This window comes from Ahaetulla prasina, chromosome 3 (genome assembly GCF_028640845.1).
Source record: "Ahaetulla prasina isolate Xishuangbanna chromosome 3, ASM2864084v1, whole genome shotgun sequence".
Taxonomy (NCBI): Eukaryota; Metazoa; Chordata; class Lepidosauria; order Squamata; family Colubridae; genus Ahaetulla; species Ahaetulla prasina.
The window spans coordinates 179,849,512-179,993,690 of NC_080541.1; the positions used below are offsets into that span (position 1 = coordinate 179,849,512).

The following is a 144,179-nucleotide window of genomic DNA, read 5'->3' on the forward strand; positions in this document are numbered from 1 at the left end:
CCTTTCCCCTACCTTCCTGAAGCACCCATACCACTTGCCTTACCATGTCTCCTCTCCAATCAGCACCTGAAAATCCTGCTTGGATTTTGGCTCCCCTCTTGTCTTTGCGGGCTGGGTGAAAGAGCTCCCTGCTAAAGGATTTCAGCTCCATGCAAGCAAGCATGAAGGATTTCAGCTCCATGCAAGCAGGCTCTTTCAGCTAGCCCCCAGAGGGGAGAGGGAGTTTTGGCAGGCAGCAGCTGCTTGAAACCTTTCCTGCTGTCTTTCCCATTGAAGATTGTAAATGGTGAACACATTATTGCATGGCACTTGGCAACTGTGAACTTAAATTATGTGACCGTGTATGTATGTGTGTGCGTGTGTATGTGTGTGTGAGATGTTTTGCAATGAGGCCAATGTTAATTTGATCCCTGGTTAAACAAGGACTACTTGTAAACATACATAGTGGCATTTTCTACCCTTTTTCTCGGATTTCATATTCAGAAACAATCATGTTTTTAATGGAGTTTGCTCTAAATTAATTGCATTTGTATAGAAATGGTTCTGGAATGCAGTACTTGAAAACTAAAGAGCTTGAAAACCAAACTTGAGATCTTACCGCAAAAGGTAGCTTCTTATTCTCCTTATAGAGGGAGTGAAATCGTAGATATACTGCAAGAGCTGCCATAGTATATAGAAAACTAAAAACCCCCAAGGTCACGAAGAATTCAGCTGGTGCAGAAAAGTCTCCCATGAGATGCAGCACTCTTTTAGCAGTTGATCCTTCGATACAATCTGGCATATCAAATGGGATTTTATACAACCTGGTCAAATTGAAAATGAAAGCAAGAGAAACAGCTTAAATGTAGTTTGAGTAACTAGTACAGAAGAATTAGGCTACAGAATCTTTCTAACATCTAGAGATCTGCATTGGGGAAATATATATTTGCCTGATTCCCACTTTTGTTAAAATATATTTTGCAGGTTTTAAACATTTTTCTTAGAGACAAAAATGAAAAGTCCTGAACAGCAATTTTTTTAAAAACAGTTGTCTGAAAAACAATTTCTGAACAACACAGCTTGGCTCCAGATTTTATGAGATTGCCTCATGTTCTATCCAGTCCTGTTTAGTGTACATCTATCTAAGACTTTATGATAAATCAAGTTTTTTTGCCAATAACAACACTAATAAAATCCTTCAGCAAATTCTCTCAAACTCTATCAACAATTTTAATAAGTGAGAATTAAAAAGTAGTTAAACCTTCTTTGAAAAAGATTATCAGAATTAATGAGTTAAAGAGATGATGCTCTAAAATTTTCAATTTATATATGAAGAAACCCTTTTGGAGTAAGTAATGTTATGTAAACATATGTTTAAAAATATTTTTAAAAAGTCAAAAAAATAAAAGTATGAATTAAGAAAAAAATACAGCTAAATCTAATTTCCCAGTGCATCTTTATAACTTTCTGTATTTGCAAGCTCTCCTTGCTTCCAACACATCCATGTATCATATCATGGATTGCCTTATTCTATTTCCGTATTATTTTTGGCATGATTCCTATTGAACATGCATCTTGGAAAAAATATAAAGGAGAAGAATTTATTTGAGATTTCCCTGTTTATCGTAATGATGGTTTAACAATTGACAATGCATATACAGAATTTCTTACAATGAAGATACATTTATGAGAAAAGACGTTTATATCCTTGGCAACCATGCCTAACATAATTCTGAATTCAAGAGACAAAGGGCCTCCAAGGATGGGGAGTGAGGAATCTATTCCACCTAAAATGTTTTTCAACCCATATACAATTCATTAAGATACTGTATTTTGTTTTGAACTGTCACTGCCAGTACCACAACAACCCTTCCAATTTGTTCTCCTTCTTGTCAAAGGCATTTTAAAATACTTCACAGACATGCCTCTATTTATAGCTATCAGATGTTGGCAGGGAGGGAAAGATGCACACAGATATAACCATGTTAGATCTTTCATGCACTGATTTCATTCCAACTTAGATCTTGTTTCTGTTTATCCAAAAGCCTTATGGTAGCATCTACATGTAATGTAATGTAGAAAGTTTTCGTAGTGCTGATTTGTGCTCCAGAAAAATATAACCTCTTATCTGATCTGGCATACCAAAAAGGAATTCAGGATATTATGCATACTCCAATGCTGCCTCTTGTTTTTGGCAGTGATACTGATCACCAAGGCCACCAAATCTTAGATCACTAAGATTTAGATAAAGAACTGCTGACATTTTTTTACTGGTTTATATGCCCCTCAATAAATGACAGCTGTATCAAGTCAGCTGCTGCTTTTAAGTTTGTCACACACAAAAAATCCTTTTCCTCTCAAAGCAAATCAGAGTTTTCAAAATGCTTTATTATATTTCTGGCTACACGGCAGTTTCCTACAGAGCTAGTAACATGCTATAGCAACGCTCATCTGAAAGTGAGGGGAAAGGAGAAAGAGAAACAACAATTCAGGACTGCTGTACCATAATTGCTATTTTAATTTAATTCAGATGATACAACTTTGCTACATTCTGATTTGCAGGTGTTAATTCACAGAGTACAGCCATGTGCATAAAGTGCATAAATTCAATTGACATCTGCTTAAACTCCTCAATGAAAATTGCTCGCGGGAAGTGGTGCTCTCAAAGTTTTAGACAATATTATTTCTATCCAGCTCTCCCCCTCATATCATTTGAAATACAATTTAATGTATTTGAAACCACAGTGGGGGTGTGGCGGAAAGGAATTAAACTACCCCTAAACAACATGCTGAAATACAAGTGCAAGGCAGCTGGGCTTCCCACCTGCCATTCTTGGTGATAATGCCGATCTGGAAGCAAGGTACCCAGCTGGAAATAGAATTCTCACCTCCTCTGGTTGTCTCTAACCAAGATATTTCAGACATGAGCCCTTTTTAAATAAATGCAATGGTGTAAGCTGGTGGTAACGCTGCCTTGTCTTAATAGGTCTCTAGTGAGGATAAACTCCTATTGGAGAATCTGATGACTTGGGAGAAGGGAAGGTTCATTACTAGCTGTCAGAACTGAGCAGATATATCACCAAACAAAATAACAGATGACATACTTCTAGATATAATGGCCCAGAAAATAATACATTTCAGTTAACTTCTTTACCTACGAAGTTTTCTGGAAATCACAGCATCTCCTCTTCCTGCAGGTCAATGCATTTTGTAATTCATTCTTAGTGTTAAGTAACAAGAATTTTCTCATGTGGGAATATTCCAATATATGGAATGTAGGTTATTTAACCTATATAAGTCATTGAATCTTTTTTTCAACCATCAAAGATCCAATAGCCACTTGGCTGACCACTGTGTCTGAACAGTGGATCAGAAGTGGTTTCAATTGTGGCATGCATATACTAGTTTCTTGGATGAATTATATTTTCCTTCACAAACAGTCTCCAAATCTCTGAAAAAAAGAAAAGGGATTCAGAGCTCTATAAAATCTGCTATGTGCAATCAAGGCACAGTTGGCCTTGGTTCTGGAGTAGTAATACTCTGTGCTGCATGACAAATCACTTTGAAAACTAAAAAAAATTCTCAAAAGTGAGAAATCAGAGGCATTTAAAAAAACAAACCCAAAAGGGGGGAAAAATTAGCACATCCAAGCCAACATGCTTACGTGAGATTTCTGAATGTAACACCATGCCGAGCAATGTCCAGCCATTGTTGTAATAATAATACAATTCATTCACTGCTTAATTCAATTTATTTTGAATCAGTAGTTAAGAGATTTAAGGCAATTCCAGAGGAATGGTTTGAAAAATAGCCTACAATATTGAGCAATTCTAGTTAAAGAATTACTTGTCACTGAAAAATGTTTAAGGATATCTTCATAAAAAAAACTCTAAGGAATATAAATTAACCATTTCTCCTTTATCAGAGGCTATCACCAATAGTGTTTAGTTTCACATTGTATCTTCTATATCTGTATTCAGTCAGATTTCATTTACCTGAAAGGATATCCAAACTGCACAGTAATAGCAGTTGTCTCCTTGGGAAGCTTGGTGCATTTCACAGTAGCCCCTGTTTCTGCACTAAAAGAACCACAGGCTCCAAAGGCAAAAATGGCAAAGAGCTGAAGAAAAAGGGGAGAAGAGTTTAGGATTAAATATGTTAACAATCAATAGGGGGAGAAAAACTTGTCTAAACAAGACAACACATTTACCAATTCCACTACCAAAGTTTATAAAAAGTGTTTTAATAAAACCACATCAATCATCAATGCACATCAGCCATTGAAAAAGTAATTTGTAAGCAATACACATATCTGATCAATTTTTTTAAAGCTGCATGTTTTCTTGGATAGATTAAAAAAATCTTGAAAGAAAGAAAAGAAATAGCTTGTGGGAAGCCAACACTGCAGAAAAAATATCCAGGTTTATACTCAACTTCTATAAGAGAAAAAGCATCGAATAAAAAAAAAGCAAGATGTCTTGCTTTTTTGCAGGATAATAAGCAGTATTAGAATCCTTAGATATAACTAATAGCTTTAAAAAAGCATCTTTCAGAAAAGTAAGTGAAATAATTCCATCAGCTTCAATAGAAAGCTAATTGTTTTGACTAAAGTCTTCCCCTAATTATGGGACAAAGAACAATTATGCCACATATATGAAAAATATTTTGTTTCAATATAAATTGCCTGGAGCTACATAAATCAATCCCCACCCAAAAAGTGAAATCCATAGTATAAAAATGTGCTTGAAGCGGAGAGAGTTATTCATATTTAACACACCATTCCATTCAGAGATGCACATGACTTTTGTAATAAGCAAAGCTCAGCAGGGGTGTCAAACTCATGTCGTCACGTGACATATCGTGACTTTTTTCTCCTTCACTAAACCGGGCATGGGCGTGGCCAGCACGTGACGCATCTGGCCCGCAGGTCGCAAGTTTGACACCCCTGCTGTAGGAAGATATATAATAGGTATATAAAAGCAGATGCTAGTGTTGGAAGAGACCAAAATTAAATTTCAGTCTGCTCTTGCTACAAATAGACTTCACTTACAATCCTATCAGTATTGCCTAGTTTATCTCCCTTTGCATAGGTTAGAGAATACAAGAAGTTTCTGTTAATAAAAATTGTCGGTTTTGATTTGGACCATATATAACCATGATGGCGAAACTATGGCACATGTGCCTGAAGTGGCATGTGGAGTCATGTCACCTGGCACGCGCAATGTTGCCCGTTCCTCTTCTGGGTTTTTTGGCACGCAAGCGTGCGCAAGGATCAGCTGGCCTTCGTGCATGTGGCAGTGCCGGAAACTGGATGAGCTGGTCTTCTGTTTTCCTGCATGAGCATGCGTGCTGGCCAGCTGATCGTTGCGTGCACATGCGCTCCAATAACCCGGAAGACTAGCTGGCCAGCACGCGTGTATATGCCAGAAACCAGAAGTTCATTTTCAGGTGCGCACATGCACCCTGGGCAATTCCTCTTCGGGTTGTGGGCCAGACGAGCGCTCGTGCATGCACGCTCCCTTTTCGGCACTCGGTGCCAAAAAGGTTCGCCATCACTGATATATAATGACACACTGGATATCAAGAAAAGCTAAATCAAGAGGATTTTTCAAGCACTGTAGTAGATCAGATAAAAGTGAATGAGGAGGAAAAGGGGATTTGGCAGTTGAACAAAAAACTGTTTCATTTACCCATTAGACTGAACTCTGTCACACATAGGCACATATACCAATATGGGTCATGCAAGATCTCGTAAGACATCCTTGGTGGGTTCAACTTCGTAACAACAAAGCAACAACAAAAGAGCCTAAATCAGACACTGGTCCCTGGTTTGGAAGATCCCTTGGCTGAGACTAACAACCAGCCAAAACAGGACTAACCAAAATCCAACTATTCAGCTATTATAATGAATGGCTGCACTGTACTCCCTGTGGGCGTCCATAAGCTCAGCTAGGAAAACCAATGAAACCTAGCAGATGTGCTGCTTAAATACCATTATGACTGAAGAACTTCAGAATTAGTTGTGTCTATATAAGTGCAGGGAAATGTGAGTGATACAAGAAAGATGGTAAAAGAAAGGAGTAAAAGAAAGGCTTTGTCATGATGTTTAGCATCAACTAAAATTAACAGTTGCAACAAAATTATAATATAATATAAAAAGCTCAGAAAAAAAGCTACTGTATGTGCCAGACTCTTATTTTTTTCCTATCCTAATAAACCAGGTAGAGATAGTCCTTGACTTACAACCACAATGGAGCTCAAAATTTCTGTGGCTAAGCAAAATAGTTGTTAAGTGACTGTTGGATCATTTCACAATCTTTCTTGCCACAGTTGTTAAGTGAATCACTGCAGCTGTTAAGTTAGTAACCCAGTTAATAAGTGAATCTGGCTTCCCCACTGATTTTGCTTGGCAGGAGGTTGAATAAGGTAACCACATAATCCCCAGGACACTGCAACTATCATAAATATGAATCAATTGCCAAGCGTCTGAATGTTGATCACATGGGGATGCTGCAATGATCGTGAGTTGTGACTTCCAACGGTCACTAAATGAACTGTTGTAAGTGCAGGACTACCTGTGTCTTGATCTAATAAAGCTTATCCAGAAATGTTTACTGGCAGCCAATACTGACTTTGCTTTCATGAGCTCCAGTATTCCATGAAATCTGTAATTACTATCTGTAATTCCAGATTTCACATAAGAGCTAATGACAGCACTCAACGCTACTTCTGCACCAGGGGAAAAATCAAGCTCAGACTCTGAGCAGTACTGACTGATCCCAAAGCAACTGTTTAAGTGCTGACTTCAAAGAATTTAGAGCCAACTCTGTGTTTTCTATCTATATAGAAAAAAGAGAACTAGCATGATTCTCAAATATTTTGCTAGATGTGAAACATATAATTGAGAAAAAGCTTCTATGTAGAAAAGAAAATGCTGTATTTAGAAAATACTATCCGTACCCTTGCAAGCAGTGTGTACAACCACCTATCATGAAAAATACCTCTGTGTGCTCAATAAAACATGAAAAATCTGGTTTTGGCTCTTCAGTAGTTAACACTTCCCAAGCTAAGACATTATCATTGAATAAAATGAACAGATCTGGTAGGACAAAGGAATCCTTTCAAGATACAGTCACTATGACTTTTATTAAGGAGCTTTGTCATTAGAACTTTCTTGCTTTTTTAAACATATGCTAATTTTAGCCTATGTTCTAAAATGGAAGCTTCTTGAGATGATTGATATAATGTCTTATCACAATGCAAAAAAGTGTAAAGAGATCTGAAAATGCTTAGTGAATCTAAAGACCTTGCTGGCAGCAACACAGCATAATAAAAAATTGCAGACTGTGAAAGAACCCTATGCACACATTTGAAACAATGAAAGAAGACACAAACAGCTACTTATATTGCATATCTAAGAAGAATGTCTTGATGCATAAGGCCACTTGTGCCATTCATCATTAGATTTTAGAGCTACATTAGTCTCATGATCCAGGGCTTTAACCAGTCACTCAATGCACAAAATTGCCATATAGCAATGCAAATACTGCTGTCCTCAAGCCATGCACCATGCAAAGACAAGTCCTTGCCATTTACCAGGGGACCCACTTGCATTATCTTTAAAGTACTTGAGATGTGTTTTCACAGAAGTTTAAACTCATCCAAATCTGCTGCACACTTAGATAGAATGCTGTTAGCTTGTTTTTTTTCTTTATCACTCAATTCCTCCCCGATGCTTTTCAGATTCAGATTCTGAACCTGTATTGAACACGCTTTGTGCAATTACACAAATTGAAATCATTAACTATATGGTTTTGACAAAATGTATTCTCCACGTTTAAGTAATACCACTATTGTCTAAAGATAGAACAAATGGTGGTACAGCATGTTACTCAATAACATCTATATTTGGATGTTTATAATATAAAACAGGATTTTGTAAAAAAAAGGAAGTGGGTTTTTCTTTTTTCTTTTCTTTTTTTAAGAAACAGAAAGTCGATTTGGGTCCTTTAAGGCTTATTCAGTTCCTCCCCCTAACTTTTGCATTAAAATGGGTAGAAATTTGTTCCTAGCGATCAAATTGAAATTGAAATGCTCCTCTTCCGTGAAAAGAGACACACAAAAATACAGCCTTGGAGTGGAGTCTGCAGGCGCTGGGTCTGTGTTGTGGACTAAATAAATCCAGAGTTTCTAATCTCCTCTTGGGAAGGCTGAGAAGAGAGAGAATTTGTGAGCTCAGGGACAAGTTAAGGCGTGGTATGTGCAGAATCAGAGCCCCAAAAAGGTTAAACCCGCCTGAGTGAAATGTGAGCGCAGCTTGCCACTGTTCCCATACATACCCCAAGTCCATAAGACTCCTTTGCACATAGAAGGACTGCCCGAGAAGGCATTCCCCTTCAACTTAACCGGCTCCTGCACACAACCCAGGTCCAATTTCCCTGCTGGTGTGGCCCCTTCCCTTGATGAAACTTCACCAAGGCAACAGTTTTAGCACATTGTCATTCTTCCCTTCCAGGTTGGGGACCAGGTTGGGGGGGGGTGTGGGGAGAGGTGGGAGTGGGGGGGAGAGGAGAAGGCAAAAGTGGAAAAGTTGCACACCGAAAGAGCAAACTTACCCACTCCAACACCTTAATGAATCCCAGGGGCTCCTCCAGGCGGCCCCAACGCAGCCCCCCAAACAGCTGGGCCTGGCAAGGAAAGCAAAAAAGAGGAGGGGGGGGAGAAACAAGGGCAGGGATTCCAGGTCAGCCAGGAGGGAAAGCAAAGATTGTTGGGGGGGGGGGAGAGGAAGAATTAGGAAAAGGGCGTCAGAAAGTGAGGGACAGTCAGAGACAGAAAGAAAGAAAGACCAAAGAGGCGGGGGTGGGGGTGGGGGAGAAACGGCCAGCAAAAGGAGCCCTACCACCAGGTTGGGAGACTCCTTGTCCGCCGCCGTGCCGTGGGCTCTGGATTCCGACATGCTCCGAGGAGAGCTGGTCGCCGGGTCGGGATCGGCTTCCTTGCCTCTCTGGCGAGTGGGCGGGGGGAGTGATCCAGGCGAGGGGAGCCCCGGCTGGAGTTGGCGGCGTGAGCGGCTGCTCCCTCCTGCACGGACCCGCGGCGTAAAAAGCCCCGTCGGAACTCCTGTCAAACTCGGCAAAAGAAGAAGGAGGAGGCGCGTCAACGCGGCGGCGAGGCGGACGGGCGGGCGGGCTCGCCTCCTGCGCGCGCTTCGGCTCCTAGGCTGAAGCCGCTGAGGGCGGTGCTCTCCTGCCGCCGGCTCCGCCTTCCTTCGAAGGGACGGACGGCCCAGGCGCCCGGCGTCTTTTCGCTCTCCGGAGGAAGGCAGGACGCGCCTCGCTAGCTCTGCTGCTGCGGCGGCTAAGGGTGTAAGTAAGGGGCTGCGAAGGGAACGTCGGTCTCAAGCATTGTAGTGCTTGGGGGAGGGGGGGAACGGACGCAGAACTTGGTCAATGCAGGAATGGGGGGAGGGGTGCAAAGGGCGTTTTTTTCTTTCCTTTCATGCAAGTAAATGCATATTCAGTTTGAAGGGATGCGGGCTTCCAAGCGAGCAATTGGCACCTTTCGACGCTGCTTGAAAAAAACGAAAGCAATCTTTGCAAACACAGATTGGTTGATGGGAAGATGCCTTTCTTCTATTTAATATAAAATGGGATTGCTTGTGCTGTCTGCCAGGGGTTGAGGAACGCCTGTTTAATTTTATTATATCCTTGTGCCCCACCCCAGAAACGGGGTGAGATAGTTGTAAATGATTGAGCTTGGATGAATGTCATTGTCTTGCTTAGGTCTTTAGTAGCATCAATGTACAATTTTAATTTTTGCCACGCATAGGAAGACAATTGTTTCCCATTCTTAAATTCTTCCTGTCAAATTTAGGCATGTCATTTACATAAGGATCGTTGACAGATCCTGCTTCAAATAGCTTATTACTTAATGTCTAAATATTTTTTTTTCTATTTCAATTCCTTAATTAATTGGTGTGGGCTCTCCACAATGAATAGGCATATTGTCCTGTAAATTATATCCATTGGAAATTCAACTACTAGCTGAAGGGTTTACTGTAGTCTGCTAAGTTTTATTGACTCTCTTTCCTATTTTAGTATTTCATATTGCTCCTTCCTCTCAAATTTGGCATGGTGAACAGTATATAAAAATGTTTTAAATAAATTTGAACTGCCTTCTCACTTAATAATTCATAAAAGTTTTATTCTTACAGATTTCCATCACTTCATCACATAAAGTCACTGAGAGTACAATCCAATGCTAAATACTTGGAAAGCTTCTGTTGGGTCCAGACTCCAGTAGGCCTTATTCCCAAGTATTTTGCATTGGATTGCAGTTCATTTCTTTTGTAGAAAGAGAAGCATGAACAATACAGGAAGTCCTAATTTAGTGACTGCCTTGTTTAGTGACTGTTTGCAGTTATGATGGTGATGAAAAAGTAGCTTTATGACCAATCCTCACATTTATAACTTTTGCAGTTCTGTAAAGCAAAGCAAAGGATTAGGGTTAAGTTAGGTAGGATCATAAGAACATTTTCATTTTAATTTAGTGACTGCTTTGCTTAATAACCAAGTTGCCAGCCACAATTGTAGTTGCTAAACGAAAACTACTTGAATCCTGAAACTGTGGGACATGTTTTGGAGAGAAGATGCTTTGTTGGTTCTCATCAACAGAATTTCACTTTGAGAACAATAAAGGCATGTGAGAGGCTGGAGCCTGGTGCCCAATACCTTATCTCTGTTATGATATACAATATGTATAGCTAAAATGAATCAGGAGATGTGAACTAGAGGAAACCATTAGACCTTTACAGAACGTGATTTAGTCTGCAGTAGAGCTCTCTAAACTTTTACAATCACAAACTGAGCATCCCTTAAGAACATTACAGATTCATTCTGACTATGCAAAACAATTTATGAAGGCAAATATCTGCAAAGGAATTATGTATGAGGTTTATATAAGGATAGTGATGTCTTGGTATTTGATAAAACTTACTTTACATTCAGCTGAGGCAATGTTACTTTTTTAACCCCAAATCCTGTTGAAGTTAATAGCAGTATCACTTTTTTTGCTCCAGATCCAGAGCTGATGTAGATGGTGCTTTAGAAGAATACAGGAAATAGGATAAGCATGCTTCTTCCCTTTGTTATCCCCGCTCCCATCCTATCTACAGTTCCTTCATTTTGTAACCCTTTTACTGACAATGGAATGTTTTTCTGGCATATCAGAGATATTCTGTGGGCTCCATAATAATTTATGTTTTCCCTGATAGTGATGTTTCTACCCAATCTATATAATTTTTCAACTGGCTCTTGAGGATAAGACTGCACTTCAGACCTTTTGGCAATTAACTTCATAATGTCATGAAATCCAATACTTAACAAAGATTTAAAAACTGTTCCCCAAAACAAAGCAATTTCCTAAAGGTCAGCAGTGGCTCCAAATTATAATCTTCCGTCAAGGAGAAGGTTTCCATTAGGACTGTCTTTGTTAAAGTTAGTCCACAGGAAATTAATATTCAAAGGATAATCCTGTCTCAATAAGCAAGATAAATTTGGAGCTCATAAAATACTGGACCTTGTCCATTCAGACTTTAAACATTAAAACTAGACACATGAATTATGTCTGGAAGCTTATTTTTAGCTCATAATATTTACTCATGTTATATGCGAAGAGTGTCCTATGCCAGTTAAAAGTCACTTGCTATGTTTTAAACCAGATACATTTCCTAACACTTTAGATACAATGTCATATGCAGATCTGATATACAATGATATATTTGTGCAATTATTAAGTCCAGAAGAAATATTTCCTTAAAAAAAATCTTCCTATTTTCTTTAATTTTGTGCTTAATGTAATGTACAAGCAAAGCTAATGTAGAGTTCTTGGTGCTCTCAGAGCTTGGTGGTTTGCTTGCACGTGTTTCATTACCCAAATGCTTGCACTGATGATGTTATCTAGTTGGGTAATGAAATATTTGAAAATGAGCCACCAAGCTCTGAGAGCACCAAGAATCTCACAATTTAATCCTGAGCTATACATATTTTCTTCTATTAAAATCATTAAAACTATTAAAGCCACTATATCTGAGGTCTACTAAGTCGTGATTGGTTATTATTTTTATTTTTCCAGATATCTCGAAACTGACTAATAGTGTATTTTTTGGGGTCTGTTTTCTTCTCACATGCTGCTTTAAATTATTTATTTTACAATACTGACGCTAGCGATAGTGTTTTAGTTTGGTCCAGGGGTAAAATGCTCCCAGTTCGGACCGGATCGCCTGATCTGGTAGCAATGGCGGCGGATGGTTTGAAGAACCAGTAGCAAAAATCCCTGCCCCACCCCCACCCCAGCTGAGCCACACGATCATCAGAGGTTTGGGTTTTTTTACTGTTAAAAACATTTTTTCTTCGGCTGAAAAAATGCTTTTAAAAGTAAAAAGAAAAGCCTCTGATGATCGCGCAGCTCAGCTGGGATCGCCAGAACCCTTTAAAAGCATGTTTTCTACAAGCTCTTCAGCCAAAGTTGTAATAAAAATGCTTTTTAAAGGTTCTGGCAATCAGGCAACTCAGCTGGGATCGTCAGAATCCTTTAAAAAAAATTTTTCCTCTGGCAATCCCAGCTGAGTTGCCTGGTCATCACTGGCTTTTAAAAGCATTTTTTTACAATGACTTCAGCTGAAGAGGTTGTAGAAAAAATGCTTTTAAAAGTAAAAAAAAAAAGTTGGCCACTCCCACCCAGTCACATTACTCTCCCTCCCCCCCCAACAACCAAGTCATGCCCACAGAACCGATAACAAATTTTACATTTCATCCCTGGTTTGGTCCTCAAAAGTTATTGTTAGCTATTCTGGGAATGTACTCCAAGAGTAAAATATAAATGCTCTAATCTCAATACACAAAATAGTATGCAGGCCCCACACAACAGAGGTTATGTTCACACATATTAATCACAGTTGTTAAACTACAATATAAATAGAATGAGATTAAAATATTATATTCACCTCTGGAAGCATACTTGCATGCTTTCTCTAGTTATCTATATATGGATAATGAATAATAAATGCACCATACATATGGTTTCAAATGCAGTTTCAGAAATCATACATACGGTCCTCACTTCTAGAAGTTAGCATTCAGCTGGGGGATTCAGGGACATCCAAGTTTATTCCTTACGTAGTTCCTTAGCCAAGAAAGGTATGAAGTACTTCAGAGATGGGTTTCAGCAGGTTCTGACCAGTTCTGGAGAACCAGTAGCAGAAATTTTGAGTAGTTCGGAGAACCGGTAGTAAAAATTCTGACTGGCCCCGCCCCCATTTGTTCTCTGCCTCCCAAGTTCCAGCTAATCAGGAGGAAATGGGGATTTTTCAGTAACGTTCCCTGGGTTGGGGAGGGAATGGAGATTTTACAGTATTCTTCCCCGCCATGCCCACCAAGCCACGCCCACCATGCCATACCATGCCCACCAAGCCATGCCTGCCATGCCATGCCACGCCTATCAAGCCACGCCCACAGAGCCAGTAGTAAACAAATTTGAAACCCACTACTGCAGTACCTCTATGATAGTTCTCCTTTGCTTGATTTTTTTTCTTTAGCTTTTAATAGACATACAGATAGATGAGAGATTATGAAGTACTGCTTCTATCCCAGGTGATAGAATGATGGTTATTAATGTGATACAATTTTTTGGGTAAAATAATTTAAATGAAATAGAATACATAAGTATATAGGTTTTCAATGTGCATTTGATCTGCTGTTTGGCTGATGCAATATCATCTATCTATTAAGAACAGCATCTTTTTCCAACAAGTCCCTTGAGTATTCATAGTTTGTTTATTTTATCTAAAAACTATTTTTTGATAATAATTGATATTCACAAAGTATTTGGGGAGAATAAAATTGCATTTTAGTACAAAACTTAAATTATAATGTCTAGATATGCAAGTATAAATTTCAAGCAGTTTATGTTTACATTCCCATAATATCTTTGCAAATGTGTTCACAGTAATGTTTTGAATCCATTCATTAAAAGAAAAATATATATTTAATTGTCTGACCAAAACATTTGTCTAAGAAGAAAAGAATGTCTAGAATGCTTTTTAAAATCCATATTTTTGCAACATTATTCATCTTTGTAGAGCTTGGTAGATTTTGTAAACTATACCACAATATAGCAATTAAAAAAAATACTGGCAGATAAAATTACTAGTTTCGTTTTATCATTTATTAGAATACTCACCAGGTCTGTTTCCAAAAGATCTATTTCTTCCATATTGCTAGCTCATGTCATCCTTTAAAAGAATAGCAATTTCAAAGCAGAATTTGTTATCTTGATCACTTTCAGAGATTCCTTGTAGCAACACTTACGGATTGTCCTCCATGTTTTTAAGAATCCCACTTTTTAAAGTTATGCTAATAAAAAAATAAGGTGTTCAGTCGACGATTATTTCGTGTTACTGTTTAGAATATATTTTATCCAAGCTCATATTGCTAGCTCATGTCATCCTTTAAAAGAATAGCAATTTCAAAGCAGAATTTGTTATCTTGATCACTTTCAGAGATTCCTTGTAGCAACAATTATGGATTGTCCTCCATGTTTTTAAGAATCCCACTTTTTAAAGTTGTGCTAATAAAAAAAATAAGGTGTTCAGTCAATGATTATTTCGTGTTACTGTTTAGAATATATTTTATCCAAGCTTTATTCATTAAACAATAAGAATTAATAAGTACTCATTTATAAAATCATAGAAAGTTGTGGTATTTTATCTTTTTAAGTTAAATGATATTAGAAATAGAAAAGGCAGTTTGAATGTTTGCAAGGATGAGGCTGAATTTAGTCATTGCTATAACTTGCTTTAACTAAGAGTGGAAACAGGAAGTTGATATTGAAGATAAGATGTGAACTTCTACTAATAAACAAAGCAGGTTTCTCAACATATATTGATGTACATGAAAATGTATCTTATGTAGCAACATCTCTTGTTTGTGCTAAAATTATTTTACTCTTTAAATTACATGCTTCGAAAAATTACATAAAATAATTGTCTTAAGTAGAATTTATAGTAACCCTGTTAGCTAGATAACACCTTATAAACACCATACCACACTGAAATGGTGCAGTTTTGTGACTCTCCAAACATATGCTTAGGTTTATCTTAGTGCAGATATTAATTCTCTACAGCACAGCAGTCACCAACTGGTGGTCCGAGAAAATTTTGGTGGTCCGCAGAAAAATTATTTGTAATTTTTTGATATTGCATTAAATCAGGGGTCCTCAAATTATGGCCCCTGGGCCGGATACATGTAATGAACATTTGTGTTGCTGCAGAGAGTCTCCCACTTCGGGGTCTTTTTGTGCAGGTTGAAGGGGGGCAGAAATTGTGGTTTGCTTCAGCTTTCTGGTGTAAGGCTTTGGGCGAAGGTTGGAGGGAAGTGCTGCTGGTGACAAAGAGCCGGAGGGCCTTGTTCCAGTGGGGCTGCATCATGGCCTGGAACTGGTTGACCCCACTGAGCCTCCTCAGTACCTGGCCTTGCACTCCTGCGGGTATTTCATCTGCTCCTCCTGGCCATATATCCTGGTTTGACCAGGATTGCCTAGCTGTGTACTTTATCGCAGGCATTAAAAAAAAATTACTTCCTGGCAAATAGGACTGTACAGCTTGTCAGTGGGCATGACAGGTTTATCCCATCTGTCATAACTTGCTTCCCCTTTGCCTGTGCAATTTAGCAGCAGGCTCAGTCAAAGAGTGAGGGAGTTTAAATGCAAGTGTCCCCCTTTTTAGAGAAGCATGGGATTAGTGGTCTACCCAAACATGCCCCCTCTTTATCTGCACACAGTGAGGTAAGCTTTGAAACAGTACTAAGATCCACACTCCCTGGCTGCTGATCATGACCTTTATCCTGGTTCATCTGCTTGAAAATATGGTAAGCCTAACTGTTACCAAAATTGAATAGCATTTTTACCTGTCACACAAGTTCAGACCTTGTTTGCTTTATTCCCAGACTTTCCTTGTGCCCATTCTTACAAACTCGCATTTACTTTATTTCAGGCATTATGAAGGCTTTCCTATCTTCTTGTGGGGATCTGTAGGTTCTCCCTCATCCAGAAGGATCGTCTGTCCTCACCAAAAGGCCAAAGCCACCCTGCATCTAAGGGGTCTTCCTGAGTTAGGACCAATACTTTTGTGAAGTGAAAAAGTAGGCCCCAAACCAAGCCTCGAATCTTTCAGACACAATTCTGCACTCTACTGAGCCCCAAATAGGACTTTCCCAAAGGAAATTCCTCCCCCTTAAGGAAGTCTTCTTGCCCCATATTGTTTTGGTAAAACTGTTCTGATTATTTCAGCTTTTGAGGAATGCCAGATGTAGTCATTATGATGAATATTAAGCATGGGTGTCCATAAGAGGGGACAAGGCAGGCCAAACAACATCAAACATACCCTGATGTTATAACAATATCTATGACATGACTATGTTTTCTAACAAATACTGTACCTGTGAATGGGGACATCATTTTCATCAGCCAGCTGGACAGAGGTGTTTTTACCACTAGATGGTAGCAAAGAGATGTTCCAACTATTTGCTACTATCTAGTTGTCACTCAGATTTTTGCAATCTCTTCTAGATCTATTTTGCACTACTTATTATCTTTCTGGAAAATTCATTCATTGCTCCTGACCTGAAGCAACAGAAATAGCCAAGATAATAAGAGTTAGATATTTTATTTCTTTATATTTTTAATTTACCATACAATAAATGTACTCTGTGCAGTTTTCTGTGCGCTTTTAAACAATAACTGGAAGTTGAGAACAACAGCCCAAGCTTGTTTATGCCAGTTTATTTCAGCTGTAGAGGTTGTTGTAGAGATAAATTACTTTCAGATTGTATGTTGATTATAGCACTTGTCTACTCTACTCTCATGATTAAAATACAGTACATTCTAGCAGAATAGTGACATACTGGTAAAGTCAGAATGCTGTGTCCTGTTTTGATAGATAAAGAACATTAATACGATAATGGATAGGGTGACTCAAAGATTGTTATTATATTCTTTGATTTTAATCTATTGAAGTTAAATAAGAATTTTCTTTTTTTTCTTGGTTTCACATTTTTATTAGTTTATCAAAATATAAAATACAAAGAGAAATTCAAAAAAGTAACAGAAAACTAGGAGGGGGGGAATATGGTGTATAGAGGGGAAAAGGAAAGAAAAAGGCACCAACTTCCAACTCTCTTTAGCACAGTAAAGATAACATTAAAACCGCAACTTTGTACTTTTACACAACAGTATATACTAGCCATTTTTATAACCACACCTATCTAATTAGGAAAAAAAAATCAAAGTTTCTTTTTTTTCATTGCAAACACAGAATCTGGAAGCAATTTCCAAATAGAAACAAAGTTAAATATATTTTCTTCTTTGGATAAAAGAATCAATTTGAGCATCTCTGCTTCTTGCTGTAGGGAATAATATATGCTTTTGTTTACTCATTAATTTTTATCATAATTTATATTAACTAAGAATTTACAAACCTAGGTAAACAGCAATGATTTCTTACTGGCCACTTGTTTCTTATCTTTTCATGCTATGCTAATTATGTTTTCTTTTTTATTACAAATATTAAAATATTCTGGAAATGCTGTTTTAAACAAAAAAAAATAAATTAAAAAAAGTCTATAGAATTGATTTTGAAAGCCATTCAGGGTTTCTTTTTTCCTCCTTCATCTGTTATTGTTTATTTTCTAAATCATGTGTGAATAATGCAAAAATATGAAATAAAATAAAATTTTGCTTTCTTGGTGTAGATTCTTAAATACAGCAAATTCAGAGTTGTTAATGAGAAAATTGTGGCTTGAATATTCAAGTGTACACTATCATAACGCTTATTTTTCTAATGAAAAAGAAATATGTGAGACTGTTGCACAAAATATGTTTTTATTTGAAAAAGATTAGTTAAGAATTTATTTTTTCCTCATTGTTCCACTCCTGTTCACATAAGCATCTGAAGCACAAGAACAATTGCTTGCCTCATTGCATTCTTCTTTATCTAGTGACTTCTATGCATTTGACTAGAACTTGTATTATCTGCCAGCTAGAATGGCTGATCTGTATGCTGGATGGAAATCATGTGAATTATAGCCCAATTCTTGTGCAGGTCAACAGATAATGATGATTAAAAGATGCTTGCTTGGATTTTAAGCCTGCTAACAAAATCAAAGCCAAAATCCTACCTTTTATTCCTTGCTGGTATATTTCTTTCGAGGGCTGTTTGTAATCTGACAAAAGAGCAACTTTGAAAAGTAAGGAAATGTGAGTAAGATTGCATCTGTCTATGCCAGGGGTGTCAAAGTCACATCGTTACAGTGGCGTCACATGACGTATCAGGACTTTTTCCCCCTTTGCTAAAACGGGCGGGGGCATGGCCAGCATGTGATGCATCCAGCCCACGGGCCAAGAATCTTACAGCCCTGGCCTATGCTAAACAATTCTGGGTATTTAAAGCCAAAATGTGTGTATTACAATTTCTTGGACAATTACTATGTATATCAAAATAAGATGATATTGCTTAAATTTTACATATTTTCCAGGGCATTCTTATTTTCTGAGAAAAAATAAGGACATATAGTGTGGGACTTTCTGAAAACAGTGTTTGACTTTTTCTTAATGCAGAAAATTAAATATTTGGTAGATGCATTCAGCTGCATAAGATTTTATTATAGACATCTATGTGATGTAACCTGAAACTCACTTGTGAATCACCTTCTTTTAAATCACCGTTTAAGCCTTGAGCTTTACACCTCCAATATATTTCCTTATGTGATAGAACAGAGTCCCCTAGACCTACTCTACTTATGGCTGGCTCAGCGTTCCTCCTATATTTAGGGAACTAGAGCCATGAAATTAATGCCTGCATAAAAATAGTTTGTTTTAAGTTTTGCAAAATGGCCTCAATGTAGCCCTTGTAGGAAGATAACCTATGCAAAACATAGATCAAATAGTTCAATGTGCCTCTTGCAGGGACCATACAAATGACACAAACATGTCTGTACTACAAGAACGATCTGAGAGCATTATGAACCTGAACTTGAAGTTGTTGTTTGGATTTCAAAATAGTAGAAATGAGACCAGTAGAAAATATACTATCCTCTGGCCTGCACAATTTCAAAATGTTCAAGGAAGAGGTCTATGATTATGGTTATGTACTTCCTTGGTAATAAGTCATGCTAAATGTAAGTTTTGATACTCAACAAATATCCATACTAGTAGGCTACAAAGCAGTTGTTTCCAAATTGTAGCTTGATGGCAGATGAAATCATTTCATTCCAAGGACAAGGGATGCTCCCACGTGAGATTTTTTACTCTAAAGTCACATTGCATCAACACAGAGCTGTATAAAAGAACTTGATCATGTTATGGTCCATTTATGAACCTCTTGTTTTTCCCATTACTTCTTCTGCTTCTCCCCCTCCATTAAAGAAGGAAAGGCACAATAGTTTCACATTCTTTTCAAAAGGTAATGCTAGGAATAGTTCTCTGGAAAAATCCTCAAACAGGCGGAGTGCCTATGCATATAGTATTGGTGAGATCCTGGAACTACACCTACAGAAATCAGATTTGTACAATTTGCTAAACCAAAATAGGTTTTTTTAACTTTATAACTAACCTAAATTCTTCCAGGGGTGGCTTCTCAACTAACCATTATTACTGACTATGTGAATCTAGTCTCTAATCCTTGGCCTTTTATCACCACCTCGACCAATCATTCTCTTTTTGCCCCCCTATCTTATATCATTGTTATAGGGAAAATAGGAATATGGCACTCTGGGCTTCTGAGTGAATAGCAGTATATAAATCTAATTAATAAACATTCCAGAAATATGGATATATGGATTCTGCAAAAAGATGTCCCTAGACAATTGAATCAAAATACCTATAATTTCAAATGATACCTCTCCAATTCAAGCCTTGGACATCTTCAGCTAGTCTTTTTAAGGAAACACTGCTGAATATTTTACCTAGTTATTTTTTGACGCATCCAATGCACTATTGTAAAATGTAGGACCCTTATTAGTGAGGCCTCAGTGTTGTCCATAATACCCTAGCATCAGGGGTCAGTAGTTTTCTGCTGCTGATGTCTATTTTGTATTAGTATTCTTGGCAGCCAAGCACAGCTGTCAGCAAAGCCATGATGTAATACCATTACAGAAGGCAGAGGGTGGAGGTTTTAGTCAATTTCCTGCCATCTGGAGAGATTTGTGGGACTCATATTTTCACTGATGTATTAAGCTTATGAAAACACCTTTTTTCTCCCTGCTTCCTGCTGATTTTTGACATTTTCTCAACAAATTTGAGTGCTGCAAATGGGTTCCCAGGACTGCAAAAGAGAACAAGAGAGCATGCATGGTCAACAAGCAGGGTGGTTTATTTCTGGTTACCTACCAGTATATAAGGGTTATATAATGTTCAGTGGCTTCATCCCAAAGCTTTTATTTGGCTTCCATGTCCTTTCTCAAGGTAAAGTATACATCTTGTACTTGGATGAATGCTGGAGAAGTAAAAAATCTCCACCTTTTTAGTGAGTTTTAAGAAAAATACTTTTGCTATAAAAATGTCTAATTTTGATTTTAGTCCCCCACCCCCCAGCTCCATCTACATTGCCCATGAGTACTTCCCAACACATCCATAATTCCACCTCTGACCTCTCCCACCTCATTGCTATTAATTTAAAAAAAAACCCTACACCCTGCATTAAAGGTCTACACAAATGTCTGAAGCCTTCAACTAGAATTTTTAGACAGTAGAGCATAGGAGTGATTACTAGGCAGTAGTGGAATTCAATTTTTTTTTACTACCAGTTCTGTGGGCGTGGATTGGTGGGCATGGCAGGGGAAGGATACTGCAAAATCTCCATTCCCACCCCACTCCAGGGAAAGGATACTGCAAAATCCCTATTCCTTTCCCACTCCTGGAGGAAGGACATTGCAAAATCTCCATTCCCACCCCATTCCAGGGGAAGGATACTGCAAAATCCCCATTCCTTTCCCACTCCTAGGGGAAGGATAGTGCAAAATCTCCATTCCCACCCCACTCGGGCCAGCCAGAGGTGGTATTTGCTGGTTCTCCAAACTACTCAAAATTTCCACTACTGGTTCTTCAGAACCTGTCAGAATCTGCTGAATTTCACCCGTTACCAGGGTCCACTTTGCTGTATACTTCAACACCAGCCCCTTTCCCTTTTAAAACAGGAGATATTTTAAAGATGGAGTTAACAATTTTACCACTTATAAGAAAATAAGAGGAGTGTTTGGTGCATGGGATTTTTGGAAGGTAAGTAATGAGATTCAGGAAGGGGCTTATCTGATCGAAAACAAGAGCTTCCCCACTGCATACTCAGTTTGGTGTCTTTTGACAGGCACAAGTGACCAGATTTATGCAGCCGAAATATATGGAAACATGCAAAATTTGGTCAGTAATATTTTGGGATGACAACTATTTATTTTAATATTGCTTTTCTCATTGGGATGTTACCTTTCAGACTTTTATTTTGGAGGTACCTTCTGCACAGGTCGTCTTTATTAGCAACTGCCTTGATTAGCAACTTGATTTAAGCCATTGTTTAACTACCATTTAATAAATCACAATGGTGTCTTCATATAGCATGAATTGAAACCACACAAACCATATTTTTGTTTTGAACTGATGAAACACAGCATTGCCCTTTAACCACAATAAATTGGCTGCTTCAGTCCTGGGGCATAACTCATTAATACTTTGAAACGTATTGGTCTTTTCCCCATCTATAAATGATGCTGGGTATTTTCAGAATCTTCCTGATAAGCGGAGCCCTTGAATATTGAATCTCCAAACAGAGTGAATTGGTAACAGCGTGATACGAGGCGAGAGCAGATAGCGTAGGACTGGTACCTAAATACTAAAAATCATGAGCTGGTCCAAGTTTCATGCTTTAGTATCGCTACCGCTTCTGGTCAATTATAGGTAAAAATCACCGCACGTTTTTAATTCAATATCCGTTTGCCCCTAATAACTCTTAATGTTTAGCTGTTAAATTATTTATTTACTAAAATAATGGAGTACTGTGTCATAACACAAAGAGACACGAGGATGGGAAAAACGCTACGATCGACTCCCGGAGAAACAGAACGACCACATTGTATCCCCCCTGTAATCTCTTAGTCGGTTCTGAAATCTGAAGGGCGGGATTGATAGTCTCCCCGTAGACCATGGCAACCGTTAGCCAATCCCGACTTGGTACGAACCTTCCCGGGGCCAATTGCACGAAGGCATTGTAAGCTCCCGCTTCGGAGCTCTATTGGCTAGTAAGCACGGGAGGCGTACGCCGTCGGGATTGACGCATGCGCGGTGTGGAGTGGTGGCTGAAACCGGGTGCTGGTGCTGACAGGGCCATAGCCGTCTCCGGACGAAAAGTAGTCGAGGCTCGAACGCGAAAGCCCCGCGTCCGGCGCGCGCATCCTTTCTTTCCTGGTGCTGCTGCGGCTGCTGTTGCCAGCATGTTCCTCACTCGCTCCGAGTACGACAGGTAAGTGCAGCCTGGACGAGCGGAAGCGCGGCCTGCTTTGGCCGGGGCTGAGTCACTGCAGGGGCCTGGCTTGGCGACCGACTCGTCCAAAGGTTTTCGGAAGGAATGGAAGCGGCCTCCCTCCTCCAGCTTCTTTCTTCGGAAAGGAAGCGCTTCGGCCGGATCTCGTGCCTCAGTGCCTGGGAATGGACAGCAGTTTTGGCTGCGCGGGGAAGTGGGGGGGGGGAACCGAAGTTTCCCGGCACTGGGTGTCCCGCAGAAGCTTTTCGCTGGCGGAAAAAGCAGCTTTACGTAAATCGAACTGCAAAATTTAAGCACTCTGGCGGTAAAGAGATTTTATGCGTATTTGAAACAATACTTCAAAAAAAAAGTTTACACTTATTCTGAATACTTAATTTCAGTTTGTTCTTTGTAGGGTGCTTTTTAAAAAAAAAAAAGATTTTAGATTTGTCTTAACTATGCCTGCTCATTATTGGGTAAAAGAAAATAGAAGGGATTCTGACATTTTCAAGTTTATTAATCAGAAATCAGGCTATCCCGATCCCTTTGAATACTTTTGCTAGAGGTAATTCATCAAAAGTGTTTTTTTTCCGTAGCAGACTGGGCCTAATTTGTGTTGTGAAATTAGTGTATTTTGGAGTAGTGTGTACTCGAGGCCAGTAACATTTCCTTAGTCATAATGATGATCCTCAAACTTTTGCTTTCGGTTATGCTTATCAGTGATTGGACGAGGTCACTGAAATCAAGTACTGTAATACTCCATTGCTGAATAAAGCACATAGTAGAAAAATCTACTATGCACAGATATATTGTTATAATGTTACTTGTACAAACCAATACATGGATAAACTTTGCCAAGTATTTTTGGCAATATGTTGTGATATTTATCAAGAAGAAAAAGTTTAATTTGGTGGTGACTTTCATAAATCATTTCATACATTTAGGGTTTTTTTCTCACATTTTGCAATACCATAAACTCTCAATCTCTTACTGTCACTGTTTTGTTTCAAGGGATTTATTGAATTAACAAACTTGTTAAAATTGAGATATCTTCACATTCTTGAGAAAATGAGAAATTTCTGAGAAGTTTGGCGTTTAAAAGTACACCGTTAAATAGAACGCTGTCTATTTGGGGAAAAAGATTTTTCTCTATATTGGTATAATTTTTTTTGCTAGAAAATTTAAGATATTTAAGATATGAAGATTGAATATTTGCTATGATAAGATTGTATCTTTAATGAATTTGTCCAGTTTCTTTCTAAAACACCCTTGTTGGTTATTTGCAACAAGTCAATTTTAGCTAGAAAAATACTTTGTCTTTCTGAATTATTTGAAATTAAACTTTATTGCATATGTCTGATTGAAAATCTAAATTCTAGTAAATATTCAAAGTGACTCTTGATTATTTCCTTTGCAGAGGCGTGAACACTTTTTCACCAGAAGGAAGATTATTCCAAGTGGAATATGCTATTGAAGCTATCAAGGTACATTTGAAACTATTGTGCAAAAAGTACCTTGAGCTACTTCATAGAACTGGATGGACTGGAATGGGGAAATCTCAGTGAACGGAGAGTACAGTTTGAGAATAGTGTTTGAGCAATCCTATCCAATTCTTCTGCACTTTCTTTGAAGTAATGCTGAGATAGCTTTTGCACAGTCACAATAATTGGTTGAGACTGGCAGTGTGTTGCATGTTATATTCTTTCACTTACCCAGTTGCATCCAATGGAATTTCTGTAAAATGTAAACAACTGTATGTAAATAACTGGGATAATGTGATGGTCTTGTTGAAAACTGCTCAGGAATCAGTTGTGTAACATTTTGTACACAATATTTTGAATTCAGCTTTATGAGAATAAGCTATGAAAGCGAAAATCTATTTTCCAATTTGATTATGTACCATGATTTTAGTAAGCAATTTAATATGCAGCAACTGCAAAATCGTTATATTGCATTGAGAACCACTACTCTTGTAGTAATTACAGCGCGGCCTAGGATTAGTGTGATATAGGTTCATGTTGTTACTAAACCATGGAGGTTCACTGTGTGACTTTGGGCCAAACAGTGCAGCCTGCCTTATGGTTGTAAGGGGAAATATTAAGAGGGATTGCTTTATACATAACCCAAGCTTCATAATTCAAAAGAAACTTTTTTAAAGATGGGATATCAGTAACTATAGCTTTGAAATTCCTGCAAGGGTTCCTGAGCCCAGAGGAAATGTTATATTTTCAGTGTATTTCATATTACTTTTCTTTGCATGCTTCTTGTTCTGTCATAGCACCCCCAAAGTCACATGATAAAAATTGGGTACTTGATAACTGGCATGTATTTAGAACAGTTGCAGCATCCTGGGGTCATGTGATAATCATTTGTGATCTTCCCAGTTGGCTTCTGACAAGCAGAGATGGGGAAGCCAGATTTGCTTAATGAATATATGATTCGCTTAACTGTGGGAAAAAAGTCATAAAATCAGGCGAGGCTCACTTAACAACAGCTTTACCTAGCAATGGAAATTCTGGTCCCAGTTGTGGTTGTAAGTCAACTACAATCACAATGGACTACCAGTGGTTATTATTTTTGGCATGGTGACAGCGCTATTATTTTGCACTGAATAAAATTAAATTCAACTTTTCTTATTCTGAATGATTAGTAGACTTAATCTCTAAGCATTCCATTACACTTTCCCGAAAGCTTCTCCTAACGGGCCAAATGTAGCAGATTGGAGAGTGAGGATCTTTTAAACTCCTTGAAAAATTCCTGTGGATTAGCAGGAAAGTTACCATGTCCTGATCTACTTTTATTGCCAAAAACCTTGGGTTGGAGTAGAATCTGGTCATGCACAATGTTCTGAGTTGGCTAGTCTGTTACTATTGTAGGCCCCTATATATCTAAAAAAAAAAAAAGAGGAAAGAAAGCAAATATTATGCTGTTTTTATGCATCAGTATACTAAGCATTGACTCATCAGTGCCTACAAGTTTCATTGATAAAGATATGTAGGTAGTTCCTTGTTAGAGCTGCATGTCTCTCTGAAAAATTGATGGCAAACTTGCTTGACATATAGACTATCATACCTGGAATTATGATTATCTTATCTGTTGTTTCAGAGTCATAATTATCTAAACTAATGCATGCTATTCATTAATATTTTAAAATAGTTTGTATCTGTGCTATAGGGCCTTTCTCAGAGCCAAGCCAGATCCTTATTGTTTTGAAGATAATTGAATTTAACATTAAAATATAACAGTTGCAAATATCTTCAAGCAAATTACACTGCTATGTGAAGATGCATGATATATTTTGTACAAAATGATCTTGGGTATTTTTCTTGAACGGGGTGGAGCTGACCTAATCATATAAGAGCTTGACAGGACTTATTATACATATTAAATAAAGAATTGATATACCACGGAATGGGACAATTCAGTGTGGCTAGTTTGGTGCAGCCAGTTCATCACTGTCAAGTTGCCTCTGCCAGCTCACTGCCACCAAGTCGCCACAGAACAACTCCACATGGTCAGATCGCTGTGGGGACAACTTGCTGCAGATGGCTGGAGGGAGAACTGGGTGGTTGGGCAAGTGAGCAGGTATGCAGAGTGGCAACAGCGGCCGAGGGCATCCCATTTTCACACACCCCACCACTGTTGGCAGTGCTGCTGCCAAGCTCCAGACTGAAGAGGCCCAAGACAGACATTGGAAGCAGTGGTCTGGGGAGGCAATGGTGGGTGGGGCATCCCATTTTCACATCCCCTGCCATCTTTGCAGCAAACTTCTGGAGCTTGGCATGGCAGCGATGGGGTGTGTGAAAATGGGATGTACCCAGATGCTACCCACCCAGCACACCACCAAACTGCCTGAACTCCGCCACCTTTGCTGAACAGGCTGAACTCTGAAAAGCCCAGAGCTCAGCATGGTGGCAGCAGTGTGTGTGAAAATTGGATGTGGCAGTTGTTGACACTGCTCTGCCCTCTCTCCACTTGCTTGCCTGCCACCCGGCTGTCTCTCCAGTGGGAAGCCACCGCTCTACCCACCTGTCTGCCCACTCACCTGGCTCTTCCTCCTGTCACCATAGCAAATTGTCCCTGTGGCAAGTTGCTATGTGAAGTCATCTTGTGGTGACTTGGCGGCAGTGAGTTGGCAGAAGTGACTTGGTGAGCTGGCTGCAATGAGTTGTTCTAGACCCACCAGATCAATTGGTGTAGTTAGTGCAGTTTGTCAAATGTTACATATTGACTTAAGATGAGAGAGAGACTAATAACAGTGAATGAATGGTAAAAAGTTGTTCTCCCTCATCCTCAGTCCATGATAAGGTTAATCAATGATGGTGCAATTATTAGGACACCTGCAGTTTAAGGACAAAACATTGACCATTGATTTAAATGTTTCCTTTCCAAAGCTGCCCTTTCTCCTTATTTCGCAGTGGCTCAGTGGCTAAGACGCTGAGCTTGTCGATCAGAAGGTCAGCAGTTCAGTAGTTCGAATCCCTAGTGCCACGTAACAGGGTGAGCTCCTGTTACTTGTCCCAGCTTCTGCCAACCTAGCAGTTCGAAAGCATGTAAAAATGCAAGTAGAAAAATAGGGACCACTTTGGTGGGAAGGTAACAGCGCTCCCTGCGCCTTCAGCATTCAGTCATGCTGGCCACATGACCACGGAGATGTCTTCAGATAGCACTGGCTCTTCAGCTTAGAAACAGAGATGAGCACCACCCCTAGAGCCGGAAAAGGAGTAGCATGCATGTGCGGGGGAGGGGTACCTTTACCTTTCATGTTGGGGGAGTTGAGAGGGTTTACCATTATTTGCCACGACATATCTGTTATTGCACAATATATCCTTATAGAAACAGGTTTAAGAATTTCTATGAAGGTCTAGAATCAAAAATACAGCAAGTTCAGACATGACATATCTGTTTAAATAAAAATATGCTCTAAATTTTCCCTTTTATGTTTGTATTCTGGGTTTTGGTTCACCCAGCATACATCCTGTTGTTTAATACTCTTCCGAAATTCTGCATCTGCCTATCATAGACTCTGTGTGCTGAGTATTTCTTAGATTGTATAAAGTAAATTAGAGTTCTTAAAAAAGGTTATGGTAAAGGTTCCCCCGCACATCCGTGCTAGTTGTTTCCGGCTCTAGGGGCAATGCTCATCTCCGTTTCTAAGCTGAGAAGCCAGCGCTGTCCGAAGATATCTCCTTGGTCATGTGGCTGGCATGACTAAACGCCAAAGGCGCACGGATTGCTGTTACCTTCCCAATGAAGTGGTTCCTATTTTTCTACTTGCATTTTTTACGTGCTTTCGAACTGCTAGGTTGGTAGAAGTTGGGACAAGTAACAGGAGCTCACTCTGTTACGCAGCGCTAGGGATTCAACCACTGAACTGCCGACCTTCTGATTGACAAGCTCAGCATCTTAGCCACTGAGCCACCACATCCCCTTTAAAATTAAAAATGGTTAAAAATGGTTATTTATTATTTTTGTTAGCTTGGTTCCACAGCAATTGGAATCCAGACATCAGAAGGAGTTTGCCTGGCTGTGGAGAAGAGGATTACTTCCCCACTTATGGAGCCAAGCAGTATTGAGAAAATTGTAGAAATTGATTCTCATATAGGTAAGAATGAAAGCTAATACTTAAGAAAATTCTGCAGTGTAATTGCAATATGATTAAAATCCTTTCTTCGGTGGTCTTCTAATTCCTATAATATGTAGACTTCCTTTGGTGTGAAATTAATATTTACTAGTAATAATCATTGGGTTTCTGTGTTCAAAATCAGCATAATATAGAATCAGATGTAGAAATCAGAAGCTACTATATGACCTCTCTAATAAAAGTTTGTCTCCAAATATAGAAATTGGAGAGCTGGGAATTGCAATGTGCGCTCTTGATCCCCAGCCAATTCCTCTGTTGGAAGCTCATTGATTGACCTCTAATGTTAGCCTGTCCTCTGTACAAGAGGCCATTTTTTTAATATAATCACATACACACCTCTGGTGAGAACTGGAGCTAGAGTTCATTTATATCTACCTTTCTCTGTGTTTAACATTAATGTTAACTATTTTAATATAGCTGTAAACAATGGTATTGTCTAACAAAGTTACTTAACAAATAAATAAATATAACTGACAAACATTGTAAGGTATCAGTACCTTATGTCACTTGATCTGCTTTTTTTCATATGCAAGTGCATGAACTTTGTTTATGATACATTTGACTTTGAACTTACAATTTTTAAGAGTATCAATATGCACATGGATGGATGATTAAAAACACATTGTTTATTTGAATGTTCATAAATCAATCTTTGGTGTCGCGCAGGAATCAGTGGCTGGTACTTCTTTTTTTTTTTTTTTGCATTTATATCCCGCCCTTCTCCGAAGACTCAGGGCCGCTTACACTATGTTAGCAATAGCAATAGTTTTTAATTTGTATCTCCCTTTTTTCAGGTTGTGCAATGAGTGGCTTGATAGCCGATGCAAAGACATTAATTGACAAAGCAAGAGTTGAGACACAGGTAAAAATCAAATACTGGTCTTTGTGCATCTTGCTTTTTTTCTCCCACTTCTTTTTTTTTTTTAGAAAATTAGTTATTCACTCAGACTTAAAACACACATGGCAGCAGAACTGCAGAAAATTACAAATTAAATTTTATGTGAAAAGAATGTGCAAAATTCAAGATGGATATGAAAAGGTGAAAATAAGATTCCATTACTGGATTTTTATGTCACTAATTATTTACAATTACATGAATATTAAAAAAAACTGATGTCAGAATATGCTCTACTATTATGGCTTTAGGATTGCTCTCTTTGAACTGAGCTTGACAACATTTTAATAGTCTTATTTCTCTTTTTAAATTCTCTATCCAGTAAAGAAAAAGAGCATGTAAAACTTAAGAGAATAGATACATTTTAGAGCACAAGTAAAACTGTTTTCCAAATAATCAATCTTTAACTTCATAATTGTCAGGATTCTGCTTGCTATGGATATGTTATTAAATTGAAAATGTGTTTCAGTGAATTATTTCCATAATCTTTGCAAGTTAACATTCTTGGATCAAGGAGCTGCTTCAAATCACGTTTAACAGCACATAAATCATTTTTCTGTGAGTGGTTTCTGCACAGATGGCAAAATATTTAAGCTACTCAACTATGGAATATTGATTCTGTGATTATGAGATTAGCTTCTTTTCATGTAAATAAACTACAGTTTGCATAGGAACTGCTCATGGTAGAATGCTTCCCATGTGGTTGGAAGCCTTTAAAAGAAGTTTAACTAAGTTTGAATAGAAAATATGGACAGTGTTATTCATAGCACATATCTATTCTAAAAGGAATAACAAATTAGGCATGAATCATTAAAATCTTGCCTCTTATTGTGCGTTCTTCGTACAAGATTGCAGTTGGTTTGCATGGTAGGTAATCTTTTGTGCATTTCTTCTTATGGTTGTAATTTTGGCTTAAGTTTATTTGGATGCAGATTGTATATGTATTGAAGAAGAAATATATATTTTATGAAAAGAGATATAGATGTTTTTTTTTATCATCTCAGAATCACTGGTTTACATACAATGAAATCATGACTGTGGAGAGTGTGACACAAGCTGTATCCAACTTAGCGTTACAGTTTGGAGAAGAAGATGCTGATCCAGGCGCAATGGTATGTATGTCAATTATTTGTTAAATGTTGTACAATTGTACTCTTCAGTTACTAGGTCATTACATGCCTGATCTTCTATGATTTAATTCTAGTCAAGGCCATTTGGTGTGGCATTACTCTTTGGAGGTGTCGATGAAAAAGGACCTCAACTGTAAGTTGGGTTTTATTTCTTCACTCTAATTATTTGTTTAAATCCAGGCTACTTATCACTGCTGAGTTACAAGATAGAATACCATAGAGTTCTACATAATCAACCTGACAATGAGAACAACCAATGAAATAGCTTGCCTTCAGAAGTTGTAGGTGTTTCATTACTGGAAGCTTTCAAGAAGAGACTGGACAGCCATCTGTCACAAATGGCCTAGGGCATTTGTTTGAGCAGGGGGTTGCACTAGATGACCTACAAGGTCCTTCCAACTCTATTATTCTATTACGTGATGGCAAACCTGTGGCACCTATGGCATGTGGAGGCATATCGGTGGGCTCACCGATCTTAGCTCCGGCGCATGCCAGCTGATTTTCAGGCCTTCTGGGCCCACCGGAAGCAGGAAACAGGCTTTTCTGGAGGGCCTGGTGGGGGGTGGGGAAGGCTGTTTTTACCCTCCCTGTGCTCCTAGAAAGGCTCTGGAGCCTGGGGAAAGTGAAAAACAGGCCTTCCGGTCTCACCGGAAGTCGGCAAATGAGTTGTTTCTGGCCTCGGGGGGTGGGGTGGGGAAGGCCATTTTGCCCGCCCCAGGCTCCTAGAAAGGCTCTGGAGCCTCTGGAAGGTGAAAAACAGGCCTTCCAGGCCCACCGTGCCATTGTGTTCCAAAAGTGGGGGGAGCACGGGGGGGGTGTATCGCGCGTGCATAGAGTTATGGGTGTTGGCATGCCCACACACACACCCCCAACACTCCCTCCACTCTTGGCATGTGATGGCAAAAAGGTTAGCCGTCACGGTTCTGTTCTATTCTAAACTAGAAATCAATGAGAATGTCAGTAGATGAAGACTGGATTGGGTGTATGAATTGTATGAATTAACATACAATCTTTTAAGAGCTGTCAAACTCTCTTACGCTAGTATCTGTCTCCATTATTAAAGATACTGGCCAAAAGGTAAAGCTGTTTTGAGATGTATACATTTTCATAGTGAAAGCTATAAATAATTATAATCCAAAGATTTTTCAGTATTTGCAAGGACACATAGGTGTAAAAATATAATAAATTTGATTTTGATATGAGAGCACAAACACCATTAAGGTTGAAAAACAAGAAATTCAATGATTTTTCTAATAGATACATATTTAAAAGTAGTTTGAATGGCACTTTGTACAGTATATGACTTCTGTATATGTATAAAACCTCTGATGCAAAATCAATGAAAATAAAGAATAAGTTTCCTTTATTGTTGTTCTGTGTTTTCAGAAGAACTTCCAGACTCAAAGGAATCTAGCAATATCTGTACTTCTGAGGCATTCCTTAGGTGGTGTTTAAGGCAGTCTAGTCCTTGTAACTAGAAGCACTTCAAAGTTTCAAGTACATTTTAAAGGAGAAAGTCTCCTCAGTTAAGAGTGCAAAGCCAAGCCAGACGAATCCTATTCACCATGCAATATTTTTTGACTCTAAGCTATGTAGTAAAACTTTGGCTATCCCTACTAGTCTCCCAAATTTGTTGGATGTAAGTGTTTGATTATGATACGCACATGTGTACCTATACAATCTGTTCCTAGTCAAATATAACTCACAGAATAAAACTGCAGACTTGATAAGTGATCTGCATGGCACTTGATGGTTTGTTCGTTTTCATATCTTTTATTTATGCATGTAGATTTCATATGGATCCTTCTGGGACTTTTGTACAGTGTGATGCAAGAGCAATTGGATCAGCTTCAGAAGGTGCACAAAGCTCACTGCAGGAGGTTTATCATAAGGTGAAAGCCCATTTTATTTGGCTTTACTCTTTATTGCAGCTCCTTGATGAAAGCAGAGGGGTGAAGAAAATAAGTGTGACTTTTATTGTAGCAGTTTCCACAAAATCCTGTTGTTTGGTTCTCTTTTAAAATAGCTGTAACTTTAATAACATGTTCTAGAATCACCTGGGTTATCTTTGTTTCTCATCAATGTATTTTGAGCAATTTAAAAAGTGTCATTACCTATGGCATTTTGAATATTTTTTCAACATATTTATAGGCTCCAGGTGGTTTTGGATCTGAGAAGTTCACAGGAGTAGAACCTTCTATAAAATATCATGAAAAGAAATTTTGAGATATTTTAAATTAAATCTCCTTTCTTGACCAACAAATCAAATTAGTAATTTATTCTCATGCCTAAACAAGAGCTTGTATTGTCTTTAAATAAATATAACATGTTAATTGTGATATTTCAATGACTGAAACTTGCAATTCTCAGCCCTAAAAATATTTTCACAATGGTGAACTGCATCCAACTGTAGAAACAGATTTCTATTAATACTTTTCCATCAAAGAATTGAGATTTACTGTATGTAAATCAGTTTAGACTAGCATGTGAAGTAAGAACACTGTCCAGTCAGTTTTAGACATGTCATTATATATATAATGGCTTACTTAAACATTTGTTTAATTTAAGAACATTATGTAATTAATGTGATAACTACAACCACTTGGTGTCTATCATATGAGCCTTAAGTTTCATGATTTCTCTTTACAGTCAATGACACTGAAAGAGGCAATTAAATCGTCCCTTATAATTCTAAAACAAGTTATGGAAGAAAAGCTGAATGCAACTAACATTGAGGTATGTTAATCCATTTATTAAAGGTTTTCCATCAATGTCCATATAATGTGCACAGATATTGAAGTAGCTTAGATTTACTATGGATTGTATTATTATGTATTTGGGGTAGAATTGTAGGAGTTAAGTTGCACATTTGGCTCTGCTACTTCAATGTTTCTGAGATTAGAGTGTTGAGATCTTTGTGATGAAATAGTGACCCATATACTTCTTAACATCTGCATGGCAATGGGAAAGGTTCTTTACCGCCATAGTAGCAAAAAATAATGTGATGTGAATAAATCAAGTACTTAAAATCTTAAAAACTAACACTAGTGACTCAACTTCCATCTAATTCAATGTTCCTCTAACTAGACAATTAGATAGGAATGTGGACAGCTACCTAACTTAAAAACAGAAAACCTTCTGTACTCCAACGGCTGGAATTGACAAATGTATTGCTTTGATATCAGAAATGCCATATAATTGTTTTTTATTTATTCAAAAAGTTTTTATTAGTCAAAAAAAAGGTTTATACAAATACATATCAGGTATGGTAAATTTTCATTTTTCTTATCTAAAATAAGAATTTTACTCAAATTTTTTAACACATACAACAGCCATATGGCAAGCAGGTAACACGAAGTAGCTAAGTTTACAAATTTTAAATACGTAATAAAGAAGGGTCAAGAATAAACAGAATATCGTACTAAAGAGAATAAGGAAAACCAACACAATCCCAAATATCTTTATCACTTCCTAGTTTTAGATCTCAGAACTCTGGGTCCAGCCTGCCCCACCCCCAGGGCCGCAACAGCGCCACCCGCTTCCGCCCCATGATCTATAACCTCCCCTTCTTCAATTCCTGGGTCATCTGATTCCAGGAGGGCTTTGTGTTCCTCCACATAGGCCGTAGCCTCCGCAGTTGTACTGATTTTTTTCGTAATGCCCTCCCGGAAAATCATCAATCCCTCTGGCATCAGCCATCTGAAGCCCACTCCCTTCTGGTACAATTTGCTTGACAAAAATAATATTTCTTTCTTTTTCACGTACCTGTCTGGGAATCTGCCTCAGAATGGCTATCTCCCTGCCCCTGTAAATCAGTGCCCCACTCCTATGTTTTCTAAAATTTCATCTCGTCTCTCTTCTCACAAATTTGACATGAACCTCTCTGGGAACTGCATGCGTGCGTGCATATTGCGAATTAACTCTATAAACTCGATCCACATCCCAATTCATGAAATCAACACCTCTCCCAAGAAATTCTCCCAACAATTTAGTCACAACATCTCTCAAGTCTTCTTGGTCCACTTCTTCCAAATTTTGAAACCTAAGGAAATAAGACATTTTATCCATCTGTAGTCCAAGCACAGCATTGCCTGTCGTCTCCTCTCTTTTCTGCACTGCGCGCATCTCACCCTCCAAACCTTCCACTTTCTGCTTGTTTTCTGCTGAAACTTGTTGAGTATCCTTTAAATCCTTTTGGATAGACACAATTTCTGCTCTTATTTCATCCAATTTCTTGTCCATATTAGATAACTTTTCCAAAATTCTCCATCTCTCCAGCAGTTGGTCTCTGACCTTTGCCATTAAGGAAAAAAAAAAATACAAAATCCTCAGGCAGGCACAGTATCCTTGTAATTTCCTCCGGATCCACCAGGGGCACTCACAGGAGCAACGAGTCCAGAGTACAGTTAGTCAACCAGGAAGTCAAGGAAGTGATGTCATCAAAATTCTCATAGTGAAGGCGGAAGCTGGGCGCCACCACTGTTCCCCAGAAGGAGGGGCCTCAAACCTTCCCTCCTAAATTTCTCCATCACCTCTTCTCTCCAGAGCTCCACAAAACCGGTAATCTTCTTATTTTAAGTTCTCCTCTCTCCAGAATAACTCGTGCTCCTTCCAACCGCAGGGGAGAAAAAACCCCCCCCCACTCCGGAGCACTCCACTCACGTTTACCGATATTCCCTTCCCTTCTCCTCCTCAATTCTTCTCCGTTCCCTGTTCACCACCAGGCTGCTGCAGTTATAAATCCAATGCCCCGGTGTCACCGGGCACAACGGCCCAGGCGACGACCAAAATAATGGCCGCGGCCTGTGGCCTCCAAACCCCGCCAAGCCTAGGACGCGCCAGCATCGGTCCCCACAGTCCTGTATGTCGGCTGGGAGACCCCTGGCGAGCCGTCCGTGCGGCAGGTGTCCTTTTCGGAACACCTGGCCCCTGAGGGCCTCGGCGGCGGCCGGATTCGGGCGCTGGAGGCAGGAGAAGCCTTCCAGACGTCCGTTGCCGCTGGACACCGGAAGTCGTCTCCCTGAAATGCCATATAATTGTTTTTGATGAATTAAGATTGAGGTTATCCAAACATGGCCAGGGTGAGAAACTCAGGAACTAGAACATATTGAAGGCTTGGAACAAGGCTGTGGCAGAATCTAGTGACTTTATGTGAACTTTAAAAAAAGCATATCAGATCTTATTCAAACTTGGATAGTAGATCAGTAGGATAGGCCAGGGCTGATGGTTAAATTGAGAAGTCAAAGAATCTTTCCAAAGGATATATTGGAAAACCACTTCAATAAAGCTGCCAAGTAGCTTTATTGCAATGGTTTTTTAGGAAATTGAATGCATGCAATGTTGAATGCAACCACTGAGGGTAGCCTTAAGACCAACAGAAATTGTTAAGTGAATTGCATAAAGGTGTCAGGAAATCACTAAAGCAGAGGGAGTTAGAACTAAAATGCTGTGCTTACACTGTACAGCATAAACTTAACATAGTGGCCCATCTCCAAAACAGAAGTGTGTGTTTTGATATAACACAATGGATGAAATATTTGGGCTATAGGGGATTCTTACTGGTGGATTCTTGATAGGCACTCAAATCTTCTCAGAACTATACCTTCTGCCATGATAATCTTGAAACATTAGATTACCAATGCATTCCCATAACCTGCCACCCAGTGCCTGTCTTCCATTTCTTACTTTCCTTCAGTCAGTAATGCTGACATTGCTGCATGGTATTTTTGCAAAAGATAAATGAAAACACACACACTGCACTAACACCCCGACATACACACTCTCCAATCTTCCCAGCATATTTTCTTTCCTCCCTCTTTTGCCTTTTCTCAGTCAGTGCACTATTATAGTGTTTGGGCCTGTTCTGTACCAGGATAGTCTCAGCAGTAAAGAACAATCTCCCAGTGCAATTTATTTCACTTGCCTGGTGCTTCCCAATCTTCCCAGTGCCTTCCCTCCCTTGTCTTATCTCAGCTGCTGATGAAGGAGACCCTTTGGCTCCCACTCTTACTCACCACTCAATTCTGCCCAGAGGAATTGTATTTTGGTTACTTTCCACAACAAACTTATTCCATATATGGACCATATATCTGAAACATGCATATTTTGGTTTAGGCACAGACTATCACAAATCAGCTTATTTGGGGCAGCAAGAGCTTGTGCAGCGAATATACTGCACAGCCGTACTTTTCCTCTGTGTTTTATGGAGCGAAGAGGAATTTGTGTGTACCAGACTCAGGTTTTGTTGGAGCAGTGTGGATAAAAATACTTGTTCACCCTAATGAAGCTAAACTTAAGCAAAAGTAGTAGAGCTTTTGTAATTTCTTCTTTTCTCCGAAGAACTAGAGGATGTTAGAAATGACTTTGTTTTTAGAAATGTATTAGGGTGGAAAGATCTACAAGCCAAAATTGTTCAGACAGTCGAATAGTAGTATCTGTTTCATGTGCAGTAATCAATCTTCTGTATGTCAAGGGCTGCTACTTTCTAATGTGAATAAGTATTTATAACTTGCCTTTGCTGTCCTTGCAGCTTGCAACAGTGCAACCTGGGAAGAAGTTCCACATGTACACAAAAGAAGAACTTGAAGAAGTCATCAAAGATATTTGATGAGAGGAGGAACTCTCCCAACTGCCTCATTCCCTAACCACAGCAAACTGAATCTTCAGTTGTTTTCCAGTGCCCGTAACTTTATTTCAGCAGCACGTATGCCTGCTCTTAAAGGCGCAAAGATTTTTTTACAGTTTCTGTACATAAAGATCTTCAACAAGAGGAAACTAGAATAAATCATTTTGTTATTCTTATGTCACTAATTCTTTAATAAAGTTCGGTGGGAGGTATGCTTAAAATTAGTAGTGTTAGGGTCGATGCATCTTCAAATGTTTTCTTCCTCTTACATCAAATTTGGCTTTCTCAGGGATGCAAACAAAAGGATGGGAATACAGGTGGTCCTCGACTTACAACAGTTCACTTTGTGACCATTCAAAGTTACAACGGTACTGAAAAAAGTGGCTTATGACCATTTTTCAGAGTTACAGCCTTTGTAGTATCCCCATGATCATGTGATCAAAATCCAGAAGCTTAGCAATTGGTTCATACTTATGAGACCATTGCTGTGTCTCAAGGTCACGTGATCCCCTTTTGCGACCTGACAAAGTCAGTGGGAAAGCCAGATTCACTTAACAACTGGGTTACTAACTTATTAGCTGCACTGATTCACTTAACAACTGTGGCAAGAAAGGTTGTAAAATAAGACAAAACTCAATGTCTCACTTAACAATAGAAATTTTGGGCTCAGTTGTGGTCATACGTTGAGGACTACCTGTAATTGTACCTCTCTCCCACACACAAATATATTTTCAGCAGTTTATTATTTGATACAGGTAGTCCTCGACTTACAACAGTTCATTTAGTGACCATTCAAAGTTACAATGTTACAACAGCACTGAAAAAAAGTGACGTAACGACTGTTTTTCACACTTATGACCATTGCAGCACCCTATGGTCAGGTGATCAAAATTCAGACGCTTGGCCATTGACTCATATTTATGATGGTTGCAATGTCATGTAATCACCTTTTGTAACCTGACAAGCAAAGTCAGTGGGGAAGAGCCAGATTCATTTAATAACTGTTACTAATTTAACAATTGGAGTGACTCACTTAACAACTGTGACAAGAAAGGTTGTAAAATGGGGCAAAACTCACTTAACAAAATGTCTCACTTGGCAATAGAAATTTTGGGCTCAATTGTGATACGTCGAGAACTAACTGTATCTGATATTTTAATAGGATAAATGAACATCTTAAAGCTCCTACTAGTTACAGGCTTTATTGCACTTTGATCCTAGTCACAGAGACCACATTGCTGGTTGGGGAAGGCTGTCATTGGGATTAAAGCAGCAGTTGAGTAGATCAATAAATCATTATAAAGGAGAAAAAGTGGGACAATATTTCAGGTCTTTATAGTCTCCTTTTCAAACTGAAAGGTTCCGTCCTAAAATTCAGTACAGCTTAAACCACTGTACATACAGTTATAATTACTGTATATTACTTCCCTTATGTTGTCTAACTGCTGGTATCTGATGTCTTTCTAATATTACCAGTAGGCTAAACTTTCTTCCTTTTCTGGATGGCATGATAGTAACCAAACTCCCAGACATGTGGCCTTCAAAAGTCATTCCTGGAGCTCCCATTTTTAGCCGTTTAAATTACCTAGCTCCCTCATGTGGAACATGAGATAAATTGGGCAGTATATTTAAGCAAATGAATCAGTTCTGATTATCTCCTTTATATGTAATGATTTGTAAATCAGTTATTTACAACAAAGGTAAAACTCCAAAATAAAACCTAGAGGAAAAAATATGTAAAAAAGAAAAAAAGATTGAATTTTTAAATAATTTTTCTATATATATACATATTTGTTACAAGGCTGAGGTAGATGTGTGGTATGTGGTGTGATATTTTTGAGGGCTTTGGGTATGTTAAAGATAATGTGTAGACATTAGATGGGGTTTTGAAGTGATTGGCTTCCAGAAGTGACTTGGGGTGAAGTTCAGGCTAGCAGAAAAAATGGAGAGGAGTAAGTGGCATGAGCAGCAGGGGAAGAAAACTCCATTTGCATTTCTCCAGGCAATGGACAAAAGGTATAGTATAGGCCAGTGATAGGGAACCTTTTTGGCACCGAGTGGAACGCACGAATGGGAACCTTTTTGGCACCGAATGGAACGCACGCTCATCTGGGCTGCAACCTGGAAGAGGACCTGCCCAGGTGCATGCGTTCACCTGAAAATGAACTTTCAGTTTCTGGCACGCGCATGTGCACTGGCCAGCTACTGTTCCGGGTTTCAAGCATGCATGCACACGCAACAGTCAGTTGGCAAGCACGCATGCTCATGCAGGAAAGTGGAAGACCAGCTCTTCCAGTTTCTGGCACTGCTGCATGCAAAAAGGCCAGCTGATCATTGCACACGTATGCACATCAGAAAACCAGAAGAGGAATGGGCAATGCCGTGCATGCCAGGCAACATGGCTCCGCATGCCACTTTGGGCACATATGCCATAGGTTCGCCATCACGGGTATAGGCAGTGGATTTGCACTGTGTTTCCAATCAGGCTGTACTTAAACTGTGAAGACAGCAGGTGGCAAGCAAAGAATCTGGCAGCATTGCAGATCAGTTGTGTTTGACTCAGCTGCTTGGCTGGGTGAGATGGAATCAAGGAGGTCACACCCATTACAAAAGTAGTGGCTATAGAGGAACAACTCTGTTCTCATCCTGGGATGGACTGGAGACCAGTCAGTTCCGCATAAAGAGGTGGCAGTGGCTATGGTATCCAGGCAGCGGGAGCCCTTGATGTAATAAAGGACCTGGATATCCAATAGGTGACAACAATGAGAGTGGGAATAAATTGGTAGTCTTACAAGAGTCCTGTGGCTGCATCCTGACTATGTGTCGCATTGGCCATTTTGATAACCCCCTGCTTTTTTCCCTTCAAATTGGATTGAAATTAGCCCTGTAGATCAGAGCAGATTTCAAATGATTTACTGGGAGGGGGGGGTTTACATTGTGGATGTTGGCACTATGAGAGGAGAGATCTGGATTGGTTGGGGGTTGGGGGGGAGAGTCTGTTTTGGAGACCATAGGCAAGGTGAGGTTGGATTTGGTCACCAGCCTCAAGTGAGAGACACAGAAAGGAGAACATTGACTGCCAGTCCTGCCAGTATATACTTTCTTCCTCCTGGTTGAAAATTGGGGGGAGGGGGAGTAAGATTAGAGAGTGGATAGGAGGAGTGATCAGTGAATGGTGAACATCAAATGTGTTGTCCGGGATTTAGTCATTGAACGTTAAATAAAAGTGTCAGTATCTGGGCAAGGTTTATTTGCACTTAGGCTGTATGTATTGATGGATGAGTCCCTTTGGCTTTGAATGGAAGGTCAAAGCTGGGGTGTATGCGTGGAGGGGAATAGAACAGAGTACTGACATTTTTGAACTTTTGTGTTGGAAAAGACTCTTGAGAATACAATGAACAGCTAAGAAAAATGGATCATTGAACAAAAATCTCCAAATTTTTACTTGAGGAACAAATGATCAGATTTAAAGTATCCTACTTCATATACATTGTGCAAAGATTTAGTTCTTTTGAGAAGGCCTTGGAAAGGATGGGAGAAATAGAAGAAGAAGAGGTTGACGGGCCAAGTAGATGAATTCAATTACAATGGCAATGCAGTGGTGAAATGTTACTGGTTCACTCCGGTTCAAGAGAACCGGTAGTGGAAAAAAGCTACCGGTTCGGGCGAACCAGTAGTTAGCTACCGATTTAGTTGAACCAATAGTTTAAAAAAAGCTACCAGTTCCTCCAAACCAGTATTTCCGACGATCAGCTGTCCAGCGGGGTTTAGCTTTGCTAGAAAGCAGGAAATCCTATATTCTAGCGAAATCGCACGGCACAGCTGATCATTGCACACGTATGCACATCAGAAAACCAGAAGAGGAATGGGCAATGCCGTGCATGCCAGGCAACATGGCTCCGCATGCCACTTTGGGCACATGTGCCATAGGTTCGCCATCACGGGTATAGGCAGTGGATTTGCACTGTGTTTCCAATCAGGCTGTACTTAAACTGTGAAGACAGCAGGTGGCAAGCAAAGAATTTGGCAGCATTGCAGATCAGTTGTGTTTGACTCAGCTGCTTGGCAGGGCGAGATGGAATCAAGGAGGTCACACCCATTACAAAAGTAGTGGCTATAGAGGAACAGCTCTGTTCTCATCCTGGGATGGACTGGAGACCAGTCAGTTCCGCATAAAGAGGTGGCAGTGGCTATGGTATCCAGGCAGCGGGAGCCCTTGATGTAATAAAGGACCTGGATATCCAATAGGTGACAACAATGAGAGTGGGAATAAATTGGTAGTCTTACAAGAGTCCTGTGGCTGCATCCTGACTATGTGTCGCATTGGCCATTTTGATAACCCCCTGCTTTTTTCCCTTCAAATTGGATTGAAATTAGCCCTGTAGATCAGAGCAGATTTCAAATGATTTACTGGGAGGGGGGGGTTTACATTGTGGATGTTGGCACTATGAGAGGAGAGATCTGGATTGGTTGGGGGTGGGGAGAGTCTGTTTTGGAGACCATAGGCAAGGTGAGGTTGGATTTGGTCACCAGCCTCAAGTGAGAGACACAGAAAGGAGAACATTGACTGCCAGTCCTGCCAGTATATACTTTCTTCCTCCTGGTTGAAAATTGGGGGGAGGGGGAGTAAGATTAGAGAGTGGATAGGAGGAGTGATCAGTGAATGGTGAACATCAAATGTGTTGTCCGGGATTTAGTCATTGAACGTTAAATAAAAGTGTCAGTATCTGGGCAAGGTTTATTTGCACTTAGGCTGTATGTATTGATGGATGAGTCCCTTTGGCTTTGAATGGAAGGTCAAAGCTGGGGTGTATGCGTGGAGGGGAATAGAACAGAGTACTGACATTTTTGAACTTTTGTGTTGGAAAAGACTCTTGAGAATACAATGAACAGCTAAGAAAAATGGATCATTGAACAAAAATCTCCAAATTTTTACTTGAGGAACAAATGATCAGATTTAAAGTATCCTACTTCATATACATTGTGCAAAGATTTAGTTCTTTTGAGAAGGCCTTGGAAAGGATGGGAGAAATAGAAGAAGAAGAGGTTGACGGGCCAAGTAGATGAATTCAATTACAATGGCAATGCAGTGGTGAAATGCTACTGGTTCACTCCGGTTCAAGAGAACCGGTAGTGGAAAAAAGCTATCGGTTCGGGTGAACCAGTAGTTAGCTACCGGTTTGGTTGAACCAGTAGTTAAAAAAAGCTATTGGTTCCTCCAAACTGGTACTTTCAACGATCAGCTGTGCAGCGGGGTTTAGCTTTGCTAGAAAGCAGGAAATCCTATATTCTAGCGAAATCGCACGGCACAGCTGATCCCCCCCTTCGCTTTTACTTACCTTCCCAAGCCTGCTTTTGGTGTATACAGCACATGTGTGCACACATTTGGTGCGCATTATGCATGCGCACGTAGCACACGTTTGGCATGCAGTGCGCATGCACGGCCAGAGAACTGGAAGCAAACTGGTTCGGATTTCACCCCTGTGGCAATGGGTACTCTGTTGGAAGACTTAAAAGATAAGCATGGGGAAGATCATTCTGGAGAATATTCAGTATGTGCTCACTTAAAGAATTGACATTTGTTTGATGGCACAGAATCAAATGTGCACAGAAATTATTTCTTTATTATTTCAGTTGTATTTACCTGGAGGCACCTGGGAGGTGTCCAAAGATCATATGGCTCTTATTTTGACTCCTTATGTTATACCTGCCTTTTTTTTTTAACTGAGCCTCCCTTAATGGTCATTTTTTATTTTCTGAAATTATTTAGGGAAGAAACATGATTACATCTATAGACTGCTTAAGCTCCTTCAAGACTTTGCTTTTCATATGTTTTGTGAACAAAATGTCTGAACTGATATCTTCACTTTGAATGCAAGGTATAAGGCCAAGAAATGTAAGAATGGAACATAGGTGCATACTATGAAGTGTGCAAATCAACGAGAAAGTAAGGTATCGTGGGGTGTCATGAATCATATCCATTGCTAGAACTCCGATTTAGTTTTTAGAATAATGATCTAGATTCAGAAGATGAAAAAATGATTCAGAGCATACAGAGACATATAGCATATATTGGCAACTCCTTAATGAAATGCCCAGTAAAATTCAAATTTAACTTAAGGAAGTGTTGACAGGTCCGGTGTGCGTGCCCACATTGTACAGGACAAATCTGCTTTTATTTTGCAGTAAAACAGAGGAATGAAATAATAAACCAGAGAGTGAGCTTCTTGCCATATGTTGCCAATACAAACTGAACATTTTCCATTTCTTAAAAAGGTGTGAACTCATGAAGTGGTAACAGCTACAGCCTGTTTATAACTGTATAGATCTGGATACCTTATATACCAAACAGAAGGAACAATTAATATTCTGTTCTCTGATGTGGAAAGTATCCAGTGTGGAATGTGTCAAGGTTATATAAGATTCTGGATAGACATGAAAAGTGCTTTTATTGAAAGCAGAATTGTCCTCACTGGCTGAGAATTACAAGGCTGAGGTGTCCAGTGAACATGCTAGTAAATGACAGCTGGTTACCCAGTTCTGTAATCTATATTTCTTCACTGAACTTGAGGTGACTGCTACATTGGTGTTGAATAAGGATTTTTACAAAGAGATATATAATTATATATTGAGCATATTAATATTGATTTATATTAATATTTCTTATGTTCCAATGACATTCTTTCTATTACCGTATTTTCCGGAAAATAAGACCCTGTCTTACATTTTTTTGAACCCTGAAATAAGCACTTGGCCTTATTGTCATGCGTTCAAAAGCCCGATTGGGCTTATTATCAGGGGATGTCTTATTTTGGGGAAAACAGGGTAGTTGATGCATGCCACTTAGATAATTGTGCCACTTTCTCCTTAAATAAAAGAGGCAATGGGAAAGGAGAGGAAGACACTATTCTTTTTTATGAAGTGGATAGTTATCCAGCAGATGGTCAATATCAAAAGTTGGTAAATATTCACTGACCTGCCTTTTAAATTAATTTTAATTTAATGCTTTGAACTTCTTAAAAATCAAACAGTCCAAGAAAAGTAGAAGTTGCAGCATGAAACACAAACCTTTAGGCAAGATAAGAGATTCCCAAAAGACTCCAAAATATGGTTTGTTTAATTTTTTTACCAGCCATTTGAAAGTGTAAGGACTGCATCAATTGCTGTGTGCTACCATCTGGTGGCATGTTGGTAAAATAGTCATTGTGGTTATGCTGTATGCCCTCATCTAGAAATACTTAAACCTTCTAGGTATTGTGTTGGGTGTCCATTCAATAGGTCTGGGAATTACTTAAGGCCAGCTACTCACAAAGTGAAAATAGATATAACTGAAGCACAGATCACATGAAGGAGACCTTATTTTACTGTGTTTCCCAGAAAATAAGACCCTGTCTTATATTTTTTTGAACCCTGAAATAAGCGCTTGGCCTTATTGCCATGCACTCAAAAGCCCAATTGGGCTTATTATCAGGGGATGTCTTATTTTGGGGGAAACAGGGTAGGGGAAAAAGATAATTAAAATACATCTGAGCCAGTTTGGTCTAGTGGCTAAGGCATCAAGCTAGAACCTAGAAGACTGAGTTCTAATCCTGCCCACTGGGTGACCTTGGGCCAGTCACTTTCACAGCTCTAGGAAGGAGGCAATGACAAACTACTCCCAAAATCTTGCCATGAAAACTGTAGTGATCAGTACAGACATCATCAGGAGTAAACACTAATTTCAAGGCATTTAAAAATTACAAAAGTAAAATTGTCTTTTAGTCTCTACCTCCTTAACACATTTTCCAGCCATTTGCCTAAATTCTAGGTACAGTAATTAGAAGCAATGAGGTTCTGATGACCAACTGGAATACTGTTGAAACTGCTTTAGTTATGCTTTAGAAAGTATTCTTAAACTTTGAATAAAAGTGGGCAACTTTTTGCCAGTCAAACATTATATTACAAGGAGGATGAGACAATGACCTAATGCCACCCAAGTGATAACAGTTTTAGAGAGTTGGGGGTGGGGAGAAGATACTCTTGAATTATGCATAGAAGGAACTAGGATGCATGTACATTCTTTTTACAAAAAATGTGTAGGCTATTTAATGCCACTTCTTAATATAGTGAAAAATCCAAAATCCATGACAGATGTATTATTGCTAACCTTTGGGAGCATGTTCCAAATCTGGTGCTCTGGGATTACTTCCAGAAGTTAGTAGCTTCAATGAGCAATAAATAGAAAAGTTCCCTGAGCATTGAACATTCTTGGAATTCTGGGAGTTGAAGTTCATATCCACCAAAAAGCATCCTATTGGGGAATATTAATATAAAGCATAAGTTAAATAAAGAACCCGGATAAAGAGGGACCTACTCTCCCTTCTACAATGGGACTGTGTGTTTGGAAAATGCAGTAAAAGGAAGGGACTGGTTCTTCCAGAACACAAAATGTTTCCTTTTTTTGTAACTAGTTTCCTCCCCTCCCCTTCTTAGTTTGCCCAAAAAGAATCCTCCTGGCACTTAAGACAAAGGCTTTTTTATATTTTGCTTTAAGCACAGTTGTTAGTACCAGCTACAGTGTGACTGTCTCATGATTTCTCTAAAGGCCTTCTTCCATAGTTCAATCTATGAAGAAGTAGCACATAACTTTCGTTGATGAAAGCCACTCAAAAAGTAAGATCTTTAGTTTTAGTCCAGGAGATAGCTTTTCAAATACATTTTGTGAGAGGTTACGGTACCTCTTATGTTCTTACGCCTGTTCACCATTTCAGGAAGATTGGACTTGGTGATACTTCGTGTGGGTCAAGTTATGTTTCCCATCATAATGCTTCATGATTCAATGAAATTGTTCTTTGTTTTTCTAACTCGATTACTGATTACTTTGATATTTCATTTATTATTCAGTAATAAGTATATTACTTCCTCTACCTGCTGGATCCATATTGTGCTAATAAGTCCTAATAGAATAGAGATGTTTTTTTTAAAAAGGCTATGGGGCTTTTTCACAATTTATTTAATGAGCTGAATATTGGTAGTCAAAGTTAGGGTTTTACATTGCATGTAGCCATTGACCATTTAACTTTGTTCATTGAACAATTTGCTGTCTTAGGCACATAAATATAAACTAGGGCTTATGAGCCTCAGATCATGGTTTAATCAATAAAGAAAGTTTATAAACTTAGCATAACATATAATATGCTACGGCCAAAATAAATGAACAAAGTTCAAATATATCATTATTTGTCAATCTTGTCAATATTTTATTACCTGTAGAAATTTAAAGAGTGTTTAATTATGTAAAAACAAATTAATATCTCTTATTTCTATTTGGACATGCACATTTCATAATTCAAAAGGTGTTTTTGTTTTTTTGCTGATTTCTGTTTTATACAAATAATTTCAATTTCAATCTAGTAGAACATTAGCCAATGTTCAGCTGTAACCTGGCATGGAAAAATTAAGAGTTTTGTTTACAAATTAATAGCCAGTATTGCCGCATATATTATAAAATGCATGAGCAAGGTTTGCTTTATTAAATTATCCTGGTTAATTAGTTTTGTCTTAAATCAAATATACAATTTGCAGCTGCGATACAAGAATCCAAGTTAATGTGCCTGTTGCAGCATTCTGTAATTTAGTGACCACTAGATATGTTGGAGTTTCATACTGTAACTTTCAAAATGCCCATCCAATAGCCAAATAATAATCCCAACACCTCTACAGAATGCCAACTGGGGAAAATGCTTAGGGTTTATCGACTGCTAGGTTCACTATTTGCAAAGCTGATTTTTTAGGTATCTGGTGGCTTGAAGTTCATTTGGCTTAATGGCCCAAGTAGAACTCTACAGTGGATTGGAGTTATGGAAGTTGAAGTCCAAACTATTTAGAGGACACTAAGTTGCAGACATTTGCAACAAAACAATTAAGCTCAAAGAGAAACAAGGAGCTCACAGGTCAAACCTCAGTTACAATATTATCTTCTATTGGTAATACTAAGTTGTGTTTTTCTTTATTATTTTTGTTTATTAGAAAAAAAAATCTCACTCTTAACCCTGTTCGAATATGTTGCTTTCCCCTCCGCATGATTCCTACAGTATACATGATTGCTAAAACTTGTGGTTCTGGTTGCATGACATTGTCTTTTTTTCCCCATGCTTCCCTGCCAAGTTTCATGTTGCAATTTCTCTATATGCCAGTTTAGTTTCCTGTTCACTTTTTCATGCATGTGCACATTATAGCATTGTTCAAAGTATAAATAATCATACCCATAAATTCATTTCTAACATGCTAAACTGGCTATGTAATCATGGTCCTCTGTTATAATTAAAGAACTTGGCCACTTATGATTCGTGGGCTGTCCTTATTTCCGTTTTTGTCTGTTTGATTTTCTATCTTGCCAATTCAACAGGATCCTCAAGTTTGGTCTGAAAAAATACATTAACATTTGGGCTGCATCTACATTTCACACATATAGCATTGATATAGGATGCAATCTTCCCTTTTCCTTAAGAATGTTAATAAAGAATGATAGGCCCAATACTCTTCAATATCTTCACAAACTATTTAGATGATAGTTTAGAGAAACTGATCAAATTTTCAGATGATATCAAGCTGGCAAGAATAGCCAACACTCCAGATCAGTGGTCCCTCACCTTTCTGGCACCAGGGACCAGTTTCATGGAAGTCAATTTTTTCACAGACTTGGGGTGGGGGGAAGGTTTTGCATGCAACCTAGATCCTGCACAGGCACAGATGAAGCTTTACTTGATTGCCTGCTGCTTGCATGGTCCGATTCATAACAGGCCACGGACTGGTACTGATCCACAGCCCAGGATTCAGGGATCCCTGCTTCAGATGATAGGCTCAAGATACAGAAAGATCTTGACAGACTTGAATACTGAATCCTATCTAATAAAGTGAAATTCAATGGTGAGAAAAATAAGGTTCTACATTTATGCAAGATAAAACAAATGCACGGGTATAGCTTGAGCGGGTGTGTGTGTGTGTGTGTGTGTGTGTGTGTTGAACTAGAAGACCTCCAAAGTCCCTTCCAACTCCGTTATTCTGTTAAGTCTCTCACTTGTTTAATTGTCTTTTTTTTCAGTCTGAAGATTTATAATCTTTGGTTTATAGCTCTGAGAATTCATTTTTATTTTGCATGTAACCTTAAATTTGCCTTTAGTATGAATGAGATGAGAGCATGCATTTTGTGCACTTCACTATTCATTTTGTGCAATACTTTGGATTGCACCTATTGCTTTCTTTTTTTTCAAATGCAGATTTAAACACGCCCATAATTTGTCACCTTACTAGGAGATAAATTTCTTAACTAGATTTAGATCATAAGCACGTGTATGTCAGAATTTAGCAATCCTATTGTGCTACAGGGCAGATACTGGCTTTTGTAGCTCATTATGTAAGATGCAATTCAGCATTAATCATTAGAGTAGAAAAAATAATATTACATTAGGAGGGTGATATTAGTACACTCTTTTTTTTTAGTATGTCCTGCCTGACTTTTCCAATGACTGCTTATATTTTGATACAGTACATTTTTATATGGTGTAGCACTAAGGGTTGTACTAACTCCTTCTTTGGATGAAAAAAAAATCAGTTTTTTAGGAAAAATATAAATACCAACTTGACTTGTTACTGGTGTCATAATTTCTGACCTACTGGGCATGCTTTCAAGGCAATGGGGAATGCAGATCAGCCAATTAATTAATCACTCATTGAATTAGCATACTAATGATTCTCAATATTTTTCTTGCATGAAGAAAAAATAGTGTTTATCCAGATACTCATATAAAATCTGTTTGCTTTTGTTGGCAATATAATAGTATTGACTACTATAGACTTAAAAAGACTGAATAAAGTCTATCTGTTAATTATTGGCTGTTTTATGTATAAGTTGAGTTGACAAAATTAGAAATGAGGAGGTTAAGCCACCGGGGAAAGCCAAGGGAAATCATCAAAGCCATAAAAAAAGTGAACATTAGAATATTTTGAACATTTGATGTGACACCCAGAAAAACACAGCATACTTCACTTAATCCTCCAAAGAAAAATTGAAGGTAAACAAGGTCCAGGCAGAAGAACATCATAGCTTCAAAATCTAAGAGACTGGTTTGGACAAAACTCAACAGCACTTTTTTGTGTGGCTGTTGTTAAAAATAGGATCGTCAACATGATTGTCAACGTCCAATGATGGATATGGCACAAGAAGAAGTGGTTAAATTATCAGCAGGATCATAGATGGTGGCAAGCTATTTGTTGCATCTGATATGTAGAGTCCTTAAAAGACATAGGAAATAATATCATTTCATATTCAAAATTAATGAAAACCTTTTAAGTTCTCTGTAATTCATGCGAGATCAAGCAAAGAAGGAAATGAGACAGGAAGAGAAAGAAAGGTGGCAACATTTGAAACTACATGTAAATTGTTTGTAGAGACAAATTACAGAGGTCTTTGCATTAATCTGTGACAATTGCTGCACATTTTAGATCACTCCCAACAAGGGCCTAACCCTTTTTCTTGGTAAAAAATAACAACCCTGGAATTAATCATTTTGTTAATCTGAACTGAACAGGGACATGTACCAATCAAACTGAATTTAAAGTACTCCAAACAAAACTGGTATATAAATCAACTGTTTTGATGTAAACTAGATTTTGTTTTAGCTTATTTTTCAATTATTTTTGTATATTACTATTCATTTTCTCTTATTTCCATAACTACTCATTGCTCCCAAAGTGCATGATATGATGTGTACATGATGAGTTGATCTAACGTGAGTTGAATATAACTCCTGGTGAATTCATGAACATGCCCACATACAAAAGTGGTTTATCACCGCTTTCTTCAGGGTTCCACACAACCACCCTAATTATTTGCATAGTTTACAGTAAATGTTTCTCAGCAATTTTAAACTGCATGGATTTCAATACTCAGCATGCTAGCTGGAGAATGATATAGGGTCATCTGCTTTTGAGCCAGGGGTTGGACTAGAAGATCCAAGCTCCCTTCCAATTCCATCATTCTGTCATTCTTATTCTGAATTATGGAAGTGGAAGTCTACAAACTTAAAGTTGCTGAGGTTGAGAAACACTAGTTTAGAGATTCTTGGAGGTGTCCCATCCACTACTTACCAGGACTACCCTGCTTAATTTCTGCATGTATCATAGCTACCCTTTAATACAAGACTTATGACAATTGAGCCCAAAATTTTTGTTGTTAAGTGAGACATTTTTTAAGTGAGTTTTGCCCCATTTTACAACCTTCCTTGCCACAGTTGTTAAGTGAATCACTGCAGTTGTTAAGTTAGCAAAAAGGTTGTTAAGTGAATCCGGCTTCCCTATTGACATTGTTTGTCAGAAGGTTGCAAAAGGTGATCACACGATCCCAGGACACTGCAAGAGTCATAAATATAAGTCGATTGCCAAGATCTGAATTTTGACCATATGGATGCTGCAATGCTCATAAATGTGAAAAACGGTCATAAGTCACTTTTTCAAAGCTTCATAGAGTCACTAAACAATGTTGTAAGTCGAGGATTATCTGTAAACTTGTCATATATTAAATGATTTTTTAAAGATCTGCAGAAACAACTGAAGAACATTGGGCTGGACTAGAACAGTGGTCTCCAACCTTAGCAACTTTAAGCCTGGAGGACTTCAACTCCCAGAATTCCCCAGCCAGCAAAGCTGGCTGGGGAATTCTGAGAGTTGGAGTCCTTCAAGCTTAAAGTTGCCAAGGTTGGAGACCCCTGGACTAGAAAACTTCCAAGATCCCTTCCAGCTTTATTCTGATTCCTATCGTGGCCAGCTTTAAACCTCTACTTCGCCAATGAGAAGAAAACGCTTGATAGGAGAGAGCGCCCCGTCCTACCATTCGTTCCGACTGCAAACAATGGATGAAAGCCGGCTCTAATCGCTACCCTTTATTAAAAAAAAAAGGACAAAAACAAAACTTGTCGGCTTCGCCTCCTAGCAACAGGAGCCAAAAGCTTCTCGCGAAGCCTTAAATTAAAGGGAAAATGTGAAAGAAGGAAACACTTGCAAGAAATCAACCAATGAGCAAAGCGCTCTTCAAAGTGGGGTGATATTGACCAGCCGGATCATTTAAAGGGAGGAGGCTGGTAATAGGAGTAGCCAATGGCCGGTGGCCGATGGAATGAAGTGTCCACTGCGCCGAGATTGGCAGTTCAGCGGGCCGCTTAAAAAACAGAAGCGGGGATAGCTGAGCGAATGGGAAAAAAGCTCCGGGAGAGGTTAGCCGGCGGTTGAAAGTCGGGCAGATTGACGTGCGTGACAGCCAATGGCTTTCGCATACCTGTATTGGCGCAGCCCAATGAGGCGTTCGTGGCTCGGGCGGCAGGTGAGCCAGTTCCCCGAGCGCGGACCGGAGTTTGGAGGTTGGGACCGCGGAGAGAGATGTTGTTGTCGCCGTCCTTGGTGCGCGCAGGGCTGCTGCTGCTGCTGCTCCTGGCGGCTCCGCTCTACGGCCGAGAGATCCGGTTCGGGGCGAAGGCTCTGCGGGTCCGGCGGGGGTTACGCGGCGGGACTGAGCCGGACACTGGATGCGGCCCGCAAGACGAGGGTTTCGGCAAGGAGGTGCTTGGCAACAACACGCACAAGGTGAGAGCAGGGAGTGGCCTTCCTGGCCGGGGCGAGAGGCCAGGCTTGGGGCACTGCTGGGTATCGCTAGCGCCGCTGCCTCCGCCAAGGCTCGTGATGCAGAGCGGAGGGCTTTGACTTTGGAAAAACCGAACTTCCCGCTGGAGCGAGAGAGGATCGAGGCAGCGTCCGGCGCGATCTCTCTGCAACACGCCAGAGTCTCTTTGGTGCCTTTGAAGTGGGTCCTCTGAACATGGGCAGAGTGCTTTCCCCCCCCCTTTTTCTTTTTTTGGAAAACCAACGCAACAGCTCCCTTGGTTTTTGCCCTGTTTATCTTGGACTGTAGCATGACACTCGAGCAGATTGTTTTCTTTTGTCATTGGCCAACCTGACACCTAGTGTGTGTTTAGGGGTAGAGGTGGATTGTGATGCCTATGTGGTAAGACAGCCACGCCTTTTAGATGACAAGGGAGTTGAAAGATCCGGTAGGTTAGTTAGAGGGAGTTAGGCATAAAGTGCTTTTATCTCCTTTTTTCCCTTCCTCCTGAGCTAAAGGCTAGGCTGATGTTCACTGCTGTGATTAGTGAAATAGTGTGAGAAAGCTGCACCATTTCCCTTCACAGAATAGCAGCCATTTGGAGCTTTTAAAAATAGGGAACAATTTAACCGGTATGCAAACATCGATGACATTCATAAAATGTAAAGGTTACCTTTAGAGCATGCTAAATTCTTAACCAGTCTCTGCTTTGGGTGTTAAAAGTAATGCGTATTGATTCTGAGATTAGCATTTGCATGATTGGGGCATCCTACAGTAGCAGGGCTAGAATTTACTAGCTTGATTAAAATAAAAAGTTAATTCCTATGGAGCGAAGAGTCACCAGTTATGTGATTAAATCTTAGATGATTGTGTTCAGGTCCTTAATCCTATCACTACACCAGTCTTCCTCAGTGTCCTATTGTCCCGATGCTATCTGGAAATGTGAAGGTTCAATGCATTTGGTGGGCATCCTCTTAGGGGTTAGGGTTAGGGTAAATTGTTCTATCAAGATAATATGACAGTTGGACATGGGAATGGCCCTTGACAGAAAGTAAACTGTTGAAAGCCTGAGAATAGGATTTGGTTATCCTGTTCCTGAATGCAAAAGGTCTAAGACTATTCTATTTTTTTATTCTGTCAAGCAGCGTTGCTAGGCATTTATAACATATGATTGAAATGGAATGAAATAGTCATGTGTATCAAATACTGAACACTCAAATGTGCCAACTGGTCTCAAGTACTGGTCTCAAGTAAGGAAAATCTGAAAACCTCAAGGGAAGTTTTCTAGTTATGTTTCAGCTGATAACTCAGTCCTTTTCCTCATTTTTTTAACCCTATCCAGTTAAATTTCTTCAGTTTTCATTATTTTTATTTAGTATGGTTTTGTTACATGTTTCCTTTTTTAAAAACAATTTCTAGATAATTTCTCATTTTTAAAAAAACTTACCTACAGTAAATATTTGCTTCCTATTTTTTCTACTTTTCTTTGGTAGGCCTATTTTTCTTCCTTTCAAGCAGATTGCTAATTCAATTCGTCATTTATTCCCAGTATTTTTTTACTTTGATACTTGCGATATGTATAATATGATCTAACTTGATGACTTTTTTGGTGTATTTTAATGTTAGGTAACTTTATCTGCATGCCTTCATTGGCTCTCCATTCCTGTTTCCTTGTTTGTGTTTGCCTTGCTTAAAACAGAAAATCCCAAAGTACGCCTACATTTTATTTCTAATTTATGGAAGGCACTTAGTGATAATAACCTTATATTTTTTCTAAATGTACAAAGCAAAGTCCAAAAATAGTTCTTAAGTAAAGAAAAAAAACCAATTTGCATGCTAAACTTCTTCTCTATCTGTCAGTATTCTGCAAAAGCTCTTTCCTGTGGTAGTAGTTTTAATTTCTGTTGTGTTATTTTTGAAATTACATTGTTGCTCGCTTTTAAAATAAAATTCTGAAATGAAAAGAATAGTGAAAATCCTCTGAATTGAGCGTTTCAAAACTATAATCCCATTCCTGACTACTATCATTACATTTATTCTTTACTGTCCATATGGCTGATGCTGGGTTTTTTTTATTATTGTTACAGTATATATGACAAAATAGAAAGAGCAGTTGTTGTTCAGCCAGAGATTACTACAAGTTCTCAGCTGGTATTTTACTAAATTCAAGACTTTATCAGTTTTGAACATAAGACTGAAAGCTCTGTTAAATGCAGATTGGCTCAATTGAAACTGGTTCTAAAATGACAGTTCAACATGAAAATATATTCAGAACTAAGTCTGTTAGAGAATGGGAACAGAAAATATATATAATAACCTCATCAACTCTGGTTCATTAATGGGGGCTCAGATGATCCACAGTTATTTATTAGGAGTTTTAGACTGTCACACATATGCAATATTCTGATTTACCAGGAAAAAAACCCTCCAAAGTACAATACAATAATCAATACAATTGACTATAGATATAGAGATGAATATGTTGATTAGAATCATACTCACTTGCATAAGAAAATTTTCAAACCCCACCTCCCACATTTCTGCTTTTTATAATAATTATTTTTCCTATAAAAATGTTTAAGTATTAATATGTACATCCCTTTCAAAATCCTCTAAGGTACAATATTGGCTCTAAAGCAGTTATGACAAAGCACATTGAGGCAAATTATATTCAGATAAATCAATACCAATACTATGTATCATATATTTAATGGTAATAATGCACCAGATATTACACAAAATACAAAAGCAGCACAATCTCTACTGAGAAAGAACAAAATAAACAGCATGTCAGAAGAACATTATTTTCTCTTGACAATCTGCAACTGTGTTTAATATATATGATGATCATAAGTGAAAAGTTTATCATAGTTTACTAAGGGGAAACCTTGGTATTTTCTTCTCGTTGTGGTCCATTCATTTTAATTAAACTAGTTTACAGTATGTATTTCTAGCTTAGTTTCTCAATTAAAATCCTGAGAGGAAAAGTTGTGATCATACTCTTTTTAGTTAGGACAAGTATCAACTGTGTTAGGTAACAGTTGGTATGCATTTGTATATATATTTCTAACAACACTATTGTACATGGTTGAGTTAAATAATATATAGCAGCAGAAATAATTCTAATTAGTTAATGAAATATACTTAAAATATTAAGAAAATGCTATATTTAGTAAACCTAAAATCTTATCTGTCTTAATTATCTTCTGCAATGTTTAAATTTAAAATTAAAATTTGCAGTTTATGTATTGCAGAACTTTCAGTTTTTGAATACTTATTAATCCATCTGCAACTAAATACTTATCTGAAAAAAATTACAATTCAGACAAATCATGTAATTATGTCCATGGGATAATATATATATATATATATTGGGATATGTGAAAAAAGTGTATTTAGTATCAGGGAATCTGTGTCCTTATGTATAATTTGATGACAATTTACTTTTTCACCTTTCCTTACCCTCTTGTCCATGAATTGTATTTTTTTCAAATTTGTGTTTTGTAACAAATCAATGTTTATATATCTATTGAGAGTATCATATCTCAATTTGTATCTTTGTGTATTCATTTTCACGAATCATAAAGGGGTTGCCTCCCTTTCTCCAAGGTCTGACTTTTTCTAGTTATTTTTTTAGAGTGTTCAAAGTAGGAAGTCAGGTGAAATATTCATTTCATACTCTTGCTGGCCAAGGCGAAGATCTGACCTTAATAGAAAGGGAAAACCTGACCAACTGGTAAGACAATGGGCCTGCAATTAGTATGTTTTCTTTAGGCTATTTGTGGCATAGGTTTCACAGTATGGAAATTATGTTAAGGTTAATTTACCAACTTGTTTAAAGTTTCTTTTCCCATTTTTCCTGTTTTATGGGGCTTTATTCAAAATAGCTATCCATTAAAATGGGTGTCATTGGTACTATATATGTTTTTCCTAATATGAATATAATTTAAAGCAAGGTTTGGCTGATCTTAGAAAAACTTAGCTGGATTAGACCTGGTCAATATTAAACAAGAGTCTATTAAGAAATCTTAGAGTTATAAGCCTTGTCTGAGAAGTTGAAAAACATTCTGAAAGAAAACAGCTGCAAATCACATCCATATTATTGCCAAGAAAGCTTTGTTGAGTGGTCACCAGTAGTAGAGATTGATTTGAAGTCGTCTCTATCCAATCTGCCTGTATTAGATTGCAATTCCCGTTGTCTCTTACCATTATCCATACTGATGGGAAATCTGATATTTGGAGACCTGCATCTATTCCTGCTTTTCCCCTGTTTGCCCTAAAATTTCATTGATATTAAAGTGTCCGCTTTCAGTAGAGCTTTGGAAGTTGGAAATCATTTCTTGTTATGTGATGTATATCAGATATTCAGCTTACAGTTATGATAAGCTTCTAAAAGCTATTTATTTATTTTTGCTGGAATGGAAAGGAATTGAAATCTGGTTTAATTCCATCTGCTGCTGAACTGTGAAATACTTGGATACTTCGCTTGCCAGCCCTTTGCCTTCAGCTTACACAAGGTTATTTTTCATCTATTTCAATGCAAAGCTTATATGATAAAAGAACCTAACAAGAGCTTGGATGTCTCAGCACGTGAAAGAATGTGGAATTGTTTGCTTGTAGTGTTTGTTCAGTTGTTGTCATCTGTAATAGAATAGGCAGTGCCTGTTGGAGACTAGAAAGCTAACAATGGCTTTCACAATGTTCTTACAGACTTTTTGCACATTTAAAAAGTAATAGTTAAAATTATATCTGAAGCTCATGCTGCTGTGTCACACTGTATCAGCTAACTAGGACTCTTCTTCCAAATATAAACAGTTATTTAAAAGTGCAGCCAAGTAAAAAGATTAAAAAAATAAAAAATAGAAAAAGATTACAAGCTGTGTAAAATTAAATAAGAATTTTTTATTAACTACAGTACTATATTTAAAGGTGATCTTATATCAATGTACTACTTTAAAACTATTGCTATCAATAATTAGGAAAGGCAACCAATATGATATGAACAATCAGAATAAACAATAGCAATTTTGGTTCAATTTCATAGCATCAGTAGCAGGGGTGAAATGCTCCCAGTTCTGACCGGATCTCGCAATCTGGTAGCGATCGTGGCCCGGTGATCCGGTACCGATGGCAGAGCAAAGCTCTGCCCACCCATTTGGGTGTTGTTACTTCCTGGTTTTAACCAGGAAATAATGTGTTTTTTATCTTCTGCGCATGCAATTCGCGCGGGGCTTGTGCACTTCCGAACTGGTAAGGAAGGTAAGTAGATTTCACCCCTGATCAGTAGTTATTATAACAAGTAAGCAAAATCTTTTTTAAAGTTTTATGCTAAAGGAAACTTGAACTTTAGATATAGTTTAAGTCTATGTCCAGAATTAGAGTATAATCAATAATTCTATCTTTTATGAATTAAATTTAAATTCAGTATCATATTTATTTGATTTGTTTTAATACAAGATTATATATGACATTAAGCCACACTCTGTATCTTGAGAACCTTCACATATGCAAGGATATTGGAGCTATCCTTCTTACTGGGGTATGAAACTTTCAGTTTCCGAATAAGAGCTAAATCAAATCTAGGGAGACATTAAGATAATTTGGGATATGACATTTAGACCTTGCATCTACCATAGAGCTATTAGTACGTAATATTCATGTATTCAAGTAATGATGTCACACATATTTTGTATAGTTGTGTTACTTTAAATAACGATAAACGTTTCTTCATGATGAGGTAAACTTAATGGCATATAAGATTACAATTTTAGTTTCAAGAAATTATAAAGCATTATCTGAACACAGTTTAAAATTATTTACATTTTCTGGAAAATATTCCAGTGTTTAAATTTATGATCAATTTAAGTAATAATAATAACAATAACAACAACAACAACAACAACAACAATAATAATAATAATTTTTATACCACCCTTCTCCCGAAGGACTCAGGGCGGTTCACAGCCAAGTAAAAACAACAACAGTAAATAAGTGCAATACAAATAAAATCAATAATTAAAAAACTTATTCAATTTGGCCCCGATTTAAAATAGATTTAAAAACCATAAAACCCATTAAAATTTAAAAGCCATTAATAAAAATTCTAAAAATTCTATGCCAGTCCTGCACGGAAGAATAGATACGTCTTCAGCTCGCGGCGGAAGGTCCGAAGGTCAGGAAGTTGTCGAAGTCCTGGGGGAAGTTCGTTCCAGAGGGTGGGAGCCCCCACAGAGAAGGCCCTTCCCCTGGGGGCCGCCAGCCGGCATTGCTTGGCTGACGGCACCCTGAGGAGTCCCTCCCTGTGAGAGCACACGGGTCGGTGGGAGGCAAAGAGTGGCAGTAGGCGGTCCCGTAAGTAACCCGGTCCTAAGTCATGGAGTGCTTTAAAGGTGGTAACCAGCACCTTGAAGTGCACCCGGAAGACCACAGACAGCCAGTGCAGCTTGCGCAGGAGTGGTGTTATATGGGAGCCACGAGCGGCTCCCTCTATCAGTATGTTTATATTGCTTAAATTCAATTTAAGTTGTATTAATGCCCATTAATCCTCTTACTAATTAACTTTATAAATCATCATATTGATTTAACTTATATTCTGCCTTTCTCAAAGTGATAAAATATCTCAAGACAAGCCATGGATTGCTATCACCCAGGGCAGCAGTGAAGATCTAGTGATAACAACATGACTGCGGTGGAAGATGTTGCTGTATGCCTAAAATCAAAAGTGTGTGAAGGATGGTCTTGCCCAATAGCACTGTATGGCACTGAATGCTGGCCAACCATCAAAAGTACTGAGAGCCCTTTCCATGCCATGGGGATAAGAATGCTCCCTTGATCATTAGGCATTTTCCTTCTTGATCAGCTCAGCAGTGATATAGTCGGGCAGCAATGGGTGTTGCACCAATAACAGAGAAAATGTGGGGAAAATGCTTGTTAGGCATGAGATGGCTATGTTTTACAAATTAGCACTCCACATGGTTGCCTGCACCACCTACCACTTTAACAATGATGTCAGGATACAGTTAACCTGGATATGAAAATCATCCAACTGGACCTGGTTGCTGGGCTTGATTGCATGAAATGGCATTCATTGATTCATAAAGCGGCATTGCTCTATTTGTCGGGCATCTATATTTGGCAGTGCTACACTAACTCATAATTTATCATCAAAATTTCCCTTTCTGATTTGGCCAATGTCTTCTAAGATCCATCGCAACAGAGGAAATAAGAACGACACCGTTGACCTAATTAAAATTTTTCTATTTGCTTAGTGGAATAAGGAGTTAATTTCTTTTCATCTGCATATTTTTCTAGCATTTTCCAACTGTCTTTCATTAACCAGCTATGGTAGGCTATTTTAAAAGAATACTTTTCTAAATCGTAGGCAATTCCATGAAAATGGTGCATTTCAAAAAGAATATCTCAAATGTGTATGTGGGTATCAGTTACTGTCTCATTATCAATATCAACTCTTGAAACTATTTAAAATATTCAAATTTTTTTTCAAATGTTATGGTGATCTCTATTTGTCTTTATATTTTTTATGGAAAAAAAAACAACCTTTGGAAATGGGCATGGCTATACAAAGTGCCAGAGTCCAGTATCATTGTCATAAGAATCTTTCTCCACAGTTCCCATGACAATAAACAAAAAATAAAAGAAGAATAAAAAACCAAATGTCATTGTTTTATTTAAACAATAAGTAATTTATTATTTAACGAAATTGGAAACTACAGAAGTAAGTAAATGTGGTATGCAATGTGTTCGTTTTTGTTTTACAACAAAAAAAAGTGATTGTTGTGGCTTCTGGAACTCTCTCAGGAGACTCCATTCTTTGTTTCTCATTAATCATCCTCTAAAAATTGAGGCTTCTTTTTAGCAGTGCTGCCTTTATTATTTTACATATTTTTACATATTTTACATATTTTTATTACTGCTGTTGTGTTTTATGTTTTTGTTATGGCTTGTTGTGAGATGTCAGAGGGTAGTTGGGGATCATTTCTGCACCAGTGATTTATAACATTACATGTGGTGATATTGTTTGCAATAAATATGCTATTGAGAAGAATGAATTGCAATGCTAATACTGTAGTTATATGTAGGAGTTCTTTATATTTAGACGTGTAGGCAACCCTGAAAAAAAATATCAAAGCTGTTTTGTGTGTCCATCTCAATCCATATTTTAATCTTAGGTCATCATGATATCACTTTTAGTAAGGAGGGCAGTGTATGATTTCTGGCTTAGTAAACTGGTGAGACCAGTTTTTCAGGGTTTGAATAAGTTTCTAGGAGTGCTAAACTTTCCCTGCCCTTTTTCTAGGACAAGGAAGTTTTCAATGGTTAGATACTGTGTTTTTATTTAGGTACTTTGCTATGGAAGACGGTAAGAAGAATTACATATTTAGGAAAGTACATATTACACTGAAAAGGGATGAAGCCTTGATAGGGGAGGAAGTTTCAGGGATTTAATACAAAATAAGCAGTGGTGGGATTCAGCCGGTTCGCACCACTTCGGGAGAACCGGTTGTTAACTTTCTGAGCAGTTTTGCAAACTGGTTGTTGGAAGAAATTATTAGGGCAGAGAACCGGTTGTTAAATTACTTGAATCCCACCACTGAAAATAAGTATGTAATCCTTACAACCTTTCCTCTCTGCAAAATACATATTGCGTTGGCACTACCGTATTTTTATGGTGTCATTGATTCTTGAGGCTTCAGACTCCTGGAATAAGTGATGCTGAAGAAGTTGTTTCCCTATTTTTCTGTTAGGTTATTTCTTAATCCCAGTGTTGGAATTAAATTACTAATAATTTCTTCTCTGATACGCGTTCCTTGCTGTTTCCATTCTGGCCCTAAAGAGAAGCTATCTTGGAAGAATTCTGGTAAGTCTTCCTGAAGTGAAATTGCAGAAAGCATAATTAATGCTGATATGACCAATTTCTCATCCCCTTCAGGTTCTGTATTATAAATTGCAAAACCTGCTCGCTATTACTAATGTTAGGACCATATTCAGTATACTCCTTTTGAGATGAGTCACCTCACTTGAGATATTGGCAGTTCTACCCAGTATCATTTGTTAGGATAGAAGACTTGAGGAAAAGATTGGTCTAGCAATCTTGCAGATTTATTATAATGCTTTGGGCACTGGGGAAACTATATCCTGCCTCACAGTAATCTCACATACGTGGTTAAATAGATGGTTATGACATTGCCATAAGTGCATTCCTTTCACTTTGCACTATCCCTCCTGCATAATTGTGGATGTTAAACATCATCAGAACTTATAAATTACAGTTCTCCAGATGACAAATATGTTCTGGCAGTGCCATCTGAATGATTAAATGGTAATTGAACTGCCTTAAGTCAAGACCTAGGCAAATGCTGCGATCCTGCTATTTACTGTAGTCTTCCAGAAACACTGTGACACTGAAGTGCTAATGACACTAATTTGTGAACTTTATAGTAATTCTGGCAAAATAAAGTGCTAAGCTGTGCTTTTTGCTCTTGTTGAATGCTAAATAAGTTATTAATAGTGAGGAATCTCAAGTAAACAATCTGGATTTTGAATGTCTGTTTTATTGAAGATCTGAATTTCCCCAGCTGATCCCCAGCTAACATATCATTACTGCTGCATTTCAGCTTGGCAGCCTCTCATGTAACCCTTCATATTATTGCTCAGGTAGCAGTGATGCAGGTGCAGTGTTTTCATAGCTATAAGATGCAGATTTGGATGATATATGCAGTTTGGGGCTAGTATTTGTGCTGCTGTGTACTATATTGCATAATTTATTTTAATGTTGAGTTGATTATTTTAAAGCATTATTGTTTGATTAATTTTGGGCGTTCGTGGAAGAAATGAAAAACTAGGGCATTAAACTATGACCTCTATGTAGTAGTAGAGAATCTTTCAGAGTTCCATAAATGAGGATTGCTATCCTTGCAGCTGTATGATGATAACATGATTCAAAAGCAATTTAATTCCAAGCAAATATGAACCTCTTAAATCAGCTTTGGCTAGATATTATTGGATCTGCTATCCAATCTACTATGCATATAACTACGTCAAGGCATGTATGGTCAAATAACACCAATGCAGTACCAGATTTAGGGATAGAAGAAGATCTCATGATACATGTTGTGCTTAGAAGCAGTGAAGAAATTAGTTCAAGAAGACTTAAGCATAAAGAGTAAACATTATTAACGTTTCGCCAATATTTATAGAAAGAAAAAAAAGACTAATACAACTTTTAACTTGAGCAGTGAACTGACAGTAAAATCAAATGATTATTAATACTAACAATAAAATAAAACAAAATGGCGGTGTGAAATTAAATTTGTTGAATAAGATGCAGAAAAATTGCTAGACTAAAGGTAGTGCATTGATTGAAGACCTAACTCTATAGCAGATGACTAGTCAGCTTCAGTTCCAATGCTTCTGGAGAAGGAGAATCTACCCACCTCCCAAGCTAGTAGTTTCTATTGTTGAACAGCTCTTATCATTACGGTGTTCAACTGAACTCTGCATTCTTCAATGTAAACTGACTGTCATATGTTCTAGACCAGGGGTCTCCAACCTTGGTCCCTTTAAGACTTGTGGACTTTAACTCCCAGAGTTCCTCAGCCAGCAAAGCTGGCTGAGGGACTCTGGGAGTTGAAGTCCACAAATCTTAAAGGGATCAAGGTTGGAGACCCCTGGTCTAGACTAGAGCAATGCTTGTTTTCTACATGAGTATTCTTCACATGTTTCAGAGACTCCCCACATTATATTTTTGCCAGGCTAAACAAACCCAACACTTCCAACTGTTCCTCCTGGGTTTTTATTTTGTATTTTTATTTTTCAAAACAAAATATTGATAAAACGCTCAAGTACATTTACAAAAAATTATACAAATATCTTGTTTTCATTCCATGAATATATTTGTCAATGTCCTTCCTAAGCTGCAGTGCCAAGAACTTGGTGATGTATCCTAGATGTAATCTGAACAATGCAAAATAGAGAGGAGGAAAGCGGGGGTGGTTCTGTTGATCTTAACCCATTCCTTCTGGGGAATGCAGCTTTGAGTTTTTTTGTGTATGCATCATATTCTTGGCTTATGCTCAGCTTGTGCTTCATCAAGCTATCCCAATAATTTTCTCATGTACTGCTGTGAGGTATCCCCCATTCTGTGTACATATCTTTAATTTTTCCTACCCAAATTATTATGTTTGTTGTACTGAAATTAATTTGGCTAGCTTATGCCTATTGCCACGACACTGTTCTACAAGATGTTTACTATCCTTCCTTATCTTTGTGTTGTCAAGAAATTTGATAAACCCAATTTTAACCCCTTCTCTAATTTAGAAATATATTGAATAGCACAGGCTTGAGGAGAGCTCTGCAATACACAGCTCTAGACCTCTTTCAAATTTGATGAAGAGCTGTTCACATAAACTTGTTGGATATGATTATTTAACTGTTTTATAGCTGAAGCCATCTGTTTTTCATTTTCTATTTGTGTTCCTTTTAACTTGTCCTGTTCCTTATGCATATATAGAGGACCCAGATTGTTGGGGGCAGTGTGCTGACTCTGTAAACCGCTTAGAGTGGGCTGAAGCAGTATATAAGCCTAAATGCTAGGGCTGTAATGATTTTGCAAACTGCCCTCCTTTTTTTTCTTCCAGAGAATGGTATGCAATTGTACTTCCACCATCTTAATTTTGAGAACGCCTCAATCCTCTAACTTAAAGCACCTTTATGGATATCAAAAGGTGCTTTAAAAGTTATTCTGCCGCACCTTCAATAAAATACCACAATAAAATACCGCAAATACCAGCAAAACTAAATCCATAAACATCATCAATTCTAGCTTGGCAGAAATGTTAAAGCCTATAATTTCAGTGCATGTCCGTAACATATATCCAGTTTTAATAAATGAATATAAACTTAGAATACTCTCGTGTCTGCAAACTAAAAAGGCAGGGGGATTTCCCTAATAGATTCAGTTAAAATCAGTTTTTTAATTGGATTGTGAAATACATCAGCAAACTGCAGTTGTTGCAATACGGGAACCAAATATCTGAAGAAATTTGAAGAACTAGGCACTTGAGATTCAACATGATTAGGAGTTTTCCAACTTTCTCTAAAAAGTTCTAAAAATTCTACTCATTCTGCAGTCCATAACTGTTGGTATGCAAATGTTTTATAGCAACCATCAATTGATATAAAATTGCTGAGAATTTAAACAGCAAACTCTCCATATATTTATGATGTGGAGTTTATAAATGTTATTTAGGAGCTTAATGTTGGATACAGTCTACCTACATAGATATAGGTAGACTGTATATAAATATACTTTTTATAGATATAATTTATAAGAAGGCCCTGAGAAATAAAGAAATCAAGAAAATTGATGAGAGCAATATCTATAATAATTATGTCAGAAATGCTTGTGAGCAACGGAGAAAAAATCCTTCCTTATTAAAAACCAACTAGTATATTAGGAAATGCACGTAGTATTAATATTGTACAAGAAACGCAGTAAAAGCTATTAAAAACTAACAAAATAACTTCAGGTGCCTAGTATACAGCTTTGTCTTGGAATAAAAAGTCTCAAAATTAATAGCATAATGCTGACATAATCTTCTTGCAGGGGAATTGGCTATCACAAGGATTCCTTGTGGGAACCCAGATTCAAATCTATCCTCAGCCATGGAAACTTTGTTAGGTGACTTTGGGTCTACCGGGTTTCCCCGAAAATAAGACCCTGTCTTATATTTTTTTGAATCCCGAAATAAGTGCTTGGCCTTATTTTTGGGGACGTCTTATTATTTTGGAGTGCATGGAGCAAGATGGGGCTCCTCTTACCATCTTACCTGATTTCCAGCTCTGTCTTCCTAACCCTAACGAGAGGAAATGGCGGGGACCAGCTGCCCATATGGTTTAAATATTTTCCGCGGGGAGGGCTTATTTTAGCGCATGTGCCCAGAAGAGTGATTGGGCTTATTATCAGGGGCTGTCTTATTTTAGGGGAAATGGTATCAATTTCAGCTCAGTACAGGTAGTCCTTGACTTAAAACAGCTCATTTCGTGACCATTCAAAGTTAAAATGGCACTGAAAAAAGTGACTCATGACCAGTTTTCACACTTAATAACCATTGTAGCATCCCCATGATCATGTGATCAAAATTCACATGCTTGGCAACTGGCAGGTATTTATGACAGTTACAGTGTTCCTGGGTCACGTAATCCCCTTTTGCAACCTTGTTTTGCAAGCAAAGTCAATGGGGAAGCCAGATTTACTTTACAACAGTTTGACTAATTTAACAATTACAGTGATTCACTTAACAACAATGGCAAAAGAGTTTGTAAAACAGGCAAACTTTCGTAATACATGTTTCACTTAGAAACAGAAATTTGGGGCTCAATTGTGGTCATAAGTCGATATATACTATCTGTATATATCATAGGGTTGGGTGATTTTTTTAAAAAAGTAAATTGCTTTGAGCTCCTGGAGGAAATGTAGAATTAAATGGTTGGGATTCTTTTAAATATATTGTTAAGTAATATGGACAATACAGTTCATTGGGTCTCCAGTGGGGCCAGGCAGCAGTTTAAGATTTTTAAAATGCTCTATTTCAAGTCAGAAGTAATAACTCTTGGTTTTCTCTTAATTTTTCTGGCTTCCTTACTCCTGTTTTACTTGTTCTTCCACCAAATGCTTTCATCCAGTTTTACTGCTGCTTTTAAATTTTAATTCTGACTGATATTTAGCAACAAAGCTAAGGATATATTTGAATCAGATACCAGCTTTTAGAATAGTTCAGGAGAAGCATTCATATTACCCCTTTCATGCCTTTTATTGAAGCTGTCTGTTACACAAATAGCTCTTAGCAACCTCTTCCTCCTTCAGATTGGTTGCTAATTACAGCTATGTTTCCATAGCCAAAGGTAATTTAACCCCCATAGTATCAGTTTTCTCTATTTTATATACCTGTATAGCTATAACACAGTATTTGCTTCTTCCTGAAACTTATTCGTATGAAACACATTACTAGTGACAGTTATAATATGATTTATGATTTTTATTTATGCTGCATTAAATATATGGTGTTCAGGAAAGCAGTATCAAAACGAGACTGTTTTGCAGCATTTCTTGTGCAACCTGCTTTCCTCTGGGAACCAACAATTGCATTTGGATTCCTGAGGATGAAGTGCTTTGTTTGGCTCTCTGAACTGTAATTGTTATGCCAATGTCGCATTGTTCAGTGCGCTTTTATTTTTCTTATTTTGAAGCGATATATATGCCTGGGAAACTTTCATCTCTTATACTTGGTTACTCAGAGGTTGTGTGTTTCATATTGATGGTCTTGGTTGATCAGTAGTCTGTTTTCTACTTTATAAAGGTGTTTGAATTGTGATATTTCTGGGCTCGGGTGCTTATGCAGCCTTTGTAGAAGGATTAGTGATCTGAATTTTGCATGTATATTTGTTTTTCTTTCTGAAGTAACATTAACATATATCTTTAGGCAAACAACAATATGGTTGGCTTGTATCTTTGGAACATTAAGAGTGTTGTGCCTTATGCAACGCACAAGTTTATTGTGATGGCTGTGATCCTATTGAGCAGGTATTGGCACAGACATCAGGAAATATGAATAAGAGAAATTTGGACCATTATTCTATATTACACAGAGTTCTCTAATACTGTATTCTGATTATGTATTGGAGCGGTTTTTAAAGACCAGATGCATACTGGAACGATGGATAGTTGGCCTATTTAATTTATTTTTAGCTTACAGTTGCTCTGCCCAAATCATTTTTTAAGCCATTTTAGAAGAGAATGGAAATGTGAAGAGCCTTTTTTATTATATTCCCACTTGGGTTAAAAAATGTTTGAGCAATCTGATTTTGTACTTGTGTCATTGAAGGAGACTACCTTAATTCTAATACCTCCCCCCCCCCCAAAAAAAAGGATAAAAAAGGGCCTCTGTGGCTCAGACTGGTAAGACAGTCTGTTATTAACAGCAGCTGCCTGCAATTACTGCAGGTTCAAGCCCCACCAGGCCCAAGGTTGACTCAGCCTTCCATCCTTTATAAGGTAGGTAAAATGAGGACCCAGATTGTTGGGGGCAATAAGTTGACTTAGTATATAATATACAAATGGATGAAAACTATTGCTTGACATAGTGTAAGCCGCCCTGAGTCTTCGGAGAAGGGCGGGATATAAATGCAAATAAAAAAAAAAACCATGGAGAAAAGAATTACAGTATTTGCATCAAGTTGGAGAGAGCTATTTTAGAGTAATACCAGAAATGGTACTTTAAATGGTACTTTATGAAAACATGTTAATTCTGGGGACGCTATTAATCTCAGTAATCTTTTCCCAGTTTAGGGTAATTTTGAATTATTTGTAGAGCTGGATTTTGTACCAAGAATATTTAACTAATTCTGCAAAATAAAACAGAAGGAAGTATGAGAGGAAGTACTGTAGTAATATTCTGTTCTAGAGCAAGAATGGCTTTTGCAACTATGTTTTGCCATTACCGCCACCTGTGTATAGCTAACTAAAATGCTGACTAACAACCGAGTGATATGCTAGAACAGTGATGGCAAACCTTGTAGACACTGAGTGCCCAAACTGCGCACGTGCGCATGCCCAAACTGAAAGGTGTGCGCGTGCGCCAGCGTGCATTCACGGACATGTGTGAATGTGCGCATGCACAGACATGCACGCAGATATGCGGTGACATACGCAGACATGCATGCGGACCATGCGCAGCAGAGACCCGAAGACCAGCTGGCCGGCGGGAGGTGGGGCATCCCAACACCAGCAGTGCAACAAAAGGTAAGGTTTTTTTCTTTCATGAGCTTCTGTTTTCCTGCAAACGATGAAACAGAAGCTCACTAAAGAAATGCCACGGAGATCTGACCTGGGGCGACAGCGCGTGTGCCAGCAGAGAGGGCTCCGCGAGCCACCTCTCGCACATGTGCCATAGGTTCACCATCACAGTGCTAGAATGTTATTTTAGCATTTAAATAAACATAGAAGCTCCGGGGCCGGAGTCACAACAGACACTTATCTAAGAGAACCTATGATATTTAACCTTGTTAACTTCAAGACTCTTTTTTCCGCTATGTATTCTAAATGGTTTGTGATTAATGTGTGTGTGTGTGTGTGTGTAGTTTTGAGAGTGGGCCTCAGAATTTCATTTTTTTATGTGTGCCAGTGTATTTTCAGAAAAAAGTGACAATAAAGGTTAATTTTACCCTTAACTTGCTCAGACTTCACTTGTTGGAAAGATGTATTTATTTGCTTCAATGACGTGACATACTTAGAAGAAGGCTTTTGAAGTTTTACATCAGCAGATTCTTATCTAAGAGAGATGTGGTATTTGATTCTGGTCAGACTTCATTTGCAGGAAGGATACATTGATAGTGCCTTAAGAGATGATTATACTGTTAACAAACTAGCTTATAGATGAAGGTAAACAGAGTTAATTCTGGTGAGTATATGGAAATAGAACTGCCTAGGAATTCCAGAAAAGTTTCCTGGAACCAATAAAGTCACTAAGAATCAAACTCACCTCAATGGCAACTTGCTCTTCATATTAAGAAAAGAAAATTGTTGGTCACACTAGATGCATTTCTGGCAATGTACCTCCTTTGCATAGCTTGACACACTTTAGTAGTTCTAGTTGTAAGTAAATTTACATGAAATCTCTCCTAATTTTCCTACTTCTATTAGTCAATAAAAATGTAGTAATATTTCAAGATTAAAAAGGGAGATGAAAATAAATGTGTTACGATATTAAGCAGCAAATTTCTTTAAGCATCAAAATTGTCTTACCTCTACTTTTCTCTTAAGTGTGATGCAGTCCCTCCTTCAAATCCAAGCCAAAGCATCTAGAGCAGGATGTCAAACTCAATCCGGCTTGCGGGGTGCTTAAATCCAACTTGTGGGGCTGGCCTGGAAATATCAAAGGACCGCTCACGGTGCCTCTGGTAGCTAAAACAGGCTGCATGCACACACACACACCCGTCGCCGAAAACGGCTGGCAAAGTGCTGCAGGAGGCCATGTAGGGTGAAAATTAGGCGGGGGGGCAGTGCATGGACCCCCACGCCCCATTTTGGCTGGCAGGGTGCTGCAGGAGGCATCCGTCCCACCACCCCCAGCCCACGGAGGAGAACTACAATGCTGATCTGGCCCTCAAAGATACCCAGTCTAGAGCATGGATACCCAGCCTCTTGGCTTGCCTGGGCCACATTGAGTGAAGGGGATTTGGCCTGGGCCACATTTAAAATATATATTATAATAATATTAAATATATTAATATAAATATATTAATATAAATATTAAATATATTAATATTAAATATATTAATATCGAATATATTAAATGATTACAATCTTGTGGGGTTGCATTGCTAGCTGTCCAGGGCTGCATGTGACAGCGGGCTGGGCACGCATGCTCTAGAGCAGGGGTGTCATACTCAATTTCATTGACAGCCACATCAGGGTTGTGTTTGACCTGGGGGAAGGCATGGCCAAACTCAGCATCTCTGAGCTCCGTTTTAGCTGGCAGAGGGCTACAGGAGCCCATCATGGCCAAAAATGGAGCCCGGATGGGCCATGCACGGCCCTCTCAAGCTCTGTTTTTGCTGGCAGACACCTTGGCCAGGTCCTTTGCTGTTTCCAGGGTGGCCCCGCGGGCCAGATCAAAGCACCCTGTGGACCAGATCCCGCCAGCTGGCCTTGAGTTTGACTTGTGACACCCCTGCTCTAGACAATCAACTCCAAGGGAGATGTAGGCTCTGCGCATGCGCGAGTATGGTGTTCTGCTAGAGGGAGCAGAGCCGGCGATAGACGATTCTTACAGGATGGCAGCCTTTGGGTGACTCACTGAGCTGCTTTGTTCCCCCGGCCCGTTGGATCATCTTCCCGGCGACCGCGGGAGAGGTTTTCTGACCTCTCGGGTTTGCGGCCGCCGAGAACGAGGGCCATGGGGAAAGTGGCGAACGGACAATGTCGGCCATTTTCGGGACATAGAGGAGGCCCGCTGCTCATCGTCGGTGTCGGCTTCGGTTTCGGCTTCAGCCTGCCTGTCCATCGGCACTTTACAGTACACGGTGAGACTCAGGTGGACTGCGAGGCGTTCCATCTGCCATCTACCATCCACCGAAGTTTTTTTTTGTCTCCACCGGCGTGAAGCGAGGCGAGGCCGCGGCGAGAGGTGAGGCCCGAGACTAGGCCTTGAGGCGTGGCCGCGGTTTATCTTCCCTTCTTAATGGCACTTTCATCTGGCGCCTTCCATCCCCGTCCGCTCTTAATGGCCTGCCTCCTCCCACCTGATTTTTGGAGATCGAAGGGGTGAACGATTGTTCCTCGGTTTACAGCTGTTTTGCCCTCCCCCCTGATTTTCGAACGCTGAAGGGGTGAAGGATTATTCCTGGCCTACGGTCGCCTTCTCTGCTTGGTCCTTTTCCACCTTGATGTTCCGATCTGGCCCCTTGCCACATTGGGATCTGTGGCTGTTTGGAGTCAGTGGCTGGCTGTGGACAGGCCTTTGGCCTGGAGCAGCCTGCCTCCGGAACAGTTGGCGGAGGGGGCGATACGGTAAGCTTCGGAGGTGTAATAATGACGGGCATTGATGGTGGGGACGGTAATGCCACCCGTCTTGCCAATGGATTTCTGGACTGGATCATGGACAGATTGGCTGTATTCCTTGATTTATTAGATCTGTTACAAGGACTTTATTTATGGATTATTCACCATGGACGCTATCTGTCTACTTCCCTTGAGTTTATCATCTTTGTCATCATGTTCCAGCCGTTATCTATTTCACCCGATAACTGGACATCCATTGGAGGTTCCATCATGTATGACTGTTCTGCCAACCTGGGATTTTATCAGCTTATCGTCTTTCGCCGATTCTTATTTCTTCTATGCATTACTCTGTACATGAACTCTTGCACCTGCGAGGTGTCCCCGCCTCGCAGGAATGGCCCGCTTCGTTACCAGGGGCCGGCCTCAATGACGGGTCTTGGGACCCACAGAGGTGGCATGCGTCGAGAAAGAGCCTTTGGGGTTTTTTAAATAGGGAATTTTTAAGGGGAGGGAGGGTTAGAGCGGGTGTTGGGGAAAACCCGTCGGGGAGGGTATGTCCAGTCCCAACGCGTGCTCACGGCATTACTTTAGTTGGTCCGAAGTCAGGGGGGGAGGGGAGTGTTCAGAGCGTAGAGCGTCATTCCATCTGTACGGTAAGTGGGAGAGGCAGATATGGCGGAGGCAAGGGGCCGTATCGTCCTTTGGGAGCATGTGTTCAATGTTTAAATGCGATCACGTGCTCCGGCCCCTCAGTCCTTACTCGTTCCCCGGATGGCCAGGACCCTCAGGGCTTAGGTCTTCGACTGATGCTGTGCAATGCCCGGTCCGTGGCTAATAAGGCTCCTTTGATTTGTGATCTTATTCAGAGGGAGTCCACGGACTTTACGGGCATTACGGAGACCTGGTTGGGCACAGAGGGGTGTGTGTACCCCTGGTTGAACTGTGCCCTCCAGGTTTCCGTGCATTCCATCAGCTGAGGGCCCAAGGTAGGGGTGGGGGGGTGGCGGTTGTGATTAAAGAAAGCCTAGAGCCGAGGGAGTCCACTGTACCTCAGATAGCTGGTTGTGAATCCCTCCTTGTGAAGTGGGGCCATAGGAATCAGATGGGTTTGCTGATCGCGTACCTGGCTCCTTGCTGCGTGACTACAGCCCTGCCTGAGCTACTAGAGGTGCTGGCCGGGATGGCGGTTGAGATCCCCAGACTTTTGGTCATGGGGGATTTCAACTTGCCATCGGCCGGCTTGTCATCAACGGTGGTTCAGGAGTTCCAGGCTTCCATGACGGCCTTGGACCTGGTTCAAGTAAATGATGGCCCTACACATATTGGGGGAGGCGCACTAGACTTGATTTTTATCTCTGGACAGTGGTTTAATGATCTGGAATTAGGAGATTTAGTGATGGAACCGGTGTCATGGTCAGATCATTTTCTCCTTTGCCTGGACTTTCGGACCGCCGCTCACCACCGCAGGGAGACGGAGCCAATGCGTTGGTTCCGCCCCAGGCGCCTGATGGACCCTGAGAAGTTCCGGACGGAGCTTGGGCCGTTTCCTGAGGATCTTGCCCACGGCACGACTGAAGAACTAGTTGCGGCCTGGGAACGGGCCACGGCTGGGGCTTTGGACCATGTCGTGCCTTTGCGGCCTCTGACCCGGCGTAGATCTCAACTGGCTCCTTGGTTTTCTGAGGAGCTGAGGGAGATGAAACGCCGGAGAAGACGCCTAGAGAGCACCTGGAGGTCTAGCTGTTCCGAGGCTGATCGGACACTAGTGAGGTCTTTTACTAAGACGTATCTAGTGGCAATGAGGGAGGCGAAATGTTCCTACGTTTCCACCCTCATTGCATCGGCAGATAACCGCCCGGCCGCCTTGTTTCGGGTGGTTCGTTCCCTCCTTCATCAGGAGGGACGGGATAACCCCTTACAGGGACGTGCTGAGGAGTTTAACGGTTATCTATACGATAAAATCGTTCAGCTTCGGGATAGTCTAGACCAAAATTGCGATGTTCCAAGCGAGATGACGGAGTCGCGTCTTGTTGAGGTGGTTTGGGATGAGTTTGACTCTGTGGCTCTCGAGGATGTGGACAGGTTGCTGGGGAGGTTACATGCAACTACATGTTTACTGGACCCGTTTACTGGCTACTCAGGAAGTGACACGAGGCTGGCTCCGGGGAATTATAAATTCTTCATTGCTGGAAGGGGTTTTCCCCGCTGCCTTGAAAGAGGTGGTGGTGAGACTCCTCCTCAAGAAGCCTTCCCTGGATCCAGCTATTTTGGGGAATTACCGTCCAGTCTCCAACCTTCGCTTTCTTGCGAAGGTTGTAGAGAGTGTAGTTGCATGGCAGCTTCCCCAGTACCTGGATGAAGCTACCTATCTAGACCCGTTCCAGTCCAGCTTCCGGCCCGGTCATAGTACAGAGACAGCTTTGGTCGCGTTGGTGGATGACCTCTGGAGGGCCAGGGATAGGGGTTGTTCCTCTGCCCTGGTCCTATTAGATCTCTCAGCGGCTTTTGATACCATCGACCATGGTATCTTGCTGCACCGGTTGGGGAGTTTGGGAGTGGGAGGCACCGTTTATCGGTGGTTCTCCTCCTATCTCTCCGACCGGTCGCAGACGGTGTTGACAGGGGGGCAGAGATCGTCCGCGAGGCGCCTTACTTGTGTGCCTCAGGGGTCGATTCTCTCGCCTCTCCTGTTCAACATCTATATGAAGCCGCTGGGTGAGGTCATCAGTGGTTTCGGGGTGAGTTACCACCTGTACGCTGATGACACTCAGCTGTACTTTTCCACCCCGGACCACCCCAACGAAGCTGTCGAAGTGCTGTCCCGGTGCTTGGAAGCCGTACAGGTCTGGATGGGGAGAAACAGACTCAAGCTCAATCCCTCCAAGACGGAGTGGCTGTGGATGCCGGCACCCCGGTACAGTCAGCTGCAACCGCGGCTGACTGTTGGGGGCGAGTTATTGGCCCCAATGGAAAGGGTGCGCAACTTGGGTATCCTCCTGGATGGGCGGCTGTCGTTCGATGATCATCTGGCGGCTGTCTCCAGGAGGGCCTTTTACCAAGTACGCTTGATCCGCCAGTTGCGCCCCTTCCTTGACCGGGATGCCTTATGCACGGTCACTCACGCTCTGGTCACATCTCGTTTGGATTATTGCAATGCTCTCTACATGGGGCTGCCCTTGAGGTGCACCCGGAGGCTGCAGCTAGTCCAGAATGCAGCTGCGCGAGTAGTAATGGGAGCCACTCGTTGCTCCCATGTAACACCACTACTACGCAGTCTGCACTGGCTTCCTGTGGTCTTTCGGGTGCGCTTTAAGATTCTGGTTATCACCTTTAAAGCGCTCCATGGCTTAGGGCCCGGGTACGTACGGGACCGCCTGCTGTTACCTCATGCCTCCCACCGACCCGTACGCTCACACAGAGAAGGTCTTCTCAGGGTGCTGTCCGCCAAACAATGTCGGCTGGCGGCCCCCAGGAGTAGGGCCTTCTCTGTTGGAGCTCCTACGCTTTGGAACGAACTTCCCCCTGGTTTACGCCAAGTGCCTGATCTTCGGACTTTTCGCCGTGAGCTGAAAACGCATTTATTTATCCAAGCGGGACTGGATTAAAATTTTACTTAATTTTAACTGGGGTTAGTTATTAATTTTTAGGTAATGGGGTTTTAATATTTTAATTGTAATTTTAAATTTTGGCCTATTTAAATAAGTTTTTTAATCAATGTTTTTACCTTGTATGATATTTGTATTTTATCGGGCTGTAAACCGCCCTGAGTCCTTCGGGAGATAGGGCAGTATAAAAATTTGATTAAATAAATAAATAAATAAATAAATATATTATCTGTTATCTTATATACTTTATTGGGAAATTATAACTATTAAATTTAATTGGCAATATGATTGTGAGGAATATGGTGTCCAGAAATAAGTTTCTTGGAAGAAAGGGAAGGGGTATTTGCTGAATAATGTCAGCTACAGGAACAGGGACTAAAATGTATTTGCAATTGTCTTTACAGCGTGTCTTCAATGACCTCAGTGGCTCAGTGTCCCTTTCCTGGATTGGAGATAGCACTGGAGTAAGTAATAAAATTGGTTGAGCAGATGTTTTAAGAATTCAGAAGGAGCAAAAGTATAATATATGAAATAGTTCCATACAGCGTTGGTTTCGTGCTTTCAAATAAAGATGCTTTTGCCTTAACCTTCCCACATAAAAAAGAATTACAGTATTTTTGCCTGGTGGGTGATAAAAAGTTATTCACTACAGCTGCAAGCTATTCTGGTTCTTCTTTTAAATATTGCCATCTTACTCATGAACAAAGAACTATTGTGGGTGTTTTGTTGTGTAAATGAAGTGACGCACAGGTTTGGTAAGTAACATCTATCTACCCATTCAGGGTTATAGGGATAATTGCTTCAGTGATGAAGCCTTATTGGTGTGGAGAAAAAAATCCCTCATATTTCTTAATATCCTCCACAGAGTTGTTGCTTGTTCACCTCACGCTGACAGAGAATTTTGCAATTCAAGAGCATTTTTTATTTATATAATTTTGACAATCCTTAGACATAATTAAGATTATCCACTGTACTGAAGGGCAGGTGACAATAGTAGAAAGGGTCATATAAATTGTCAGCTGATTTCATGGAGAGTTGGAGTTAATCAAGCATATTGGGAGAAAAATTAGGAAGAAACCTATGTTTTTCTGGTTCTTACTTTTAAATCAGGAACAAAAAGAGATACCGAGGAGCTGCCCAGTAGCATCTGATGTAGTTTTGCAAACTTCCTTTTCTTTCTTTCAAAGATAATTGAATCTTAATCTAGCTATTTCTGTCTGCTTCTCATACTCCTTTATTTAAACTACCAGCATTATTAATAACTAGGCGAACTTTTATATAAAAAAAGGTGAGTAGAGTCAGACCTGATCAATATTTAGATGAGAGGTTTCTCACACCCCCTTCAATCAATAATTCTGGAAGAATGCAGGGGCAAATCACCTCTGTGCAAATAAAACGTATGATCATGTTCATGTAGTCACTGGAAGCTGAACTCAGTCCGTTGGAGATGACTAATAAACAAACAAATACTAACCTGATGGAATCTTTCTTTTAACTTTCAATAAATCCAATCTAATGCTCATTCAGAAATTTCACTGATGCTCAGCAAAAGATCACCAATTCTGGTGCTACTAAAAAGCAGACACTTTCAATTCATGATGTGTTAAGATTGGAAATGTGTTTTTTTGGGGGGGAGGGGACAAAATACCAAATTCTAAACATATTTATTAATGTTTTGATCTCATCAGTATACAATCCAAGTATTTACACAGTTTCAATAACCAAAAGGCAAGTAGACATTCCAGAAAAAAACTACACATTTAAAAAAGATTGCAATTCAAATATTTTATACTTAGCCAAGTGAATTATCATATATTAGCTCTAGCATGCATCGCTCTATCAAAGCTATATAAATATTTTTAAACTAACAGTCTACTGACAGTTTAAGTTCCTCTTTTGATTAAAGACTTGTATTTCTAGTAAATAGCTAGACATAAGGGAGAAAATTGGTTCCTATTGTGATATTGTACACTGAATAACTTAATATACTATAGCACAATTTAGAAACCAATGATAGCTACATTTGATACTATTCTGTAAATTTCCTTCCAGAGAATTAACTTAGGTGACATGTTATGAGGGCTTAAATAAATTATCATTCCTTCCGCAAAGAAAAGGAGAAAAATAGGGTGATGGTTTAGGATAGGAACTTAAGCATTAGATAACTGAAATAACAAAGAGAGGATATTTTTTCATAAGATGATCTAATATAATAAAAAATTGTAATATATAACACCTAATTTTTGAAATGAACATGAAATTATTTCTAGGGAATTATTCAGGTGGCTGTATAAATTCTATTTGTTTGATCTACCTTTTGAATAGTCATACTGTATGAGTATGCTGAAAGGTGGCTGAAACCAGTTCAGCCTGATAGAAACCAATTATTAACCAGAAAGAACTCTTTTGTTATCTTTGCTATGTAGCATCTATTATAGTAATTAAACTCTATTAAAATAGTTAAATAACATTAAGACAAGATTGTTTTCTTGGACTATCTGAGCTAAATATCTTTTCCACTTTCCGTTTCCAGGTTATTCTTGTGTTGACTACTTTTCAGCTTCCCCTAGTGATCATGAGCTTTGGGCAGTCTAAATTATACCGAAGGTAAAGATGTTATAGTTGTCTATAGTTCTATGTAAATAGATATTTATTATATTTTTCTTTTTTTTAAAAGTCAGTATTGCTTCTATGCCTAATTGCTGCAACAGCCTTCTCTGGTTCCATCGATAAAGTGCTGGGTGACCTGTTTCTTTCAAAAGCTGTTTTCCTGTAAATACATATAGTTTTCCATGATTAACTTTTAAACAATGGCAGTATAAACCTGTTTTTGTCGGAATAGGATCACGTTGACCCAGGATAATTTTTATCTTAATAGATTGTCAAATACAATCCATCTTCTTCCTCTGCCTGTTGGAAATCCTTCAGAAACAGCCCCCCTTTTGACTACTAGTATAGGTAATAAAACTTTGAGATAAGATGAAGGCTTCACCTGCCTATTAACATTCCATATGTTTGAGGCTAGGATTACAGCCATATTTTCTCGGGTGGAAACCAGAAATATTGCTTTAGACTTTTTCCTCCAATATTTGCTTTGGTGTGGCCGACTGTTCCTGCTTTTCCATTTTCCATTTGTTATGTAGAACAAGTTGCACCAGAGAGGTGAAGGTAGTCCTTTTAGAAAAGAGTTGTTCCTGCCAAGGGCAGGCATATTGTATAGTGGTAGTTTGCTCCCAACTTCAAAGGTCCAACAGGCAGAAGAGGGATTTACTGGCATGTGGTCATAGGTTAATTAAGATTCGCTGTGGAATGGGAAAAGGAAGAACTGAGAAAGGCCTATTGCTCCAGAGCAGTGTTTCTCAGTCTCTTCAATTTTAAGGTATGGATTTCAATTACCAACATTCCCCTGCCAGTGCTGGGAGTTGAAATCCACTCTTAAAATTGTGGAGACTGAGAAACACTGCTCTAGCACAATCCTAATACAGAATCTTGCATGCAATAGTTACTGTGTAGATCCTACTAGTTATGTGATAGAACCACTTGTGAAAACCCTTCTTTGACAGAATCATCAATGCTGCTAATATTATTTTTCAAATATCAAGCCAAATCAATTTGGTTCCTTAGGCTTAGAGCAGGGTTGAAATCCAGCAGGTTCTGACAGGTTCTGGAGAACCAGTCGCAGAAATTTTGAGTAGTTCGGAGAACTGGCAAATACCAACTCTGGCTGGTCCCAGAGTGAGGTGGGAATGCGGATTCTGCACGCCCACCAAGCCACGCCCATAGAACTGGTAGTAAAAGATTTTGAATTTCACCACTGGCTTAGAGGTTTAGTGGAACATGCCATTTATGATTATGGTCCCTACTTTTGGTGTGGGTACAGATTTATGGATTCTTCATAGCATATTTTTATAGTTTAATTGACTACTTATTTTAATTTTTAATTGTATTAACTATTTTGGCAATTACCTGAAAGTGAGAGGATTTTTAAAACATGGGAGCTATTTTATATGATAAAGTGTAGTACCTTATCTGTGTGAAGGATAATTTTCACTGCAATATATATATATATATATATATATATATATATATATATATATATATATATATATATATATATATATATATATATATATTGTTGTTGTTTTTGTTGTTGTTGTTGTTGTTAGTTGCAAAGTCGTGTCCAACCCATCGCGACCCCATGGACAACATTATATATATATAATATATAACATTATATATATATAATGTTATATATATTATATATATATATATTATATATATAATATATAACATTATATATATATATATAATATATGGACAACATATATACACACACACATATATATATTTGTGCACATTCTATTATTGTGTACATATTTCATCATTGAACTAAATCATGCCATAGAAAAATCTTAAGTATTTTTACATTGTTAACTCTTATATTTTTCCAGTTCTTTTTGATATTTATTTTATTGCGTCACTAAGACAAATTATTACTTCAAGGTGTTTGGGTAATTTTTGTCCTTACTTTGTCTTTTCCCTCCCTTTTATCTTAGTGAAGATTATGGGAAAACTTTCACAGACATTACAGACCTCATTAACAACACTTTCATCAGAACAGAGTTTGGAATGGCTATTGGACCAGAGAATTCAGGGAAGGTAGGAAGAATTAGTTATTACAATACAAGCTAGCCTGTTTGTTATCCCTATTCTTTGTGATAAAAATGGAAGTCTTGAGATGAAGGCTCTAAAATGGCTGCATTTTAATAATTTAACTTAGTATTGGAGAATAGATTTAAGATGGTACTTGAGCTGTTAACACGGCTGGAATCTAGGTAGATTTAAGTTTATTACTAGTTTTCCAGTGGTTGCTACTTGCCAAGGCATTCTAGAGCAGTAGTGCAAAAAACTGACTGGGTCCATCCCTGGCCTAGCATCATCTACTGAATAGCAATAGCAATTGCTCTTAGATTTATATACAACATCACAGTATTTTACAGCCCTCTCTAAGCGCTTTACAGAGTCAGCATATTTTCCCCAACAATCTGGGTTCTCATTTTACCGACCTCGGAAGGATGGAAGACTGACTCAACCTTGAGAAAGTCAGGATCAAAGGTACCAAATTCCTGGCAGTGAGCAGAGTTAACCTGCAATACTGCATTCTAACCACTGCGCCACCATGTCTTCATGAACCTAATTATTAGGGCCAGAAATATTGACTTTTCCTTGGATTTTAAAAGGTCAAGGGAAGCTTTGAGCAAACTGTGTTTCTTAAGCTTTTTTGGATTCCTAACTATCACTTTCCACATTTGGATTGTCTTTCTTGATGTGCTGTTCAAAATCTGGGCAGCCCTTGACCTGAAGAAAATTGGACAGCTCTGCAGTGCAAACTCAGAACCTTACTTGTTAGAGCAGGCTAGTATCATCTAATTCTTCTTTCCCCTTCTTGCTGCACATTGTGTTAAATAAACTGTATAGGACTTATCGGTCATTAGTGGGGGGATAGGTTATGGCTGTGGTTTTTCTAACTTTTACTGAATTTTAAATTACTGTCATTAGTTTGCTTCCAGAACTAAATAAACATTTTTGCTCCCAACACAGTTTAAATCCAACCTTATTGAGGCTGTCCATGGATATATTACAGATAAGATGTTTCTTTATATGACATTTCCATTAGAGGGATAAGCAGGAATAGTTTAATTCTTTAGAGATTTCCTGAATGGGTTTCATAAAATCCTTTTGTGGCATAGCAAAGCAGTTCCTTTTGTAATCACAAAAGCCATAAACCCAATGTCTTGCATTACCTTAGAACTTCTAATACTACTTATGCTTATTTATGGTTTTTCCAGGGACTTGTTTTGTCCTTTTAAAACTATTCCAAATATGGATTCAGACATACTAGTTTCAACACATGATAAACTGGCAGTGTGAATAAGCTCCTATTTGAACGTTTAGAAGATGATTCTCATCTTTACTTTTCTATCCGTCTAGGTGATACTGACTGGGGACAGATCTGGACCATACCATAGTGGAAGAATCTTCCGATCGTCTGATTTTGCAAAGAATTTTGTACTAACAGATCTTCCTTTCCATCCTTTAACTCAAATAATTTATCACCCTCAGAATTCTGATTTGTTATTGACCCTCAGTACTGAGGTAAGATTTGGAGAAAGGGGATGGAGGTATCTTCATTGGTGTGGCAATTGAAATTGTGATCTTGTGATCTGAAATGAAGTATATGGGGGGGAGATAATTATTTTGAATGACTACTTATAGTCACAATTTTTATCTAGAAAAATATGTGTTTTCTAGATTTACTGATGATTATTTAGATATTAGGACAGCACTGAATTAGGAGAGCACTGAATAAATTGTGATTATGACCTGTTCTCAGAGTTTTGGCCATCTTTGCAGTCATATGATTGTAATTTGGCCGTTTGCTAACTGGCTTGCACTTAGGACTTGTTGCAGCACCCCATGATCACATGATCGCAATTTGCAACCTTTCCTGACGATTTCTTCTGAAGGTCAGTGGGGAAACCAGGAGGGGAAGTTACAAATCGCTGGGTAAATCTGCAGGGATTGCTCTCACTAAGTGATGTGGTTATGTTTTACATCTGAAATCGAAATTCAGGTACCAGCTGCTGTTGTAAGTCAAGGGCTACTACCTCATATTTATATTCTGCTTTTTCTCATGGAATTTCAAGGAAGGTTTTTCTTCATTTTACCTTTATAACAATAATTCCATGAGGAAGGAGGGGCTAAGAAATAGAGATTGGTCTAGATCAATCTTGAACATTTTGTGGTCCTCGGGCCACATCTGGCCAGTCTCAGTCCAGTTTGTGTTGGTGGCAGGGTCTGGGGTTTCATCAGAGTTGGCATCATTGTGTTGATGGTGGGGGGTGGGCATAGTGTCAGTGCAGTTTTGGCAGCTTAGAAATTGGGATGTTAGTAACGAGGGGTGGGGCAGCGATGTCAGGGGCCTTCCACAGCAAACCAAGATTCTCATGTGGTGCCTTTGGAAAATTAATTGCCCAGCCCTGACCTAGATGAACAAGTCCTTTTCTTTGAGGATTATAAAACATTATTCATTTGATTAAAGTATGATTAAGCTTCTTTGGCCAATTTAAATTGATAGACTTATATTACGTAAGCTTCAGTTGGTCCAGAACCATATGTGGGAAGGGCTGGTTATCAGGAGTATGCAAATTCTTTTTATTTCTAGAGTTTAATTAGTTTCTGGGCACATTTCAAAGTGCTGGTTCTGGACTTTTAATGGTTTAAGCAGTCCAGGATGTTAAAAGAACAGTTTTAAAAGATCCATCAAGCTATTTATGTTCAACAAATTTGACTTTTACTAAGGCCATGTTCTTTGGGATGCCTGCTAAGAGAGATCTATCTCTCCTCTTCTCCTACTGAAATTCAGTTGCTATTGCAGATATAGTTCCTCTTCTCAATCTTACTAGTGACTCAGTATATTTTTCTTATTATAAAAGGATTTTTAGGTGTTTCCTTTTTTTGCTTTCTGTTAATCTTCCTTTCATTGATTGTTTTACATCAGCAATTTTTAATAAATTGCTCAGATTAGGTTGCAGATTAATCTGTACACTATAAACATAAAAATGTGTAACTTTACTATGGACTTTTTGTTTTGTTACATGCCAGTCACTTGAATATGATGAATCAATAATAAGCAACTCTTTCTAAATGTTCCAGGGTAGCTTGTGGATATCAAAGACATTTGGTGAGAAATGGAAAGAAATCCACAAAGATGTTTGCTTGGCCAAATGGTAAATTTCTTAATGAATGCTGTCCAGGGAGAATTGATGGATTAATTTATATTAAAGTAACTTTAATGTATACTGAAGGTTTAATGTATACTAACATAATTTAAGTGTCTATTATCTGATAGTTTGTAAAAACATGAAGAAAGCTGTTGAGAAAATGTTTAATATTATTTTCTCAGTTGCAACAAAGTAATTAAAGACTTTATTTAGGCTCACAATTGTAGCATATGGTTTCAGAAAAATAACTCTTGTATGTATGAGTATTTTAATTATTTCAACATTTTGTGTACATAGCAAGTACTCTGTATAAAGAGCCAATTTTGTAACTGTTAAATTTAAATGTATTGCTTTTGCTAATTTTCATCTTGAGTATACCAGGATAATTTAATGAGTAGATATAAAACAGCTGGGGCCAATATGACAGGCCAACATAGGAGAGCCAGATTTGGAACTAACATTTCCAAATAAAAGTATATTATGTAAATGAGAAAAAAAACTTTTGCACAAGACCTCGGGAAGTTTTTGCTTATTAGCATAATGATAAACCAGTGGTCTAATTTATATAGAAGTGAACTCCTTATTAGAGTATGACTGTTACTTTCAGTGAGGCTTATTGATGGATTTCACAAAATCCTAATGCTGCTTCTGCCACTTGATGCATTTTTAACTTTCAAAAATCTTAGCTTGGCTTACTAACTAGATACAGTTTGTGACAACTCATCTCTGTAGACATGAAGTTGCCTAGACTGACACCCTCCAGATATGTTGAATTAAATCCCTCATAATTCTCCAGCCAATTTACTGAAAATTCAGAGAACTGAAATGTCCATATTTTGGGGTTACATTACAGCATTCCTGAAATTGAATTTCAAAACAACTGGAAAACTTACTCTGTACTGAAATTAAGATAATATTTTCACACACCATTCTGGTCTGATTTTGATTTAGTGGTTTCTCTGTATTTAACTACAAAAAGTGTTATTACCTAGCCCAGTGTAGTAACAGAATCTGGTTTATTGTAGGTTATTTAAAAATCATAGTGAAGCCATAATTAAACATGATATATGAAATCATTCCACAAATTGAAATCCCAATTGTTTAGTTAGCCTACATGCTTCTACCATTACACTAATTATATTCTCTTGGCCTTTCCTAGGGGTTCTGGTGGAACCATCTTCTTTACTACCTACCTGAATGGCTCTTGTAGTAAGTAATCCTTAGTATAATAAACAGAGCTACTTTAGAGGGTTTTTTTGGAGATTTTTATGGATTCTTTTCCTTGAGGCAAAGCCTCAAGAAGTCTTGACCATAGCTTATTCACCTGCAGTTATTTTAATGTGGGAAAATCATATTCTGGCTATATTTATATATTTATTTGTCAAAGTTTGGAATCTTTTCCCTGGGTCCACTCATAGAAAATTGTAGTTATAAAAAGTCACTGTCTTGTGAAACAAGAGTTTGTCATTTAAAAAAAGCTTCACTAAACATTGTGGGAAGTGTCAAAACTTTAGCTGATTTTCTACTGCTTAGGACAGTAGTTCTGTTTTTTCCTTCTTTCTCTCTTTTTTTATTAACCTTTTCTGCTGCTGATGCATTTCCAATTTACAGAACTTTTGCCTAGTAAATAGGTATTTATTGCCTTTAAATGGCATAAATTTAACTTCTGATTATGATATTGAAGGAAGTTTTAGAGGAGAGGAATTTGACATATGACCCTGGGTTTCCACCTTTCCAAACTACTTATGAATAAATAAAGTTTATAAATATGAAGATAAGAACAAATATAAATCTGACTAGCCATATTGAAAAAAAAACATGCTACTATTGTATCACTGAAACCATAATCAAGACAGCAATGATTAATTTTTCTTACTTTCCCATGACATATTGCAATGATTATTGCATGAAATGTAACAGAGGAAATTTAAGTAGCTAATCCTTTTGAACTAAAAAATGTAGAATTGAACCTGTTCATGAGTGATGGTGAGCAATAAAAGAATCTTATTATTACAATCAGATGTAAAATGCTGTCTTATGTGAATGAACAGTTGGAAAACCTAACATAATCATAAATATGAATCAACTGCATTTTTGATGTAAAGAGATCTTCAAGTATTGACCCCCCTGTACCACTCTGTTTTTGAGTTAGTTTGATTTTTCATCCTGATGTTTACATGTGGATGTCTGCAAAATGGAAGTCTTATGTATATGAATTCTTTCTTCAGATGCTCTTGTTCAGTATGCATGCTGAGTTCCTACACAAGGTTAGGATGAGATTAACTGCCTCTTTAGCATGTCATGGAGGGAATTATCTGTTTTCTAAATGGAGCAATCTTAATGCATCTATTCTCTTCTGAAGAAACTGATATCGGAATATTGGAGTTAAAGAAAACTAAAGACTTTGGAAAGACATTCAAGACCATAGGAAACAACATCTACTCCTTTGGCCTAGGTGGTCGTTTTCTTTTTGCATCTGTGATGATAGAAAAAGTAAGAAACTATTCTTGGGCTTCTGTTGTTTTTCTATAGACTTAGTGCCTTCGTTTGCATCATGCTCTTTTTTTTCTTTCCTCTAATGCAATGTCTCTAAACTGTGAGCTGTTGAGGTTTTGTGAGTAGTCCACAACAAATATAGCAAACAACAAACAAAAAAAACTATTCATAGTTCTTCCACTGGTGCAGATGCTGATGGAAAAATACTGCACTGGTTGATGTGAGTGGAAAGGAGACAAATACTTGATTAGCCTAGGAGAAAGATTGGAGAAATATCACCAGCCAATTTGGTCTGGTTCTTCCTCTCTCCTGGCCTGCATCAATATTTTTGTTCCTTCCAAGATATACAACATCATATTCATGAGTTTTCTCACTACAGCCCAAGTATCATGCTTGGCTATGAGATCCGTAGATGTTGCCAGATGTTTTCATCTTATAACCAGTTCTTTACTGTTTGTAGCCTCTCTCCCTCACACAGCCAGCCTGTTATCTACCAGATCTTCCTACCCATCTGTTGAAGGTTCTTTTATATATATTTATTCCTCCATCCATACATTTTGGCACTCTTCAGGCTCAAGGTCCAAGGCCCTACCAATGGCTGCTCCCACCCTTTCAAATTCAGGAAGCAAAGTCTATTCTACAGAAATTGAGAAGATACTCTCAGTGCACACATATCATTTCCATCACCATAATTCCAGCATCCCCGTTGCCAAAAGCTCCTTTGTTCATCTAGTGGCCACCACCAAGCACACACTGATGTTTCCTTGTCGGAATTGACCAGACCTGAGACCCTACTGAGCCCCGGAAAACTTCAGCTTCACTTTCCGTGCCCCACCTCTGTTTGCTATATTTTCTCAAAGGCAAGCCTGCTCTAATGTGCAAGTTCTTTGAAATTTTGTCATTGCTTAATAAACAGGAACATTTTAAAAAAATGTTATTAAAAACAATATATCATCATAAACGTTTTCTAGTTGTTTCATGTTATGAACAACTTTCTCGTAAATGAATATGGATGTTTTTAGAGAAAAAAAATATTTTTACTTTATCTAGACCAATACAAGGAGAATCCATGTGTCGCTAGATGAAGGTGAAACGTGGAACATGGCTCAACTTCCTTCAGTTGGACAAGAACAATTTTACTCTATTTTGGCAGCGAATGATGACATGGTGTTCATGCATGTAGATGAACCTGGAGGTGAGAGGGAATATAAAGTGGGTGATGTATCATTCAGTATATCCACATTTTGTTTGATTATGGTTACAGAATTGCATTTTAAAAGAAAAACGGTTCTCTAAATTGTTATTATATAGGCACAAAAGATTTTACCTAAGACAAAAGTGTTTGAATTGCATATTTAGTAAATAGATTTCCAGCAGATTTACAAACTGTTGTTTTGAGAATCTGTTCCCAGTGTCAGTGTAGTCTATATAAACATGTGGGCTTCCCGACAACTTTCTTTTCCATGCCACTTTAAACAAATACATTGTATGAACATGTGTTTTTATTTAGGTAGACTTCACGTAGTTCTTCATTTAGTGTACTATTACTGCAATAGGTTTTAGGCAGATCTAAAATAAAATACAGATTGGGTGCAGGAACTTTCTACCATCGTAACTTACAGTTTGTTGGTGAATTATGATACAACTTAAAACCACTGTCTGTAAAATTCTGTTTCTCTCCTTTCAATTTTCTATTTCTTTCCCAGATACTGGACATGGAACAATTTATACCTCTGATGATCAAGGCATCATATACTCCAAGTCCCTGGAAAGGCATCTCTATACTACCACTGGGGGAGAGACAGATTTCACCAATATAACCTCCCTACGAGGCACCTATATTACCAGTGTGCTTTCAGAGGGTGGGTTTTTCATTTTTAAATTTCTTTCATTGTCACTGAAAGTTTATAGAATTGCTGAACTCTGCTAAGAAAATGGTTAAAATATTTGGACATAATTTCATTTAGAATGAAAGAAATACTCCTATCACCTTAAGTAATAGGGTATATCTAGACGATGTTTTTGTGGAGCACCTTTATAAAACTCTTAACCATAATTAAGTAGCCCTTTGGCTGTGATCGTTTATGCGATATTGACTAGAACTATTTAGTTTCTGCCCGAAGTTAAAACTTTTTACATTACTTGTGTAAAGTAAGAAGATAAAATGAGTATGACCCAAACTATGATGTTAGGCAAGCCATTTCTGTAGATGGTGATCAGAAGTTTTATTCAGAGTAGAAATGTCAAGCTGCAATGTTAAAACTTTAAAATTCTATATGGAAATTATGTTTTATTCAAACCAAAAAGATAACACTTCTGCATAGGAACTGGTGTTTGAAACTTTGAGGTCAAACTATATATATATATATTGGTCAAATTGCTTGTAAACATAGGGATGATTATTATATCATAAGTAACACAGACAAGACAAGCTGTGTTCCTCTCTTGTTTCCTTCCCTATTTGCTGAAAAATTAATGATTAGATGCCAATTTAAATCGGTGTATATAAAGTGCTTTTTCATACAACGTAATCAGTCCCTGAGAAGAACGTACTCTAGAACAGGGGTCTACTTGTTTTCCTGAATAAATTTCAGATATTTTCTGCTTTTAGTTTAATTAAAGTGTAATCTGTTTTTGAAAAATAAAACCCGACTGGCTGCTAGAGAAAAAGCTTTTTAGTATCTTTTGCAAAGGTTCAAGGTTCTTCGATGTTTGGGGTGATAGCTGTTGTATAACTCGGAAACAAACAAACAAACAAAAAATCCATCAAATTTTAGGTTTCCTGAGGATATTGTAAGGATTATAGTGTATTAGACAAAGTTATGGATTTTTTCTTTTTCTTCCTTCAATCAGATAATTCCATTCAGTCTGTGATTACCTTTGATGAAGGAGGGGAATGGGTACACTTGAGGAAACCAGAAAATGCTAAGTGTGACTCAACAGCCAAAAATAAAGAAAAGGTTTGTTTTTTAATGTGTTAGCAAAAATGAGGTGTAAACCTAATAAATGTTGAGAAGCAAAAGAAGTAGGTAGGTAGGTCCAGACTAACTTTTACTGTGATCAAGGTATCATGTTAAGATGTTACATGAAGAAAATTGATATATTAAGCAGCCTTTGGAATTGCTCAGTTGGATGTTTACTTGTGTGGTTGTTTTAATTCATATGCAAGGCAGATTCATGCCTAGAATTTGGGATAACTTTAAAGTTAAAAATATTAGTAAGAATATTTTGCAAGGAAAGTAGAATGCTGAAAAAATGTATATTGAGTTGAGTTTAATTTAGCCAAAAGAAGAAAATAGAAGACTGTTGAGCCTATAAAATTAGAAAGTTGCTTGGACCATGTAGGTTCTGAATGAATTGCCTCACTTTTGATATTTTGATTCTTAAATTTAGTCTGCCTTGGCTTTGCATTAATAAAGGTTTTCTATATTGGCAGATGCATTGAGATGAGTAATAATGCTAGCTTTGCGTTTAATGAAATTGGATCCATGATGCACTTGTATTTTGTCTCTCATTCTTGTTTGGATTATTTTATATTTACAGTGCAACCTTCACATTCATGCCTCCTATAGCATCTCCCAGAAGCTGAATGTACCTATGGCACCTCTGACTGAACCAAATGCTGTTGGAATTATTATTTCTCATGGTAATGAATTAATCTTATGCACACATAATATGTAATGAAATAATGTGCAAGAGCAGTCACTATCTTTGGACTGCTTTTTCTCCCTGCTTCATTAGGAGAGATACCAGGGGTGAAATGCTCCCGGTTCGCACCGGCTCTCCCGATTAGGTAGCCATGGCAGCTGCTGGTTCGGAGGACCGGTAGCAAAAATTCCTGGCCCTGCCCCCTGCCTCTGCTGAGCCCCACCATCTGCAGAGAATTTTTTTTTTTTTAATTTTAAAAGCCGGTTTTGCTTCAGCCGAAACATGCCTTTAAAAGTAAAAAAAAGCCTTTGAGGATCCCGCCCCTCAGCTGGATTGGCAGAGACTTTAAACTTTAAAAAAAAAATATTTAAAGGCTACTCTGAGGATCTCACCTGAGTTCCTCATCAGCAGAACCTTAAAAAACATGTTTTCTGTAGAAAACATGTAGAAAACTCCTTTTAAAAGAGTCTAAGCCACTTACCTGATTACTGATCGACCTCATGGCTTTTCTCGCAGCCCTAAAGCCCCAGTTTCACTTTCAGCACAAGACAGAACTAATCTAAACTTAGCTAATCTATTTCATCACTGAGTGATTAATGCTGTCTGGCTTTGCTTGCTGAGAAACTCTGGGAATTGAAGTCCACAATAAAATAAAATAAAATAAAATAAAATAAAATACTTGTGCAGCTTTCTGAGATTTGGTGTGTTTCTGTAGTGTTTCACTCTAACTACACAAACACACAAAATCTCAGAAAGCTGTATGTAGTATTTGTTTGTGTGTGTGTGTGAGTGAGTTGTGTTGTGTATGTGTAAAGTGTGAAAGTTGGTTTTTGAGCTTTTTGTGGCTGTGAAGTGTGAAGTGCAGCAGCTTTTACATTGTGTGTGAGTCAGTTGTGTTGTGTTGTGTTGTGGGTGTGTAAAGTGTGAAAGTTGGTTTTTGAGCTTTTTGTGGCTGTGTGAAGTCAAGTGTGAAGTGCAGCTGCTTTTACATTGTGTGTGAGTCAGTTGTGTTGTGTTGTGGGTGTGTAAAGTGTGAAAGTTGGTTTTTGAGCTTTTTGTGGCTGTGAAGTGTGAAGTGCAGCTGCTTTTACATTGTGTGAGTCTGTTGTGTTGTGTTGTGTTGTGTGTGTGTAATGTGTGAAAGTTGGTTTTTGAGTTTTTTGTGGCTGTGTGAAGTGTGAAGTGCAGCTGCTTTTACACTGTGTGTGAGTCAGTTGTGTTGTGTGTGTGTAAAATGTGAAAGTTGGTTTTTGGTACCTCTTATTGTTTTTTATACTTTGTTTATTATTTTTATTATTTATTGTTATTGGCCACTCCTAGCCAGCCATCTGACCACCAAGCCACGCCCACCAATTAAGCTGCGCCCACAGAACCGGTAGGGAAAATTTTTAGATTTCACCCCTGAGAGATACACTGTAAAAGGATGTGAGAGACTAAATGAATGTGTGGGCTTGACAAAGAAATACATGTGGCAGGTCTTCGTGAGAAAATTGGTATAATTGCCATTTATGGTGCTTTATGTTACAGGGAGTGTTGGAGATGCTATCTCAATAACAAACCCAGATGTTTACATTTCGGATGATGGTGGCTACACCTGGTCACGGACACTTGAAGGTCCCCATCACTATGCAATCTTGGACTCTGGGGGCATCATTGTGGCTGTTGAACAAACTCATTTTGTCAACGAGATTAAGTATGCAAGAGTTTTGCTATTATTCATTTAGTGGGAACAAAGTTCTTTGTTTGCTTCTCACCTCCACATTACTGGTTACCAGTAGTTCAAAGAAATTGTTTTCCTGGTATAATGTCAAATTGGACTGCCCTGAGATTAGAACATATGAAATATATGAAAATGGATAAGAGCCAGCTTTAGATAAAAAGGATTGCAAGATAATTTATAATCTTATTTCAAAACTAAACTCTCCAGAAAAAGGGGCTTAATTTGAAGTTAATATACATGGAATTATATCCAAGAAAAAAGCTTAGGAAAAAGGATGCAAAGAAGAAAGGAAGTGGCAGTGAGCATATAATTGGACTAATACAGGTAATCCTAGATTTATGACTGTAGTTGTGTTCAGAATTACAGGTGTAAATCATGCTGATCATTAATTGGGATCACTGACCCGATTTTATGACATTTTTTGTAGCAGTTTTTAAGCAAATGTGGCAGTCATTAAGTGAACATCACTATCACCAAGTAACCACTGTGGTCATTAAATAAACTCATTGTTTGCAATGACCACTTTGGTTGGAAACCCAAAGTAAACATTGGTTTATAGCAAAAACCCTAAATTGCACTTATGTGACCTTGGGATGCTGCAAACTGCTGTAAATACAGGACGGTGGCCAAGCACTCCAAATGTGATCACATGACTTGTGGGGAGGGAGGAAAGTGTCGGAACTTTGAATCAGAATCATAAGAAACTTTTTACAGTTTTGACCAGTTGCTCAGTGACTGATCACTTGTAATCTCTTGTGAAGACAGCAGTTCTTGAGAAAAAAGGAGCTTTGTTTCCTGAGAGGAAATCTACTTTTTACCATCTACTTCCCCACCCCTCACCCCTCACCCCCAACCCCCACCCCCCAAAAAAAAGAGGTGAGGAGAAGGTTGTTTTATGTATATGCTTGGGTTTCTTTTATCCTGCATGATTCCAAATTTTGGGGGCCTAATAAGGGGAGTCATCTTGTTAGGGACAGTTGTTAAATTAGTTGCCTGATTATTTTAAATAGACTGGGGCCAGGATTTGAAACCAAATTTCTAATCATTATTTATTTTAGGTTCTCAACAGATGAAGGACAGTGCTGGCACAGCTATCTTTTCAGTGAGGAACCCATCTTTTTCACTGGTTTGGCATCAGAACCTGGAGCAAAATCAATGAATGTTAGCATCTGGGGATTTCAAGAGAGCTTTTTATCTCGCCAGTGGATCTCATATACCATTGATTTCCAAGATCTCCTCAGCAGAGACTGTGAGTGATCTTATTACTTACAGAAATATCAGCAGCCACGCACTGTTATGGCTTTACAGATCAGAAGAGCAGCTGAGGTAGAACATCTTGCATAAGCTGTGATGTTATTTAGAGGTGATTCTGTACTTTTCAAAATTAGACCACAGGGTAGTCCTTGCCTACTAACCAGTTGTTCAGTGAATATTCAGAGTTGCGACATGAGTTTTACTTACAACTGGTCCTCAAAGTTCCAGCCCTTCCAGTACCCCCACAGTTAGGTAATCGTGATTTGGGCACTTGGCAGTCAGCTTGATTTTATTGACAGTTGTAACGTCTCACAGTCACATAATCACCATCTGGAATCTTCCCTGTTGGCTTCCCACATGCAAAGTCAATGAGGAAGCTGGGAAGGAAAACCACATGTTGCTCTGATAAGTCTCTCTCTCCGCCTTCCTGAGCATTGTGCCAAATACTTCCCTCGGCCTCCCTGAGCTCCCACCCACACCATGCCTTCCTCCGCTCGGCCTCCATGCACTCCTACCATGCTCTCCTTTCCTCAGCTTCCCTGCACTTGCACTGTGTCTCAGCTTTCACGCCACAGTAGCCGCCTCACCCAACTTGCATGTGACCTGCACCTCCCCCTCTTCACTGGCAAAGGCAGAGTGCAGGAGGCAGTTGCAGCTGAAAATGGAGCTTGGGAGCCCGTTCTCGCTGGCAGAACACTCAGGCTACCCGACACGAGTGACATTGAGCTGGCCACCCCCCCCCAAGTCAAACACAATGCTGATGTGGCCTCAATGAAATAGAGTTTGACACCCCTGCTCTAGACTATTTATCTAATTCTGCAAAACATTTCCTCCATCTTTGTTCCCTTAAATTGATTGCACAGGGGAGCAGGGATTTCTCCCTTCATTCCTTTTTGTTGATTGGTGTGTATTGCAAATGCAGGGCCCATGAGATTAGCTTTGCAAACTCTCAACTGGAAAAACTACACAATTCCCTTAGGGTTCAGTAATACCTGATTGTAACACTTTGTGAAGAATTGAAAATTGTCAGAAAAAATACTTACTACTTTTTTTAGTTTCTTTTGGCAATCTTAGAAATCTGGCCATTATTCTTTCCTCAGGTGAAGAAAAGGACTATACAAAGTGGTTGGCTCATTCCAGCAATCCCAATAACCCTACAGATGGATGCATACTGGGCTACAAGGAGGAATATAGACGCCTACGCAAATCTTCTGTCTGTAAAAATGGCCGGGACTACATTGTGACCAAGCAGCCATCTGTCTGCATTTGCACATTGGATGACTTTCTTTGGTACGCCAAAAATCAAGAGTCTGGTAGCACCTTTTCCAGTTAACACATTTTACTACAAGGCATAAGCTTTCATGAGTTGCTTTTGGAAATATTAGATGCTTAGAGTGGCTTTTTCCTTTCTTGGTCTTTTTTAAATGTTATGAAATGGTCAGAGCGATTACTTTTTCTCTCTTTATTTTTCCACTAGAACTTACCTTTAGGCAGTAATAATGGCACAGTATCTGCTCAAGATTTACAGTTATATCTTGTGGTTGAACTGTACCAGAGACACTGTCTGGCTTCTTAGTTTTCCCTGCCTCCTCTAAGGTCAGGCCCCATTTTTCTGCTTCTTCTGTTCTGCTGACAAAAATGTCCGTTTTTGTACTGCCATCTTCAAGTACCTTCTATTTTCTCAGACTGTGACAGCAGAGTCCAGCCCCATTGTCATCAGGGAAGTTGATCTGTGTAATTGGTGACCTATTAAATCCCAGACATTGGACAATGTCTCGATTCACATATAGCAGTAAAGTATTTCAGTGCTTTGTTTTAAGCACTGAACAAATCATAGTGGCCTAGTTCTGATCTAATTGCAAAGCTATACATGTTTTATAAAATCCAGTGGCCGGATTAAAAAAACCATAGTACTTTAGAGCCACACTAACCACGTTAATAACCACATTCAAATAAATTAAAAAATAAAATAAGTGTAAACACTGCCATCTTCTGTGTATGACATGGCATAACATGCTTATAGTCCAAACTACAAAACCTGTTGCAATGAGTCATCACTAGTGAACAAGACAAAGCAATGTGACTTAGTATGTCACAAAGATTACTAGCGATTACTACGGCAAGCAGTAAGAGCTGTGCTAGAAGCTGGTTATGATTACCAGGTTTTATTAATAGGTTTGTTTGAGATGGCACCTTATCTTATGCTCTCCGTTATGGCTGCACTTGCCAATGTTTCTTTAAAAAGCCATTTTTTCACTGCAGTAGGATTCAGCAAACAGTAATATCATTCTAAAATTCTAATGTATATCATGCCTTTCATTTTGGCACAAGACTTATTTTTTCATGTATTTTTCATTCTTGCAATACGTGAATGAATATAATACATTCAATTATATACATGTGTGCCTTACATATTTAATGTATTACAAATCAGATGTTTATTCTGGAAAACGAGTAGGCAGTTGGAATCTCAATGCAAAAAAAGTGTCCTCTGGAAATATGGGAATCTTCACTAACCAGCTCATCAGCTGGATGTTTGCAAACAGGTTATACAACCCCAGTGGTAGTGAGAAACCGGCAGCCTGTTAAGCACTAACTAATTGGCTGGTTGTTTCATACAGTGTCCCATTTTTGTTTCTTAAAGATTAGTGGATCAGTAAACTGGTAGGACCAGATTTCTTATTTATATTACTAATGAATGTAGAAACCAGTGACCTTAGTTAAATTTGTTGTGGGAGGACCAAGACCAAGAAGACTATTGCTAACATAGTGTAAGCCGCCCTGAGTCTTCGGAGAAGGGCGGGATATAAATGCAAATTTAAAAAAAATTTAAAAAAAGATAAGGCTTCCTCTTAGCAACCTTACTGTTTACCTGGTAACATTAAGGAAATCTTGAAGCTCATTCAAGAACTAAGATAATATAAAGTACTGTTGTTGAATATTGTACCCCCAAAACAGCAGTAGTATCTGGCCTGAATATGTGCTTTAACCTAGATTTAACAGAGTTTGCTCAAGCTTTCTTCACCACTCTGAACTTCCTGGAAGATTAGCAAACTTGCTTGACAGTATTTTTATCATTGCATCGCATGAACTATCTGTGTTACTTCCTTTTTCAAGTAGTTGACTGGAACTTCAGTAGAATCATGAGCTGTTAAAACGGGAACATGCTTCTCTCAAGACAAACAGGAAACCATTCGGAGCCATTTCTGTACATTTCTTAGTAATTCTTTCATCCCTACATATTTTATAGGCTCATATTTGTCTAAAGTAGGACTAGACAACCTAATGCCCCAAGTCAGCATGACCAACAGTAAGACACTCTGAGAGCTGTAATCCAAAATATAGAAGGTAACAAGTAATCTACACCAAACTAAAACTTGCCACTACCTAATGATCTGTTCATGAAAAAAATGGAACCCAATGATATCCAGAACAATACCATTCAGAGCATGTCCTGTTACATGGTCAAAGACAGGTAGTCCTTGATTTATGACCACAATTGAGCCCTAAGTGAAACATTTGTTAAGTGAGTTTTGCCTCGTTTTATGACCTACCTTGCCAGAGTTGTTAAGTGAATCATAGCAGTTGTTCAGTTAGTAACATGGTTGTTAAGGGAATCTGGCTTCCCCATTGACTTTGCTTGTCAGAAAGTTATCAAAGGTGATCACATGACCCTAGGACACTGCAACCATCATAAATATGAGTCAGTTGCCAAATGTCTGGATTTTGATCACGTGACCATGGGGATGCTGCAATGGTCGCAAGTCACTTTTTCAGTGCCGTTATAATTTTGACTAAATTGCTAAAAGCTGTGATGAGGCAGTGGTTAAAATGCAATATTGCAGACTAACTAACTGCTCACTGGTAGGAGTTTGATTCTGACTGGCTCAAGATTTACTCGGCCTTCCATCCTTCCCCGGTCAGTAAAATGAGGACTTAGATTGTTGGGAGCAATGTGCTGACACTCTAAATTGCTTATAATTCAGGATAGCCTAGTGTTTGAAATCCTGAATAACTCTCAAGAAAGTAAGATACGGAGGTTTCCAGACTGACGATATCATCCCACTTCATTACCAATGATATCATGAGTGGGTTGATATCACCAGTCTGGAAACCTCCAATACAGTAAGCTCAAGTAGAAAAACTGTCTGTGGAGTTAACAATACAAGTAGTTATTGTATTCTTGTGAGCCACTCGTGCACTTTCTCCCTGCCCGTCAACAGCCATCACTGGCCCCGCAGCACTCATGCCATCCTTATCTGCTTACTAGCCTGTTTGCAAAACTCCTGGGACTCGCTTAATGAACAATTCTCATTTAATGATAGCATTGGAGAGTGCTGGGATTGTTGTTGCTAAGCAATGTGATCACATGACATTGTCCTTTACGACCACATTGCTTAGTGCTGAAAATTCCAGTTCCAATTACCAATGTTAACCAAGGACTCTCTGTAGTTCAGATGAATCTACCTTTTGTTCTGGTCATTTCTGCTCAAAGAGAAACATTCAAAACCTCCAGGTTATTAAGCAGGGCACTTTGTTGGGAATGAAGTCATTATAAACTGAAGCAACTATGACTTTTTGTCCCCAGACCAGTATGGCAAAGGGAACAGGGACAATTTCACCTCATCTTTTCCACCAACCTGATCTCTGTAATACGCGTTAGGTAAGGTCAATAGTGCACAGCCAGATCCTGAATGTTACCATAATTTTCTTGTTTTCTAATCTGGCATTCAGGAATACCATCTTCATACTGAGTTGGAAAGGCACCATCAAATAGAAGATTATAGCTGAGAGACTAACAGAAATCAGGAACACCTGTCATTTCTGTATCATCCTCTGCTTGCTATGCTTGCAATGCCTGCCACAGAAAAACCTTTCATTACTTATTTTGAAAGGGTATGCATGCACGTGTGTGTATATGTGTGTGTGTATGTATGCATTACATTCATGATAAAGCATCTTAATAATCACCTTTCCCCCTCTACAGATATTTATATAACCACAAGTATCATGATAACAGTCAAAATCTTTACGGTCTTCTTTCCACATAAGCTAAATATCAGTAAATATTTGTGTAAACATGCATATGTGTTTCAGATGAAGTCAATGGCTTTTTTTTCTATGTATTTGTTTGTTTATTTGTCCTCCAGTGATTTTGGCTATTTCCGCCCAGAAAACCAGTCTGAATGTGTGGAGCAGCCAGAGCTGAAGGGTCATGACTTGGAGTTCTGCTTGTATGGGAAGCAAGAGCTGTTAAAGACCAGCGGGTAATTTTCTTGTAAGATCCTAATGCATTAGCAGTAGCATGCAAATTGATGTCCTTAGTCGGCAAGAGAAATAGGAAGATGGCCTTAGTGTTGTGGATCCTTTTGTAAAATAAATATGTTTAAACTGTTGGGTCTTTTAGGGTCCCATAGTGCTCCCCTTACAAAGTATAACCTGGCCCAATAAGAAAATTCCATGGGATCAGGGGATGGCTGTAGTAGCCAAAGCCTTGCAGACCTTTCCTTCCCTGTTGCCTTTAAATGATCCAACCTGTTTTGGAGATAAAGTTTGTATATGAATGAAGGCAAATATAAGTGTCCCAGGATAATGTTGTAGGATCCAATCTGGGTCGGTCACCAGGACTAGAGGTTTAGTCTTCTGAGCTTTCAGACTCATTCTCGTAAGAGAGAAGTTCTCTGAGGATGTCGTGTCCCACTCCTCCGCTGACGACCGGGTCAGGGAAATCCGAATCAGGCGTGCCTCTGCAGCTCTGCCAAAGTCCTAGCGAAGTTCTCAAGGCAGGCAGGAGACCAGAAAGTGACTTCAGCAAGATATGTTAGACTTTGCCTGACTCAGAGAATGCCAGAAAGCAGATCCTTTATATAGGCCATGGAGTGTGGCTCCATGACTCAGCACTTATCCAGGCCTGCCCCTCCCTTCCTTCTGTCGCCGCCGCCTATCAATTCTTCTGAAGCGAGGGTCACTCCAGTCTGCAGCTGTTGGCAATTGACCTTCCTCAGGCTCACATGCTGTGGGGGAGGGGGAGGGGTCTAGTTGCTCCGTTTGCCTGGGCATGGAGCCAGAACTGGGGACTGGAGGTACTTCTTCCTCCTCAGCCTGTCTGGGCATGGAGCCAGGGCTGGGGCCGGGAGGCATACTAGGACATTCCTCAGCGTTCGGAAGCAGATAAGAAGGCCCCGCCTGCGATGAAAGCGGGCGAGACACAACAGAGAATGGGTTCCAGCTCTAGTTCAAAAGCTCGGAAGACTCTGGTCCTGGTGAGCGGCCCAGATGCAACATTACTCTGGGACACTTATATTTGCCTTCATATGTATACAAGCTTTATCTCCCCAAAACAATAAACCTCTGGTCCTGGTGACCGACTCAGATTGGATCCTGCAAAGTTTATATAGCTAAAAGAGAGAATGTATAGCCTAATTCTCTGGGTGTATGAGCAAAGATAGAAATTTGAGTGAGAGATGAAGGAGTTTCAGTTACCGTTTGAAGCTCACTGAACTGAGAAAGTAAAAGGAACATTGGTTTTTAGCACATGAGTTGGAAAAGATGGAAGTTAAGCAGATTAAAGCCAGAAGGAAGCAACAGGCAGTTAGGTGTGCTGATGTTCCAACAGTTGGAGAAGATACAGCTAAGACAGCTCAAAACCAGGAAGACCTAATGCGAGATAACCTGTGCTAACCAGGCTAGTTCAGCAGCATCAGGCTTTGAAAAAGCTTGTCAGCAGGCTTGGGACTGGAGATGGTCCAGGGGCTAGGTCTAATAAAAGACTCTGGAGCTCTACAGGTACTGACTCAGGCCACTGAGAAAGTCCTGTGATAGACTGGATGACCTATTAAGACACCCCTGAAGAAAGGCCTTCCAGAGAAACCACAGCCACAGAGGACACAAAACAGGTCCAGCAGTGAAAAAAATGGCTGCCAGTTGGAGACAGGTTGACTTCACTGGGGAAGCTTCCTGAGGCAGGGTGATAATAAAGATTTTAAATGATAGCAGATTTGTAGGATATGAGGTTAGAGAAGATTCTTTTTGTGAGTGAAACTCTCCTGACTTATATGTTATATTGACTCAAAAGTTCTATTGCCAAAATGTTTTGGGAGCAAAGAGCTTGATAAAAATATTCATTGATTATATGCTATTATGTTAATTGTTTAAATACCATTTTGAAGGGCCAGTACTAGAATAATGATGACTGTAGGGGAGTTTTGTAGAGCTTGAGATAATTCAAGGTTAATCAGACAAATAAATACTGTTCAACTTCTCAGCACTGACATAGGTAACTAATCTTTGCTGGCTTGGGATGCTGTTACTCATTAAGAGAAAATCACCTATTGAAGACAATTACCTATTGAAACTGTTTTTGCTTTTCAGATATAGGAAGATTCCAGGGGACAAATGTGTAGGTGGGAAGAACCCCAAACGTAAAGAGACAGACCTGAAACAAAAATGTACAAGCAACTACTTGAGGTCAAGTCCATTGGTACGTTACACAAAAAAGAAAAGAAAAAAAATCTGCTGAAATAATTGTGGTGGATAAGAGAAAACATTCTAACATAGTCTAAAAGGAGGGAGTGGGTGACACTTCCAGTTAATAATTAATGCCTAAGAACTATTTTTCATAAAATCTGCTGATACTATTAACCTCAGTTTTGTGCAGTCATTGTAATAAATGAGCTTTGGAGATCAGCTGCTGAGACCAGCTGCTTTGCAGTCTAGCTGCTGATTAGCATTTTGAGTGAGGGAAATCTAATTGCAAAGGGCTTCACCTTTTTCCAATTTCTTTTTGCTTTTCCAAATCTGTGCTGCATTCAAGACGGGAGTGCAGGCCCTTTTGGTAAGGAGCAATTGAGAAATGCTAGAAAGATCATTATAGAAGCACTTTGTAACTACAGTGGTCCAGTGTCTAATAATGTGTTACTTGAAGCTTTAGTCCGCTTTCTGCTTTCTTTCTACAGAATACCTCTTCTAACTCTACTCCAGTCATCCTGGCTGTAATTGCCTTGATGCTCATCACTGCTGTCGCTGGAGTAGTTATCATTAAGAAATACGTCTGTGGGGGAAGGTGAGCCTCAGAGTGGAGAATGACAAAAATAGAGCTGTGGGGGGGGGGAATGGAACAGAGATATTATGCTGCCTTTGTTACATAGGTGTGGAAGCAAGAGAACTAGACTGAAACACATTGGTAGCAATGTCATCCTTATATGAGGAGAAACAAAACACGTGTTCCTATAAACTGAGTGTTAGTGATGCTGCTAAACTCTTTTTTTTTTTGGTCTCCAAAGCAAGTCATTGATTTTGTTTGTTTCCAGAATTGGGATTTGTGAATGAATGAAAAGCAGTAGGGAAAAGGTGGCCTCTGGGCTCTTTGAGCCACCTGATTGTTCCAGATATGAGGCAATGCTGCTGTGAATAATCTAGAAAAATCTGCTTTTAGATTTAGATCAATGAGAGACATGAAATGAGGGGTGTGAATTGAGCATCATGGGCAGCTGGGGGTGGGTGGGGAAGAGATTTTTTTTTAAGCTGATAGGTTTGCATAGGCAAAATCAGAGCAGTGACAACATTCACTTCTATTTGCCTGGGCACAAGAGGTTCACCCAGAGCAGAAATAAAGCTCAGATCAAATTTGGCCATTTATCAGAATCATCCACCAATCACTGAAATGTTTGATTTGTTGTCTAATTGTATATGGGGTGGGGTTCTCTTATCATTTAGAGAGAACTTGGTATCACAGAGTTGGAGAACCACCGATATAATGAGAATCACTGATTACTTCTAGGTTTAGTAACTCCTCTGACCACTGTTCCTGTTTCTGTCATTTTGAAGGCTTTATTGCTTCCACTTTGTATAGCTTATTGTTACTGTAAAATAGTTTTCTGAAGAAATTGAGATCAGTAATAGCAGCTGATATATTAAGACCTTCAAAAGTTCTCTACTTTAACTTCTTAAAGGAGTCTGAACTGATATAATTGAATGTACAACGATTCTTTCATCAGTGTTTTCACATTCCTAGATTTCTGGTTCACCGGTATTCTGTCCTGCAGCAACATGCAGAAGCGAATGGCTTTGAAGGACTTGACATACCTGGTGCCAATAAAACTGGTTACCATGATGATTCTGATGAGGCAAGTGACATGCACCTTTCTAGGTAGTCTTGGTTAGCTGAGAACTGTGAACTGTCTTTCTATATTGTTCAGCATATGTCAGTTTAAAAAGACAATCTGTTTTCTGAGATAATGGGGATAAGAACTGTTTTAAGAGACTGGCTGGCTTCATATTAACCGCAGCCAGATTTGAGAGGAACTCTTCATTCAAAATGCTAATTAATGTATATATTTTTTTTCTGTTCAGGATTTGTTGGAGTAATGATGTTCTCACTAGGATTGCCCACTTCATGGGTTTGGCTGCTGCTATAGAAGGGCATGAATGCCAACAGTCCATTTTACTTCCGATATGGATGCCTTTCCCGTTTCTGAGAGAGTCTATATTTCTTTTGCTTCTATCAAATGTCTAAAAACCAACAGAGCTGCAAGAACTGCATTAGATTTTTTTAAGGGTGAGGGCAAGGTTCTCCAACTCTGAGGAATGAAGAAGGAAAGCTGTTTAATTTAAATATAATTTTATTTTAATCAGATTTTTCCAGCTCTAAAAGGAGAACTAATAGGACTGTGAAATAAGGATTTCACTAAAATATTAGCATTACTAGGTACAATGTACTACGCTGCTGGAAGAAACTCCCAAATCCCCAAATGGGAAACCCATACTGCACTCCAACACTGTGATAAAATTGCATTGAAGCTCTTTAGCACGACAACACTCCTAGCAAACAGAGCAATGAGATGCTGGTCAGAGATGGTGGGTATTAACCAGCATCACAGTGGGCTGTGTGCCAAAATTTATTTTATTTTTGTTTTGTCTAAAATGTAATCAAATGGGTAGATGTGTATGTACCATGTAACGTAAGGATGACTCCAAGGCTTAAAATGAGTTTGCGGCCCAACATCCTATGATTCCAAGGAACTGAACTGTGAAATTAGCATGTGTACTGCCATAAATTCAAAAACAAACCACACAGCTCTGGATGGGAAAATCTTAAAATAAGCGGTACAGATCTGTTAGAAGTAAGAGTTATTTAAATTGTTTATCTCTTTAGATATTACATTAGTTACATTAGATAAGTTTCTTGAAGGAAAGCTTTGTTACTTGCGGCAGCACTATGAAGGTTTCAGTATTTTCCTTTCCACTGTTTCCTTGAAAGAAATAGATTGCTGCTTGCCACTTCATCACCATTTTACTATTGTGGATTTATGAGCCCCTCTGTAGCAGTACAGTTAAACTGCTCTAATACCCTTGTGAAATCATATGCTTGATTTTCCTAAAGTAATAGAAATTGAATCTTTACAATATTTAATTCAAACTGTCTTGAAATCTAGTTAGAAACTGATCTACTAGAAAACTAGTTGACCAGTTGAAAGCACTCCAGACCCCAATAGACAACTTTGAATTTTATGTGGGTAGACTTTTGCTTTCCCAATGAGGCGAATCCAGTGCTTCCCTCCTGCAGTTTCCATCTGTGCTCCGGGAAGTTCTTTGATCCTCCAAAATATATTTGGGGTTCAGGATGGGATGGAAGGAGAGGAATATTTTCCAATGCATTCAGCAACTTGAGTGAACGTTTCGGTCAGTTGCTGAAGCACAAGTGGGTAAATCCAACTGTAACAATGGTGAGGTTTTTCCACTGATGGTGAGGAGAAGAGCTGCAGTTTACAGGCAGTAATACATGGTTATTGAAGTTGAAATTTGAGGTTTCCTTCCTTTAAATTTGGGGAAAACACTAGGGGAGGATTCTTTATTTTAAGACTATTTTAGGGATTCCATTACAGATACCATGTGTTTGCTTCAGAATATTAGAAAACCATTTCCAGGTGATAACTAAGCTGCAAAACACTGAGCAATGTTGCTCCACCTCATTGATAAAACAAACAGAATCCTTTTATTTGCACTCCAAAGGAATGTTCATAAACATTAATCTTGGTTTTTGATGGTTTTTATTCATCCTTTCATTAAAGGATTACACCCACAAGAAAATACACTTGTTTCAGACATATAAATTTGGTCTCTTTCAAAATAAAGAATTGTGACTGACTTCCTCATTTGAGAGTTGGGCTTGGCAAGTAGAATTTTTTTTTAAAAAAAATGGTAAATAACCTTTTTTTAAGGTCAGTTCTAAATCTGGGTCTCAGGGTGCTTTGCATGATGATGTTCATCCATCTATTCCCTTCTTTCAGTCTTACCTGGAAAGGATCAAACCAGCAAAAACTATCCATTCAAGGTCTGTGCAGGAGACTTCTCTTCTTCTCTACTGCCATACTACCAATCTGGCACTTGAGAGATACTTCCAAAGTGTTTGATACTTGAGATGCTGCTATCACAGCATTGGAAATCATAGCTGTTGGGTGGGGGAGTATGCAAAGACTCTGGGCTGACTAAAAACGGAGGAAATCGAGCTTATATTGCACTAAATTGGGTAATTACAGATATCACCAATTTTATGTTACACAATCTCATCCTGATCTAGCATACACATTCCTATTTGCAAATTGCCACTTTCTGCATTCTTTGGTGATTAATTGTTTAATGTTTGTCTTATCATTCATCTTCATTTTCCTTTCCTTTCCTTTCATCTTGATGCAGTCCCTAAGAGTAAGCTTGATCTGTTGGAGAGGCAGTTAGCGTGTCACTGGTGATTTGCATCAGATCAGTTAGGATTTGTTAGCTGTTCAAAAACTAGCTGGTACTTCAGGAAAGTGCAGGTTACTAAAGTTATAATGCTTTCCAACTCTCCTTTGATAGCAATAAAATGAGAGTGAGAAGCCTGAAAGCAAGCAGTTGTCTTGAATTTGTCCCCCCCATCCCTCTCAATTCTTGTGGCCTTACTGTGGTTTCTGATCCTTTTTCTTCCTTTGTACCATTGCATAATATAATTGAGCCCAAGGTACTGCAGTAATCTTCCCAGATTGTTGATCCCTGATGGAAAAAGATAAATGCACCAACAGGAATACTCGTAAGACAAGAGAAATGTCAGGAAGAAATGTCTATTCCTGGAAGACCTGTTCCACATAACAATCCCACAAGTTATTTTTTGCTTATAGTATTGGATAATACACAAGCACACTTGATATATCAGTAACATGTACAGTGCATGATGTTGCTTAAAGCTCATGGTTACCAGTTCTTGAACTAAAAGAGATAGATAGTCCTTTATTACACTCTAAAACTATTTAAACATACTTGTGCAGAACCTCCCCTGTGTAGAATCAAATTGCTCCACTAAATTGGTTGTGACAACTGAAATCTGGTATTGGAAATGTTGGAGAAAATCTGTCATAGATCTTCCCCAGCACAATGTGTATGTAATAAGTGATTACTTCCTCTTTCTAGTATATCTCAACTTTCCCTGTGTATTAAGGCATCTCTGAGAGGCTTAGAAATCTTGTTACTGGGTATTTATCTCTCTCAGGCCTGGGACCTCTTCCTTTGCCTCATTTCTGTTGGCCTTTTCTTCTCAAAGTAGAGTACATTGACTGACATGGTGAGAACATTCCAATAAACTGAAAACTGCCCAGTAAATCAGGGCTTATGACAGCTACACATCTGCGCTGGGCAGTGGTAGTCTTCCTCCCATAGTGTTGAATATGTAGATAATGTGACATATTTTTCACTGTTTCGTAAGTGTTGCCCAAGCAACATAGCAACCATGGCAGTGTTGCCATTGCATGCGCTTTGAAACATAATTGTCTTCCTAATGTGCCTGCAAGGCAGACCATTCTTGTTCCATACCATCTGTGGGATGGCTACGGAATGCTGTGTAGCCAAAAGCCATTGTTAATAGCACTCCTCTATACAGAAATTTCCTAAGATGTACAGTCTGAGGCAACATGCAAAAGATAACACAAAGGAGCCATGTATAGAGTTTTGTAAATATGCCTGGCTATATTATAAATTTGTACTGGTATTTTTCTGTATATTTGCAATATTTGGGTTAGAATTAATAAATTGGCTTTTATTTGGAGTTTATATTGTCTACCTTTACTCTTTGAGTATCAAAGCTCTAATAGGATTATGTTTACAATTAAGCATTACTTAGCTCATGTTTTCAGGTTTCCTGCACAATATTCTGGTTTTGTATAGATGAAGAGATCTAGTTTCTATCCCTGGTTTGCCTTCACAATGGACTGCTTCTTACTCTTTCAACCATTGTGCTCTTCTATACAGTAACTTGACCAATTCTTTGATTTCCCCTGTGAATGAATAGTCTGCAAGGCCTCTCTATTAGAAAGGTTAGGTCTCTTTCTTTTGTTTCATGGAAGAAGCTCAAGGCCTCAAGACATTTTTCTTTTTGAAAAACTATGCTTCAAATTAAACGGGTCATGAATAAGAGTGAACAGAAGAGTACCGGGGCATCTGTCCAGATGCTTCGAGTTCCACAAAGTTTGTATTGTTATCAGTCAAGAAATTGCCAAGTCTTTAATGCAGTATTTTTCAACCTCAGCAATGTTAAGATGTATGGACTTCAATTCCCCAGCCTGGAAAAGGACAATTTGCTGTGGGACAACTCACCCCAGGATAATTCAACAGATACAAAAGTTAAAATTAATTTTGACGGAACTGTGGCCTGTAATAATAAAATCAGTCCAGAAATGCAAGAGTTACAATAATTGCAACGAAAATGTGGTCACCAATAATAAAAGTACCTGAATGAAATGATTAATACAGCGTTGAATTGTCCTGCTGGGGGTTGTCCTGTGGCGAGTTGGGACAATGAGTTGTCCCTTTCCAGGCTTCCATTCTGGGAGGGGAAAGTTGAAGTTGAGCGACAGTTGCACTTTTCATGCTGTTCAGATCTTAATACCGTAGGCATAAAGGCATTAATTCCAAGTCGATTAAATGCAGAATCATATTTCAAGAGCAAGTGACCTGGTTTCAGACTCTTAGAGATAAGAGGGTAGAATGATATTTTCAGGCTTCCCCACCTGAAATTGTTTTCAGAATGTATGTAGGTATACGTAGCTGAGGCAAGTAATGGAAACATTCTTACAACACTGATTAACAGGCTAGAAATGGAATATTAAAGCATTAAAATCTAATGGTTTGGATGGAATATATGGCTGTAAACCGCCCTGAGTCCTTCGGGAGAAGGGCGGTATAGAAATTAAATTATAAATAAATAAATAAAAACAGTAAATTTTAATTTTCTGTGACTATTTTAAAGCATAATGGTCCCGTCCAGCATCTTTGGATTGAAATTTCTCTTCTCTCCTTCCCAATAAAAAGCTGCAGTTTTATCAGAGCTTCCCTTTAACATCCTTCTTTGCTTGTCTTGCTCACATGGCAGATAGGACTTTTATTTCAAATACATTTCATATCTAGATTTATCCTTTATTTTGCCACTCCAGACTGAATTGGGGACACCGCAAAAGGCCTGGTGTTTGTAAGCACCTTCTAGTTCAAATACATTCAGATTAAAACCCTGCAAAATGGTATTACTGTTAGTTGGCGATGGTTCTGGCTCTGTTTTATCTCTGATCTTCAGAATATTGCATCCTTATGGATTTCTGAGTTGTGTTGGATTCATGAGTTCTGCTAGAGCAGCAGGTGGAGATCAAAACAAAAATTGTGCCAATTATGGGCCATCATGGACCAGAATATCAAGACAACAATGATTTCTATTCACCTACACACTACTGTAACATCCTCTGCATAGGGTTGTTTTGAAGATGACTTGGAAACTTCAATGGGTCCAAAGTACATGTGGTGGTTTCGGGTAGTTATGGGTAACAGATTTAACAATTTTGCAAACACTGCATTGGTTATTGGTTTTCATCTGGATCTAAATGGTGTCAAAGCACTGTGTGGCTTGCATCCAGATATGCACAAGTCCATTTCTGCTGCACATTCAGATGTCCTTCTGCAATCTTTAAGGAAAACAATGCCCACCCCATAGGTGATACAGGTAGTGGCTTGGCAACATACCTCTGTGACTTCCGTTGCCCTTTAAAACACATGGCTATTCAAGGTAAGAGCACTTTTGGATTTTTTAGGAAGCCTTGAAACATTCCATCAAGAGTACTCGGGGGCTTCCTAATTATTTCTTCTTATTACGTTGTTTTTATTGATTATTCTCGTAGCAAGTCACCTAGCATCACGTATGTGAGATGGGCAGCTATATGAATGAAATAAAAATGAATCAAAACCACCTCAAATACTTTTGAAGTTGCCAGTCTATACATTACTGTACAAATAAACTATTTTACTTTAAGTATACAAATAAATCATCAATGCTTGGGAACCCAAGTACAAATACATTCAATATTTGCTTTTGGGTGGTATCTAGTCGCGGATTTTTTTAGGTTACAAAATCACTATATTGATTGATTGGATTATGCATTATCCAAGTGACTAACTGAACCGAACAAATGACAGTGGAATTTTGGCAGCATTTGGTATTTTATCTTTTCTTGACATAAGCTGGCTGCCTTAGATCTGATCTAAGTGGAATAAGCATTTGCTCAGTGAAATTGTGCAATTATCTTTCCCCCACTCCTCTAAAAAGCCTTACAGTAGTTGCCATTTCAGTCAAAATAAATTCAAGCAGTTCCAGCGCATTAATCCAACTCTCCTTCAAATGTGTTGTCTTTTATCATCCCCACTAAACGCTGAAAATATTCCTGCTTCTCTCAGTAAAACGGTACTAGTCTTTGGGAAGTGCTGTAGTGAGTTTTGGGGCCTACTGAGGAAGACTTGAGGATATATATGTCTTTTTTTGTTGTTAAAATGTCAAAACAAAAAAAAATCAAGTGCTCATCAGTACTTCTCATTATCATAAAGTGACAACTCTGTAAAATGTTTGTGGAAAAATCTGAAGCCTGGAGTCATTAGAAACAATGGAGGAGAGGGATCTTTTGAATTTAGGAACATTATTCTTCCCCCTCAAAACCCCAGCATCTCTAGTCAGCACAAATAGTCCTGGTATTGTTTACAGGATGTTAAGTTGCATTGTAGACAATTATATTGGTGGCTCAAGTCTTTTTGCCGTTCTTAACAGAAACAGAAACAGAAAATAGGCAGTGCCCTATCAAATCCTATTTCTGTCAATAGCGGCGTTCCCCAAGGCAGCGTTCTTGGACCTTCAGCTTCAATCACAACAATACACGAGCACACAATAGATTCAAACTTAATGTGAACCGCTCCAATCTTGATTGCAGAAAATATGACTTCAGAAACAGAGTTGTTAATGCCTGCAATGCACTACCAGACTCTGTGGTCTCTTCCCAAAATCCCCAAAACTTTAACCAAAAACTATCTACTATTGACCTCACCCCATTCCTAAGAGGTCTGTAAGGGGCGTGCATAAGAGCACCAACGTGCCTACCGTTCCTGTCCTAATGTTCCCTTTGATTGTATACAATTTCATATAGTTATTACATACTTATGGTTATATATATGCTTATATATCGTATAGTTATTTCATGCTTATGCTTATATATAATGTTGTGACAAATAAATAAATAAAAATAAAATAAACCCAAAGCAACAGTGCTCCCATAGTGATGTACTTCTTAAAAATCAATATTAATGCTCAGAGCTCAACCTCTTACCCAATGAGGCTTTGTTTCATGTTTTTTTCTTAACAGCTTTAAGCCCCTAGGAAAGATCTCTAAATTTCATACCTTCTGCTCAGTGCTTGTAGTCCATCAAGATATAACTTTGTCCCACAATTGCCTTTCTGCAGTTATTTTCCACCTGACAGTTTTAATTGCAGCACTTAACTTGTGCGGCTCCTGAATGCTGCTTCTTTTGTCCTTCCCTGCAACCCTTTTGTTCAGCAATGCATTTGTGAAAGAGATTATTCCATCTTTTTTCCTGAAACTGGTGCACGAATCTTATCTCTCTCATACACAATGGGAATCAAGCAGGAAGGCACGCTGGATCAGGAAAGATCTGCTTAATGTGTTTAGATTTGCCCAGAACGTGCAGTCTGCACAAGAAAAATACAAAGCAGTAAAGAGGATATGGGAGAAAAATTGGAGATTCAGTGTCATATACACTAACATGAAATGTTTAAGAAGATACAGGGGCAAATGGAGTGAACTATGAAGATCAGATACTAAGTTACCTACATCTATATGTTGTTATAAGTAACATGCCTGGAATTAGAAGGAAAGCAAGAAAAATAGCAAGAATAGCTTCTTATTTCTCAGCATAATTCAGCAATAGGACAAAAGGCATGGAATATTCAAGGATGTAACGTTCTTGAGGTAAATATTTCAATCCAACAATGGTTGTCCATAATAAAGGAATGAAATGGCAAAGTTTTTATTTAGAGTTCAGATTATATGTCTACACCTGTATTCTCCAGTTACATCCCTTTTGGTTTCCAGACACCTGCTTTTAGAGAAGAAATGCATTTTCCTGATTTCATTTTAAAAATCAGAATTAGACAAAAGGAAGAATGTACAGAGCTTGATGTGGATTTCAGTGAAGATCATTTATTTCACCTATGCTAAGGCAATTTTTGATACAAGCAAAATAAAGAAGTGGGTCCCAAAGTGATATCCTACGTAATTAGAGTTATATCTAATAACAGTTGAAACCAGCAGATTATTAAATGTCAGATGCAAACTTGTCAAATGATTGATGTATTGATGAGATATGTGATTTTACAAGCTAAAATCTACACTCCCATGGAAATTGCATTTTAATGGAATACACAATTGTTAAAATTTTTATATTAACCTTTGGGTCATGAAATAACAAATATGAGAGAGAATACATACCACAAGACTACTTACGCAGAGGTGAGCTAAGTACCTCATCCTTTTCCTGGATGTCATTAAATAGCACCAAGTTGTCTTTGGGGTCTTTGTCAAGCAAGATCCTTTGAAGTAGGACCCACACTATTATTGAAGGCAGTGATGCCAATAGCAAACTAACACAACTCTCTTGAAGATAGTCCATCAGGGACTATCGGCTTTGAAAAATGACATTACAAACCAATTCCAATTTCCAGATGATGAACTGCATGGGTGAATCTACAGATGAGCTGCCTGCTTGGGCAAATGCTGGTTGCTGCTGATAGGCAAGTTCACCTTGGTAATAACTGTCAGCAGCAACAAGTCAGCATTCCCACCTGGTGGTGTGGATGTGGGTGTGCACCTTTTGTGGTTTTAAAATAATATAAATAAGAGGTACTGAAAAGTGAAGTCCATTCGTGAAGAAATTGCTCCTGAACAATGCAACATAACTTGCCCATCACTTGACTTTCTTCTAGTGGTACCTAGTCCAGGCACCAGCAGTGAGGTAGGAGCTCTTGCTTGAAAAGAACAGGAAACAGAGTTATTCATTTTCAGGTTAATATCAATGGGATGGGTAAACAAGGTTCTCTAGCACAACATAGTTTTTGCTAAAAATCTGATGCATTAGAACTAAAAGATGGTAGAAGCTGTAGAAACAAGTTTAGAATAGATGTCATGTTGTCCATACTGGACTACCTCATATTAAAAACAATGCATTTCTCGATAAAAAAAAATATAGATACCACACACGATGGTCTATTGTGTGCTATAACTAAATACTGACATTTTATACATATATTTGCTGGACTCAGGGCTCTGAATAGAGTAGGGGGGATTTACTTCTTGTTCCATGATGCAATTTAAGAATGATACAAGAATAAAATTTAAGTTCCATTAATTCTATGTTTATCTAATTTTGTGCTTATTTTTGACTATAATCTAATTCTTTAGGGATATAATTACACATAGGCTTTTATGTGGTGAATGTATCTTTTCTTTTATGTACTCCGAGAGCATATGCACCAAGAAAAAATCTTTGTGTGTCCAATCGCACTTGGCCAATAAAGAATTCTATTCTGTTCTGTTCTGTTCTAGAGCAAGATACAGAAATGAAACAGATAAAAGAACTCTTGGAAAATTCAGTACTTTGAACTACAGTTTCACTCCTGAAATTATCCCAAATTCTGCTGTTCTGAATTGTCACATGTTTTGTTTTCAGGAAAAGAAGGAAAGCTAAATTATTGCTAAGCCGTGTAGCAGCTCAGGCCTCCTGCAACTATGGCTTCAAATTCAAGTTCAAGGAACCACACCAGCTCTAGCTTGAGTGAACATTTCCTGTCCCACAGCAAGACAGTGTTTGTTGTTTTTTATATTGTCTTCTTCCTCTTGGGCATTCCAGGGAACATCTTGTTGCTCTCTGTACTCATCAGAGGTCTCCAAAGAAAAAGTAGCAGCCACATCTCACGCTTGACTGATCTTCTCTACATCAACATAGTAGCTCTTGATCTCTTCTTCTTCTTTTACAACCTCCTGGTCATGTTTGGCAATTCCATTCTCAAGAACTGGCACTTGAATTACCTGTTATGTGTTACCAATCACAGCTTATCCTTATGGATCTCTTTTGCCAGCTTCTATAGCATGTTGGCTATTTCTCTCCTCCGCTATACTGCTATAATCCATCCAATGCGAGTACTATCCATTTCTCTAAAGCAAATAGTTGGTGTTTGTGTGTTAATTTGTATTGTTGGCCTTTTGTTCACCACTCCTATTTGGATTCATTATAAAATTATCCCCCTGGAAGGGAAAATATTGTGTGTGAACCAAGTGGAAAACAAAGATATGACCCTTTATTTAAGACTCCTGGGAGGAATAGGATTCTTGCCTCCCATGTTGTTGATGATGATCTGCTACTCCAGGATCATATTCACCCTAAGGATGAGGAGAGTAATATCCATTCAGACAGCTGCTACCTTGCATATTAATTGGCGAGCTACAGTGATGATTTTGGTCAACTTGGTAGTACTTGTGATCATGTGGCTTCCATACTGGGTAGTGATTTTCTTCATCAGGTATGAAGAGTTGTTAAACACAGCTTGTAAGTATATAGCATATCACCTGACATTCTTCCTCGCCTTTGCAAATCGCTGCATTAATCCATTTATCTGTTTTTGTCTCTCCTTCCAATTCCGAGCTAGATTGAAGAACCTCTTTCAGAGGGCAAGGAAGAGACAGAATCAGCTAAGCACCATCCACCTGGGTAGGATAGATATTTTGGGCAGCTCATCATAAGACTTATCTTATATAGGCTGCGATTACCAAAGACATGGGGTTACAATATTATTGCCAAGCTGAAAGATTCCTACGAAGCATTCACAAGAACCAACAACATAATTTGCATCAATTTTAAAATAGTTACTTGTTTTTTTCATCTGGGAAAAGACGATAGTTCTGGGATATCTTTAGTGTGTTGCAGTTCTGGTTGCTTCATTCCCTAAAAGTTCTGAAGGGACAATTAACTTTTAATTTCATTATTGATCCTAAATATGGCTTCTTTTTGAGCCGTGTTATTCAACCAATGACATATTTTACTGCATCTGGAGAGAGCTGCTCAGTTTGAATGTCTCTAGATAGTTTTCTTCCTGCATGAACTACAGATTGCTGCTTTGGCTTTGTTTATTTCTGAGTTGTTTGTGTACCTTTAATTGGAGACTGATTCATTCCCAAGGAATATTACATGTTTGTTCACTTCAAATGGTTCTAGTTGCAACAACAGAAGGAGGCCTCTAGAGGCAACGTTAATTGCACTGAAGCTTCTGCACTGGGAATTAAGAGTCCCTGGAATAACCTTTAATATTTGAGCTAAGAAATCCAGTGCCTTGCCAAATAGGCTAATGAGATCTCAGGAAGAAAGCTTCTCTGCAGTCATGCTTTAAGAGCCATCCTTTCAGCCACTATTGTGAAGATGGGGAACCAGCATCCCAGGGGTGAAATGCTCCCGGTTTCGACCAGATCGCCCGATCCAGTAGCGATGGTTGGCGGGTGGTTTTGGAGAACCGGTAGCAAAAATCCCTCCTCCCCCCACCATGCCCAGCTGAGCCATGTGATCATCAGAGGCTTTTTAAAAAAAACTTTTAAAAGCATTTTTTCTTCGGCCGAAAAAATGCTTTTAAAAGTTTTTTTAAAAAGCCTCTGATGATCGCACCGCTCAGCTGGGATCGTCAGAGCCTTTTAAGAGGTTGTAGAAAAAATTCTTTTTTTAAAAAAAAAAAGTTTTTTATTTTTTAACAAAAAATAAACATCAAATCAATTACAATGTGTTGATGGGGCGTTTACATATCTTCTTGTGCAATCTCAAGATAAACATCTCTTTCATACATCTATCTTATATCATCTAGATCTCTTATTCGGTCTGGGTCTTTAACCTATCTTTCCTTCTAACCAATAATAAAATAACTCCCATATTTTATAATGCCTGATTGTCAGAGGCTTTTTTTCTTTTAAAGTAAAAAAAATGCTTTTAAAAGAAAAGAAAAGCCTCTGACGATCAGGCAACTCAGCTGGGATCATCAGAGGAGCCTTTTAAAAGCATTTTTTTTACAACTTCTTCGGCCGAAGAGGTTGTAGAAAAAATGCTTTTAAAAGTAAAAAAAAAAAAAAAGTTGGCCACACCACCCAGTCACATTACCTTCCACCAAGCCACACCCACAGAACCGGTAGTAACAAATTTTACATTTTACCCCTGCAGCATCCCCTCTAACAAATAACTGAATAACAATAGTTATTCAGGTTACCCCTAAGACTATTCAGCCTTACATCCACATCTCCATTTTGCTTTATTCAAATTGCCAAGCTCCTGATGAAAAAGATTCCCTAGGTATACTTCTCTTTTGTTGTTACTGCCTCACACTGACATGCGGACTATTCATAGAAAAGCCATCTTTAAATCCGTCCACTTTAATTCTGGCTATAACCAATAATGGAATGAAAATCTAAGAAGAAAGAGTTTCTTCACTTCTGAGAAATATACTCTAGCTGCCACCTCTGCCTAAAGCTTCTTAATGTGAGCTATGGTGCTTTAAAAATATCTGTATCCTTCATAGGATTATATGACTTCTTCCATCTATCTTGATGACAAAGAAGCAGTCGGCCTCTGCCTTGTAGTTCAAGGAGAAAGGAAAATGGCAATAGCTTGTACAGTGATCAAGACAGAAAGGGCTCTAATCTGGAGAAGGCTGGAGTGATTCATCTGGAATTTTTTAAAACAGCAATCTTATTGAAAATTACAGTACGGCAGTAAAAACTGTTACAAATTTTAAAAAGAAAAAAATAGAAGATGCAGAAAAGAAAAAAGAAATGTCAACAAATCAGAATATAGTAAAGAAAAAGAAATATATTAAGAAGTGACTTCCTTTTGTATCACAACAACTATAAATAATTTTAGTAATTTATCACTGTAAGGTTAAAGTGAGGATTGGGAGGGTGTGTAGGGGGTACATGAGGGGCTTTACAGGGGGCAGATGGTGTGTGGGGGTGAAGCACTGATCAGGAACCGCATGTGGATGTGCGCAGAGTACGTAAGAGGTGAGGAGTGGATCGGAGAAGGATGCATAAGAGTGAGACAAGGAACAGAAGCAAGCCCGGGAGTGTGGGGGGGCACAAGAGGTGCCATGTGGGACAGGATGGGCACGGAGCAGGTCAGGAGGGGTGCACAGGATATAGGAGTGATCAGCACGGTGTGAGTGCAGAGGGGCTGGGGGAGGTTGTGTAGGTGAGGAAGATTTCCCAGAGCAACTTGTGATCTTCCCTGCTGGCTTCCACATTGCCTATGCTCCCTGCTGACATGTTATGGGAAGCTGGCAGGTAGCATGGGTAATTATGATGGTTTACACTCCCTGCTAATTCCCCACCCCCACCCCCAGAAGAAGAGCCAGGTCTCTAGACATTTTCCAAAAATCCATGAGAGTGGAAGTCTGCCTCTCTTCTGGGAGGAGAATGTTCCAAAGGGCAGGTGCAACAGCAGGGAAGGCTCTCTTCCTGAACCCTGCAGTCCATATTCTTTAATTGAATGGTCTGCAACATACCTTCCCTGCCTGACTGGATAGAATGGACTGAAGTAATGGGGAAAAGTCAGTTTTGCAGATTATCTGGCCCCATGCTATGCAGGGCTTTAAAGATCATGACCAAAATTTTGACCTGGATCTGGAAACAAAATGGCATCAGCACAGGTTGTGTAGCAGAGGTTACTTGAACTGTCCTTCAGGGTGCCCAAAATTGTTCAGGTGATCAATGCCTGTTTTGGATGCATGTAAGTGCTGGGCGTGTGTGTAGGCTTGGGAAGGGTGAAAAACAGGCCTACCGGAAGGTTAGGAAGCTTCTGGATACATTTGAAGAGTAGGCCCATGTAAAGCACATTATAAAGTCCAATGACTGGGAAATGACCAGGGCATGAGTGACCACGTGGAGAGACTCCCTATCCAGGAAAGGCTGTAACTGGTACATCATACAAAATTGAGCAAAGGCAGGGGTGAGCTCCTGGGGGTTCACAGAGGGTCAGGAGAACCTCTAGCTAAGATTCTGTGCAGTTCAGAGAACCCCCAAATTCCACTCCTGGCTGGCCCCACCCACCCTGGTTGTCCCCGCCCAGGAGTCCCCACGCAGCCTGTTTTGGATGCATGTAAGTGCTGGGCGTGTGTGTAGGCTTGGGAAGAGTGAAAAACGGGCCTACCGGAAGGTTAGGAAGGCCAGAAATGGGCCCAGAGGGCCTCCAGAGCCTGAGGAGGCTGTTTTCACCCTCCCGGAGGCTCGAGGAAAGCCTTCAAAACCAGGGGAGGGCAAAAACGCCCCCCTCCCTCCATGGTGCAGGAGGCCGACTAGGCGACACCCACCATGGCCATGCTCACCCAGCAACCAGGCAGAGAACCCTTTGCTAACATTTTTGAAGCCCACCCCTGAGCAAAGGCCCTCCTAAATATCTGCCTCCTGTTCTTCAAGCAAGAGCTGGGAATCCAGGAGAACTCCCAGACTGTGCACTGGATCTGTCTGGGGTAGTGCAATCCCAATCAAGACAATACATTCCCAGAGGCAGAGAGGCCTCCGGGCAATGTGAAAGAACACCCCCAGCATTACTCACTTCGCTGAGTTTGAGCTCAAAAATGGTTTTCCATTGCCTCCTTCCTAGGGCTGAAAGAAAGAGAATGGCCCAAGGTCACCCGACTGGCTTTGTGCCTAAGGCGCAGTGATGGATTGCTCCCGGTTCTGTCTGGTTCTTTAGAACCGGTAGTAAAAGCGGCGGGAGGTTCCGCCCACCCGCCCGGATGTCATAATTGACACATGCTCCTGTTGCGAACCTGTAGTAAAGGTAAGTAGAACCCACCCCTGGTAAGGCGGGACTAGAAGTTACACTGTCCTGGTTTGTAACCTGATACTTTAACCAATACACCAAATTGTTTCAAAGATCTATTGATCTTTGCTAGTCCTGAATTAATCCAGTTACTGTAATTGAGAAGGAGGCCATTTAGGAATAAACATCCAGTTGCATCCTGGTTGTATTCATGGTTTTCAGCCCACACCTACAGTGATTTCCCTTTCTGCCACCTCCAGCTTTCTACAGACTCCTGTGTGTTTTGTGATTTCCCATTTATCAGCTCTGTTTCTGCAATTTTTTTCTGCATAAAGTGATAGCCTTTTCAGGAAAAAAAAACTTTAAGCAACATAATAAAAGAAAAAGCTGAGACTTGGTTTTGTACTCAATGCACGATGTAATCATGATGCAACATTTTAATATTTATTTATTTTATTTATTTTATTTGCATTTATATCCCGCCCTTCTCCAAAGACTCAGGGCGGCTTACACTATGTCAGGCAATAGTCTTCATCCATTTTGTATACTATATACAAAGTCAGCTTATTGCCCCCCAACAATCTGGGTCCTCATTTTACCTACCTTATAAAGGATGGAAGGCTGAGTCAACCTTGGGCCTGGTGGGACTTGAACCTGCAATATTGCAAGCAGTTGCTGTTAATAACAGGCTGCATTAGCCTGTTGAGCCACCAGAGGCCCTATTATTATATTATATTACCCATTACTTTGTTATAATTCTAGACATATACATGTCCACATATTATTTCCACATTGTGAAAGATACAAGGCAGACCATCTATTTAGAATCAGAAGTATGATCCATGGGAACAAGCGAGGAAACCAATTGTCAGATAATATTGTTTGCAACATAGTTTATAAACCTTGCTTCCTGGGCAGAGTGGGCTATAATTAATTGATTCTGTTGATGATGTTCTGCCAATATATTAATAGACATTCTGTCCTACTGCTCATAATTGGAACTGTGCTCCAGCCCAGCTGTGATTGTGCAATTGAAGCCCTGCCCCTTATTTACATGTGTTGCATAGCTGACACACATAGAAAGGTAGTGAGGCTTAAATGATATGATTGCGACTGCCATCTTGACTTTTTAAAGCACCCTCCTCCCCTTTCACATTTCCTTTCAAGAAAGGCTGTTGAAGAGAATAAGTTTTGGAGGGACAAGATAACTGTCTTCAGGTATTTGTGGAGCTGTCACAAAAAAGACGGGATTGATTTATTTTCTGGGGCACCACAGGGCAGGACAAGAAGAGACGGGTGGAGAAAGACCCAAACCTAGAAGTAAGGAGAAGTTTTCTGACAGTAAGCACAATTAATCAATGGAGTAGCTTGCCTCCGGGGCTGTGGGTGCTCCATTGCTGGAGGTTTTCAAAAACAGACTGGGCAATCATTTGACTGGAATGGGGCAGGGGGTTGGACTAGAAGACCTCTGATGTCCCTTACAATGCTATGATTCTATGATTCTAAGGCTAATTTACCCAAGCTATCAGGGGTTAGGGGTGCAAAAAGAAAAGAGAATTGTCTGTTGAGCTGGCCCCTAGATGTCGCTGCTGCATTTTAGAGAAGTTCTTAATAAAATAGGAATGCAAGCTGGAGTTCTGAGCAGAAAGCAGCACTTTAATCTTAATGTTAAATTATTGTTCTCTGAACATAAATTGCCAATGCTTGAAAGTATTAACAGTGACCTCTCTGCAAGGAGTTCGGATGGCATTGAGCTTTCAGTGGTTATCTCAATAGCCCAAAAATGAAAAAAAATATTAATCAAATGCAAATATAAACCAATTTCTTCAGCAAGATGGAAGTTTCTGATAAATGAATAATACATCTGAATGTTACCAAACTGGTACAAAAGTTGGACATCACGATTTAAACAAAAATCTTCTTAGTCGAAGAGATGGCAACATGATTGATTGCCTTCTCCATTGTTTATCTCCTACTTCCAAAAGAAGTGGGACGCAGAGACAAACCTATCGGGCATAAAAAGATTATTCCTATGCAAACTCCCTGCCTCATAAATATAGGTAATATTGGTTGTACTCCCTTGATATACTGAGACATAGTTTATTGAATAAACTACAATTATCTGGGTTCACACAACACATTACGCTACAGACCTTGCTTTAGAAAACATTATTTTGGGTTTATGCAACATACTGAACTATAAGCAAATCTCCTTTGTATGGAACTCTGGCTTGTGGCACTCATTTATTTGCTACAAGATAGGAAGATTGGAATAACACTAGAGTTGCAACCACCTCTAAACTTGAGCTGGCTTCTTCTTCTGGTAATTGTGGTTCCCTTTTTCCTATGCAGCTGGAGCCCTCTTTATTGTATGAACCTCTGAATGGATTCCAAGAACGTATACATGACACTCTGTAGCTGCAGTATGAATAACCTTATCATAACTTCCTCACTGTTTCTGAAGCTGGATATGTTCTTTCTTATCTGAGTGAGCATCAGAGACAATGACTGAAAAAATTGCCTTGTCCCAGTGGTGAAATCCAAATTCTTTTCTACTGGTTCTGTGGGCGTGGCTTGGTAGGCATGGTGTGGCTTGGTGGGCGTGGCTTGGTGGGCATGGCAGGGGAAGGATACTGCAAAATCCCCTTTCCCATTTCACTCCTGGGGGAAGGATATTGCTAAATCTCCATTCCTACCCTACTCTGGGCCAGCCAGAGGTGATATTTTCCAGTTCTCTGAACTACTCGAAATTTCCACTACCGGTTCACCAGACTGCTCAAAATTTCCGCTACTGATTCTCCAGAACCTGTAAGAACCTGCTGGATTTCACACCTTCCTTGTCCCTTCATTCCATCGAAGACCCCTGAGGAGGGTTGAACTCTACTTAAGATTCTGCCCAGAAAGGTGACTTCCCTAGGCATATGATATGTCCAAGCCTCTCCATCTGCCTCCCTTCAAAAAAGATCAGGCTGTGGTTCTCCCAAATTGAGTTGGACATCCTGGGAGGAGAACTAATGGTTTTTGTTTAATAGCTATAACTGAGCAATCAGTATTGCCATTTAAGAGCCAGACCACAGCCATACTTCTACAGATTCCAGCATTATTAGCTCAGTAATGTTTTTCTCCCCTCTATGAAGAGCATGGATGCTGCAGAGATGCACAACCAAGGACAGCTGGAGGCGCTTACTGTTTTCCTCAGACTAGTGAGACCATTGTTGTGGCATCCCACCACAAGCCTCATCCATTTCATACCTGGGTGCAATGTCTTGAGGCAGGAGTTGTGACACTGCCATTGCTCTCAACTCAGATCAGGTGAATCCTGCCTGCATCTACTGTATTTACATCATAGAATAGAACAGAATAGAATTTTTTATTGCCAAGTGTGATTGGACACACAAGGAATTTGTCTTGGTGCATATGCTCTCAGTGTACATAAAAGAAAAATACCTTCTTTTATCAGTAGTCTATGGAGAAATCTTTCTTCCCAAAAGTTCAGACAGGAAAGAGCTAAAGGAAAAACTGAATGTGACAATCTGACAATCAAACCTAAGAAGTCTGTGTAGGTAGCAGTCAGAGACCATCAAAGTCCAGGCAAATCAAATTCTCAGCCTCTCACCAGGCATGGAAAAATTCTCCTCTCTCAGTGAGTTTTTAAGAAAGGAGAGGAACAGGCTCCATTTTATCTTTGTTGTGGCTTTTCTTTCCTGGAAGGAGTGAAGCATCTTTTCTCAGGCTGCCTCCAAGCCATAATCAACTGGGACTGAAAAGCCTGGAAATATACACAGAAATATGGAAACTAATAGAAGCTAGATGTGAATTAGAATTTTGATTTTATTTTCTGGAAAAGGACCTGTGCTGTGAGGTGGTGCTTTTATTATCCTATGACCTAGAATGCTTTCCCTTATTCTTTCTATGGGTACTAAGAGTCCAGAAAAGCCCTTCAGAGTCATTGTTACTTTCCTTGCTTCCTGTTTTGGTCTTCAAATCTTGTTTATTTTATTTATTTATTTTGTCAATCATATATAAGATAATAGGTAAAAGTATAAACATAATTTGGATACATTGACAAGAGTAAGTAAAATGGAACTTAGGACAGGGACGGTAGGCACGCAGGTGCACTTATGCATGCCCCTTAGAGACCTCTTAGGAATGGGGTGAGGTCAACAGTAGACAGTGAGCGAAGGGCTCCATTCTCACTGAATCTTTCTGCCCAGTAAATTACCATACTGCCTAGAAGGCAGATGTGTCACCTTCTTTCTCTTGAGTAAACCAGTACAGACTGGACTATTCTCAGGAATAAAGTAGCTGATGGAAACCTAGCAAAGAGTTTGGGAGAGAAGGCACTGGAGATGGTGGGAGAAAGGCTTAGAAATACCTCTGGAGGGAGCTGGATGGCCCAGTCTGTCACATTCCAGGCACGCACTGTTACATCTCTCATATAAACAATGGCTTACTATTCTGTAAGCCATGACGTACCATTCATTTGTTTAAGGAATCTTTGCTTAAAATAGCTTAGCATGTTATCCATCCTTCTATCCATCCATCCATCCATTGAAAAGAATGTAAATAAATAAATTTACCTCCAAGTAAACAACTTCTTGAGTGAATCTATTATTACCAGACATTCAGAGGACTACCACATGGCAGCAGAGAGATAAAAAAAATTGCTACTATAATTCTTTGTTGCCCCCTGCATTTACCGACCACAACCCATTGGCAGCCTCTTCTCTCATCTCAAGTGGTCCATCAAATTTATATCAAATTTAATTTTAAAAAGCTATGTTGAAATGGAGACGATGGAGTAGCATACAGACACGCATCTAAAATCTTATTCACGAAACATTGCCTTCTACTTTACAAATGGAAGTATAGGCAGTAATGTTTATTTAAGCAAGGCATCCTTGCTGATTGCAAATGATTATTTAGTGGCCCACGGTGGCAGGCAGTATGAGGAAAAACTTCACTGGGTGAACCTATTATTTATTTTTCTTCATTCCTCCTCTCTCTTGCATTTTTGGATGGGTTTTGGGTTTGATACTTCCTGCTGTTTTTAATTCAACAAATCCCCTCATGTGCCTTACAGTCTCTCAACCCATACACAAAAAATGCTTTTATAATTTCAAAAGCTTCTTTGAAATTGCAAGCAACCAGATAGCTGCCCTCTTGTTTGCACCCTGCCCACAACAACTTTGCCATTTATGAAATATTTATACAAACATATTTCACCAGTAAAATGCTCATCAATTAATTCTTTGACATCCCTCTCTCTCAAGAGCTAGTTTCCACTTACTGGTAAATGCTAGATTTCTGCTTGGTAGTATGTTTAATGTTTGAAATTGATTCAGGTCTGCAGTGCAGATTAACATCATGTGTTTTAATTAAAAGTACACTCTTACAAATTGTGTTGGGAGCGGTTACACATTGTCTTCTCCCAGAACGTTTTTATTTCAATTCCCTTGCATTGCAAGGGTGATTATAGGATGTGGTCAAAAAAGTCAAGATGGCAGCCATGATTAAGTGATCAAAGTTCTGTCAGTTTTTTCTGCGCATCATAACATTTCCTAGTATTTTGGAGGGTGGGTGAGGGAATAGTGGTTTCTCATCCAAGTGCTTATCCAGTCTGACTTTGCTTAATTTTCAGAGGTCAGCCAAGGGCAGCTGGGAACTGCACAAGCTGTAGGTGTTGCTTAATAGTCTCCGAGTGATGTATTTTCCTAGAAATGTTTAATATTTCTTAATTATTTTCCCATTATATTTAATACGTTCAGTTTTATGCGTGGTTTAAATTCTCGTTATTCTTTTTTGGTTAACAGCTACTTATTTCTAAGGGCCTTAATTATGATATTTTGCCTTCTCTACTTTCATTCAGTCTTACAGATTCTGAATCAGAGCTTTCAGCTTGTGTGTAATAAGCATCAGTATGTATAAATGTCTAAACCACAATTGTTAATGGTTTTTATGCAATGATAAATATTGCCTAGTTTATGTAATTGAATTTGGCAGGCTGAAAAGCTGCATGTTTATGTGCATTAGAATTCATGCTTTGAGTGAATCCCTTTGAACTCATGGAGTTATTTTAGACTATTCATCTCATATGACCAGTTGAAATCCTGTCTGAGATTGGAAATGTGCTAATCGATTAAGAACAACACGTAGAATCCTTTGGATTCTGATCTCCTTTTCCAAATCCAATCCAATCCATCGGACTCTTTGGGAGCTTTCCAAGCTGAGAATTCCCATTCAAAGTCTGGAAAAGTGCAGATCAGAACACTCTTCCTGACCTGCAAGATCCAAGATCAGAGAAATCTTAAATCTGGATTTTAATACATTTTTGTTCTGGACTATTCATTGAGTATAAATGTAATCATCCAAAAAGTTTGGAAATAAAAACATGCACCCAATCATCTAGTCAAAAGTATCTCAGCTACCCAGGCAGCTGATTTGTTTCAAATTCAATGCAAAGGACTGTTTGTGTAATGATACTTCTTGTTTATGTACCTATTTTTGCCTTAAAAACATGGTCTTTGCATGATCTTGCTCATATGACCTCTCTTTGTTGAGGAGGATAACTTGAGAGAGGGATTTTTAGTGGTAACCCTACTACTAACCCTTCTTGAGAGGCAGTTTGACACAATGATTAAGGCAACCAGGAGATTGTGAATTCTAGTCTCACCTTAGGCACTAAGTCAGCTGAATGATCTTGAGCCAGTCACTCCCTCTCAGCCCTAGGAAGCAGGCAACTTCTAAAATCTTGCCAAGAAAACAGTTGCCAGCAGCCAACACAAAGACACAAAACAAGTACTTTTCTTTGTAGCAGAAGCTCATCTGGCACCAAAATTGTTTTTGTTTTTTGAGCGCCAGGCTTAAGTTCTTTTTTCCTTCTTCTTTAAATTTTGCAAGCTTCTGTTTTGATCGCAATATCATTTGGAGGGTATGATTTTAGTTTCTGTACCGAGTGATTTTAATTCTTAGTCTGTATTGCATTAGTATTATGGTGGAATTGTGTTACTTAAGTTACTAGTTAATGCACTGTTCTTCACATTGTTCTACTGCTAGGTTTAGAGCAGGGGTCTTTAAAGTTGGCAATTTTAAAACTTGTGAACCTCAACTCTCAGAATTCCTCAGCCTGCCTGGCTGAGGAATTCTGGGAGTTGGAGTCCACAAGTCTTAAAATTGCCAACTTTAAAGACCCCTTGTTTAGAAAATTACCATCTTCTAGATTTTTGCTACACTGTATTACATTATCATTCTAGAATATGTCAAAATGCTGCTTTAAAAATGAAGGGGGAATTGGTTCCATGGACTCTCCTCATAGGATCAAGGTTTTCCTTTATATTCTACATCAGGTGTACAACATGCTGATCTCTCTCTTTGATTCTGTTTTCTCAACAACAGCTCCTGATACCATCCTGAAAGACATTTCTTGAGTCGTCTTAACATTTTAGAGCAAGTGAGATCCAGAGAGGATCTTTGTGTTTAATGATTGATGTGTATTGCATTGACTACATGCAGAAAGATTGTACAATCTAAAATATCAAATTGGGAGGCCATTACTCTATAAGTATAAATGCTTATAGAGGGAGAGAATATAGATCTTTTAAAATATAATTCTACTTGCTACATTTCAAATCTTTCGTGTTTGTTTTTCTTATTCTTTCATGTTCTTTATTTCAATACCAGTCTTCTACGATGCATACTTTTCTTCCAAATGCCAGCAGTATGTATGTGTGTGCTTCTTACACAGTCAATTAGTATGTTGCAAAGCCATAATAACAAGTTAAGTTTTTCATGAACAGAAACACAGCAATTTGTAGGTGGCCATAGCCCTTTTGAATATTATTGCACACTGACCTGTGTGAATTCAGTAGTGTCAGTAGTCCAAGGCGTACCATATTGATCTCAATGCTTTAAAGTTTAAACTTCTCAATGATTTAAAGTTTACACTGAACAACCTCAAAAGTGTTCAACATTTTTTTTATACAACATGAATTTTCAAGCCCTAAGATTTTAATTTACCTAGGGGATAAAGCAAAGGTAAAGATTTCCTCTGTCCAATCATGTCCAACTCTAGGGGGCGATACTCATCACCTTCTTACTAAGGAAGCCAGCATTGCCTGAATGCATTTTTGTGGTCATGTGGCCACCATGACTAAATGTCAAAGTACATGGAATGCTGTTACCTTCCCACTGAAGTGGTACCTATTTATCTGCTCACATTTGCATGCTTCTGAACCACTGGGTTGGCAGATGCTGGGGCAAGTAATGAGAGCTCATCCCGTTGCACAGTGCTCGGGTCTCAAACCTAGGCTGTCAGCTTTTCAACTGACAAGCTCAGCCTCTTTAACTGCTGAGCCACTGTGCTCCCTTATCTGGAGGATAAGAAGCTTTAAACTGTCAAACTGTCTTGCACCGGGATCTCTCTTCACCTCTGTCTAGGACCTTGTCTTTACCAGTTCCACTTTTAAGGAAAAATAGAAATATTGGCCTTCGTTAAGAATATATTACAAGTCATAGCTGGTATTACCCAGTAAATAGCTATAAATTTAAATTAGATTCTGACTTATGCAAAACCTTTCCAATTTGAAAAAAATCTATTTCAAAATGCTCCATTTTGAGTTGAAAACAGCAGCTTCCAGCTTCAATCACTCATTTTGCATTTAAAAGAGGCTATTTGGGTAATTTTGAGGTATTTCAAGCTTGAGACTGATGTTTTTCAGTTTTGGAAAACTTTCATGTCCACTCCATCTCATTTGAAATTCAAAGTTGTTGTTTCTGGTTTCAAATACTACTAAGTGCTGTAGCTTATTCTTGTCCTGTTTCAAGCACATTCAAAATCTATGTGTCAACACAAATTGTGTCAAAAGGGCCTTTCTCTACATGTATTTCCTTTAAAGATAGAAAATGTGACAAACAGAGCTTCTTCGTCTTGATTTCATGTCATTTAAATTCTGCCTCCACATTTAGTCTAATTATAATAATTGAACAGCTAATTGACATCTGCTCTTAGTAACCATCGCCGTATCTAGGTTAAAGCTATTGTACTGTATTGTATGTTCAGGTAGCCACCCACTGAGTTATGTTATAAAGCATATTTTAATTATTGTTTAAATGAATGTGCAAATGTTTATTCTTTCAGGATCTGTTCAAAGTTTTTGTACATACCCCAGAAACAAGGAGAAAAAAGTATCAGTAATAATTATGTCTCCAAAAGGTTTCTTCCATAATCTGCTTCTTTTCAGTGTATGCAATGTAACACCATTATCTCTCCTGAAAGGATTTTTCCAACTTGTCCTCTCCAATTTTGCAATCGGCATCTAATAACCTTCACAAATTATGCTCGCTTCCATGCTATTTAAATAAAAGGAATCGTTTATTTCAATTTAAGGCAATCCAATAGAAACCATATTACATCAAACATTCAACATAGAATATCGTAGCATAAAAGAGATAAAAGTCATTGCCATGCAAATAAAAAGAGCTATGAATGGAAAAAGAAAATGAGATTGGTGAAAACATGCTGGGTGATTGTAAGAAAGTTAGGTAAGTAGATGATATTTTGATCTGGGCAATAGACTGCATGTTCAACAGCCTTACTTCATGTCTTCAAAAGATTGTCTTAAAAAAATCATCACGGTTTCCATTATAACCCAGAGCTATTTTATGGGGCTGAGATTCAGTACTTTCACCCACCTAAAAAGCTGACTTTTATGTCAGATAACTTTCTCTCGCAAGCATTGCATTTTTACTCAATGGAGCACCAATTTGCATCATGTAGGTTTTCTTGCTCTTCCACTCACACAAGTGAGGACAGACTGTTCTGACATGCTTCACCATGCTTTTACAAAGATGCAGTACAGGGAACTGCAGAGTAAATAATATCCACCAGTTGCACTTTTACTGATGTCAGCAGTGCACAGATAGAAGACAGGGTACAACCAGCATGCACAGACATTCTGCTCATTCAGTATTTGGGCCACAATATTTTCCATTGTCTCCTTTGGAAGCTGTTCATTCTGAAAAAGGACAGGGAGGGCGAGAGAAATGTCTGCATAGCGCTAAGACAAAGAAATTAATTTCTTTTGAGGGTTGGAAGACAATATAGCTGTGCAAGTTATATTTTTGGGATATAATTCACAGCCAAAAGCAAAGTGAAAAATAGAACTCTCATTCACTGTAAATAGTTCAGGTTTTCTCCCTGAGTTTATGTCATTCAGCATATTAATTCCAGCCTCGGTCCAAGAATTTCTAGCTGAAGTTAATTTCACCAACTAGTTGGGGGTCAAGAGAGGATCAGGGCCGAGCAGACTGTCAGTCATTATCAGCTGCCTAAATCCAGCAATTTTCAGTAAGCACCAAAAGAACCCCACTATTGAACTCTGGAAAAAAATTTTTTCATAAAATGTTGACTAGTTTATGGGTAAGACAACCACCAGCACATAATGGGATTTATAAAGATAAGTGGCCAAGTAAAACCACTTAGACAGCCATAAACTGGATCCAACATAGCCAAAATGGTAAGGACACTGCATGTCTTTTCTCCTAATTCTGTATCACTTCTGTGTTGGGGCAATAACGCAATCAATAAAGGCATCTTTGATCCACAGATAGGGATTTCTTCTTTCATTCCAATCCCTGGGTTAATCTGCCTTGTTCCAATTTACTTGATGGTTATATTACCTGAAAGACATCATGTCTCGTAATAATTAGGACACCGGGCTTCTACAGAAGTTTGCAATATCCTGTTGTTATTCCTATTTACAATGGAACTTGTCTTATTTCAAGTGCATGAGATATTTTAAACAGAGGAACTTCTGAACCACAACTGTCAAGGACCAACTTGTTCATATGATCTCGCATGTTGTCAAGCATGTAAACTCCTTTGTCCCTCACATCAGTGGAGGAAAGAAAAAAAAAGCTCCCACCATTCTTTCAGTAGCTCTCATGACTCAGTAGAGCAAGAAGGCCCAAATCCTTGAATTTTCATTTACATTGGGGCCAAAATAGATACCTTAAACCTTGATGTTTATAGCACCCATGGCATTATTCCTTCTATTTCCTGATTCTTCTCCCAAAATAGGTCCTGGATCCACCCATTTTGGAAGTATGTGCTGTGCAAAGACCAACATGGCTGATGGGCTAATCGAAGATGCACACTCTTGCCGTACAAATCGGAGGAGCTGAATGATGTTACAGTATATAGTGACTGAGAATCCCTAAGATGTTAATAGTACCTTTTGATCAACCCTAAACAAATTAAGTGTAGGACAAGAAAGTGCCTTGCAACTTGTATCATGTTTTTTTACCACTCTAAAGGAGACAGCTGGGCATAATTGCTCAGCTCCTGCTTATACTGCTTTCACTCTCCCTACACTTGAGCAAAAATACCAGCCAGCTGCAATGCAAATCTTATTAACAGATCAGAAAGATTCAAAGAGTGAGTTCTCTGAAGTGGACCTTCTTTGAACTTCTACAAAGCAGTCAGTTAAAAGGGGTGGTGGTGGAATATTTGAGACGCTCCAAATAATTAAGCAAAGTAGTACATCCTTTGCGAAATGAGAATCAACATTTGCTTCAGCATAATTTTTCTTTTAATTGGCCTATATAATCAATATATTCAAATCTTCAGAAACTTCCATTCTTCCACTTAACCCCAAGAAGGAACATCGCATAATCTTTGATTTCATTTCTCACCTGTGCCGTTCTCCTTCCTACTTTCTGGGAACAATTTAGATACCATCATTGGAGAGGGAACTGTTCCCTAGCTAGTTCTGCTATGGAAAGTGACTTCTAAAGTGGTTGTATAATTGGATCATAATAGCAATGCAAAAATTGGGTCTGGAGAGCTGGAAGGAGTCTTAAGATGGGCAAACAATTATGAGTAATAGGAAGTTTACCTGCTGCCACTGAGGAACATTATTCATGAGCAGAATCCAAATAGACTTTCCATCTGGTCTTAGTGAAAGGATTGGAATATCTGCCTGGCTAAACATAATGGGGCTCATGGGGTCTCCATCAGTGCAGGTTTTCAAGCAAAGATTGGACAGCCATTTATCAGGGATGGTGAGAGGATTTCTGCCCTAAGGCAGGTGGTTGAAGAGCTCCATGATCCCTTCAAGCTCTTATGATTTTAGTTTCCTCCAGAAAAGAATGAACTGCTGAGAAATTGCTGGGAAATTACAAAATTTGGACAGTTTCATGTTTTCATGTGGCAGCTCTACATTTGCTCTGAATGAGTAGACTGTTGTTAATGTTTTATATTGCTAACCTGATAGGCAAAACTATTTAAACAAATCAGGCTCAGTTTTAATTTTCTTCTCTGATGTTCCAAATACATCATTAATGCCCAACACAGAAATGTCAGATATCAAAGTCAAGAGAGAAATTGGTTTCCAGGTAGATACTGGAAACCGCAGCTTTAGAAAAATTAAAAAAGAGACTTAAGGGAGGCATTAAGACATACTAATAATCCAAGCTTGCACAAATATTGCCAAAGCAGATTTACAAACAATAAAGGGAATTGGGCAAGCTAGGGATGGGGTTCAGTACAAGAAATAGTAGCAGCACCAACATGACATCAAACAGATATTCAATCACAATATTTAGCCTGCCAAGTCAATCCAGAAGTTGAGCTGTTACAAAGGAAAGACAGAAGGCCTAATGTGGCAGGCAGATGATACACAGGCTATAAAAAATTCCAATAATTCAAAACTTCTTGAAGCTGGAAGGAGGAAGGGAAAGGGGTGCTTGGAAGATTTATGGAAATCCATCACACATACCATAAGCAAAATGAATCATGTAACTTCCTGAAGACACACTAGACTCCATCTTGGTTATTTTGCTGAAAGGAAATGAGGCCGTTTACCTATGAGTGTGTCCTTTTTAAAAAATACCCCCTCCCATTTTTGCTGTTTCCCAAATGGAAATGTCTGTGAGTTAAACACATTTTTGTGCTAACATTTCAGCATAAACAGTTCTCAATATGAACTTTTTGGAAAGAGAACACATTGTGGATTTTCTCACTCTGGTGTGGATACTGCCTGGATCTCTGGCCCCAGAAAACAGATTAAACAGACCCCGAAGAGTGACTGGGTGTTTCGATGCCTCTCTCTCTCTAAAATTGCTCTTTTCTTTGCCCGATCTTCAGATTTCGGTCTGAAGGGTGTGGCTTGAGGGAGAGTAAGGAGGTGGAGCTGGATTAGGCTTGATGCCACGCCCCTTCATGTAGGAGATGAACTGATCTGGAATCTCAGCCAGCACGTCCTTAGCCAGCCGTGCCATACTCAAGACGTGGTTTCCCGTGCGGTCAATGTAATCACGGAATGGTACAAACTGAGAGAGAGATATCAACATATATATATATATTTATAATAATCATTTATTTTTCAATTTAGACAGCATCACAAAGTAATGTAAAAGGTAATCATGTATTTAAATACTCCAGCTACTTATTGTGCTCAAATTTCCCAGCTGAAATACTTCGAGACAGAAATTTGTTAAGAGAATTCACTAATCTTAGATAAATTAAAAGAAGTGGCCAAGCTATGCTACATAATGGCCAAGGCCTTAATATCCCTATAATTATTAAATTATCTTTAAAATACTAGACTGGGAAAGAACATTTTAGGAGGCTAGTCAGGAATGGGGAGTTATTTATATTAGTTGGATAAAAATATTTTTTTTACTGCTGGCCAAGTCTATAACAATAATCCTTCAGTGAACATCCCCCATGTCATGCTTGCAAATTCAAAATTTGCTACAGTCTCAAAAGGTTATCTCTGTTTAATTCCTCTTTGAGTGTAAATAAAAATTAGGAGTACAAGAACTACTTTATACCACAACAAATGTTTGTCTATTAACTCTCCACTGTTCCATGTAGACAACTTTTATATCATGTATTAAGTTTGGAGATTTCTCTATGTAAACATGTACTCTCCCAATGAGCCCTTTTCCTGAGAGTTGTTTCCTTTCCATAGTGATCCAAAAGAATGTTTCCATGTCCATTAGACTCAGTAGGCTGTGGAAAAGAAAACTATTTACCCAGAGCTTGACATATTTTGTTCAGGGAACTTGCAAGGTGGCTATTGTTGCTCACACATAACCTGAGATTTGAATATTCTAAAAATGTTAGGAAAAAACCTCACTGAGAAACGACCTGGCTTTCAAGATTGTAGATTCATCTTTGCAGCAAGCCTTACAATTCCATATTGACTAGTGAATGTGCACAATAAAGCTTCATTGCTCTCCTCTAAATACCTGGACAATATCACGTTCAGCAGTCCTTCCACGAGATGTGATCCGAACGTCATCTCCATCCAATTCCACCATTGCTGTCCATTGGAGGAAGGGGAAATGAATGTTCATCAAATATTAAACATCCAATGGGAACAAGACAGTGAGGAGCCAAAAGCTCCAAAAATTTGATTGTGCCACAAACAACTGATTAATAGCATTACTCTTTTCTTTCAAAGAGTTGAACTGGAATCATATACTGAATATTCTCTTTGCATGCTGCAACTTGCTTTCTTAATGAACCAATCAATGTGAGGCCCCATTCTTCTTCACAAAGTATAATTAAGTCATTACACTTTACCTGTTGAATTGTGTTATTCAGATTTTCAGCAAATGATAGTTCTTGCGCAGAAGACTATCAATAGGAGGCTTAAAAGTTGTTAATTGGAAGCTCAAGAAAATACATGACAGATTTTAACAGCTGCTCTGCAGAGCCTTAAATGCTATATATACTTTAATTGACAAATCATATTTCATTAAAAGAAGCTAGGATGTCTGTTCAAATCTTTAATCACAGAAATGTATATCTGCTAATTGCTCTAATTTCTTTTGATACTTTTATTTATTATTTATTTATTTATCGTATTTGTATACCGCCCTATCTCCCTAGGGACTCAGGGCGGTTCATTTTATTTTCAATATCCGTAGCCAAAGTATTGGATGACAAGAATTTAAGACACACGTTGTTGCACATTACATACATTACAGAGGTAATATATTTCTAGATCCCAAAAGATCAAAAGGTTGCAAAAATAATTTAAAAAAAAGAAACTCAAACTATTGTTAACTGAAGTTGTAATGTGGTGTGGGTTCATGTTTGATTAAAATGTAGTTGCCTAGTTTGTATTTCAGAGTGTTGTGTGAGCCTAGAGATTCAGCGTTATTGTTTGGAAGGTTGTGTGGACCTTGGCAATTGCCTTAATTCAATAAACCATGGAACTGTTAACCATGAATTAATGTGTTAGTCAAACACAAGCCAGAGTATTTTCAAAACATACTATTTTGGTTATTTAATGCAGGGGTCCACTACTGGTTCTCCAAAACCTGTCAGAACCTGCTGGATTTCACCCCTGATTCAACGTCATTCTCAGGATTCCAAAGAATCTCAGAATATTTTTATTTTATTTTATTTATTTGTCACAACAGTATATATAGGCATAAGCATGAAATAACTATATGATAGATCTGATCATGAAATAAACTGCTTAAAGAGATGACAATATAATCCATTGCTCTAATTTATGTATTGGTTTATTTAAGTAAGGTTTGTCTTAATACATTATTGTGTTTATATTCCACCTTTTCTCTGGGAGCTAAAGATTATACATGGGGAACTCTCCTAGCCGGATTCTCACAGTAGTAGTCTTGTAAAATAGTTAGGCTGACCAAGAAAGAAACTGGCCTAAAGACATTCTGTGCTCACACGAAGATATGACGTTTAATCAAGTCTAATGTTGTATGAAACCAATTCCTGCCTTGCTATGTTTATGAGCATTGATTGCAATGTTGATTGCCACTGCTACAGACATCTGCAGAGAGTCATGGTGACATCATGTATGCCATAATGGCATCACATAAGTGATGGAAAAGACACAACTTGTTCATTTGTGTAATGACATCATGATGAACATGACATCACCTCCTCCCTAATGAATACCCATGGCTGCTGATTAAGTGCAGAACTGAATTTATATCAGACTAGTATAGCCCTACTAGCTCTCAACAGAATAATATATATATTCCCATATATCTGGAGACAAGGTAACACAACATAGATTCTTACCATCGAATTCAGCCTGTCCAACACCCACAATTATTATAGACATTGGAAGTTTGGCAGCCTGAGGACCATCAGGAAACAAGCAAGAATAGAGCAGGAAATGCAAAATGGAGATGGGAAGAAGAAACAAAGAAAGAGCCTGAATTTAGAACAAATAACGATAAAATAATATGGAGAAAGCTGAATTAAATAAATCCAGAAGTCCACTCCCTCCCTTCATGCAGACAGAATAGCACAGTCAACTTGCTGGCTATACTCAATTCATCATAATGTCTTCACTGGAGGGCTGAACTTATATATATATATATAAATTTTGCATGCCATTCATCTCCCTATATACAATTCATCAGGTAGCTTACAGCAGAATAAAAAGATAATTCAAAATGACTAAAAATTAAGGAACATTAAATAAAAACTAAAAATCAAGAGGCAGAAGTCATTGCAAGAGTACAAAAAAATAAATAAATTCATAGTGATACTCTGTGTTTTCCAGTCTGCCCGAGCTTGCTCTTAACACACTGTCCTATTATCAAATTATCTAACTCCTTTCTCTTCCTCTTCAGCAATCAGTGACTGTTTTTGCTGTTAAGCGCAGAAGTGGCAATAATCAGTGCTCTTTGCTATAACAAATCTCTGGCAATGTTGAACAATGGACTGCAGCAACAATTTAATCAGGAGCACACTCATCACTCATCACCACTGGAATCAAAAGCGGAGCACATGGCAGTGTCCTAATGGCTGGAAACAGAAGGGCAATGGGTTTTTTTTTGTGGGGCGGGAAGATTGCGCACAGAAGCAAATACTTGCATAACCAGAAGCTTTGTTTATTCATACAGCCCAGCTGATCTTCAAATCCCCTTTGGGAAACCTGAGTTCCAGGTTCACTGGAGCCATGGGAAGAGTACTGTAGCTTCGGGCAAATGCTTTTTCTTATTCCTTCCCATTATTTTTGGGAAAAGCCTGTAGTGATTTCTTTCATTTGCTCCCACAGCATCCTGAGGGCCACATTCTAAATGTGGGCAGGGCCAGGGGACATTTGGGGTGAGGTGGTTTGAGGAGGGTGCTTTAAACTTTTGCTTTCACTCCCCACTTGGCAGAGCCTCCTAAAACTGATCCAAACCCCAACCAAAATAAAAAAGAGGGGCTGTGAGTTTAGACCAGGGCTCTTCAACCTTGGCAACTTTAAGACTTGTGGACTTCAACTCCCAGAGTTCCTCAGCCAGCAAAGCTGGCTGAGGAACTCTGGGAGTTGAAGTCCATAAGTCTTAAAGTTGCCAAGGTTGAAGACTCCTGGTTTAGACCTTCCCCATGATGCAGTCCTCAGAAGGAATACTAGCAAGCCTTTCCTTTTCCTTTTCTCTTGCTGTACGATTTGAGGCTGACTGCTCTTTATCTGCTTCAGCACTCCATGGATTAGACGAGGCTAAATATCTGGTAGAATAAAGCATGGGGAATGTGTGGACTTCCAGCCTTTGTTGAACAGCAGCCTCAGCTAGCACGGCCACAGAGGTGGATGTTTTAGCTGAGCATCATCTGAAAGGCTACAGATTTTCCCCTCCTGGTGAAAGGATTACCAAGACAATCAGGTAATGCAGTGAGCACTTTAGGGCACGATGAACACATTAGGTAAAGGTTCCCCTCGCACGTATGTGCTAGTCGTTCCCGACTGTAGGGGGTGATGCTCATCTCTGTTTCAAAGCCGAAGAGCCAGCGCTATCCAAAGATGTCTCCGTGGTCATGTGACCGGCATGACTAAATGCCAAAGGCACATGGTATACTGTTACCTTCCCACTAAAGGTGGTCCCTATTTTTCTACTTGCGTTTTTTACATGCTTTCGAACTGCTAGGTTGGCAGAAGCTGGGACAAGTAATGGGAGCTCAGCTCCGTTACGCGGCACTAGGGATTCAAACCGCTGAACTGCCGATCTTTTGATTGACAAGCTCGGCATCTTAGCCACTGAGCCACCTCATCCCCCTAATTAGTTAAAAGCTAACGCATTGAGTGTGGACATTCGCTTGATGTCCACCCATTTTGGCTTGTAAACCGTGGCTTCTTTCTTGTAGGCTGGCATTATGTACGAATGAAGCATAGGAATTCTAAGTAGTGGCCTAAGAAGGATCTTGTTGCTTTTGTTAGAATAAGGAAAGAGACAAGCTTGATCTCTTTGGGGCATGTGTGTAACATGATCTCACATATAAGAAAGGGGAAAGGCTAGTTTTGTCAGAGTGACCCACTTTTCTCCTTTCTGTGGAAGCCACTGATTCTAAATCTGATTGTAAATGCTGTATTAAAAATAGGATGGAACCAGAAACCAGTTGCCTGGAGAAAAGCATATATATACAAAATCACAAAATTGGAAAGGGGCATTTCGTACACCGAGTCCAAGACTTGTTCAGTACAGGAATTCCAATGAAAGCATTCCCAACAACATGCCTTTCCTGCCTCAGGGTTTCCCATATTTAGCAAAAGAGGCAGCATCTATGATTCCAGTTATGGAACATTCAATAGATTTACAATAGGGAAAACAGGAATATGCTGTGGCTGCAAGATTATACCTCTTACTGTGGCTAGCAGTAAATTCCAGATGCTCAGCTTACTAATGTGCTATGCTGCTGAACTGAAGCCATTTTTCCCCCCACCAGGCACATATAAGAATATGTCTGTTATTTGACAAAGCTGGAATTAGGCTGCTCCATTCCCCAAGTGAGCTACTCACATTGACAATTGCTTCTTTTGTCTGAGCCATGTCTGATATCACACCATCCGTGATGATGAGCAAAACGAAATACTGGGAACCATCCTGCACAGCCGAGGCATATCTGATTTGGGAGGAAATAATATTGAATGCAGGAAGATATAGGTTCCTAGTGGACCTCTGAATCCTGAACTGAACACAAATGGTGAAAGTTAACTGTATCAAATTGTAATCTTACAAGCATTAGTAGAAATAATTTGTTTCTCAAAAAAGTGTCCATTGCACTTTTCCCTGTAACTGTACAAGTCAGGAAGGTCTGTAGGATTCTGGGTATATTATGCGAGGGATTTGCTTATGTTAAGTGTGATGGGTAGTGCATATTCACTGGATGCTCATGATAGTTGAAGTTGAGGGATGGGCTTGAGGCATATTAGGATGGATATAAGGAAGGGAATGTTGTTTGCTCCCAGGATGATGCAGTGGGAAATAGACTAGGACTTTGATAAGAAGCGGAAGAGTTGGGTGCAGATGTGATAATATGTGAAATATTCACAGTGATGAGGAGTACCTGGATATAATCAGATTGCAAGTGCCTGTGTGGAATTAAGTAGCAAAGACAAGCTTGGGCTGCTGATGTATACAGACCATCTAAACACCAACCCTCTATTAATTCCTGGACGTTGTCTTGGGATTGGTGTTGGAGTTCCCCAGATTCCATGGGTGATTTCAATCCTACATGCCCTGGGGGACAGTCCATCTAGTTTGTGTGTACCAAGATTATCATGGGCTTGTCACACAAAAATGGGACCACAACAGGTATGGGTGAACATATTTGACTTGGTCTTTGTTTAGGAGCAGATGAGATGTCATCTGAAAAGGAAGGACAATGATACCTGTCCTGGTCATAGTCGGGTGTTTTTTTTTTTTACATTTATATCCCGCCCTTCTCCGAAGACTCAGGGCGTCTTACAGTATATAAGGCAATAGTCTCATTGTATTTGTATATTTACAAAGTCAACTTATTGCCCCCCCAACAATCTGGGTCCTCATTTTCCCTACCTTATAAAGGATGGAAGGCTGAGTCAACCTTGGGCCGGGCTTCTTGCCTATCAGACTGTAATTCAGAGTTGTTCTGAATGTGTTCTGTCACTTGGTTATGTTCCAGGGTGAGCATGGCCAACTTTTTTTTTACTTTTAAAAGCATTTTTTCTACAACCTCTTCGGCAGAAGAGGTTGTAGAAAAATGCTTTTAAAGGGTTCTGACAATCCCACCTGAGCCGTGCGATCATCAGAGACTTTTTTTTTACTTTTAAAAGCATTTTTTCGGCCAAAGAAAAAATGCTTTTAAAAGTAAAAAAAAAACCCTCTGATGATCACGTGGCTCAGCTGGGCATGGGTGGGGGGGGGGCAGGGATTTTTGCTACTGGTTCTCCAAACCACCTGCCGCCATCGCTACCGGATCGGGCAATCTTTCAATGTCATGCTTTATAAAGTACTTTATACTTATATGGACCTACCCAGCCACATGGTTGACCACTGGTGCAAAGTTAGTTGGGCCATAGAGCTGCACAGTCTTGAGGCTCTGGTGATACGCTTCAAGGATTCCTTCTATCCCACTACAGTGAGGATTGTCACAGTTGCCATTCTGAAAACAGAGAAATGGAGACACAACTAAAGGCAATCTCCAGGCAGAGGCTGCATCTTAACCATCTTTCTTTGGCTGCTTTAATCCTTCCACTTGCCCTTAAACATCCCTTTCATCTAACAATGTGCCACAACAAAGATAAAAATGCTAGGCAGCAAGATGGTTACCTATGAATAACAGTTTTCTTTAAAGACCCAGTTATAAAACATATGTTAAAAGAGCATGTGACTGCTCCAGATCAGGACTTTATTGAGGCAGATTAGGAGCTTTATCTTTGTGGCTCTCTACTGCAGCTTTGATCTATAACTGGCTGTATTTCTTGCAATACATATTTTATCTCTCTCCCTGCATGTTAGATCGCACCACATGCATGCATTTTTGCGCATGGAATATGAAAAGGCACTGCTACTGCTAGCTATGTCTAAGTAATGCATGCATCCTTAGATTTATCACAAAGGACTCCCTCCCTGTTGGAAGCAAAGATTAAGCAGATGCAACTGAAGCTGCCTCTCAGGGGTTTAAAGGGATAGCAATAGTAGTGAAGACATTTTTCTTGGGTTGAGGGTTCCTCCTGATTTTACAGATACATCAACATTTAAAAAGGTGCCAGATAACATTGCTTCTGTTGTTATTATAACCCTCAAGGCTTTAACTCAGGAGTGGGCAATCACTGACTTCCAGATGCTGAACTATAGTCCTTAGCTGGGCCTGCTAAAAGATGTAGCGGGGAAGATCTGGAGGCCCATAGGCATTTTGTGAGTGAATTCCAAGCTCCTTGAAAAGTCAGGCCATGGACAAGGAAAGCAAGACTACCCAGTGCCAGCCAGCTTATTCATTTTATCCAGGAGCAAGGAGAAATACACTGTGTAGAAAACGGGGCTTATTCCCTAGCCAGTGTGTTTAGGATTGCAGCTTAAAAGATCTGTTGATTCTGCTGCCAGTGAGGCCAAGTCTCTGCCAACAGGATCATATGGCATTTTGCTCTCTCCAGAAAAGGCATCTCAGAATGTGACACATTGGACTCCTCTGTCTGGCACTTGATCTGATCTGAAACAAAGCGTCCCTCGGGAGCTGTTTTCTGAATGCTGGCGTGACTCAGAGGGAAGTGTCAGTACCAAGGGGAACTCATGAGACACACGCCCGTCAGGGGGAATCTTGGCTCCAAACCCAAGCGCTGGGAACATTTTATCACTGTCATAGTCCTGGATGATCTCCCCAACAGCCTTCAGTGCCATGGCGTATGCATTGAGCTGGTATGGATTCATGTAATGAAGGGAGGTAGACTGAGAAGGATTGCCTGCAGAAAATGAGAGAGAGAGAGAGAGAGAGAGAGAAAGAGGAAGAATCCCAAGGAGGAGGAAGAAAAAGGAACAGCAGTGAATTCATTGTCTGGGAGCCAGCTGCATTGATGAAGTTTGCTTAACGTCAACAAAAAAAAAAACCCTTATCTGGAGTGCTGCAACTGGGAACCTCTCCCTGAGGAGCTTCACCTGATGCTTCTATATTATCTTTCAGAGCTGGCAATCGTGACATTTTCATCCTCTCAAGCACTTCAGTGGTTGGTATTTTAAGTATTGAAAGGATGTTATATTTTAAACATAGAAAATGGAATTTGCATTGCTGTTTGGATTAGTAGTGAATCGGTTGTTGTATTGCTCTACCCTGCCTGTCCTTCTGATTTCAACATTATGCAGGGCCAAAGCCTCTAAACAATTAAAATACATCAGGCAAATTATATACACCTTATATACTTGAATTGTGATACACTCTCTACAGTAATCTGCAATTATTTTCAGAGTTGCCTTAGGACACTGCCAAGTAAAATCTGTACAGCGCAATCTATGCAGCGCAGTCAATCATTTTTATATTGCTAACTTTCTATGGCAAGGGAAAAAAAGATAGTAGAAGCACAGAAAGATATGTAAGGCCTAAAAGTTAAAAAAGGTAGAAATTGTTATTACTGTACAGGAAGTCCTCACCTTACAAGAGTTCATTTAGTGACTATTCAAAGTTACATCACTGAAAAAAGTGACTTATGACCATTTTTCACACAACCATTGCAGCATCCCCATAGTCACTTGATCAAAATTCAGACAGTTGGTAACTGGCTCATATTTATGACAGTTGTAGTGTCCCGGAATCATGTGATCCCCTTCTGCAACCTTCTGACAAAGTCAGTGGAGAAGCCAGATTCACTTAACAACCGTGTTACTAACTTGTCCACTGCAATGATTCACTTAACAACTGTGGCAAGACAGGTAGTAAAATGGGGCAAAACTCACTTAACAAATGTCTCACTGAGCAACATAAATTGGGGGCTCCATTGTAGTTGCAAGTCGAGGACTACCTTTTATCTGGACATCTCATGAAACTTCGCGAAAGAGACAGCAGGTGGCATAATAAGTCTTATCTTGCTATATTGAAATATTCTTGAATCTGCTTAAGAATTCAGCGATCTTATCTACACGTACAAGCAGACGTGCGTTGTGTGCATGTACAAAAGAGAGCATTAGCTTGTTTATGCAGCTAAAATAAGGAAAGTTCTTGGCAATGATTTTGCAAGGCACATATTCACATCTTTTTTTTCATTCGTATATGAATCACTAGTCTTGCTCACCTCTTCTAGTTGTGTCCCTGAACCCAGTTTATAACAGGAGTACAACAGGAGAGACCCCACTCCTGTCTAAAGTGAACCGAGCCTGATTTTTAAAGCAAAAAGTGATGAGAGAAGCTGATTTTGCCCATTTCTTTATTATCCCACCTGCTGTCACTTTTCCAGGGTTCCTAAATGAAACTCGCTTCCAGCATGAAATATTTTGCTTTCTCATTTGCTACTTAATTTGGTGCCTTTACAGGGCAGGCAAAGCAATCTGACCTTATGTTACAAAGCTCAGAATTAAAGAAGAATCAGGTTCAGAAGTTTCTATGGGTTTAGAAGAGGTATGCAAGATTGGATCACTCCCCTGAGAGGAAAGGCACAAAGTCAATATATTCTATAACCCCTTAGATAGCTTTTCTGAGGTCACCTTAGGTTATGATTTAATGAATGGTAGCTTCCTGGGGAAAGCTACTATTGAACATAATAGGCACTTTTATGCAATATGCTTAGGTTTAAGATTTAATGACTTTAATAAAAGTATAATGATCCAATTTTATTTTTAAATTGTGTAAGCAAATAACACATTAAAAACATAGCACACTAACAACAATGACTAAGTTAAAACTTACCATTGGAAGCTGTGAAATCAATGGCCACTGTGAAATTGATTTGTGTCCTGGAGGGGGAAAAAAAATCACAATATCATCATTTAGGCTGTAATTGTACAATCTACCATTGTAAATTATTTAGCCTTTGAGAAAAATGAAATCCAGACTTGTTAGAAACTACATACTCAACTTTCCTTCTAGTATTATCTTTATTCCAATAACTGTGTTTATAATAATTGATTAGAATAGTAAACTGAGAGACAAAAAGGACAAGCATGAAAAATGGACAGAGGGACACATAACTAAAACAGAAAACTAGCAAATAGCCCTAATCTGCAAGGATGAAGTCAGGAAAGCTAAAGCTCAGAATCAACTAAGACTTGAAACAAATGCCAAAAATAATAATAAAAATTTCTTTCAACATGTAAAAGACAAGTAAAAAGTCAAGGAAGCAATTGGTCCACCAATGAGAGAAGATGGCAAGGAAGTGAGGAAGAAAGCAGAACTGCTTAATTAATTCTCTGCATCTGTTTTTACACAAAAGGAAAAAACAGACCAACCTATCAAAAGAATACAAGTCTAAACAGGCAGGAAAAAATGATAAGAGAACACCTAGCCATTCTAGCCGAATTCAAATCACCAGGATCAGATGGATTGCATTCCAGAGTTCTGAAGGAGCTGACAGATGTGATCCTGGAACCACTGGACCAAATCTTACAAAGCTCTTGGAATGCTTGGAAAAAACCAGAGGACTGGAAAAAAGCTGATGTGGTTCCAATCTTCAAAAGGGAAAAAATGGATCCAGGAAACTACAGACCAACCAGCCTGACATCAATATCTGGGAAAATCCTGGAAAATTTAATCACACAATGGGCCTGTGAACACCTAGAAATGAGCAAAGCTATTACTAAAAGCCAACATGCACTGGCTACCTGTGGTCTTTCGGGTGCACTTTAAGGTTTTGGTTACTACCCTTAAAGCGCTCCATGGCTTAGGGCCTGGGTACTTACGGGACTGCCTGCTGTTACCTCATGCCTCCCACCGACCCGTACGCTCACACAGAGAGGACTTCTCAGGGTGCCGTCCGCCAAGCAATGTCGGCTGGCGGCCCCCAGGGGAAGATCCTTCTCTGTGGGGGCTCCTACCCTCTGGAACGAACTTCCCCCGGGTTTACGCCAAATATCTGACCTTCGGACCTTCCGCCGCGAATTGAAAACACATTTATTTATTCACGCGGGGCTGGCTTAAATTTTATTGGTTTTAAATTTTTATTATTAATTTTTAATGGGTTTTAGTTTTATATGTTCCAAAGTTTTAGGCCAATTATGTAATAAGTTTTTTAATTCGTATTTTAAATTGTATATTGCACTGTTTGTTTTACCTTGGCTGTACACCGCCCTGAGTCCTTCGGGAGAAGGGCGGTATAAAAATTGAATAAATAATAATAATAATAATAATAATAATAACAATAACAACAACAACAACAACAACAACAACAACAACAACATAGGTTTGTTAAAAACAGATCATGCAAGACAAACTTAATTGCCTTCTTGGAAAATGCGACTGAATTAGTGGATAAGGGAAGTTTAGTGGACATTGTTTATTTAAACTTCAGTAAGGCATTTGACAAAGTAGACCACAGTCTAAGATAGAACAATGTGGGATAGATAGTACCATCACCAAAAGAATTTGCAATTGGCTGGCCACCCACATTCAGCAGTTAGTCCTCAATGAAATTATATGTAAATGGAGGGAAACATGCAATCGGATACCACAGGGTTTTGTCTTAGGCCCAGTTCAAAAACCGCTACAGAAATATATGCAACCAAATAAAAACTGAATGCACCAATTACCACATCAAGCAAGAAGAAGACCTTCTGCGCGCAAATTCCAATCGCGCTTTTTATAATTTTGTGAACAACAAACTCAAGATCCATCCCACCACTAAAAGAATCTAATGGCAAAGAATATAATGATGAAACAGTTAAAGCAAACCTCTTTAACACATTCTTTGGTCCAGTCTTTGTAAACAGTAATGGCTTATACCCGACATTCCCCATTCGTACCAACAATGAGTACAATGACCTAAAACAAATAGATTTCACAGAAGATAATGTTGAAAAAGCTCTTCGCAAACTGAAGCCATCCCTATCTATTGGACTTGATGGACTATATGCATACTTCTTAAAAAAGATTTCCACTAATATAGCAGAACTCCTAAACATAATCTTTGAAAAAGCTTTCACGACCAGTTCCCTTCCCAAACTTTGGTCACTAGCCACGGTCATCCCTGTCTTCAAAAAAGGCGACCCCAGCCTAGTTGAAAATTACAGACCAATCTCTCTATGCTGTGTCACCTGCAAAGTAATGGAATCTATCATCAACCAATCCATTACCCTCCACCTAGAAACAAAAAACCTACTCTCTAATAAACAATTTGGTTTCAGAAAAAAATTATCATGTAATTTACAACTTCTTCACTGTAAAAACGTATGGACTACAAATCTTGATCAGGGCAAAGCAATAGATGCAATCTACATAGACTTCTGTAAAGCTTTTGACTCAGTAGTACATGATAAACTTTTCCTAAAACTAAAATCCTATGGCTTCTCAGGACCCCTCCACAACTGGAGCTTTCCTGTCAAACAGACAACAAGTGGTCAAAATTGGCAACGCTCTATCAAATTCTGTTCCTGTCAAAAGTGGCGTTCCTCAAGGCAGCGTTCTTGGACCAACACTCTTCATATTATACATTAATGATCTCTGTGACCATATTACAAGTAATTGTATTCTCTTTGTTGACGATGTCAAACTATTTAACACCACCAACAATACAGCTACCCTTCAAAAAGACCTGGACTTTGTATCTGAATGGTCTAAAACTTGACAACTCCAAATCTCAACCAGCAAATGCTCAGTCTTACATATTGGAAAAAAGAACCTAAACACTAAGTACAAGCTTGATGGACATTACCTTATAGATGACCCCCCACCCTGTTAAAGACCTTGGAGTTTTCATATCAAATGATCTAAGTGCCAAAGCCCACTGCAACTACATTGCAAAAAAGGCTTTAAGAGTTGCAAACCTAATCTTGCGTAGCTTTTTCTCCAAAAACACTACACTACTAACCAGAGCATATAAAACATTTGCTAGACCATTCTTGAATACAGTTCGACTGTCTTCCGTATTTCTGACATCAATACAATTGAACGTGTCCAGAAATATTTTACAAGAAGAGTTCTCCACTCCTCTGAATACAACAAAATATCTTATGCCACCAGACTTGAAATCCTGGGTTTAGAAAATTTAGAACTACGCCGCCTTCAACATGAGAACTACGCCGCCTTCAACATGATTCTATGAGTTTAACTCATAGAATCATCTATTACAATGTCCTTCCTGTTGAAGACTACTTCAGCTTCAATTGCAACAATATACGAGCACACAATAGATTTAAGCTTAATGTTAACCACTCCAATCTTGATTGCAGAAAATATGACTTCAGTAACAGAGTTGTTAATACTTGGAATACACTACCTGACTCTGTAATCTCTTCCCAAAATCTCCAAACCAAAAACAGTCTACTATTGACCTCACCCCATTCCTAAGAGGTCTGTAAGGGACGTGCATAAGAGCACAAGCGTACCTACCGTTCCTGTCCTATTGTTTCCTTTCATTATATCTAATTAATATAGTTATTACATACTCAAACTTATATATGCTTATATATTGTATAGTTACTTCATGCTTATGCTTATATATTCTGTGTGACAAAATAAATAAATAAAGATGGATCATTAGAGATGCAGTCATTGGTCTACAGAGAGAAGAGAAGTGGAGAGAGTTGGGGCGACTCTGTGCTAATTGTACAGGTATCTGATGTGATTCTGCTTAGTTTCACCTGCTGCTTCCTGTTTGTTAGGAAGCTTGTGATCCACTTACAAGTCTGTTCAGGTGCCTGTAGCTGGTTTAGCTTAGTTAGAAGTGTTTCTGGAATGATGGTGTTGAATGCTGAGCTAAAGTCTACAAAGAGAATCTTGCATAGGTCTTTGGAGATTCAAGATGTTGTAGGATGTAGTGCAGAGCCATATTAACAGCATAATCTGTTGATCTATTTGCTTGGTATGAAAATTGCAAGGGGTCTAACAGCAGATCCGTGATGGTTTTCAAGTGGGACAGCACTAGCCTTTCAAAGGTTTTCATGACTACAGATGTTAGAGCAACTGGTCTTTAGTCATTCAGTTCTGTGATGGTGGGCTTCTTCGGCACTGGGATAATAGTAGAGTGTTTGAAGCAAGAAAGAACATAGCACATCTCTAGTGATTTATTAAAGATATGGATGAAGATGGGGGCCAATTGGTCAGCACAGACCTTTAAACAAGAAGGAGTTATCTTGTCTGGGCCTGGAGCTTTTCCTGGCTTTTGTCTGTGAAATAGGCCTTGCACTTCCTTTTCTGTGATCACTAGGGGTTGTGAACCCAATGAAATGGGGTCAGTTGTAGGAGGCTTGGCTATGTTGGTGTGTCTGAGATGGGGGTTGTGGAGACAGGTGGCTGTAGTTTCCTGCAGTAAAACATGTTCAGGTCATCTGCCAGTTGTTGATTTCCTTCAGCCTGGGAAGGTTTGCCGTAGCCGGTGATATTTTTAAGAGTTTTCCACGTTTGCTGGTTCATTTGTTGAGAACCGATTCTTTAGCTTTTCAGAGTAGCTTCTTTTTGCTGCTCTGCTCTCCCTTGTTAAGACATTTCTGGCCTGATTGTACAGCATTTTATCACCTTTTCGTAGGCTTCCTCTTTGGAACAATGTAGCTGCTTAAGTTTAGCTGTGAACCAAGGTTTGTTGTTACTGTATATTTGCAAGTTCCTTGTCGGTAGTATAGAATGGTATAGGTCTCCTGCTTGAGCAGAAGATTGGACTAGAAGACCTCCAAAGTCCCTTCCAAATTGGTTATTTTTATTTTATGTATTCTATTCTATGACCTTCTCAGAGATTTGCCCCAAAGAGAAGAAAGAAGGGAGGCTTTCTCAATGGTTGCCCTCATTCTGTGAAATAAGCAACCTCCTGAGGTGGGCTTGATCCTATTCTGGTATTCAGGAAGACATTGAAAGACATCTCTAAAAGACATTTAGCATCTACCTATGTTTGTTTGGTGGCCTTCAGTACATTTAAAATGATTTAATGATTTAAATGCAAATGTTGACAGGTTTTTATGGCAACTTTTCATATAATAAATATATAAATTCCACAAACTAGTGACCTGAAATCAGGGGTGAAATGCTCCTGGTTCGGACTGGATTGGCTGATCTGGTAGCAATGGCAGCAGGTGGTTCGGAGAACTGCTAGCAAAATCCCTGGCCCCCTCACCCATGCCCACCCAATGCCCAGACGTCCACTTCCCCACTTGCTGCTTCTTTTAAAAAATGCTTTTAAAAGGTAAAAGAAAAAGGCTCTGATAATCACAGCTGAGCCGCGCAATCGTCAGAGCCTTTTTTTATTTTATTTATTTATTTATTTATTTATTTATTTATTTATTTATTTATTTATTTATTTATTTATTTATTTATTTATTATTATTTATTTATTATTTATTAAAAATTATGTATTTATTATTATATAATACATATATAATAATCGCTCTTTGTCTCCCCATGGGTTCCTATGAATCAGCACAATTCTCAGTTCCAGAGCCTATCTAGGTGCACAAGGAATAGGGGTTTAAAGGACAGTGCGCATTAGTGCTATTAAAACGGATGATTGAAAAAAGCTGTCTGCAGACATTTCTCTGGCAGCCTTCTCAGATGAGATTCCAA

General features: G+C 39.0%; 4 protein-coding genes across 7 annotated transcripts in view; 2 read left to right on the top strand and 2 right to left on the bottom strand.

Annotated features, from left to right (window-relative positions):
- The window catches only part of SYPL2 (synaptophysin like 2), a 13,029-nt gene extending 3,923 nt beyond the window's left edge, over positions 1-9,106 (bottom strand). The window contains exons 1-4 of one of the 2 annotated variants that reach the window (XM_058178158.1): positions 8,882-9,106; positions 8,595-8,666; positions 3,975-4,099; positions 599-803 (exon numbers count right to left, since the gene is read on the bottom strand). In XM_058178158.1, coding sequence (XP_058034141.1) covers positions 599-803; positions 3,975-4,099; positions 8,595-8,666; positions 8,882-8,938 — 459 coding nt within the window. In that variant the 5' untranslated portion in view covers positions 8,939-9,106. The remainder of the gene's footprint in view (positions 1-598; positions 804-3,974; positions 4,100-8,594; positions 8,667-8,881) is intronic. The other variant, XM_058178159.1, reaches the window with a different exon arrangement.
- A 13,240-nt stretch (positions 9,107-22,346) lies between these two features.
- Positions 22,347-37,010, top strand: PSMA5 (proteasome 20S subunit alpha 5). Its single transcript, XM_058174838.1, has 9 exons — positions 22,347-22,540; positions 23,958-24,024; positions 28,019-28,145; positions 28,979-29,046; positions 30,084-30,191; positions 30,284-30,342; positions 31,999-32,101; positions 32,859-32,945; positions 36,739-37,010. The coding sequence occupies exons 1-9, from the start codon at positions 22,356-22,358 to the stop codon at positions 36,814-36,816; spliced, it is 882 nt and encodes a 293-aa protein (XP_058030821.1). The 5' UTR covers positions 22,347-22,355; the 3' UTR covers positions 36,817-37,010.
- A 14,134-nt stretch (positions 37,011-51,144) lies between these two features.
- On the top strand, positions 51,145-104,099 carry SORT1 (sortilin 1). Its single transcript, XM_058174837.1, has 20 exons — positions 51,145-51,450; positions 74,056-74,115; positions 76,185-76,258; positions 78,208-78,310; positions 79,643-79,807; positions 81,368-81,441; positions 82,595-82,644; positions 83,798-83,928; positions 84,982-85,126; positions 85,638-85,793; positions 86,785-86,891; positions 87,475-87,577; positions 89,107-89,272; positions 90,358-90,548; positions 91,654-91,843; positions 95,704-95,820; positions 97,925-98,033; positions 98,509-98,615; positions 99,567-99,678; positions 99,905-104,099. The coding sequence occupies exons 1-20, from the start codon at positions 51,247-51,249 to the stop codon at positions 99,917-99,919; spliced, it is 2,379 nt and encodes a 792-aa protein (XP_058030820.1). The 5' UTR covers positions 51,145-51,246; the 3' UTR covers positions 99,920-104,099.
- A 20,006-nt stretch (positions 104,100-124,105) lies between these two features.
- The window catches only part of LOC131195627 (copine-5), a 173,915-nt gene continuing 153,841 nt past the window's right edge, over positions 124,106-144,179 (bottom strand). For 2 of the 3 annotated variants that reach the window (XM_058177701.1, XM_058177703.1), the window contains 7 exons: positions 138,387-138,433; positions 136,274-136,455; positions 135,031-135,158; positions 133,535-133,637; positions 130,821-130,878; positions 129,002-129,075; positions 124,106-128,077 (listed from right to left, as the gene is read on the bottom strand). In XM_058177701.1, the coding sequence (XP_058033684.1) occupies positions 127,889-128,077; positions 129,002-129,075; positions 130,821-130,878; positions 133,535-133,637; positions 135,031-135,158; positions 136,274-136,455; positions 138,387-138,433 (781 nt within the window). In that variant the 3' untranslated portion in view covers positions 124,106-127,888. Of the gene's footprint in view, positions 128,078-129,001; positions 129,076-130,820; positions 130,879-133,534; positions 133,638-135,030; positions 135,159-136,273; positions 136,456-138,386; positions 138,434-144,179 lie in introns of those variants that run through there. The other variant, XR_009154499.1, reaches the window with a different exon arrangement.

Coding starts and splice junctions, on each gene's coding strand:
- SORT1 (XM_058174837.1), top strand. CDS start 51,247: ATGTTGTTGTCGCCGTCCTTGGTGCGCGCAGGGCTGCTGCTGCTGCTG. Junction 85,127..85,637: donor GCATGTAGATGAACCTGGAG/GTGAGAGGGAAT, acceptor TTTCTTTCCCAG/ATACTGGACATGGAACAATT. Junction 86,892..87,474: donor CAGCCAAAAATAAAGAAAAG/GTTTGTTTTTTA, acceptor TTATATTTACAG/TGCAACCTTCACATTCATGC.
- PSMA5 (XM_058174838.1), top strand. CDS start 22,356: ATGCGCGGTGTGGAGTGGTGGCTGAAACCGGGTGCTGGTGCTGACAGG. Junction 30,192..30,283: donor ATGCTGATCCAGGCGCAATG/GTATGTATGTCA, acceptor ATTTAATTCTAG/TCAAGGCCATTTGGTGTGGC. Junction 32,946..36,738: donor TGAATGCAACTAACATTGAG/GTATGTTAATCC, acceptor CTGTCCTTGCAG/CTTGCAACAGTGCAACCTGG.